We start from the raw sequence: 144179 nt of genomic DNA, 5'->3' as shown, positions 1-144179 counted from the left end.
TTCAACCTTTTGTCGTTTCAGACCTGTATGACTGACTTCTGCGCGACACAAACAAATATGTTGGTAACCGAACAACGGTGGTACTCATTCACTTTTATTGCACAGACAATAAGCCAATGCAAGTCAATGGGTATCGCCGATGGTTGGTTACCAACATTCCTCAAAATATCTCATTTTAGAAAGTCATACAGGTTTAAAATGACAAGAGGGTAAGTCAATTTTCAGTTTTGGGTTTACATACGTATCTTCACATGGGTTGAAGTCGAATGACGTCAAACTACTATTATTCACAAAATTGTACCTGACATCTCAGTTTATTGTTCTTTATTATAAGCTTACTGTTGTGAATCCGGGTATGGAGAGTTTATGAACACTGATGTTTTTACGTACTTGCCCAAAAGCTTGTTGTTTTAACCAGAAAAAGTTAAAATATATAGCTTTCAATAAAACAAATTACTTACCAGTTGGCGGGTAATTTTGTAAGTATTCACAACAGAATGTGAGATGGAAATTAGACGGCAAGAATAATATGACGGTTGTACAGTAAGAGACGAGGATGATTTGCATATCAAATATTTCGTGTAAAACATACAAAGCAAGAAAATGTTATGAAACTTGCTCAAGAAAATGTTTTGAAACTTGTGCTTTATCACAACAGCAAGCAATATTTGTCATAAAATATATGATTTTTTTTATATTTGATTCAAATTTTATTGTTTTTATTTTTAAAAATCTTCAAAAAATTATATTATTCTTACAAAATGTTTTCACCCATCATTGACCAAAGTGTCAAAACGTTAATTTTGGACCCTGCACATACGCATGTCAACCTATTAAATCCAGCTGTTATCATGGTGTAGTTTGTTAAATTCTCTCGAAGGACTGGAGCGCTTTGGCAAGCACACTTGAACCCCGCTTCTTTCTGCCCCAGTGGTCGGATCATGCTGAGCTGAGCTCATTCCTCAGAGCAGTCTTCCAGACACTTCCATCAGACTAGAAACTTGGCAGAGCTTGCACAGATATTTACACACACACACACACATGCTCCACTGCGCTAAAAGTGTTAACGCCTAAAGCAACCTAAGCAGACAGCGAGAAACAATAACACGTGTCACACACGTCACATGTGTTCGGTTATGCAGTTAAAAGCTCTTTAGTCAGTAGTGTAGGTAGCAGTTTTTTTCACATTTGTCACTGTCAATTTTCACAAATCAGTATTTATGTCTTGTTTTCCAGTAAAACTTTGCTTCTTCTGTAGATCATGTTTAAGACGACTTTTTAACTATAACTTGAATGTTGACAAACTAATTTTAATAAGATTAAAAATGAACTGAATTCAGCCTAAAAACATCTTAAAACACATCTTAATATCTTATGTAGCATTTCTGGGTTGGTTTTACAGAATGTTCAGAATTTTGAATACAGGAAAACCAGACCAGATACTGATTTTAAACATTAAAATTGTTTTTGCAGTCCTGACATCCATTTGTACACATCCTTAAAACTGTCTTCCATCTTTCGGCATGATGCAATTTCTTTATTTCTGGTTGATGTGTCTCTGTGTCTTGGTGCATTCTTAATTCTTCCTGACTGCTTCCTCTTTTCTGTGTGAAATCTCTTGACACCTGGCAGAACAGTAGAATGATTTTGTGTTCATTTCCTCTCTCTGTTTCTCTGTGATCTCGCCTGTGGTGTCGCAATTGGTCTGAACTGAATTGATATGACAAGTCGTCAAAACAAGTTCCTGCTCACGGTAACGAATTCGTGGTTTGCCACCCAAGTCAGACGTGTTTTATTGAGCGCCACCTGCCAATCCAGAGAGGACGAGCGGGTGGTCCGAGGTCCAGAGAATCAGAGGTTTAACGTGTGAATAATCCATTTCACATGCCGAGCGTTGTGTCTCAATCATTCCTGATAAACAAAACGATGAGAAGTTCTCCACCTCAGATGTCTGCTGTGTCATTGATATTGTGCTTATCTGGCGTCACGCGGCGTCTCAGCGCTTCGAGACCCCAGTTTGAGGTCCACATTCAAACACCCAGCTGTTTTTCCATATACAACACAAAACGTACAAGACGAAATTGTATTGATATTGTATTCATAGTGGTTTCATTGCTGCTACAGTGGGTATTTGAAAATGGGACCTCATGGGACCCCCGGAGCAGAGACCGCCGAATGCCAAACAGCTCTGTGTGTCAATCAGTCATTTCTCTGACCTCAGAAAATGTTTGATTTCTTTCAGAAAAGAAAAACAATCATGTTGTCCTGCTGTCAAAGCCTGAAACGACTTTTATTTTGTTTTATAGATAAGTACTCTGTGTTGAGGGGGTTAAAGCGGGCGTGGGAGAGAAATGCAAAATGCCATTTTTATCATCTCACACTTCCAGGTATCTGGCTCCTTGGACATAAAAACGAAAAAACGACGTCTATGTGCTGATTGTTTGTTTATTGTCTTTCTCTACTCATTCCCCCACCTCTCTGAATACAATCTCTCTCCCATCCTCTCATTTGCCTGCGCCATCCGTTGTTCGTCCACGCCTTCTCTGTGTGTGCTCACGCATGTGCGCAGACGCAAGCAGATGGACCGTCTGTGAGGCAAGATGAGCCATGTCATGAGCCACAGTCCGATATCATGCTCACGCTAAGGCCTTCCTCCAATCACCTGTCACCTGCATGCTGTGCCACGCCCCTCGACTCCAAGCTGAGGCACACGTTCGCCATTCCGTCGCGAACTGTCTTCTGCCAGCACTGAGCTACATTCTTTCCACACTCTGAAGCCTCGAGCCCACGTAGGTTAAGAAATCACCTATAGCACAGTAAATTTTCAATAGACTCGCCTGCCGTGGGCATGCACGTGCGTTTTAACTGCTGAGAGGGAATCCACAGGAGGACTTCTTTTTGATGTTAATCACAATTATTGTTGTTATGGTATACACTACACAGATTTGACTTATGACAGGTAATAAAAGTAAATTTGCCATATTCACTTTTTAGCAAAAAATATTGCTGCTAGAAGAAGAGGAAGTGCCTAATTTCCCTTACTCGAAGAACATATATTTTCGTATATTAGCTGTTAATATATTAAGAAATACACATTAGAAATACACTACGGGTCAAAGGTTTAGGATCACTTTTTCATTCTTTACTCATATTTTTTTTCCACATTTTAGTACTGTAAACCCATCAAAACCATAGAATAACACTATTGTAACTGTGAGAATTATATTGTGTCTAAAAGCAAGCAAAATAAATGAATTCAATTGAAATAAATCCATTCAAACATACACCTACAGATTAGAAGATTTTTAAGATCATGAGAAATGTTTTTGTCAAGTGATTCTAAATGTTTAACCGGTAGTGTATTTGTAAATATAAATAGAATTGTACATTATTATTACAATTATGTTAATATATTACAATATATTGAATAATGTATAAAAAATGTCACTTCATATATTGAAAATATATCCACTTGGTTCCTACAGTATATATGTAAATGTATTATTTAATATATTGCATTATATTTCCCAGCGTATGTTCTACAACAGTGTTATCTAAAGATTTTGCCCTATTTAGTCGAAAATCCAGTCTGTTAATCTTAAAATATAGTGTAAAAAACAAGCGGCAACCTTGCGATCGCTCTCGTGAAGCCAACACGGAAGTGACTTAAACTGCAATTCATCGACTGGCCGCTAGAGACTGGCTCCAAATGAGAGCAGAATCTCATTGAGCCCCATGTTAAAATGGGAGGAGGGTGATTTTATTTTTTATAACTTACCAGTTTAACTTATATTAAGCCTTAAAATTCTGCAAATTAGGTGCGTGGCCACTTGAGTGACAAGGTTTCAGCAACCAGGTGCCCCAGCTCCAACCACGTCCCGCCTCTTTACCCATTTTCGATTATCCGGGAGTGACAAGCTGCTAAGATGGCGACGGCCGGCTCCGCCCACTTTAAGCTTCAAAGCTCCTTGTCAGAAACCTACGGGTGACGTCACGGACGCTACATCCATGTTTTATACAATCTATGGTAAAAAAAAGACATATTTAAAACTTAAAATAAATATTTGTTCAAATCTTAAATGTTAATCTCAATTTTGCATCAGGAAGTTGTATTCGTTATCAATAAAACAAAGCAACTTTTAAGGTCCCTAGCTAGTAGAAAACACTGCAAAAGTCTTTTCATGTAACAGCCTTCCCACAAATCCCTTTATCCGTCACTCCTATTTCCTTCCTCTATTGCCCTGCTCCAATGTGGTGCTTGAACGGATACCTACAAATACACCCCCAACCCACGCCCCGGTCAGGAGTCCCCTGCCCCTCTTTACTCAGGTCTATATGCTGCCTGATGGTGGTGGCTGGAAACAAGTGCTTTTACGCTGCCCACAAACAAGACGCCCTTTTATTCTGTGAGCTCGCTGCAGGCGCAATATCAGCCCCCACATCACCGTGAGTGTTTTTGAAGCAATCCATAAAATACACCTACCTAGTTAATACCATACTAAATAAAAAACATGCTTCCGTTTGGTTAGTTTTGAGAAGGGGTTACACACGGCTTGAAAGTGGAAAGGTTTTGTAGAATACACACACACCCTGCTGAAATGACCTGCTTATGTTTTTAAAGCTGGTGCTTTAAGCAACAGTGGTCGAACCATGCTGCTTTTACCTCACAAGTTTTGCTGGTAAAAAGCATGGATGCTGGTCTTTTCAGTAGGCTGTGCACATTTGATGTCTTAGATGAGCAATCCATGTGTCTGTGACAGACGGCTTTAATGTGCTGGTGTAAATAAATCCCATAGTGGTCACCATAGTGTATAGGTTTAGTAATAGTTAAGAATGGATGTGTTTTTATTACAGTAGCTCAGTCTGTTTCCTTTTTGTATCTTCTCTCTTCTCTCTCTATATCACGCTTTATTGTACATCCACTAAAACAATCATCTCAACCATCATTCAACCTCTCTATGGTTTCTTTTCCTCGCCAACCGAATCCAAACATTCATGTGCCCACTTCCTGTAAACTCAACGTCCACCCTTTCTCATTTCCTCGTCATCGCTTCACCCCGTTTCCCCTCTTAACCACCTCACGTCGTCACACGGCCATCCCGCTTTACTAACCCATCCTGCTCTTTATCTTCTCTTACGACTGCACACCTCCTTCTCCTCACTTTACACCTCTTTTCTTCTCTGATCCTGTAACAACCTTCGCTCCTCCTCTTCCTCCTTATCTCCCTCCTTATATCCTTCCTCTGGACTTTCCCCTCTTCCCCACTCCACTCCCCTCCCTCCCTCCCTTTGCTCTTTTAGGACGATAAGGAGATCGACCTGGAGCACCTTCATCACCGGGTTAACAGCTTGTGCACGGAGGATGAGAGCCCCCACAAACAGTTCTCCACCTCCTCCATCGACCTGACGCCCCTGGACATGGACTCCCTCCCGGCTGCCCGGCAGGCCTTGGAGCAGATCAGCGACTTCCGCAACACGCACATCACCACCACCACCTTCATCCCTGAGCAGATCCAGACTCTTAGCCGCAGCCTTTCCGCCAAAGCGGCGGCCGGCTTCGCCTTCGGGGCCGTCCAGGACCACCGGACTGGGGGGCACTTCCGACAGCGAGCCCCCAACGGAGGCTTCTTTCGCAGCCCCGTCAAGACAATGTCCAGCATCCCGTATCAGCCCACCCCGGCCCCCAACTTCAGCTACGGCAATGATCCGGACAGGGGCACATCTATATAAACTGCAAGAGTCCTGGGCCAGCGAGATGGAAGCAAACCCACAAAAGAAATATATGTAAATACAAATGTTCATTTTTGGTTGATGTTTTCTCTTGGTTTTGACATTGAAGGTTGCTCATCTCGCCTGAACTCGCCGACTCTGAGGATAGAATAAAGCGATCATTTTTGTCATCGTGGTTGTCGGGAGATGTCCCCTGTGAACAGTTTTTGCCACATTTTGAAGCTCTTTTGTGGGCAGAGCAAAAAAAACAACAACTGTATTAAAAGTTGTAACGTTGGTATGTTTACTGTTTCGTTTTTAACTCTGCCAAGTGTTCCACAGACCCGCAATAACTCGTCAATCGAATCTCGCTTCACGCTCATCTCAGTGCTGGATAATGTTCAATACTCCGTCCATCTGAGCGGCTACCCATGGAGATCAGAACTTCTCGTTTTTTCTGCCGCCTCGCCACTGCAACAGGTCCCACAGCGCGTGACTGTTTCTAAGGGCCTCTCATCCTCTCTGCCATCTGCTTGAAGATGAGATCTGCAGTCTTTAAAGGACACTCTGTGAAAAAGACTCACTGAACTTTAAAAAAAAGTTATTACAAAGGAGGGGGGTAAATCAAATGCTACTAAATGTTTCTTTCCGACTTTAAGTATAACAAATCTTTAATGCGTGGAATGTGTCTAGTCAGAGAGTTTTAACAACAACAAAAAAATGTCTAAAGCTGTCTGTAGTTTTAGTTCTCTCTTTTTTTTATTATTATTATTATTAGTTCTGAAGTTGCTTCGGTGCCGTCATCTTACATTGGTTTACATCATTGAAATCATCAGGAGTTTGTATTCACTGTAGCTGCACTCCAGGACTCAAACATTCTGTAGAAAAGCTTCATTGTATATGCCACCAGCTTGCAACTGTGCATCATAGGTTTTGGAGATCAAAGAACGAGATTGTTTTTAACAGAATTCCTAACACAAGCCTTTGGAGACGAGGCTTTTTTTACTTTTCAAGTGCGAGTCCTCAAGGTAATGACTACGCCGTACGGTGGCCACTTTTGAGGGGTTATTTGACATCACTTTCTATTTAATTTCGGGTGATATTTATCTAACTTTTTTTAAGCGCTAATTGTTCAAACAAGGCCATCCGGGTGTGGTAGGAGTTTTAAAAAATAATGACATTTTGAGGACGAAAAATGAACAAATCGTTTTCACTAACATAAACTGTATTAATATTTACTAATGTTAGTCATTTAGAATGAGCTTTCAGTTTGTTATCCTCTGACTAATTCGCAAATGTTGTGCGTAGAGCGGCAGTGTTTTGATGCAAGCCTTCTAGATGTAATTTTCTTAAGATACAATTACTGAAAGACTATAGGAGCAATTTTTATTTCGTATCGGTTTAAAGATTTTTATTTAGAAATATAAAGAGACATTAAAAATGTATATTTTACATGCAGATAATTTTTGGTTGGATTAAAGAAGATATAGATTATAATATCTGAGCCTGTAGAGCTCGGTTAGCCACTATCACATTACATGACCTTCTCCACGGTCTCTCTGACAGTAAGGCATATTATTTTCACTTCATTGCATTTCGATTTCTGAGTTCATCGAAAAGGAGGCAGGGTTTTTTTCAGTAAAAGAAGCATGCAAAACCTGCCATGCCTGGTAACATTTTTGATTTCAAACATAGAATTGTACAGCATTACTTCATTTTCAACTGAGTATAATGTACAGTATTTAATATAGGCCTATTTTGTTGTATGTGTTGCATATTATTCAAATGGAACAAACTGAGGCCTCTGTTACAAGTGGCAAAGCTTTCTGTGTATAATTTGTCTAATAAACATGTTTTCTACAGTGGTTTTTGTTGTGTTTTCTGTATTAACCGCTGTATTTCTGTAAAAAACCGAATGAATTATTAAATGTTTCAAGATGTCATCTACAGACTGTGTTTATCCTACAATTATGTATATTTAACGTCCGAACTGCTATGTCTTTTCAAACACAAAAGCAGGTTTGAACACAATAAGAGCGGTGGTCAAAGGTTAGTCACTATTGGCTGGCCATTGACTGTGAACCAGAATTCATGCACTGCGGGTCAAAGTGAATGGCACCACAGCATTTCCAGTTATGCTCTAGTGCTTGGAGAATCTGTCAGCCCAAGACGCCACAAGTCTGACCCTGAACATGTGTTCCAAAGGTATTAGGCCAAGTTCTTCCTTGTAAGTTTGTAAAACACTTTGACTACTACATGTATGGCATGATTACACTAGCATTAGGTTGCATCCTACACTTCATACCAAATGGCTTGATTCGTGAGTATAATATTCTTACATTTTTACTGCACGTAATAAAAACATATCAAAGTGGGGTAAGCTATAGTTTAAAAAAGTTAAATATGGCAGAGTGAACTCAATTAAACATTGCATGTTGTAAGAGAACCAAAAGTAAAATGTCTGTTTTTATGTAGATGTAGTAAAATCTTCAAGTTTTAAAATTCCCACTCACTGTAACTGCATTGCTTGTCCACTAGATGTCGCCCTACCGACGTTTTGTTTCTGAGCATTTGGAGGAGACGCAGAGCCCATTGAACACCTGTTCTGCTCTCATGTTTAGGACTTCTGATATCTTGTTTATTTTAGGTTTGTATAATCAAACTACTACAACAGATTAATCACTAGTAGATGCACATTTGCGCATTCCCATGTTTTAACCCAGGGTCCGTTTACGTTTTCTTTTTTTATTTAATTCAGAATTTATTACAAATTATTACATTATGTAACTTGTGGAATGTTACGTTTTTTTGTTATTAAAACAATAAGTTAAGGGATTGGTTTTGATAGTGTATCCCATTTATCTGTAATTTTATTATAATTAGTAGTAGCCTGAAACAACATGTAGGCCTTCATGTTTTAGAAACCCAGTGACTTTTATCAACTTATATCAACGCGATATCTCTGGGTCTCCCAGGAGACAGGAATGAAGAAAGCAGCATGCAGACTTGATCGCGGTGGAAGCCCCCATCTAGACACATTTTGTGCCCTTTTTCCAAAGACTTCTTCAGGCGTGTCGAATGGAACATAGAGTCTCTATTGTCCCTGAGACACTTTAATAATCGACGGCAGCAATCCCAACCTGTTGTTTGCTTTAGGACCTAGTCCAAGACACACAAGCCGCCTGGGTAAGGCTCCAGTTGGGGTGAAGTCAGGCGCCAGTCCGCAAGCCAACTTACTTTATGAATTCATGAATAAATGTAAAAAGATTAATGTGGAGTTTTAATGCCAGAAAACAGGAATTAAGGTCCGGTGCATTATTGTGTTGCTTGCTCCAGCGGCTATCCAGGACCTGTTTGTAGCCTGTTTCACAGATGATACAGAATCTGAGTATAGCCAAATTAAATTCCTACACACCGTCGACGAAAATGACTCCCACTTAAGTATATAAATAGTTTTATATTTATTCATTTCATATTTTGTTAAATATTTAATTTTTTATGTGATTTCTAACTTATTTATTTTTGTTTGTCTGATCAAATTAATTGAATAAAAAAGTCATGAACAATCGTTGTTAATAATAATAATAATAATCTATCGCTGAAAATAATAATATAAAAAACATTTGCTAATATTAATAACAATTATAATAATTATTATTCGTATTAGTATTAACAATTATCATTGCACTTGCTTTTTTCCTAAGCTCGTGACAGTAAAGGACTGTCGCGCCTCGAGATCAAGTTTCTAATCTTTGAGAAGCTCTTTTACTGAAAGGGCGTTCCTTAAATCGGATCAAAAGGTTTTGAACTTGTTCAAAAAGGAAACGAAACTCAATCTGGTATTAACACTCGTTGTTTAAGAATGTGTTTAACTGCGCGCCACAAAAACGAATGATTGCATTTTGCTTTTCTCAAAACTGTTGTAAACTTGAATGTAGCTAATTTTATAAATGTTTCATATAGTAAAACAAGTGCATTATACTTTTAAGATTAATGCATGCGGTAAAAAGTTTTAAAACTAACAAACAATTAGCAATCAATGGTGTGTTTTAATACTCTCTATTCGTATGCATTAACCAATCGAATAAGATGATGCGTGTCTCTTTTATTCAGTATTTGCGCCAATATGAGTGAAGACTATGCTTATGTTAAACATTATGGGCCTAATCCTATTTTTCTATTTGAAACCTAAAGAATAAGATTTTGTAAAAAAAAAAAAATTTTAAATTCCACTACATTAGACGTAACAAACAATTAATTGATCAACCAAATTAAATTGTCGTCAAATAAAGGTTTTCCATAACCTATATTTACCGGTTTCAAGAACCCTTTATATTTTGGCATATACTTTCTAATTTCCTGGACACGGATTCTAGGCACGCCGCATAATTTAAGTTCATCCCTACTAAATTTCTTTGTGCGTCCGGTGGGACGGCCCATTGTGATCATAATTCTCTAGTTAAACAGGTTTGAAGCGCGACATTATCAAACAACAGTTTGGGCATAATAAATAAACTATCGGGTTTACTGCGACTTCTCATTGGTCGCCTACACGCGCCTGCCCCGCGTGCTCTTATTGGTCAAAGCGCCACGCGACCAGCTTGAGAAGGGGGGCTCCCCGGCGCGTGCCGCTTTTAAAACCGACGAGTCGCCCAGAGACATCAGTAAAGAAACCCTCTTCACCACTGCGCGAGAGCAACAGGTGTAAGAAGAGAAATCCTCCACGGCGAATTTCCTTCATATATTCATAGCCACCAACTTTCCTCAACAAATGGATGGAATGAACGTGGACGGCGTAAGCAAGGATAAGAGGGAGGTGAATGAACTCGACGTCCAGCATCCGAGCCTGGGGCGGGGGGAACAGCGCGAGTACCCACCAGCTTTGGCACTCATGGCCAGCAGTGACCCACGCGCCTGGCTGGCTCCCGTGCAGCCTGGCACCTGCGCGGCACACGCCGAATACCTGCTGCACTCGCCCGGCTCGAGCGCGGAAGGCGTGTCCTCGGGCTCGAGCCACAGCTCAAACTTCAGGAAGAGCAGCAAGAGTCCTGTCAAAGTGCGCGAGCTGTGCCGGCTAAAGGGGGCAGTGGGAGCAGACGAGGGCAGACAGCGGGCCCCGTCCAGTAAATCAACCAACGTTGTGCAGAAACAGAGGCGAGTTGCTGCCAATGCTCGGGAGAGGCGAAGGATGCACGGATTGAACCACGCTTTCGACGCGCTGCGCAGTGTCATCCCCGCCTTCGACAATGACAAGAAGCTCTCCAAATATGACACTCTACAGATGGCTCAGATCTACATCAACGCCCTGTCCGACTTGCTTCAGGGCCCCGGTGCTAAAGCTGACCCGCCAAACTGCGAATTGATGTCTGCCAATGTTTTCGAAGAGGACCACTCACCCCGAGGGTCGCCGGACGTCTGTCGGCGAGGCGCGGGTGCAGGTTTCCCCGTTCAGCTGTCGGGTATACCTTATCAGTTTGAGGACGAAGCGTTCGCCTCTTTCATAGATCAGGACATTCAGTCTCCCTCTGGAGCCAGCAAATCCGGTTCGGAAGGCAATAAAGACTCGCCTAGGTCGAACCGAAGCGACGGAGAGTTTTCCCCGCACTCGCACTTCAGTGACTCAGACGAAACGCACTTGGAGTTGCAGAGCGAGGACGAGCTCTCTGAACTGAAACTGCCCAACCACCGCGCTTTTTAGAGACCCTAGCCTACACTCCATCAATCGTGTCAATCGTATATTTTGCCTTTGCCCAATATGTCCATTGTAATGGGTAGCTTTATTCATCCATTTGATTGGTTTCAGAACTTTTGTTTTATGTTGTTGTGTCCGACAACTGTTCGCCAATAGAATTATAATTGCCTTTTCGTGACATTGACCGGACCCCTATGCCATGTGAACTGCCGCGAGCAGCAGTGCCATGGGCTCAAATGTCATGCGTAAAACTGTCTTCCGTGAACTATGTTGACACTGTTTATTCATACGTGATTGTCATGAGCCTATTTCATATAGATACGATTGATGGTTTTGATTTTGAACCCTGATCTTGCAACTTCTAAAGTTTACATGCACTTTATAACGGGCCATAGGCTTGAGAAACAAGAATGGAACAAGAAATGTTGTGTTTATGTAGAAGTAATGCCAATTTGATGATTATATTTAATATAGCCATTAGATTTTGTACATTCGTTTATTTTTAATATTTGTTTCATTGCAAAGACTTTTTTTCATTGTTTTCGGCTTCTGCTAGACTGTAGCTGAAGTAAGCTATTTATTTCCGTTTGCCTTGTCTTATTTTGTGTTAAATTGCAAACGAGCGGTTTTTCTACTCGTATATGATATATGTTTTATTGTAGAAATAAAAATGAAAACTTAACACGAGTTTGCCTGACTTTTTGTGCAGAGGTTATCACATTTATTGAGACCTTGTGGCTGCTTTGACACGTAATTTATCTATATTTTCCATAATTGCATTTTCAACTTCCAATATACTTATTTAACACATTTTATAATACTTCTATTAGTTTAATTATTTAATCAGTTTAATTATTTACAGTAAATTAGGTTACAATCTGAATAAGCAAAGAAATGTGGTAGACGATTATTGTTACGTGAGATCTGTGACATGATCGAAACTTTATTTACAATTTTACTGGATTTCTTCAAAAAAAATCTATAAGATAAAAATGACACTTTTGCATCATTATCCTCATCATCACACACGTACTTTACAAATTGTTTTAATTTAAAGATCATCTGAACAACGTTTTAATAATTGAATAATAATTAATATATTAATAATACAATTATTAATGCCCATTTATTGGCATGTAATTTCTGATTCTAATTTGAAATGGTTTATGACTTAAGGGGGTTTAATAAACGACCAAGTTAGCGTTTTAAAGTGAATAATTAAAGAGCTGAAAAAACATATCCGCTTCAGTTTATTAATTTGTCATTCCGTTTTTTTGGTTTGTTGTTTCTTCTAATTTTACTTTTTTGTGCTGCGTCACAAATCGAATATTAATTTAACTTTTAGGGTAACAGATGTGATGTTAACTTGCGAAGGTAAAATGAAAACGAAAGGTGATCATTTATTAAAGAAATGTTCGTATAAGGTAAAGTTTTCATGCCATGCTGCGTTATTTCCATCCGCTATTTTCCATGCCAACTTGTCAGCTTCTCTACCCTGGAGCCATAACAAACATCATGATATTGATTTTGACTGAATGGGGTGTAATCGTCTTCTGAGTAACATTTTCTTTGTGGCAGAAAGTGTTTACTGTAATTGTTTTAATTGAGGCGCTTTTTAATTTGTACAAAATACTTGGTCGACCCGTGGCAAGGGGTGTTGGGTGTCCTTCTGGAAGCACGCGCTGTCAGCTGGTGAGCGCAGAGAGTGAAATCCCGCAGGACCTGACTTGAGAGACTATACACTCGCGCTGTAAGTCTGCCACGCACACGCTCACGCGCCTGCCAGCACGCACCAACATACTCACGCACACTTACACATATTTAGGTAAAAGAAACCCAATAATCGGCTTTTGTTGTTGTTTCATAAAAATAATAGGCGAAGAAGAACTGTACTCTATCCCAACAAGTCTCAAGTCTCTCAATTAATAGAATAAAACAGGTAGGCTATGTACCAGTCAAGAGTTTATGTCAAGTTAGAAAATTTGGGACACATGCATATTACACATATTTTCTAAAGTTTGAATACAATATTAATATTCCATCATTTTAATGCACCCAAGATAACTTGTCAATGGTTTACAGACATATTTAGACAGGTGAAATTTTCCAAAACTGTTTTTTCGCTGCACCTCACTGAAATTACTCAGGAATTATTAATGAAAGTTCGCTGTGTAGCCTCTGCTTTTTTATGTCTCCACCCCTAGTTTTAACCAATCGTTTGAGCCCTGCATGTATCCGAGATGTCTCTGCCGATTAACATCGAGAATAATAGGCAATATCATGCACACGCTCACTATGCTAAATTATTTACCACCTTATCCATAATACCTTTATCTTCCAGTGAACTGCGTGACCATCTGTGCTGTCCTGTTACATGCGACCATGCGACCCTCAAACGACAACGCGCTCAAGTTTCGCGACCACGCGACTGTAATGGGGAATTCAGGCATCTAACAAACTGTAAATCATGTAAAAAGTTGATCATCTCTGTTTTGTTAGTGCTTTTTATTACATTATTTTTATTCATAAAAGGCTCAACTGCATTTCGCGATTGCATTCCCTTCTTTAGAAAATCCATTATTAGGTTTAGCTATATTTTATTAATATTTTTGCCAAATATAGTTTCCCCTCACTGTGATATTAGTAAATTGACGATTCGGCCTATATCTAAAAGACTGTGATATGATATTTTTCAATCGAATTTATATAGTGACCACATTTAAAATAGTTATTTTTAAATGCAGAAACTGAAAGAAAATAATAGAGAAAAATGATTGACAGAACGATTGTAGTTTTGTCATACATTTTGTTTATTGTTTCTCTTCTAAAATAGCCTAGAAAAGACATCTGTTTTGTTCAAATATTAGAAATTACCACAATGTAACTGTCATGTCATGCGACACACACACCCCCCCCCCCCCGCCTTTATAGAGGGGTCTGAGATCAACCGGTGGCATTAACGGTTTTCGGCCTATTCCTGATAACAGCTGGGAGACTGCATGAGTTGAGGTTACACATCTCATTAAATATTGACGTAGAGCGTTGAGGAAAAACATAAACAAATACCCCCACCCGCTCTTACGCAATGCGCGGGAGCGCACAAACTTAAGAGGCTCGTGCGTGTTGGTGATATCATGTTGCCTTTCAACTTCATTCTGACAGATTTACAGAGGCCATCAGTGTGTTTTAAAACGATTAAGAAGAAACACTTTAGAATCCAACGTACATATGTGTGCAGTATACATGCAAATTTGCACTTTTTTGACCAAAAATGTACAAATAAAAGAAAGCGTCTTACTCTGCTTTTGCACTGTAATGCTTTCAATTATGAAATTATAGTAAAAGCAAAAAATGTATTGTTTCCTTTGCTATTTCAGTTCTTTGACCATTTTTCAAAATGATTGACATCATGTAGAAGCTTTTAGATCAACAAAATCCAGTGCAAGGTGCATGTCACTGCACTAAAGTGTTAAGAACTGAATATAACAATGTAAAACTTTGAGCAGAACACTAGTTATGCTTAGTCGAAAAGTTAGGTCCCTAAACTTCATTGGAGATAAGGAGAGTGGGAGGGCCAAGGAAAGGGCTCGGACTCTCTGGGGACATCAGAACAAAAGCTAAAACTGGGCCGTAGTCTCCATCTGCTTCGAGACTGTAGCAACAAGCATAGAGCAAGATTGAAAAAGAGAGCGAGGGCATGTGGGGGTGAGGTGTATGAAGCGTTCGATAAAGGAAAAAAATATTTCTTTTTTTAAGAAATGTAGAAAACATTTACCATTTTGGTCTAGATGAAATTCATAATGTCTGCTTGTGCAGATAGAGAATACTTCTCCATAATATAATGCCATGATACCTATTATTCATCCAGTCAAAAGGAACATTTGAATGTCAGCTTATGTGAATGCCATAAAATATTAATCAGGTAATGTATTAGAGGCCTTTGTTGACAGATATACATACACCTGTGCATGCAGCACAACTACGCAGTTTGGAAAAAAAACTTTGTGGCATTTTTTGAAACTCTGTTATCTAATCAAGGAAAGAAAATAATAGAAAACGTCACATGAGCCTCTGAATAAGAGGTATGAATAATGCATAGGCTTCCTGTGAACACTAGTCTGCAGTCTCTGACGATGCATATCAATGTAACTCAGATCGTCAGCATTATTCTTGTGAAATCATAGATAATGTTTCCATGAACGATCTAGACTCGCAAAAGACCATTTTTGATTAAATACTTCTGTTAAAATGAAGTTTGGGAACGTGTTTTGAAAGAACATAATGCAACAGATTTAATATGTATTACCCATAAAGTTCAACATAAGCACACAGATAATGACAATGAAGTGATCAAATCTAGCTTTTTTTAAAGAAGAATGTTATTTTGTGCAAATGATCAAGATCATAAGTCATTTGTCAGCGTCCCTGGTTTTCCTCAACTCGTATCTTTCAGCACTTGGTATAAAGAAACTGAAAGAACAGTGGTGAATCGTCACATCTTTGTTCCTCCCGTGGCTGCTCTTTTGTGTCTGCGAAATGTTCAAAGTGAACGTACCTACACCAACATGAGGCTTCTTGAGTAACCGATCCATTCAGAGACGCACAATGCCGAGGCCAATTATATTGCCGTTCAATGGCCTTTGAGCATCGGTTACATTCATTGTGAGGATATGGATGTGTGTGCATATGTAAAGGAAACACCTAAACTGTAGGGGCATTTATTCTTTTTCGTCGACTTCCTCTCGGCTTGAGTTACGGCCAGCGTGCTGCTCCCTTTCCGAAGAGCGAGAGGCTGCGGTCGTGAATGGTAGAGGTCAAAAATTTGGCTCTCGTAGTGCTGGAGGCTCTTTTCGAGTCACACCTCAGAACATGAAGGCGATTCTTTCTTCAAAACGAGAGGTAAATGGTTTGACTTGTATGGATTACAAGTGCAGCCACAGATTGATAGGATTTGTGGTGTAAAGCCGAAGAACCGCCCACCCCCAAACATTCACATCAAGACCCTCAGTGTTTAACTCAGTGGTTTTGTTGCTGGTTCTCTGAACATCTTAAATGGACAGTTCACCCAAAAATGAAAATGATGCCATCATATACTCACCCTCAAAAATTCATTTCTTTTTTCTGATGAACACAGATAGATATTTGGAAAAATGTTAGCAACTGAGATTTCTGGGACATCATCGACTACCATAGTAGGAAACATTCTTGTATCTTTTTTTCTGTTGAACACAAAATAAGATATTTTGAAGAATTTAGGAAAGGAAGCAGTTCTGGGGCACCTTTGACTAGCATTTTAATTTTTTGTCCCAGAAGTCCCAGAAATGTCTGTTGCTAACATTTTTCCAAATATCTTTTTTGTGTTCAGCAGAACAGAGAAATGTACAACAATTTAGGTAATTCGTGACAGAATCTTCATTTTTGCGTGGAGTATCCCTTTAAGACTACAGTATATGACAAAACGAACAACGATAATGTCGCATATGACATGTATGGTGATTTTTGTGCACCGAATGACCAGATGTCTATTATTATCTAAATATAAACCCACTTTATATCTCCTCTAGTGGCCGGTGTTAGTTTCAGTTTCGTATCTTTTATTGTTTCTGGTACACACAGAGCTCCAAATCATAATATCATCATTTAGTGCCTATATAGACTTTTTTCCCTGTTTCACTCACCTGGACCTCTCTCGCCCCTCTCCTCCTTATCGATGCCTTGAACTCATTTAACTCGAGCAGTCTAGGTGTGCGCCGGCTGTCCCACCCACTCACCTGTAAAGGCCACGCATCTATTAAGGGACTCTTGCCCCCATTGTACAGTGGCTGAACAGATAATGTTTCAGCTGTGAGCCATGCTCTAGGGAGGGATACTGTATATTGTCAGGAGTTTTCTTGTGTTTAATTCCATTCTCCTTTCATGGCCGCTGAAAGCCTCCCCTGGTCCAGTTCCCCTGAGACCCTCACTCTCAGGTATCCTGTGGGTGGAGCAGAGGGGAGTGGGGCAAGCAGGGGGAGACAAGGATATCGCTTTCAGCTGTACGCAGAGACAACTGTGCCCCCCCGCCCACCTTTTCTCCCTCCCACTCCCAATTAGGGATACATGTCCGACCCCTTTTTCTTTTTTTCTGCCCATTTCCATTCATCTATTCAGCATTGGGAGAAGAGCCCGTGACAATGGAGAGTTGTGGAAAGCAACTTTGGAAATCGAGCAGCGTCATGCAGCGCAGAGAGAAGTAAAGGAATGGTATGTGATGGAGCTTTGAGGTTTAGTGTAATTTGACTGGAAGGTGGTCCTTGACCAGCATTTTAGACAGATAGAGAGAGAAACAGACAGATAGATGTCGACTGAGTCATGCCTACTGAGTTTACAATCCTTGTGTTAAATGTTTTTTTGTTTTGTGAGGGAAATGAGAAATATGAATCAACACACACAAGGCTAAATGAGGTCACCGTCAAGAGAACATGAACATCTGAACTGAAACTACTGACCTCACTGTATATACGCGTTTCTAATATAGAATATATGTTTCATGTATTCATCAAAAGGCATAAGTACTCTTTCAATGAGAGTGTCAAGCATTTGTGAGCATCCCTGCAATATGAGTCTGAGACATGGAAATGGAGGGGAGGGAGTTGGTGCCTGGAGGGTGTTCTTAGTGTATGTGAGCACTTTCTAAGTAGTGTGTACCCAACACTTACAAAACAATTTCCTTCTCACATTAATAGACTAGGTTCACTCAGGACACAATAGGAGCCGAGTAATTACTTTACCAGCCACCAGGCTTCATAGTAAGTAATACCCCCCACCCCCCAAAACATGACTTGGCAAAATCAGTAAATCTAAGTTTTACTTTTAGCCTATAGGGTAACATATAAAAACATTGCCACATAAATGGCAATGCTGTCCATTTTTGCACGTAATAATAAAGATAGAATCTATTTATATGTCTGTCTGACTGTCTATCTATCTATCTATCTACAGTAACTGTCTGTCTATTGATCTAAATCAACCTATAAGAAAAAAGTAAAATCAGGGACGAAATCTTTATATCTCATGTATTTCTCCTAGACATCAGTGAGATTAAATGGAAGGCAAACAGAAACATTGGCTTAAGTCTCCTTTGTCTCAGATATTTCTTCAGAGAAAAATTGCCATCTCACAAATGTGTCTAAGAGTTTCAGAAGAGATCTCAACAATATCACAAACTGAGCTCCGATTTGCCAAGTCTGCATTCAAAAGTCAATATTATTGAAGATGAACTCAAACATTTCTCATCAACTTCCCAAGTTTTTTTTTACCAATATCTCTATATTAAATTTACACCTTATGTATTTTAACAATTGTCTCATTTGTTTCTGTGTTTATCTCCTGAGCTATGAAAGAGCAAAATCAATCAAATTTTCATCTGGGAATCCATCAATAATATTGTTGTAGATTACATATACAGGTATGTCATACATACAGTATATACTGTATATATTAAACCTTGTGTGGTGTTCATATTTTTGTGCCAGTGTTGGTGGGTCTAGTGGACCCGCTGCAGTTTTGTGTTTTTAATTCAACACAATCAAACACTTTGTTAAAATTAAATTAAAAGATGTTTACTTAATCCCAATTACAAGCAATCTAAACAGCATATTGACATGATTCTGCCTTCCTGTCAGCTTTTCGAGTCCTGCGGCAGGATCATGACAGTCCCACATGTTCTATGTGGAAGCGCATGGGCGGGTTTGCATGCCATGCCCTCTCTGGTCTGGTGTATGTCCCCACCCTCTCGTTACCTCGTTAGTTATCTTGTTATGGTTTAATGCTCCTCACCTGTTCCTTCTTGATTTGATTCCTTATTTAATGCCCTGGTGTTTTCTGTCTTGTGTGGTTCGTTTTACCATGGTTCCTGTTCATGTCTAAAGTGAAAGTGAAAGTGACCTATTAGTCAGATATGGTGACCCATACCCGAAATGTGTCTATGTATCCAGTCGAGTCTAGTCTGATATCCTGTCAAGTGTTTATATCCGAGACTAGTTGATTGTATTCTGGTTTTACCCCCTCGTGGGTTTTGCTTTGTGTGTCTTGTCATTCATATTAAAGTCTTTTTGTTTAACCCTTTACTGTCTGCGCATGGGTTCTATCTACACGTTCCGTGACACATAAGCTAATATTTGCCCTGTACCTTTGTAAGATCACATTTATGAATTGAAGTGCTCCACGGTTTTTTGCGGGAACGGCAGGGGCAGAAACAGAAAACTCACACTTACACACACACACTCTCACACAGAAACATACTAAAAGGAAAAATAAGCCTATGCCAATAAGTTTGAAGTTAAAATTATTAATTGTATCATTTTTCTTTAGATAAAAAATGAAAACGGTGTCGGAGCCAGGTGGTCGAGTGGTTCGTGCTCCGACATGTGGCGCCGGTGCGTCCTGGGCGACCCGAGTTCGAATCCCGGCTCGTGGTCCTTTCCTGACCCTACCCCCTCTCTCTCATCCACTTTGCTTCCTGTCCTCTCTGAAAAGAGTCTCTCTCTGTCAAATAAAGGCAAAAAACGGCAAAAATAAATCTTTAAAAAAATAAAATAAAATGAAAACGGGTCCCACAGACCCAAACACATAAGGGTTAATGCAATATCGCTCAGGTAGGAGTGTGATAGTGCTCTTATATCAGCTCGGCCTGCGGCCTCGTGCCTCTGGCCTAGTCACAGCCGAGGATATAAGAGCACTATCACAAGACTACGAGAGTGATATTGTATTTATACAACAGTTCCACGGCACAAGTTTATAGATATGGATCTGAGCCAATCAGATTCGAGAACCAGAATGAACTGTTGTGTAAATAATTATATAGATACAGATAGATTTTTGCCACCTTATTTGCAATACCATTTAATGTATCAATGCCTTATTATTTCTTTGGTGTATAGACCACTTTAAAAGATGCAAACTGCTCTGGTTATGAAGAACTTCCTGTTAAAGTTTTTTTTAGCACTCACAAATGTTTGAACACAAAGTACAACCAACAGAAAATGTATAACTGATTTTTATAATCCGATATTTATGATTTTTTATAATCAAAATGTTAAAAAAAATGTTTAAGATTTAATTATACATGTAAGATGTTCACAAGACATCAGTGTTTACATCTTGCAAAGTGGTCTTTATCTAAAGGCATCATAATATTGTATTGTTTTTCATAATTCTTTTGATAGATCAAGTTGATGTGACAGTTGGTATAGCATCACGTAGATCTAGAGTTATTTGTGCAGGTTAGCATGGGAAAATCTTTCAGTGTTTCCCACACTTGAGCTCATCTCCCCCTTCTACAGGTTAACTCTCGTTTTCACATCATCAGACTCATTCCACATCCCTTCGCTCTTCTCCCGAGGGGTCCTTTCTCCCTCTGCAGATCAGTGCTGCCTCACTGCACCTGTCAATCAGTCTCTTACATCCCATTCTCTCATTTCCCAACCTCTTTTTTCCTGCATGAGATATGTGACACTCTGAAGATGTTCCTGGGAATGTTCAATTTGTAAACAAATATCTTCATTTTTGATCACTATGCGTTGAATAACAAACGTAAAAAAATATTAATTGCAATTTTACTTTTAACAAGCAGTAAAAAGAAATGGATTTGACGATGTATTAGGAAAACCATGTAACTGCACCTTTTCTCGTCTACATTTTTAATGCATTTAAAGGAGCAATGTGGAGATTTTAGTGGCATCTAGTGGTAAAGGCTCAAGAGTTGATTCGACCCCTCCCTTTCGAAGCACTATGGCAGTTGACACAGAACTAAGATGTTGTCAGGTTTTCGCTTCTTTGCCAAAGGAGATAACGTATTTATGAAACGCTCTGTAGAGCAGTTTGTCTGTTAAGGGCTAGTGTAGAAACAACATGGTGAACTCCATGCAAGGGGACTCAAAACATAACACTTCATCATGTGAGGTCTTTATACACCTCTGAAGACATGTATATTATATTACATTTCTGTCAATACTCATAAATATTACACACAGCAACTTTAAATAAGCTTTACAAGTTATTTTAACTTAAATAATTCACATTTTGGCTATAGTAATAAGTTGCTGTGACATATAAAAATGATTTAAATCATTTGATGAAATCAAAATTGACTCATGTAAAAATATGTCGGCATGTTTAAAAACACATTTAAAATCTAAAAAAGATGGTTTTATTTGAACTTTATCTCAGTAACTGCTTTGTTATCAAACAATTTCACATAAATGAATCACAGGTGTCTGCTTGTATACACCAGCAGCAGTAACTGAGGAACTTTGTCTTTACGTGATGCTGCATCTACACTGTTAAGGATACTAACTGGTCAAGACTAAAAACCACCAAGGAACTACAATCGACTTCATTTCCTGTAGCTTTAAACCACTAAAAGTTATGTACTGTAACTTGGACAATTATAGATGTTCATTACAGAGGTGATGAAGACTGCATCAAAACCTCTTCAAAGCTGTCTTTTCTTCACATGATGTACAGACAATCAGTCTAGCTCACCCCCACCTCCCCCAGTCTACAAGTGTGTACTTTGGGGAAGAGCATGAGATGTGAAGGCTCTGCCCTGCCAGTGAGACAGGGGCGAAAACAAAATGGCAAGGCTAACAAAAGGCCCTGTATCCAGGCCGGGGTGAGCCATTGTCCTACGCAGAGCCTACCGTCGAACGTGAGACGAGTGGGTCCCCCCTCCGCTGCAGGAACCTAATAGGAAATCAAAGTTTTTAAAGAGAATGGGCCGGGCTCAGAGTTACCCTCCCTTGGGTCTTGCTGAAAGAAGAGTGCAGAAAGAGTTCTGGCAGGACCAGGGAAGGTTAATGCAGTGGATAGTCTTTCTGTTTCTTGGTTCTACGACCCACACTAAAGTAACTCTCTCTGTCTGTCTGTCTGTCTATCTGTCTGTGAGTCTGTCTGGAAAGATCTTATTAGAAACCCTCCACTGTCCTGAAAGATTTTGGGCATCTTGAATCAGCAGATCTCTTTTGGATCATCATAGGAAATTTGTGAATGCTGCACACATCAGGGGTCAGAGGTCAAGAAGCAACCTTGATTGTGACACGAGAAACAACAAGCAAGCTAGTCTTTAAATCGGATGAAGGTGTTAAGATGCTCCTCAGATCAGATGGAGGTGTTAAGCGGTGCAGCTGTGTTAAGCCGCCTAAGCTCCTCAGAAGCCCCGGAGGCAGAAACAAGGGAATGAAGATCACCTGGGGGAAGCTTTTCGCTGTGACACAGCCCAGCACAGATCTCTGACCCCCCGGGTCTGTTTCTGGGTTACCCGCCAGAGAACAAGAGCTTTTTGCGGTTCAGATTCTTGGAAGGTGTTGGATGTCTGCAGTGTCACAACTAACAAAACCATTTGAAAACAAAGTGGCTCACTGAATGCGGAGCTGCAACGTGATCCTCGTGCCTTTGTGCCACAGAAGAAAATGTCCCCTCAGAAGCAAGAGGAGACACAGCATTTAATTCCTCTGATTTTCTCCTTTTGAGCGTATTCTTCAAAGGTGAACATGTTAACTATGAAAGAGCCGTGTTACCACTCGGGCAGAGGCAGGCAAACCCCCCTGTTTTTTAAGATATAAAGATGATAGATGGGCTCTGCTGCAGTCTTATGTTACGTCATACAACAGCACATCCTCAAACTAACAAACTAGATAAAACTAAATGTTTTATGTTTGCATATTTTTATTTATGTCGCTTTAAGACATCCCTGCAGAAAAAAATCAATAGAATACCATTATGTACCATTCGTTTTTTCTATTAAAACCATTACAAAATTCCTTTTTTTGTGGTGTGTTTTGTGGATTATTCCAACAGGATTAATTTGCCAGATAACACCCCACCAATAGAATCCATCACATACCAGTAGACAAAATTATAGTTTCTATTAAAACCAATTCAATTCCCATTACAACCATTACATTTTCAGTTGTGTGTTGGGCAGGGCTCTATTGTTTTTTCAGTGGGGATTTATATATATTCTATGCGAACATATAAACACATTAATGCTAACCGTCAATTATATAAATAAAATCAAATATTACCTCTAAAAGTTTAGCTTGAGGGAATTTTTAGTCATAAAAGATTCCTGATTGTGCTGTTGTATCCATCCTTATGGATATTAACTATAAAATAACCTATATATTATAGTTACGTTATAGTATCTGCTAGGCATGTTACGGTATAATTTTTTTATGTCATAATTATTGCTAGGACTTTTATTGCGATATCACAATATTACATTCCATTGATATCAGCATGCTTAAAAAGATACATTCTGCTCATCATATGTTTTGTTTCAACTCTGTAACTAGTGATATAAAGTAAGCTACTGTTATTTCAGAGAAATGTAAACAACTATGCTGATTATGCTAATCTAGAATTATTTACAGTATTTTGAATTGCCCACAGTAACAATATTGTGCAATTTATAATCACGATAAGCAGTGTTATAGAACACAAGTCTAGTAACCATAGTTTTGTTGGTTTTAGATGTAGTAAAGCCATAGTATTTGCAAAATTACAATGGTCTCACCACAAATAACATAGCCATGGTAAACCCATTTGTGGTAAAGCTATGGTAATACAATCTGTCTGCCAATAAACATGGAAGCTATCCTTTTACTATAGTAAAACCATGGTTAACTTTCCTAAGGGCAGACTCATAAAAATTTATAAAATAAAAAGTCAGTTGTTGACAATTGCATTTTAAAATGTCTTAATATTGCTGCATGCCATCAATTTAAACAACTATCCTAACATTAGAGAAAGAGAGATAAACCTGTTCAAATGAGTTTCAATTTCAATCACTCTTGTCAACACAAAATGGTAACACCTTTATGTCAGTCTTTCCAGTTGGGTTTGGGAGTGGTGCCACAGCCCATTCTCCGTTCCCAGTTGTCATCATTCCCCTGTCAATCAGCTAGTTAATTACTGCCTTTACCCACAGTGTGAAAACCTCTGTCAGAACCTCTGACCCTTTGGGTTGCAGCCCCCGTCCCCATCTACAGAGCCATGGACAGAGAGATGCTGCTGTCCCAGAAGATGAACCCACTGATCACCTGACAGGCCACACTGTCCTTCATCTCTAACCAAGCTCTTACGTCCACCTTCATATGAGAATGAGAATATTTTATGCAAGCACAGAGGCATGTCAGCAAGGTCAAGAGATAAATGTATTTGTTCATGTCTGTGTGTGAAAACCCTTTCGGCGTTGACAGTGACGAATGAAGATAAAGAGGAGCAGAACTCCTGGGACTTAAAGCTAATCCAGCATTCTAACAATGGGCTTTCCTGGCGGGAGGTCTTTGACTCGCTGTGACTGAGGCAGGAGGCGGAAAATAACACACTGACATGTTTCATTAAGCTTGTTAATGCCGTCTCTACCCATGTCTCTCCTCCCAGATCCCACAGGCTACACGCCAGACTTTCATGTACCGGAATGTCGCTGAAGGAAGATTTGATCAATCACTGTTTACGTAATATTGAGCCGGTCGGGTGAATGGCATGGGAAAATGATTTTTGAATGAAGGCATGAATCAAAAATGAAAATTCATCATCAATCGTGAGCACAAGAGAGCAAATTTTTTGATGGGAGTGATGATGCTTCTTTAAATCTAAAAGTGAATGGAGACTGAGGCAGTCAGTATTACTAATAAAACTACCAACAAAAAATCATGTATTCATTATTTACATTTTTGTATACTCTCCTGCTTTACTTGCTTTAAATTATGATTATCGTTATAAAGTATATCCCGGTTTCCCGGACAGGAATTTGACTAGTCCTAGACTAAAATAAATGTAAGAGCTGTACAAACTGAAAACAACTTGCACTAAAATACAGCAGTGCCTTTTTGCCATTTTAAAATGCACACAAGTAATGTTTTTTTGTAAAACTACTTAAATTGTCTAATTAAACTAAGGCCTAGTCCTGGTTTAAGATAATCCCTGTCCGGGAAACCGCCCCATGTATATTGTTTTGTTCTTATTGCTGTATTGATCTTAAATTGATTTGGTTATATCATACAATGTATGTTCTTTTTTTTAAAACAGTGGAGGTATATTTACAACAAAAAGCACAGTGATGTGTACCTCCAAGCACTTTTTCTTCCCTCCTGGAAAATACGTTTTATTAAAGAAAAAAACTGGCGAAATGCAGTTTTCACGCTGAAAATATGAGAGACGAATTCTGCTTCTCCTTTTAAAATTATTGTACAACACAACCACTCAAGAAATAACATTTCACACAGTCAATATCACATATTGAAGCTTTTTCACATTCGTAAACAGTTATTACCAGCTTGTCTTTTCTTCGCCACAGCTCAGATTAACCAGAGACGTGTCCACCATAAAAGAATCTAAAAAGAAAACACACTCTGCGCGATTCCTTTGAGAAAAATAATGTAATTTGCAGTGATCAATACCAACCTGTATCTGTGTGGAAGGCGAGAAAAAAACAGCCAGCTAAATAAATAAAGTGTAATACGAGAATGAAAATTAAAATGCCATCGCTCCGTGGCAAGATGAAAGGGAGAGGGTAAAAGAAAGGCTTTGGAAGCAGATTGGGTTAGGTTGCCCGAAATCACATCACTAAAGACTTGCCCTCTCTCCACAAATTCGATTGCGAGCAATAACCGGCGATTAAGAGCACACTCCGTGGGTATAAAGAGAAAATTCAAAAGTCCACTGTGACTATGGGGACTTGGCAGGATTGGATTAAGGGCCAGAGTAGGGAAGTGACCACAGGGGAGGCATACTGATCGGAGAGGAGGTGAGAGAGAGAGAGAGACATAAAGCAACTAAACCTACTGAAGACATTCAGCAAGCTTTATGAAGAACGTTATGAAAAGAAAACATTACGCTTATCACTTGCAATGCATTATGGGTATTTTGTTTTGGGAAAATATGGAGCTATGGCAAAAAAACATTGGCTAGGTAACTTTTTTTGCTTGTTTCTTATCCATCTATGCTATTTTGATGTTCTCTTGACTTTCCTGTTTTTAAATTAGATATGCAAAAATGGTGACAGTAATTTTTAAGTTAAACATATTTTTTATTATTAAGAAGAATGTTAGCAACTGTTTGTTTTCCTAAATTCTTCAAAATATCTTCTTTTGTGTTTAACAAAACAAAAAAAAATACTTTAATTTTACTATGGTAGTCAATGGTGTCCCAGAAATCTCAGTTGCTAACATTTATCCAATATCTTTCTGTGTTCATCAGAACAAAGACATTTATACAGGTTTGGAACAACTTAAGGGTGAGTAAATGATGACAGAATTTCCACTTTTGGGTGTACTGTCCCTTTAAGCATGCACTATTTAGAATTGCTACTGGTATCCGTAATAGTTTTCAATGCAATCTTTAAAATATTTGTTACTTTTTTACAAGGTTGTAATGAATACGTACATTCATATGTTTTAGTACAATTCGCTTTCGCAAAAGTGATGGTTTTATGGGTTTTTGGTTTATGAGTGGGGTTAGGGGAGGGGCTTCAGTATAGCTGTATCTAATAATCGTATATTTTGTACGATTCACATTGTATGACTTTAAAATAATAAAATAGTTAAGAAATCTTGAGATCAAGCTGTTGTTTTGGTTTGTGATCAATTTTAACCCAGTCAAAAAGCGCACATTGTTCAACAATACAATAAAATAAATTAAAACAAACGTCTGCATACTACATCAGATAATGTTAGAAAGTAACATCTAATGAACTTGAACTTTCATGGTCTCTTAGACAAAAAAAAACATATTTAATATCACACACTGAGTTGAAATTATGTTTATAAACAGTTATCATACGTTTAGATAAAATTAAAGTATCAGAAAAATATTTATTAGATCCTTTTCCAATAATTCCCAGATCTCTGGGACAACAAAAACTACACACAATGCCTAAAAAGCCAAAATAACCTATGAACTCCGTGACCCAAAGTAACTACTCAAGATGCAGGAGTGAAAAGCAGACCACGCCACCAAAACGAAGAAAAGATGATACGAGGTGTGATACCTCTCCTGTCCGACGTCTCCTTCATCTCACAGTGAACTTTAATTCACTGAAGCCCCCTTCTCTGATTACTTTCTGACAAATTGTCTTATCAGTCCTGAGGCTGATTGGGCGAATGAAAACATGACCCTGGTCTGAATCTCACCGACATTCACGTAGACATCTCGGGTACAACCGATGGGTGAGATAAGCCGGATCAGTGCAGCCACTGGAGTGGCTAACAAGCGGCCATTAGACTTTCTTTTCATGCGTGCTGCTGGAAGGGGCCAGCAACTGGTGGGGAGGCGGGGGGTGGAGGGCAAAGTAACCTTTTAGATCAGCATCATTGTGCGCTGTTAAGAGGCACAGCCTTTGTGCCTGAGAGGCAGGGGGAGCGGGAGGTGAGGTGGGGGGGCAGGCTGGAGATAAGTGGCTCCTCCTTTCTGATTCACGCTCTGGTACTCCCACAGTAGGCTGATGGGGACACGGGAAGAGAGGCTGCCAGTGACACAGTGGAGGCTTTGTGGGAGCAGCCCAGACAGCCCCCGGTTTAGAAAAGGTGTGTGAGGCAGTGGGAAAGAAAGGTAGAGAAAGACAGGAAGGTATGGCGAGATAGAGAGCCGGGAAAATGAGAGTCACTCGGAAAGGCCAGGAGGAAGATGGAGAGGAAGAGGGAAGGAATGTGAACTACTAGAGGTGGACGTGCTTATGGAGAATGACAAAACACCTTGAGATTGCTCAGATTGACCAGATCACTAACAGAGAGGAAGGTATAGGGGGGTGGGGTTAAGGTTAGGTTACACAAGAGCTTGGCTGTCATGTCCATCAAATTTTTTTTGACTCCGCTTCAGTGAGATAAAAGCAAAGTGGGTCTGGAGTACTTCCTTTCCCAGGTTTGTGGGAAGGACAGAATATCACACCTCAAAACAACAGAGACATCCCAGAGCTATGACACACAGACACTCAGAAGACCATTACAATTTTAGATATGATCTGAACATATTGGGATAATTATTTGAAGTGCCTCTTCGAAGTTATTGAACGTTGAAATTGAACCAGTTTACATTCTTTATGTGCTACTGGTCTTATTGTGAACAGTTCATGTTATGGTGTCAGCTGTTCTGAAGAAAAAGATGATGTATTGTTTTCCTTTAATAAGCTAAAGTAGTATCTTCTTAAAAAAGCAACTGTTATTGTCTGCTGACATCACTTAGGCCATTCAGGCTATTGGAAAATGTTGACCAATGGCCAAACAGCTTTTTTTCTGACCTACGTGTTTTGTTTTGTTTTGTTTTTGAGAAAATTTTGTTTCACTTTTGTCACATTATGTTGGAGACACAAGCTTGCAGGCATCGCTCTGACATATCACGCCAAGAAAACATATTTCCATATATATTAACTAACTTGGTATATATTTGAAAATGTATTTGAAAATATATAGAATTATACATTGTTAATATATTACAATATCTTGAATAATACTTAAGGAATTGGCACTTAATATATTGAAAAATGTAACCACTTTGGTTACAATACATGGAAATGTGTTATTTAATATATTTGCATTATTTTTTCCAGTATATTCCCGTATATTTTTGTTTCGGAAGGGTACAACCTAAACTTAAGATCCTTTCCCTGTTCTGTTTTTCTTTCTCTCATTTACTCTCCCAAAATATAACTTTAAAACCAAACTGTGTCAAATTATGGAAGTAAAATGGGCCATTTTTTTCTAATTTACTAATTGAATGCTTTATTAATATCATAAAAACTATAATAGTGCTCCAGTAGTTAGACTCTAAATGCCCTTTGTGCCTATTAAACTCAAAACCGCTTAGGAATTGTAGTTCAGACTGGTCTGCTTGACTGAAGTCCACTAGCAAAGTGGATGAACAAAGAGACTTAAGCCTAAAGGACCAAGAATCATGGCGACTGGTCCAGAGCCTGAAGATGGTGATGGCCCCCTGAGACCTTGCAGAGGCCACGCTGGGAAGGGTCATGTCAGACATCGACTCCCATGGCGGGGCCCTTCTATCTTACTCCTCCTCCACTGTGACTGTCACCACCTCCCCACTGGGACAGTCCCAGCTCAGACTGACCCCACCAGTCCGAACCAGCGGGGTGTGTTCCCTGCTTCACAGTCCCGGTCGAGCCATCACAAGCCTCTCTAGTGGGAAATAACGAGAGCGATAGGTCTAGTGCTTTCAATGTATTCATTATCTGTCCGAAGGCTTTTGGTGCAGTGGCATTTTTTTATATTTATGGGTAATAACTAAGGTTATTAACATGGCTCTCTGGTGTGCTTGATTCTGATTGGTCAGTCAGGACATTTAGCAGTCAAATTTTTTTTAATATAATGACAGCTATTGTTTTTCACCGTTGTCCCTGGCAACCAATCTCCTACACTGTGTTATACTTTCACGTCTCTTGAATCACACCAACACTTTTTATCTAAGTTTTATCTAAGTCAAATTCATATTTTATTAAGACATAAAAATTATATTTGATATTTTGAATTGACATTTTAGAGGTGTTAGGTAAATCTCATATCATTATTGCAGATCTATATATAGACGGTTTCAGGGACAACAACATGATCAGTTATGTGGGCCAAACTTAACTTCCAGTAGACCTCCACAAAGAATCAATAACTGTTGAGTAGTTTTAATTTAATTTAAAATATACAAAAACATATCAAAACAAATATTAATATGAATAAATTTTAATATAATTAAATCTAAAAGAAATTGGTTATAACCAAACAGCGCTGGGCCAGTGCGTGCGTCCAATGAAACAGTCTATATCAATTTCAAAGTTTTTTTTTTAAATGTAAGCATATTTCTATCTTAATATATACATATCCTCACTGGCTACCACAAATGTGTGCCAACTATTAATAAAGGCTTTGTCTTTGACAAAATGCTCTTTCATTTGTAAGTCACTTTGGATAAAAGTGTCTGCTGATTGAATTAATATATATATTAATATGTAAGTATGCAGATGTACATGACGGATGTCAGCTGGGAATAATTATATCAATCATAATAGCAATCATATAGGCATTAGGATTTTTGATTCAAATCAAGTGTGTCTCTCACCTCTCATTCCTTGGGAATTCCCACAGTATATAAGAAGTGGAGGCACACAAAGACAAGACACAGCAAGGAGGTGCACATTCTCTTCCCACACTGCGTGTACCCTGGAGATGGTCAGATCCCCCTCACTAACCCCACGCCCCCCCCCCCCTCCGTTTCCCTCCACTTCCATCTTCCTCATTGTAGGCTGATTTAATTAAAAATACCCAGCAGCACCACCCTGGACCTCGCCCGCCAGGGTGGGACCTCTAGCTGTGGCGCAGGGAGACGCTGTCATTTACCGCTTGCAGACACACACAAACACACACACACACGTTCACAGCCAAAGTGTTCCCATAGAAGAAAATGAATTCCTGAAAACATGATGAATTGACATGACGTAGACTTTGCCACTTTATCACGATTCACTTTCTACACATGTTGCTGTAATCCAGCATTTGGCAATAAGGGAGACCACAATATGGTAATGGTATAAGCTATTTCAAATCATTATTTGACTTAATAAGTTAAGAAAGCATGTCTTTTGTTAATTATTTGTATTTTGATCTAGAAAAACCGTAACACTTGATTTTTAATTTGCCTACACACTCATGAAACAATATTTCTAATTTGATCAAAGCATTGTAAAGCAGTAATCACCATATTATTTTGTTAAACATTTTCCATTGTGGTGGCCCCATGTGTATTTTATCTTCCCATATTGTGAACTGTATGTAACTCAATGAAATCAATCAATGTAATTCATCAGCATTTTCTGGAACCTCCAGCCTTGTTTGACAGCTCTCAGATAATGTCTAATGAATGTGAAATGAGACAATGGCAATTAATTTTGTGATGATCTTGCCATTTGGAAAGGGTGGGTATTTTGTTTTAGGGGGTGGGAAGGAGCCAAATCGCAGACATGTTGCCACGGTGATAAGGTACTCCCTGCCGCCGTCGGGTCTCGGACAAGCGGGTAGCCATGGCGACGGGACAGTGACAGACAAAGTGACAAGTCCACCAGGATGGTGGGTCAACCTTGAGCTGCAAGCCCACAGGAATGTCGTGCACTTCACGTAAGCCAATGATACAATAGATGAGAAGCATTTACGTATCATATTCATATAACGTATAGTTTCATAGAGCTGTTGAGATCTGCTGGCAGACCTTATTGCCTACATCCATAAGCTGCACTACACACAATATTATCATCCATCATGTTTCATAACAGTTTGATAGTGGAGTGATAAAGAAAAAATACATTTACATCGTTGATCTAGCATATTCAATTTCATATATACGATAAACACAGAGATGGAGTTTATGCCTATAGTGGGACTGCAATAAAACTGGGGTCCATGATTCAGTTCCCTGCTGTTTAGGGTTAGAAGTCTGATCATACTCAATGTCAGTGTGCCCATTGTGTACATGGCACTAGTGTAAGTTATAGGAATCTCCATAGTGACAAGAAGAGAGAGACAGAGTGGCGACATAGAATATACACAATTCACGGCCGCATACTGTGTACATGTACTTTTGACATTGATTCTACAGTAGTATGTGGATGATTGCCAAAATGACTATAATTAGTGCTTAACTCTTCAACAACAACTATTTAACAAGCTAAATAATAATCGTCTCTGTTGGTTTACCGCAAATCCCTTTTAAAAGGCGTCTTGCTAAATGTGCAATGTATGCCACCTATACCTGTTCAGATCACTTCAGCAAACTGAATTCTTGGATGTTTTGCATGTTACTTTAGGAGCACTGTTAACTAAACCTAATACAAAAAATCCAACATATGGAAATGTTTACATAATGATATTTGATCTTGTGATGCTATGTAAAATGATATATGCATTAGTAACATTAGCTACATTAGATTAGAATCATACAGTAATATGTATCATTTTGAGGAGGTAATGAAAATAAGTTAGCCTAATATAAAAATACTTTTCTACTTAAAAAAAAATCATATTTACAGTGGCAAGGAAATGACAGGAGCATGATACGTACAGGCCCGATATGCATAAGCCACACAAAATAAGCTTCACAACAGGCTTTCTGAGTCTGCCAAGGTGTGTTTGGGAAGAGGTGTTGATGGGTCCTATGAGGACCTGTTGCCAGTCACAGAAACTCGGTGTCGCCCCCTTAAGGACAAGCGCAACATGCAACTGCAGCTTTTTTATTAAAGTGTGTCACCTAGTGGATAGATGAAGGAACGTTCATGTAAAATTAATAACATATTTAAGTAGTAAGCAAATGCATTTTCAATGCAAGTTTCGTAATAACATGTTGTTAGCATCCATAAAATCTTGGCTGTTTATGCTAGCAGAAAATAGCGAATTGTAGCATATTGACATTGAATTGAACTTTTATTCTGTAAAATAAAGTTTCTTTACTTTTCGCGACTTTGATACAAATATGCATTTGTATACAAAAACAAATATAATATTTAAAGCCATGACTAGCATAAAACAAAGAAAAGTCACCAGTGTGTTCGACTTCCCGATCGGAGTATGACGTGTTGAAAACGGAAGTGACGTGTGCCAACCGGTGGCGGGAACGTCTCGTTTGCTGCCTGTATTCATTATTTACCCCAATGGCATTGTAAGAGCGATACGAATGTACAGCTTAGATAATATAAATTATAAATAATTGTGTTACCTAAGGAATTTTGTGTTTACGTGTAAGTTTTTAGTCGTTACGCTATGAAGCTGTCTTGAAGCTTTTATTGTCAGACACAAGCAAGTGGGCGAGCATCACCGGCGGATATCAGCCCGCGCGCGACGAGACCGGCTGTGACAGCGTTTCATATTGAAAGATATTAACATGAGCTTATTCAACCTCGAACGGTTCCGTTTCCAACGGGATAAATCGGCTGACAGTGGCAGTAAGTCGTCGGACGGATCCAGCTCAGATAAAGAGAATCACCAGGGTGAGCAAAAAATACCGTTTTACAGGCCGGGGCTTTGTTTAATGTCAAAATAAAGTGAGCTTTCTATTAAGCGCTTTAGTGCATCGTGTGGTAACGTTACAGTTGTTCTAAAATCATAGTAACCACTGATGAACCATTATATTTGTAATAAAACTATGCTAATATGAATAATAGTAAAGCCACCAATAACCTTGTTATTAACGTTACAACGTAACTGTAAAAGCATGGGTAATTTCCTAAGAGTATGCTAGTCGATTTAACGTTATAGGGTGGATAATACATTTTTTTTCTTGTGGTTTGTTTCGAGGCCGACACCACTTCTTACTTTTCTATGCCAACAGTTATTAGTGCAATGTAGAAGAGTTGTGATAATAAAAGGACTATGATGATGTCAGTTTGTTTGAGTTTTCAATTTTCAATGCCCCCAGCCCAGCAAAAGAAGGTAGATGGCCGAAGCGTTACAGTCGAGTTACAGAGACAGGCACTTGAGGATGTTTCTTCTGATGACAAAGTTGTTTGGATGAGCAAGTAAGTGAAATAAAACTGTTATGTAATTCCCTTACATAGCTGCTTGTCCACCACATGGGCTGGGATTTAAAGTTACGTTAACCTCACAGGGATTCTCTATCAAAGGACACGGAAGACAAAGTGTCCAAACTAATGGAGATGTTCCCGCAGAAGAGCAAGAAAGATCTGGTGGAGGTAATCATTTCTGTTTTGGTGTAACAAATGTACTTAATACAACAGGTGAATGTTGTGCATTGTTATAGTCCTCTGTGATTTATTTTGTATGGTGTGTGACAGGTGGTTGAGAGTACCAGCACACTGGAGGGAGCTGTAGCACACTGTTTGTTACTGTATGGTGAAGAAGGTAACGCTGATGTCATTTTTTTTATATTTGTACGAACACATACATATTGGGTCTGCATATGTCAACCTGTCATTTACCTTCATTTTTAGGCTGGTGATTAAAAAAAGCCATTTCATAAATAACGTTATTATGCTTCTCTCTGGAATACTTGATTCTTTCAAGTGCTTCATGTTGAGGACTCTTGAATCTATGTATTCCTTAAATAACAAGTCATGTGTTATATCTAAATGTGTGTGTTTTTTTAATGCAGATTCAGGCAGACAGAAAGGCAAAACAAGGTATAATGAAGATAATGATAACATTCAACCAATGAAGAGGAGAAAAATTGTGGTGAGAAATTGTTTTGTTATTAAAAACAACGTAAATAAGTACTTTTATTTATTAGATGATGTTGTCTCTGATTTAGGGCTCTGATTCTGAGGATGAGGGAGAATATGAGGAAGAGGAGAACCAGGAGCCAAGCAGAGAAAAGCAGGAAGCTCTTCTAAAGAAGCTCAAGAAGAAACTACCTGATTTAGAAAAGGAGGTAAAATAAAGATTTCATCATTGTTGTACTATTTTTATATAGGTGTTTTGAGTTTGATGGACTGGAGCAATTCTTTGTTATTGTCAGGTCTTGAAAGATGTCCTTAGAGATCACGAATGGGACTATGAGAATGCCTTGGGATCATTGCTTATGTTTTCATCAACAGGTAATTGTTAAATGGATGAAGGTCCTCTAGCATTTCAGAGAATGGGAAATTTGGATTTTGAATTGTTTGACTATGTTTGTGCTTTTAATTGCTTGCCTAATGCAGATTCCAGTTCACCAGAGGCCCCGAAAAAACAAAAGCCAGAATCATCTCGCTCCAAGGAACAAAATGGCAAGAGCTCGCAGAGGCCAGACAGCTCATCTAGTCTCGCAAAATGGCTGACAGCGGCACCGTCACCTGTGCGAAACGTCTCCAGCTCATCCACTCCCAAAACACAAAAACCATCCAGCAGCAAGAACACAATTAAGGACACATCTGTAAAACGTAAGAGGAAGGAAGATTTACCTTTAGATAACATCAGTGGATCTGAGGGTGAGGAGGAGGACCTGGATGGCGAGCTTGACAGCATTTCGGATGAGCTGGACTCGGATGATGAGGACACTATCGCTGGTCCTCTCCAAGACCAGATCATTCAATTCCTCCAAGAGGCTTCTCTAGATGAGCTTGCACTTATATCTCGCTGCTCGGTCAAAAAAGCTCAGAAGATCATTTCCCTGAGACCCTTTAACACTTGGAAGGATGTGGTATGTCTGTTTATTGGCACACTTGGTTTTTCTATTGCTTAACTTGGTTTTGATTTAACAGTTACATGTATGTGTTTCCTTCTGTATAGAAAGAGCAGTTCTACAAGGATAATGGTCTATCTATAGAGCTGGTGCATGGCTGTAGGGTGGTGCTGAAGGAGAGGCAGGTGGTCAGAGACCTCATGGGCAGATGTGAGAAGATCGCACAGAAAATGACTAAAGATGTCACCCAGGTCATAGAAGCAGGCTTGGGCTTCATGAAGCAACCCAAAATCCTGAACAGCAAGTGAGCTTATGTTCACAAATGTTACTTAATGTCTTTAAAATTGTTTCCTTCCTAACTTTCATTCCTTCCTTTTTTGGTAGTTTTAAATTGCAGTCGTATCAGCTGATTGGCTTGAAGTGGCTGATTCTGCTCCACCAGCACAAGCTCAGTGGAATCCTAGCAGATGAAATGGTGAGCCACTGTTCATTTGAGCATGAAAATTGGCATGAAATTCATGTAGGCTTCTGTGTAGAGGTCTTCAGGGAGGACACATATGGGTTCGGGTCTATATTTTATATGGTCAGCCGGGTTGGGTCCCAAATGTATTACTTCGGGTCCCAGGTCTGTTTAACATTGTGTGTATTGTGTAATACCCGAGTCGATCGGACAACACCGCCGCGATCAGTGTCAGTCAGCACTGTGCGCGTGTGTTTGGTAACATGCATCTCGTAAAATTAGGATGAGATAAGTGTGAGTGGAAATAAGGGAAAGAACACGAGCATCCTCAGCCAACAGCAGCAAAACTCTGCCGAAGAATTATTGCACGCAGTCTGTGATCATGGATGCCTTCATGAGTGATGGGGAAATGGAAATATGAATGAACCGTCTTGTTATATCTAAAATTTTTTGTCAGACTCTGCTCAGAGAGCACAGAGATGATAGCAAACTGTTGCTAATGTCAGCGGTCATGGATGGCACTAAACGAGCAATCATTATTGTAGTTCAACAGAGCAAACGGCCGAAGTTTTATTTTACTTGACTCGAGAGAGAAAAACAATGCAAACGTGCAAAGTCATTGTCATTCGTCACCGTGACAGCAAGCAGACTTTTGAAGCTGGAATAATGAATGGAATTAAACATGTGCGCTCAATTGGCGAGAGAGGGATAACATGAATGAAACAGAGGATTGCATCACAGTCAGGGAGGCAGAAGGCCACTAAGACAAAAGGTTTTATTTTCGCAACTTGTTTACGGACTGATATTGCTGTGGAATATGTGCCGACTAGGTCGAGTTGGGTCCAGCTGGGTTCGGGTCCAGTTTTCAAATAATATTTGGGTTCGGGTAGTAAATTTATGATTTTTCTCGGTTCTGCACGGGTCTGGGTCCAACTTTAAAATTATTAGACGGGTCCTGGTCGGACCTGTGTAGCACATTCATGGGTCTCTTCGGGTTCGGGTCCACATTTTTGGACCCGTGAAGACCTCTACTTCTGTGTAATAAGTCTTATAATAATCTGTCCGCAGGGGTTGGGTAAGACTATTCAGGCCATCTCTTTCCTGGCTCATCTGTATGAAAAAGGCATCAAAGGGCCTCACCTTATAACCGTGCCCTCATCCACACTGGGTAAAACATGATTTTACTGAATGTGTATCGTGTGAATTCTGCAGCGCTGCTTGAGATGGTAGTTCATTCTCTCTTTGCAGATAACTGGGTTCGTGAATTGGGTAATTGGTGCCCCAGTCTGAAAGTTCTTGTGTACTATGGTGAGTTAAATCAAGATGCTGTGCTATGGCCAGAAGACTTATATAGCTGATGTAAATCTTTCTTGTCACAGATTTCTTTGAATTTAATGTATGCAGTAATTGTACTTAACCATTGTGGAAAGACACGTGCATTTTGCATTTTCCCAACTTATTACAAATATGTAAAATCAATATAACAATTTCAGTTAAAAAGTGGTTAAAGGGGTCATATGGCGGAAGTACGTGTTTTTCTGTGTTTTTGGTGTGTTATAAGTTGCCCATGCATGTATTAGACACGTAAAATTGCACAAATGAAAGTGTGGGAACAAAAGATGCATTCTATCTAAAAGCGAATGCTCAACCAGACTTGCCTGAAACGCCTCGTGTAACCACACCCTGGCGAATCTACATAACTTCGTCACATGATTTGACTAAGACCGCCCAAATCTACACGTAGTTAAGGTGGGCGTAATTGTAACTCTCATTGTATCGTCTGTCAGTACAATTGCTTTGGAACCTGATGTTCCGAATATGATAAGAGGCGTTACATTTCCGTGAAATGCTTGCAGTATTCGACCAATCACTACGCACTGGTTAACTGGCCAATCATAGCACACCTCGCTTTTCAGAGCGATGAGCTTTGTAAAAAATCAGCGCGTTACAGAGAGGCGGGGCAAAGAGGAGATACAAACATGCAGGGTATGTGGAAAATACAACGTTTTTTAAACTTTAAATGGTGTATACACATTGCGTTACATCTAAAACAAACAATAATATTCGTTTTAGCCGTGCAATATGACTCCTTTAAACTTTTCAAAGTTTCTTAATGTTTACTATGTTTGTGCAAAATCTGATAATCCATGTTGTCCCGGTTTATTTGAGTGTTTCTGAAAAGCATTGTTTGCTTCTGTGGATGCAAGGACGTTTTATTTTGAGTTAACATGTTCAATGTCCTTGATCGTTTTTGTTTTGATATTGGTTCTGTATAAAAAAAAATCTTATTTTTTTCACAAATATTTTCTCTCTTTTGCATTATACTTGCAGGGTCAGTTGAAGACCGCAAATATTTGCGTCAAGAAATACTAAGCAACCTGATTGATTTCAACATCATAGTGTCCACGTATGTATACAAATATGCTTCACTGTATTGGGAGGCAGTCCTCACGTTTGTTATTGATAAGTTTAAAAGACAAAGTAAATGAGCCTATAGCAATAACATTTGCTTGTCTTTCTTTTTCATCTCATTTGTATTAGGTACAACATCACAATTGGAAATGATTATGACCGCAGTCTCTTCCGCAAGCTGAAGCTGAAGTATGCTATATTTGATGAGGGCCACATGCTTAAAAATATGAACTCGCTGCGCTACCGCCACCTCATGGCCATCAATGTCAGTACAAACAGTCTGTTGTGTGGTTAAAACAAGACATGCACATTTCAAATGCTCTTTTGAGCTGATGTCAAATTATATCCTAGTTATACATGCTGATTTGTGTCTGCAGGCTGAGCACAGATTATTGTTAACTGGAACACCTTTACAAAACAACCTGCTTGAGCTCATGTCTCTGCTAAACTTCATCATGCCTTCCATGTTCTCCAGCAGCACCTCACAGATCTCCAAGATGTTCTCCACGGTACAGACAGAAACCAACATGCTGTTGCTCGCATGCACATGAATGCATAAATAGGATGATACCTGAAACTGTTGTAATTGTTAAATATCCATAGAGAATGTTCATTTATTGACTTCACTTGGTGGCTTGTTTCAGAGGCCAGCAGAAGAGGAGAGCAGTTTTCATAAGAATAGAATCGCACAAGCTAAACTTATCATGAAGCCATTTATCCTGAGACGAGTCAAGCGTGATGTAACTGCTTCATTTTTCATGTTCATATTTGTTACTTACTTAACCACTGCCACAAGCAAATGTCTCTAAATGTAAAAAAAAGGGTTGCTTTAACCGTTGTCTAAATGTGATTCTAGGTGTTGAAACAGCTTCCACCAAAAGTTGAAAAGATTGAAATGTGTCCCATGAGTGAGGCCCAGAAGAAGCTGTACGACAAGCTTTTTAAAAGGCTCAAAAAGGCTCCAGCTGAAGATAGTATGTGCTGTTCAGCTCCGCTAGCATGCTATCTACACTTTGTAGTTACAAATAATTGTACTGTTTACATTAATGAACCACATACAGTATATACTCTCAAACACAACGTTTTTACGTTACCATGTCTCGCAGCACCTTTCTCACACTTCCTCTTTGTCTGTAGAGCGAGAGCTCTGTAATGTGATGATGCAGCTGAGAAAGATGGCCAATCATCCATTGTTACACCGCCAGTATTACACCAGTGAAAAATTGTCTGCCATGAGCAAGGCCATGCTTAAGGTATGGACTGGGCCAAGATCATGGGTTTTATTGCCAGTAACTGATAAACGGACTAATTAAAAATGTGTATCATTGAGCTGACATTGTTCTGCTTATGTTAGGAACCAACACATTTTGATGCAGACCCTGCGCTGATCCAAGAGGACATGGAAGTCATGTCTGATTTTGAGCTGCATAATTTATGCAAGCAGTACAGCTCCATCAGCAAATTTCAGCTGGACAAAGAGCTCATTTTAGACTCTGGAAAGTTTGCGCTGCTAACCAAGACACTTGCCAAGCTCAAAGAAAAGGTTGGTGTAGATGTGTTTTAATCGTGTCACTTAATTTATAAAGTAAGACCTAATTTTGTGTTTTATGTTTTGTAAAATAACTTTATTTCTCTGTAAGGGTGATAGGGTTGTGCTGTTCAGTCAGTTCACCATGGTGCTGGACATTGTGGAGATCCTGCTGAAACATCTTGACTATGAGTTTGTTCGGTTGGATGGCTCTACTCCCATGGCAGAGAGGTGAGCGTTACTTTCTTGAATATCAATTTTTAACCAGACTGTCTTGGTTAATCAGATTTTGATGACCCAGATCAGTGTGGTTGGGTTTTGATTTCTTGAAACTTTGCTGATCATCCAATGAGATTTGTTGATTAGTCTATGCCAAAAAATCTGTTCAAAACAAATGTAATCCTGGGATTCTAGGATTGGCCTTATCGACAAATACAACACAAACCTGGAGATCTTTGTTTTCCTCCTGTCGACCCGTGCCGGAGGTCAGGGAATCAACCTTGCCTCTGCTAACTCTGTGATACTGCACGACATTGACTGTAATCCGTTCAATGATAAGCAAGCAGAGGACCGCTGTCATCGAATGGGGCAGACCAGGTTCGTGTGAACATAAAACTAAATGGAGATTGCCATGATTGAAAAAGGAACTTTAGGTTCTGACAGTGTTGTTGTGTTGCAGAACGGTGCAGGTGATCAAGCTCATCAGCAAGGACTCGATTGAGGACTGCATGCTCCGTGTGGGACAAGAGAAACTGAAACTGGAGCAGGACATGACCACTGATGGAGGTGAGTGTCAACACTGCCAACAGGTATTTCTGCAGATATTTACATGCTTTTTATCAGCTTCCCTTTTATTGAACTTTTTCCTCTATGTTCAGGTGAGGATGGTGCCATGACTGAACAAATGGCAGAGTTGCTCAAAGTCTCACTGGGCCTCTAACTAACATGGACGTCAGTGGTATTTGTCTGTGCATTACCATTAACTCATCGAGTGGAAACAAAGCAACCAATCGACATGGAAGCTGCTAATGGGGGTTAGATAAGGACTAGCACTTTTCCCAGGAGTGTCCGAATATTTCAGGTCAGTTTTCATCAGGTCATCCTGAAAAACTGTGGTGGCTGTACAAACGAAAAGTGATTGTATTGCTTGTATTGTGTGATTTACCAGGCCAGATTATACACACACGGCTGGTCATTTTCTACTGTATTCACCTTAAACTAAAGACACTGATTTTAGTACATGCTTGTTTCTGTTAAGATGGTTATACTTTTACTGTAATTGTTTATCAATGTGTATGTCTTGTATTATGTTTTTCTAAATAAAGCCAATGTCAATTTAATGAAACAATTTGAAGTTTATTGATTATTTAAAGGTAACAATTGTGACAGACATTTTGATTTCAACAACTTATTCTAACAATGCTCACCAAATAATTTCAAAATTAACTGAATTAAGTCGTGACAGAATTGTAGACATAATTCAACTTGAATTTAAAGAAACAAAACCTTGTAATTAAGCATTTTTGAAAAAAATTCGAAAAGCATAATTATACCCATCACCACAACAAATCACAGTAGGATTTCTTTTAGAGATCATTTGATTACATTACATGCACTAGCATTTGCAAACAAGTTAATTTGCATCCTCTTCTCTTTCTCTTTCAATTTGTCACGCACTATGAAGCACTTTTTACTTTCTTTTCCCCTGAGGTCAGAATATCTCAGAAAAAGCATTTCCTGCCACTACAAATGCAATTAAAGCAATTACACTAACAGCTACACCTGCCTTCTCTCCTCCAGACATCTGAGAAGATCTGTCAAACGTTAATGCCATTTGATGTATTTCACCAGGCTTTGCCAGTCGCCATGTCCTAGTTCCTCCAACTCTCACCCAGGACCGATCGCCTTCTGTCATTACTGCCACAGTGTTTGTTGCAATCGTACTGATCAATGGTGGATTTGTAAAAGGGGGGAGGCGAACAGGTTTTAACTGACCGCTATTGAAAACAGCTGATTGGACGCAATATAATATCTGACAGCCATCACTAACAGCAGCTAAATGTTGACTGAACTGAGGAGGACAGCTAGATTTACCCTCTGCAAGAGGGTTGCTGGACTGACAGCTAAAGAAACCACCGAAAGGAACAGCGAATCGTGTTCCTGTCTCATAATCATTGCTCAGACAAACCATCATGCCATTAGACAAAAATCTCTGGATGAAGAAATTTGCAGGACAGCTTTTAGATTTGGTAAATGGGTTTTGTAAAGATGGTCCATAAAATCCTCCAAAAAGATACCCAGAGTATTTAGGAGTTTTCTGAGTTGTAGAACACCAGTAGGTGTGAATATTTGCACGATGAACATAGTAAGTATCGCCACACATCTGGTCACAACAAGTTGACAGCCATAAGAAACCACATGAATGACATTTCTTGCTGCACTCGTAACGATAGTACCCACTTTCTTGTGTCTCTGAGCGTAATAGGGTGGCGGTGTACACCTGAGGGCATGAAAAATCACCTGTGGCTGGATTCTTCACAGCCTTATCATTACAGATGAGACTTCCATTTACTGTCAAAGGTGTACATGTTTGGTAAACGCCACCAAAGCTAAGGTTAGTGACTGGCCCCTCACAAGATCCATCGTCCACATTTGCCTGGAGGTTGAAATTTTTAGAGTCTGGATTTATACACCCAGGAATTGTATTGACTTCATAGTAACGCTCTGCAGCCTGATACACTAATAAAGCTAGTTTAGTAATTGTTGGCTTTGGAAGTTCTGAAAATGTCATTGGGTTAAGAAAATAGTGCAGGGGCAAACCAGATCGGTCAATAGCCACCAGATTATTTAGCGTGCTCTCCTGCCACTTCTGTAGAGTGATACCATGGTAAAATAAACCCCCTCCATGACTCTGAACTATAGAATATGTGACATTACCCTGATAACCATTGTTTTTAGGGGTGTTCTTAGATTCTTTGTCAAGATCAAAATTTACTTTGGCAAAAAAGCTAAACCCTGCTGATGCAGAGATGGAAGTCATGTCTGACTGACTATTAGAGATAAAAGACTTTTTTAAATAGTCCTCCTGCTCCAAAGTGGCACCGGCATCAACACTTGTGATAACATGAGTACCATAATCAAGAATAAGTCTCTCTGACAGATAAGTTGCTTGACGGGTTTGATTGTTCTCAATAGCGTCTGCGATTTCCTCCGCCTGGTGAACAAAGCGAGAATCCAGAGCGAAATCAGGATACGCCTTTACTGTGTAAAGATGGTTACGCACCTGGAAATGTTAAAGAAAAATACAATAATGTAATTAGCTCATATAATTTTGATTATGTATATATGTCTAGGTCTATTTTGAATAGCATAAATATACAGAAAGTACAGAAAATTAGTTTTACTGCTAAAATGTAATGTTCATTAATAATGAAAAACTATTAAGTACTTATATGTTAATCTTAGCTGCACAGTCATAACAGTAAAAGTAAAAAATTATATATACCAAAGAACGTTAGAATTTTATGTCATAGTAAAAGTATTTTTAAATACTCAGTTGAATCATTGAATGAAATTCTGTATTTCCATTTTAATTTTATTAGAATAATATTTTGACTTACTTGAACCCGAGATGTTACAGAATTCTCTTTCACTTGGTGGGTTTTCATACGTTTGTTTTCTGTTGAGAATTTTCCATTAACCACCGAGAAGAAAGAAACGTCCGCATTTATAGAGCTTGAAGTGGAACTTTTCTGCTCCAGCCACGACATAATCATCTCAGAGTTTGTTTCCACTCCACTTATTTTCTGTGGAATGACAAAGACTTCATCTGGAATGAGATAAACACCATCTTCTGTGGTCTGGCACTGGGAAAAGCTCAGGTTCATCACCCGTCCCATGTCTATGTTGCGTAGGTTATCCCATCCACCACCTGGTAGAACCTCCAGTGCTGGTAAAGCGGAACTTTTGTGGCACTCACGAAGTCCATTACTGGGACGACTGAGTGGATGAGGGTCACAGGCCATGAAAAAACAGCACAGTATCACCACAAAAATTGCTCGCAATTTCATGATTGTCAAGTGTGTTGTCAGGAGAAAAAAACCTTTCTCTTCAAAGTTGCATCTGTTGTTTATTGCAATCCCAGTGTCTGTGGTCTTTATTAAACCAGTTTAGTCAGTTTTGTCCACAAAAACTTACATAACCACAAACATTTCCATTTCCATTTGCATTTATTTAATTATTCAAATCAACCTTGTATTTAACATTTGCATTAAGAGCTAACAATAAACCGTATAAAGCTACATCAACACAGCAAAATAGCCAGTGTTAAAAAGGGTCAAATTAACACTCACGGTGTATATATAATCCACACTCTCAAAGTGTGGATTATATAAACACTGTGAGAGTTAATTTGACCTTTTTTAACACTGGCGATTTTACTGTGAATGTTTTTATGAATGCAAATGTTTGTGCGTTGTTGTAAGGGAATCATCAGGTGTTGCTCACTGATCATAGATAGCCAGAGGGAACATTCACTTGTAAGAGTCAGTTGAGGTAAGCGTTTTGCAGGCTTTCAAGTAGATAAATCATCCATATAGAGATTGAACAAGACTGGGGACAAAATTCCTCCTTGTCTCACACCATTACTAACCCCGAAAGGAGCAGAGATTTTATTGCCCCACTTTACTTGCATTGGGCATACCAATAACTCAAAATTCTCACAATATATTTAGGCACTCCTCTTTGTGTCAACTTTATATAGCTTTTCATGATTTACTCTATCAAAAGCTTTTGATGCAACATTGAAACACAAAAACACTGATGAGTTTTTATCTCTGTACTTATTTACTATTTCTTTAAGAGCGTATATACACAAGTCAGTGCCATGTTTTGCTTTAAACCCAAACTGATTATCTGCCGAGTTAATAAGCACACTAACCCTATCCAACAAAATAATTTCTAAAACTTTAGATAAAATACTGGCTAAGGGCCTGTAATGATCCTACTTTACAAGCTTTATCTTTTATAACTGGCACTAATAAAACAGACAAATCCCTTGCATTGTTCTTCTAAATAAAGACACAACTTCAATTTGCTGAAACAATCTAACATTTATTGATTAATTTTACAGACAAAAAAAGCATTTTATTGATATGTTCATTTAAATCATAACAGAAATGAAGAGATAATTCAACTTGAATCTAAAGAAAACTATACCTATCATCACCAAAAAACAACTTATCAGTTCATTTGATTACATTACATGCATTAGAATTCGCAAACAAATTAATTTGCATCCTCTTCTCTTTCTCTTTCAATTTGTTCCTCATGAAGCACTTTCTTCTTTCCCTGAGGTCAGAAAATCTTGTCACAAAAAAAAGTTCCTCCCACTACAAAAGCAATTAAAGTAATTACACTAACAGCTACACCTGCCTTCTCTCCTCCAGACATCTGAGAAGATCTGTCAAACGTTAATGCCATTTGATTTATTTCACCAGGCTTTGCCTGTCGCCACGTCTTAGTTCCTCCAACTCTCACCCAGGACCGATCGCCTTCTGTCATTACTGCCACAGTGTTTGTTGCAATCATGCTGATCAATGGTGGATTTGTAAATGGTGGGAGGCGAACAGGTTTTAACTCGCCACCAGTGAACACACCTGACTGGACACAGTATAACACCTGACAGCCATCACTAACAGCGGCTAAATGTTGACTGAACTGAGGAGGACAGCGAGATTTACCCTCTGCAAGAGGGTTGCTGGACTGACAGCTAAAGAAACCACCGAAAGGAACAGCGAATCTTGTTCCTGTCTCATAATCATTGCTCAGACAAACCATCATGCCATTAGACAAAAGCTTTTGAGCAAAGAAATTTGCAGGACAGCTTTTAGATTTAGTAAATGGGTTTTGCATAGAAGGTCCGTACAGACCTCCAAAAAGATATCCAGAGTTCTCTTGGGTCTTCTGTGTTGTTGAACACCAGTAGGTGGAAATTAATGCACTGTGAACTTTGTAACTATTAGTACATACTGGGTCACAGCAAGTGAACAGCCAAAACAAACCACATGTATAACATTTTTTGCCGCACTCATAATGATAGTACCCACTTTCTACCGTCTCAGAGCGTAACAGAGTGGCAGTGTACGGTTTAGGGCATGAAAATTCACCCGTTGCTGGATTCTTCTGTGCCTTGCCATCACAAATGATGTTTCCTTCTGATGTCGATGGATTGCATGTTAGGTAAATGCCACCAAAGGTAAGATTGGTGGCTGGTCCCTCACAAGATGCATCATCTACATTTGCCTCAAAGTTAAAATTTTTGGAATCAGGATTTACACACCCGGGAATGGTGTTAACTTCATAGTAACGCTCTGCAGCCTGATACACTAATAAAGCTAGTTTAGTAATTGTTGACTCTGGAAGGTCTGGAAATGTCGTTGGATTGAAAAAATAGTGCAGGGGCAAACCAGAGCGGTCAATAGCCACCAGATTATTTAGCGTGCCCTCCTGCCACTTCTGCAAAGTGATGCCAGGGTAGAATAAAGCCCCTCCATGACTCTGAATTATAGAATATGTGATGTTACCCTCATAACTGTCTTTAGTGTGTGTCTTGTCAGTAAAATCATATTTCACTTTGGCAAAAAAGCTAAACGCAGCTGATGCAGAGACAGAAGACATGCTTGACAGACTATTAGAGATAAAAGACTTTTTTAAATAGTCCTCCTGCTCCAAAGTGGCACCGGCATCAACACTTGTGATGACATGAGTACCATAATCAAGAATAAGTCTCTCTGACAGATAAGTTGCTTGACGGGTTTGATTGTTCTCAATAGCGTCTGCGATTTCCATAGTCTGGTGAACAAAGCGAGAATCCAGAGCGAAATCAGGATACGCCTTTACTGTGTAAAGATGGTTACGCACCTGGAAATGTTAGAAAGAAAAGAGAAAACGAATTTAAACAGGAAAGTTAATTAGGCATTTGCCATTTTTATTAGATTATTTTTCTTAAATATTCAATGATAAAAACTGCCTCCTCAGCCCAATTAGCAATGGTTAACTTACAATGATGATTTATAATGGAATTATAAGAAACGAAATGGAAACAATTTTGCATGTAGTCAGAGATATGACAAAACTTTGAATTGTTTAAAAAAAATTTAATGTTACATTTCATGCAGTTTTAACTTGAATCCTGGACATCTGATATTTAACTAAATGAAAATGTGTTTTAATACATATTATTTGTGTATATAATTTATACAATTTACAGATATATATATATTAAAATACAGGTTTACAACTGTACTTAACTATACTAAAAGCCACATAATATGCAGTTGTGTTCAATGACACGTGTCTATTATTAAAATATACAGAATTTAAATTTACGTGTTTTGTCATATATCTAACTCCATTATTTTGTGAGTAATGTAAGTTTGAGTCCGTTTCACTTTAACTCACATAAAAAGTTGCAATTTTAAACAGAGATGGCTACAGAGACCAAATTAATCATCCATTATTTTTTTGGCTCCGCAATCATAATATTAAGTGAACTGCACTGTTATCTTGACTTACTTCAACCCGAGAGGTTACAGAATTCTCTTTCACTTGTTGGGTTTTCACACGTTGGTTTTCTATGGAGAATTTTCCATTGATCGCAGAAAAAAAGGATGCTTCTGCATTTACAGAGCCTGAAGTATAGCTTGTATGCTCCAGCCATGACATGATCATTTTTGAGTGAGTTCCCACTTTACTCTCTTTCTGTGGAATGACAAAGACTTCATCTGGAATTAGATAAACACCATCTTCTGTTGTCTGGCACTGGGAATAGCTCAGGTTCATCACTCGTCCCATGTCTACGTTGCGCAGGTTGTCCCATCCTCCTCCTGGTAGGACCTGCAGTGCTGGTAAAGATGAGTTTTTGCGACACTCACGAAGTCCATTAATGGGATGGATGTTTGGATAAAGATCACTGACATGGATAAACCAGCTGAACATCAGCAGATAGATTGCTCTCATTTCCATGACTGCTAAGTGTGTTGTTTGAGAATGCCTTTCTCTTTACAATTGTGTGCGTTATTTATTGCAGTTACAGGATGAATGGCTTTATTAAACCAGTTTGTCTAGCCAATTTTGTAAAGAACGTTTTGTATATAAAAGTATTTTTAGAACATAATAACACATTACTTTCAATTTCATTCCACATAAAGACTTTTACATAACGACCACAGACAGCACAAAACGACTGGTTTTCTATTCTTGTGACATTCTATACGTTATTGAAGTAGCACAACTCTGGTCCTGAAGAGCCATGCCCTGTTAAATTACGGTAACGTCTGAACAAGCTGATCAACTTAAAAATCTGTTTCTTTAAAAAGGAATTAAATTGTTGATGTTATCTGTCACATAAATGAAATCTACAATAAATAAAATCCTATATACAAAATAAATGCAAAATCCTACAGTATATGACACGTTTAACATGTGTTAAAATATATTAAAATGTCAGATGTACTTAATAAGAAAAAATAACAACGGCAATCTGATATTGTATTTTACTCTTGACCACTTCAGGGCATCGTGTTGGACCCCTCCTCATCTCAGTTCAGACCGCTGCTATGCCAAAGACATCAGAAGGAAACCTGGATTAAAAACACTATATCTTACCCAGATAAAGGTAAAGGTCTCTCATCCTAGTCGTTTTGGCAATTCAACATCACACAATATTTTCATTTCATAATTATTGTGGCCAGAAGAAATCATAATAACAATATCATTGTGATTTATGGGAATTTTGGGGTGAAAACAATGGTGTCAGTCAAATAAGATGTTTGATGCAAAATGTCAAATGGGTGCTATACTCATTATGTTATGTTATATATGCTATGTTATAAATACTATGTTGTCAGGCAGATAAATGCTCATTAAATGTTGCAGCAAATGTTGTGTTTTTTGGTCTTTTTAGATGAGGGTCTGATCGATCATGCAGTATGAGTGTTCATAAACCAGTTTATCCAGCCAATTTTGTGATAAACCTATATTTGTAGCACAACAGAAAGTCAATTGAACTTTTTCAGTTTTTTAGAAATGATAGGTTTGTTTTGATTCATTTGAGATATGAGCAATAAACCAATCATAAAATTAATATATACAAGAGCTGCAAGCAGCACCACCGGGGCCAAGCCCACACTTTGCCCAGCGTACCCACACTTTAGCCAACGTACCCACCACACCCAGCCCACACTTCCCCCAGCCTACCCACAGCATGCCCACACAGGTCGAGTGACAACAAAGTAAAACCGCAAAGAATGTCATTTTGTACTTACTTTGTTTCTGTTTGTATATATTTACATGGATTATAAACCACTTTAAGTTGCACTACATACATCGCACTTTATTTTATTTTATTTCATTTCATTACTAAAATGACATTACATTTCGTTTGTTTACATACTTGCACTATTTGTGCACATACTTGCAAATTGAAACGTGTAAATGCGCAACACGAGGTACAAACCCACGACCTCTTGTACGCCAGATTTGCAGTTCATCGTGTGTGCCACTCAGTTGACATGCTTGACCCAGCAACCCGAGGAGAGCTTTCAGAGGTTCAAACATTGACATGTGCCAATCCCAAAGGGGTTGAATCAAGAGCGTAGAGCAAAAGTAGATGAAATACAGAATATAGGAGGAACAGATGTCGGAAGTGACAATGAAAGAAAGAATGTCATTTTGTACCTTGTTTCTGTTTGAATATATTTACATGTATTATAAAACACTTTAAGTTGCACTACATACATCGCACTTTATTTGATTTTATTTCATTACTAAAATGACATTATAATGTGTTTGTTTACATACTTGCAAATTGAAATGTGTAAATGCGCAACACGAGGTTCGAACCGGCGACCTCTTGCACCCAAGACTTGCAAATTTATCAGGTGCCACTTATTTGGATTGCTTGACCCAGCAGCGTTCAAGGGTAATAAAAAAATATATAAAAGAGTAATATCTCACGAACGCACGACTCGAGGAATCCGTAGACTCCGAGATCACGATTTTCTGACAAACCTCACTTTAAAGTTCTTCGTACCCTCTGCTTACCCTGAGGCCAGAGGACATTTTCACTAAAAGCACTGTTCCCACTACAACAGCAGCAATCAAAAGCATTACACCAACAGCTACACCTGCATTCTCTCCTCCAGACATCTGAGAAGAACCGTCAAACACTGAAGCCATTTGATTTGAAGACCTATTAAACTTCATGACCATTTGATCTTTCACCGGGCTTCGCCAGTCGCCACATCTTAGTTCCTCCTACTCTCACTATAGGAATGATCAGCTTCTGTCATTACAGCAACAGTGTTTGTTGCAATCATGCTGATCAATGGTGGTCTTGTGAATGGTGGGAGGTGGACAGGCTTTAACTGACCACCAGTGAACACACCTGACTGGACGCAGAACAATACCTGACAGCCATCACTAATGGAAGCGAGGTGTTGACTGAACAGGGGTGGACAGCGAGATTGATACTGTGCAAGAGGGTTGTCAGACTGACAGCTAAAGAAACCACCGAAAGGAACTGAGACAAACTGCTGTATAAACCCACCATAAAAATGATAGACCCTTCATTTCTTTGTAAGCAGGCAAACTTACAAAATCAGCAGGGGATCAAATAATTATTTCCCTCACCGTATGTTATCGGTGGGACATCTTCAAACACACTCTAAGCGGGGACGACAATCACGACAGACCTCGTCAGCTTTACCAATCAGAGCGTTTCTGAAGGAGGGACTTTATATAGACCGGAAGAAATCCAGCCGTTTTGTGAGAAGAGGGACAGCGGTGAACAATAGACTTAAAATATGTGAAATATAAAGCGTTTTTTTTTTCCAAATTAGAAACATCCACTGTTAAACACCCCAAAAACATAATCAAAGCCTCAAAAACAGCAAAAGAATGGCTCCTTTAAAGCCTTTATTCCAATAAATGGTCTCAAAATGTAATTTTAGTGTGGTTCATTTTCCTCCAGCAACACAAACACACATGGCAAATGCTTTTACAAACTCACACACCTGTTTGTGGGTCAATGCGCAAATGTCTTCCTCCATTGTAGCAGGCGACCCACGGATGCCTTCTGGGTCTATGCACATGCCGTCTGGTATATCTTCATCGGGCTCTACCCAGTAAACCCCTCTGCGGTCAGCTTAATTACACACACACACACACATACACATACTGAAAAATAAATAGAGTATGGACATCCAGTCTGGATGTCGTAGTCACGTTGTGCTTGTATGTATCGGATAAGAAAGCAGGGCATCTTGAACTTGACGCTTCACAGCCGACCACCCATCAAACCACCGTGCCCTGACTCGTGCTGAGGTGTTTTATTTATTTCCATGTGTATTTACAATAAACACATCACTGAAGCATGACATGACGCTTATTTGTCTGTTTCTGATCATTTTCCCGCACATTTTATTATAGACATGTGTTTTTTATTTATTTAAACCTCGTAGCAAGTTTAAAGTTAATCCCTAACTGAGAGATAAATCAGAGTTTAAAATAATGGAGCAACAGAATTAAAGTTAATCTAGATCTACTGCAAAATTAAAACCTGAATCAAATGATATCTTAAATATAAACCGGATTATTTTTAAACAAGGTTTACAGTTTGGTGCCACCTAATTATAAAATAAACCTTGATTAATCTAGATTTAAACCTAATCCTTGTTGGTGCAACCCACCCTAAATCAAGAAGACTAACATTTTCAGTTCAAACTAAGCATGGTGTGATCCATGTATGTAATTCATTCAACGATGTGAAAATAATAATAATTAATGATATATATTATTATTATATACAACCGCCTGTCAAGTTCTTAGTATCTCCACACAAGTTTCAAAGCAACAGCAATTTGCACTACATCCCTCAGGATAATATTATTACATGTCATGACTGTGTTGGAAATCACCTACGTTTTTCAAACCCAGGAGATACATTTTTATATATATTCCCACTGGTTTTACTTCTAGATTTACCCCTTAAAGGCCCAGGAAACAATCTCCAATAAAACAAAATTTAAATCAAACACATCCGTTACATTGATGTGCTTTTACGCTTATTTTTTTCTGCCATTGGTTTGATATGTTGACTTCAAACACATATATAAATTGTTTTAGTTTAAAACATTGTGGTGTATTCTATCCTTAAAACGAAAAAATCATGCTTGCTAATTATATTAGGTTCTTCTGAGACATTTTGACCCGATGTCTCAATTACTTCTCATTGGTCTACTTTTTTAACTCGCATTTTTAATTTCTAGTTGTTCTGTATTTAAATGCAAAGAAAGCTACCAAAAACGTATTTAGTGTAACAACTGCACACGTTACCCTGGCCTGAAGCACATGACATTAACCTCACAACCAGAATTTTACAAAATAAAAGTAATTTTTAATGCAAACACAAATGTTCTTTCGCAGTTCGCAATCATGTAACTTAGGCCTATTTTAAGCTCGACAATATGCTAAAATATGTACAACTTTACATCTCTTACAATATGGGACATTTCTAATTTTGGGGAGAAAATACTGTAATATTGGCACAGTTTAGATTAAGTGGTCGAGGCAACCCCATTCTCTTCATCCGTTCGTGTTTTACTGATAGTCAGCCTAACCTGATGACAGTGCGGGTGTGGCGACAGGTTCCACCCACCTGTTGTGCAGCAGTGATGCTGATTCCCCTCCTGGGAGACCGACAGCCTCCTTAACAACAGATTTCGGATGTGTGTAAAACAAATCGTATTCGCTTAAAGTTCCATAAAAAGCAATTCACCAACATTGGACAATGACTGCGAATCATGTACGAAAGCGTCGAAAAGGAGGGTCAGCAGAAAGATAACGGTAAGAAACAAAGCTAGAGAAATCGCAGGCCTAAAGTTACTGTATTCATAATTCGAAAACGATCGTTTTCACCGTGTGCTGTGATTCTTTACTCCAGAAACATTCATCAAAAACAATCGATCCCAAAACGTGGAGGATGCAGCTCCAAACTGGAGTAGTTACAAACTGATTCTTGATCCGATTTTGACCAGTGAAAGTCAAAAACTGTACCGCTATGACGGACAACAATTCAGCGCACCCGTGAGTCAATCTTAATGGATCTCACCTGGTTACATTTGTATGAATGTTATGTTCGTTTAATGACGATCAGTAATGTTTAGATGTTGTGTACACTGTCTGTGTATTCTGCAATGATCAAATGGAGCTAGTTTTGTAAATTATTTTCTAATGGCAGCATCCTGGATGTTTTCCCGTGGATGTTGTACGAGATCCCAGAATTGCTCGTTTTTGGAGGAAATTCAAAGAAGTAGATCTTACAGTTTCGAAATTCAAGGTCGGTAAATTGTTGTAATATTTTGCATTTGTATTACATAAATCATAGTATTAATAAAAACGTTATATTGTCATATTGGGATTTCAGAGACCCAATAGGCCTATCCCTGCTAACAAAAAACAATTTAATCTCTATCGGGTCCTGTTATAAATACTATTATAAAGTATTATGAAACGTTTATCATTAAAAGAATGTCAAATGTGATGTGTTTTTGGCCTTAACCCAGTAAGTTTTAACAGTGAGGTTTCAACCAGTACAACCATTGAATCCATTAGAACTTCTGTGATGGTTTCTGTTTTTATAATTTTTTTCCATATGATGTTTTTGGGGGGATTTGGGATATTATTCGAAATTCTGAAATAAATATTTTATTTCCTTTTCAAATATTTTAATATATTTCTCTGTCCTACTGCTTTATAATCACTATATTAAACATGACATCTTGTAACAGAATTGTCAAAAGGACCACTCAAAGGTCCTAATATATCAGCCCGATGTTGATGTATGTTCTCAGACCTCAAACAAAACTAGATAAGAGGTAATTATGTATGTCTTCTATCTTTTTTTTAGGTTGATGAGTATTATGTTGGCTCGCCAAAGGAGTTGACATTCACAAGGCTCAATGACAACATTAGAGATGGTTTCCTATTCGACATGTGTAAACAATTTGGAGAAGTTCAAGAGTTGAACGTTTTGTACAATCCAAAGAATACAAAGCATTTGGGAATAGCGAAGGTCATTTTTGAATCCGTAAAGGCAGCAAAATACGCTGTGCAAAAGCTTCATAACACTTCTGTGATGGGAAATAACATTCATGTGGAGTTTGACCCCAAAGGTAAATACATTCATTTCCTGCTTCATATTCTTCTTAATAGAGTTTATTAGCAAGAACAGACAATTCAAAATTCATGTTTTTGTTGTGTTAGTTGTGTTTTTTGAGTTATTACTTAATCAAAACAACCCAAACTGCAGATTGATATTACTTGGAATGCACAAAAACATGATTTTTAAAAATATTTAAAAACGCTTTCTGTATTTGCAAATGAACTCTTCAAATATAGTTGTATATAATGTATTTGCATTTATTGCGTATTGTTGGAAATTTTGCATTATTTCACAATATGGTATATCTATAATAATCTTTTATTGGTTGTAGGCATAAAGCGAAAGCGATACTTCCAAATGCTTGTTAGTGGTTTATACACCCCATTTACTCTCCCTGTTGGAGATGAAGGCTGGGGACCCCAGTCACCATCCTCAATCACCGACTGCTTCACTGTAAGTACATCTAGCAAACAATTTGTCTTTGTAATTTGGTTGTTATTAAATGACTTTTTCTGAAATGAAAATAAAACAGCAGTTGGATGGGTCTACATTTTCCGGAAGCTGACTCATAGTTTCAGCTATTTAATTAACATAAATATGCATGTGTACATTCCATATTTACTCTGAGATATGATAATGCCTTTTAAAATAAATGAAATTAAAAGAAATAAACAAGCAATTTGGATTCTCTTTACTAGTAAAACTTTGCTATAATGAGATGTAAATGTATTTCCTTTTTATAACCCTATTTCATATTAAGGTTATAATCTTATACTATGTGTGTTAAAAGGGTTTCAATGCACGACGTGGAGGCCAAGAACCACCCGACGTGAAGCGGAGGTTGTCTCCGCGAAGTGCATTAAAAATCCTTTAACGCACGACTAGCTGTGGATTATCTCGTTTATACCATGGTCATTTGCCAAGTTAAAGCTGCTATTGATGTTTACAGTGTAATTTTATATCAATTGTAAAAAGCACTATAGAAATACATTTAACTTGACTTGAGATGTAAAATGAGATGCGCATAATAAAAATACATTCACACAGAGCATTTTTAATTCTTAAGTGTCGTTTTTAATATTTGGCTGCATTAAAAATGCATGGTTTATTTTTTTATTCCAATTGTAGACTTTATTCTCTATCAATCTTTCAGGAGTGTGAACCACTAAAGAAGCTGTCTTATGCCTTCTCGTCATCATCGTCCTCAATATTTAATGGTTCTCCCTCACTGGATTGTTCTACTCCTTTATCCATGGACACCGCCTACTCCAGTATGCATCAGGACACACCCAGTAGCTTCTGGCAGACCCCTCAATACCAAGAGACTCCTTGCACCCCTTCTCTGACCAACAGCAGGCCAGGCACTCCATCCCAGTGTGAGAGAACCCAAAATGAGGCTTTACGGACAACCCCCAATGCCTCGTCTAGTCAACAGTCCATCTCAAACATCTCACAGCTTCAGTCTGCCCAACTTCAGGCCGTCTCAGAGAAACCTAGCATTATACAAGGTGCTGTGCAAAACCTTTGGATCCAAAGTGGTCTTAAAAATGAATGCTTCCCGAATACACAAAGAACTCCAGGAAACAATTCTCACTTTCGTAGAGGACACCGGGGCAGACCACTTGGGAGCAAATACCAAAATGCATACAATCGTAGGCCAGAGCATCACTATATACATAGACCTGTATATAGGGGATTTCATAATTGCTCTGGATCTTCATCCAGTCATGTGCCTTCCAGTAAATTTCAGGAACATCCAAAGTCAGATAAGCTCAAATCCATCACCCAGTATACATATGATAAAAACAAACCTGATGTCTGTTTAAGCCAAAACTTCACTAGGTCGGTCAAGAACCGTAGTGTTAATCACAAATCTGTTTTTGAAGATACTGTTTTAGAAACACTGCCTCAAAACACCATTGGAGTAGACGTTCATCACTTTCGTCCAGATATGCAGAATAATGCAGAAAATAATTTAAGTGAAATTCCTTCCCAAGTACCTTGTAAGACAACCCAAGAGGTGGACCACAATCGTGGCAAAAACGATTTACAGCAAGATCAGTTTTCTCGCTCATATACCCACGAAAAGTGCCTCTCATCTGAAACCACACAGGATAAATCAGACCCCACTCGTCCTGAGTCTCCCTCTCCAGCCGCTAAGCCCAACAGCCTTGACTCTCGGATCCAAATGCTTCTTAGTGCTGGAAGTCCAGTTCTGCCCATCCTTAGCCAAGAGTGTTCAGACTCAGAAACTACCACTGAAGACCACGACATAGACTCTGTCTTTCAACCACAGCTCTCTTCGAAAGCCCCCAGCTCCTCAAATCCTGAGCCGGATGAAGTCTTAAACTGTGACCAGAATAATACAGTTAATGTTGGCTCCCATTCAAGAGACTGTTTTCCTGAATCTGGCATTGAAGACGTGAGTCCTACTCCACTTCTTAACCTGGCAGACGAGGAACATGAACATCAGTCAGCGCAGAGGTCCTCCAGCATCACTGTAAGTCCAGATGGCATCTACTTATAAAAGACTACAAGTTGATGATAGCCAGTGATAGCGACATGTAAACAGTCACTTTTGCAGCTTGAGTTGTTAAATGCAGACGAACACGTCATTTATTTAGATAGTTAATTTGGAAATACATACAGTATGAGTAAATGTGACAAGATCGCTGAGTTTTTTTTACCTGAAGGGAGGGGTTCAAGCAGACCAATCACGGCGCTTGCGGTCCGTGTCGCATTGACACTTTTGGAGAGGTGCGCTTCAGGCACGGCATAGGGTATGCGGCTCTGCGTAGGCTACGGTCCGACGCAGAAGTATAAATCAGCCTTTAGCAACAGCCTGCTAGAACGGTTCTGATGGACAACTGTAAAAGCGATTTTCTCAATATTTAGATTTTTGCACCCTCCGATTCCAGATTTTCAAATAGTTGTATCTTGGCCAAATATCGTCATATCCTAATAAACCATACATCAATTGAAAACTTATTTATTCAGCTGTATGATGATGATACGTCTCATCTTCAGAAAATTAACCCTTATGGTCCAGGGTCGCATATTAACTTTTTAAGGTTGACGATGCATAATTACGTATAGATACACAATGACTTAAACTGAAAGTGCTGACATTATAATCACATACAGAATTACAATAAAGCAGAATGTAAGGAGCTGGAAGCGTCAGTCACCATTCACTTTTCATGGTATCATTTTCCATACAATGAAAATGAATGGTGACTGTGTCTGTCAGTCTCTGACATTCTGCTCTTTTTGTTCCCCAGAAGACAATAAGTCATACAGTTTTGGAACAGCATAAGATTGAAGAAATATCAATATTAAGATTTTTTTAAATTTCTGGGTGCGATATCTCTTTAAGAATGTCATGAAATAAGAATATTGCTCTATAACCATGAAAACAATACCTTCTCACCTCCAGTATTCACATAAATATGGATGTCATTCCTAGGTCAACCTCACCTCAAATGAAGATGACAATACTTCAGATGAACCGTCTACTATACCAGTGATCTGTAGCAACAGAAGCTATGTGTCTTCAATTTCTTCTCAGATAGCCCCACCTCAAATGCTTATACCACCACCTACTCACTTTCCCTCCCTTTCTTCTAACATACCCTCAAATCTGCCACTTCCTCCTCCAGTGTCTCTACTGATACCTGCATATCCTCCACCAAAAGTCAAGCAAGTTTGTAGGCCACCAAACTGGAAGAGTCCAATGGCTCTTCCCATCCCTACTAGAATAACACAAGGGCAAGCATCATTTTCTCCCGCCTTCCCCCCTCCACCCTTTAATTTCATAACTCATTGCCCACCTTACCCTTCACCTAGATGTTCATCTACCATGTTGAGGTACAGACCACCTTGGCCCCCGCACCCCATGCCCAGATTCAATCCCTCCGTGCCCCCACCAGGTTATATGCCTTTGAAAGAATCTCTCAGTAAGACTACAGTAGATGGAGTTCTGGCTGTCGTCGCTTCAGAGCTGCAGGCTATTGTAAAGAAAGACATACATCGCAGGATGATTGAGATTGTGGCCTTTAAAGCATTTGATCGGTGGTGGGATGACAAAGAACAGGCAGCAAAGGTGGGATTTATTTTTCTTTTGGTGTGTTACAAAATTGAGAGATCACTCCGAATTTTTAATAATTTACTATTTATAGGTACACGATTAAGTAAAATTAGCATTTTTGTTGCATTCTGTAAACTAGTAACAACATTGTTCCCAAATTCCATATGGAAACATTTTTTTATTTGCATATGCATTGCATACACTTGAAATGGTACAAAATGGTCAAATAACAAAAATGATGCAATGTTTTCTTGAATACTCCAAAAAACAAGTTCATATTCATGGTTAAACAACACAAGCCTAATGTTTTTACATACCTGATACATGTATCAGTTTAAAACTGAATATGATAAAATAAGCCATTTCCCCCCCACAACTTTCATGTGTCTTGTCATGCTGTCAGTCTTTCACGTTGCTGTTGGATGACTTTGTCACTCCTGAAGTTTGATTGTGTTGAAATTCAACAGACACAGACTGGAATGGCCGAAATGCTGTTGGACAAAAGGAGTAGTCTATGAGTAGTAGCTGTATGGATGGTTGGAAAATAAACCGCACATGTGTCCTATGGTATAACCTAGTAAAAAAACTAACAATGAAGATAAATCTCTGTTTTGCTATTTTATATTATACAAATTTTAATAATAATATAAAACCATAGGACACATGGTACAGGTTATCTGTCAACTACCCGTATACGTATACAGCCGCGGAAAAAAATAAGAAACCATTCCAAATTTTCATTTAATTAGCATTTCTAGATGTATTGTGGTCATTCCAGTCCATTGTCTGTTGAATTTCAACAAAATTAGACCTCAGGAGTGACATCCAACAGCAATTTGAAAGACTGACAGCATGACCAGACACATGAAACTGTGATAAAATCGAGGTTATCACATAATTTTTTAAACTTTCCCTAAATACAAGTAAATATGAACTTGTTTTCTTTGCAGTATTTGGGGTCTGAAAAAATACAGAGCATATTTTCTGTTATTTTGACCTGTTTCTCCAGTTCTTTTATTTGACATTTGGGAGAAATATTGTTGGTAGGTCATGGAATGAAACAAAAATTATAATTTTACCTAAATGCATACCTATAAAGAGTAAATTCATAATTAAAGTAAATTCAAAACTTTTATCCGCGACTGTATGAATAATAGGGTACGTTTCATATGAAGATTAATTAAAGATTGCTGCTGTGTTGTTGTGTTTCTCCAGGTATCTGCCCCATCTGTTACTGTTAAAATTGGAGGAAATAAAGACAACAAACCTAAAGGGATAGAGAAGTGCTTGAAAATGGGGACTTCAGGGTGTGAAGGCACTGTACTGAGCACAGGAAAAATATTAAGCTGGCACGGTGCCATTAAACTACCTTCTTTTAAGGTACAAGCATTACAATAACTCATCACATTGGCTCTGTATTTAAAGGGAGAGTTCATCAAAAAATGAGCAATGTTTTATCATTCAACCTTTATGTTGTTGTAATATTTTCAGCTATTACAATGTTCAGACCAGAAATTGTTATGATTTTGATTTGTCTTTGTTTTTATTTAAAGAGGAAGAATCAAATGGCTCAGGACTCCAGTGAGGTCAAAAGGATCTGTCCTTTACCAAGTCCTGACCATTCTGATGAAGGTCAGTTTGGCTGATTCATTTTTTAATGTGGTAAAAACTCCAATTGTTTAGACGCTTATTGTATTATTTAAATGACCCTTTAAGGTGTGCTGTTTTCTTACTTATGAAGTTTCTAAATATATTTGCATTAGTTTGAATTCGATCTGGCAAATTGGATCAATGTGGTCAATGTTTCTTTCTTAAAGGACCAGAGCAAAAAACAGCCATTGTGAATGATGGAGAAGACAAGGGCAGTGAAGATGCCCTGGTGAAACGCAGACATTGCAGACCACTGGAGTTAGATAGTGATGAGGAAGAAAATGAAGAGAATTCTCAGAAGGTGGAAGACCCAAAATCTGAGGATGTTCAGATGTCTGGTCAGGTATGTTTGACCTGCTAGAAAGAAATCCAAATGTTATGGACCTCTTAAAGGGATAGTTCACCCTAAAATGAAAATTCTGTCATCATTTACTCACCCTCAAGTTGTTTCAAACCTGTATACATTTCTTTGAACTTTTAAACACAAAGAAAGATATTTTGAAGAATGTTAGCAATTTTCAGTTCTGGGACATCATCCACTACCATAGTAGAAAAAAATATATAGTGTATTTTTTGTTCTGTTGAACACAAAATGAGATATTTTGAAGAATTTAGGAAAACAAACAGTTCTGGGGCACTTTTGACTACCATTTAATTTTTTCTACTATAGTAGTCAATGATGTTCCAGAACTGAAAATTGCTAACATTCTTCCAAATATCTTTCTCTGTTCATGAGAACAAAGTAGTTTATACAAGTATGAAATTACATGAGGGTGAGTAAATAATGACATAATTTTCATTTTTTGGTGAACTAACCCTTTTTTTAAACACTGAGCTGATCTTGAGCCGCAGGTGTGATGGTTTTACGTTTCATTGCTCCAGGAGAGGAAAGCTGATGAATTAAATGAAGATAAGGAGGTTGAAACTATCAGGGAAGATGAAGATTACTCAGATACAGGTTTGTTATGATTATGCATTGTTTCATTTTAATTTCATTAAAGTTCCTATGTAGATTCCATTTCCACAATCATTATGTTCATTTTTATTCTTCAGATGTTGTCAGCAACACAAGTTTAGGCTCCCCTGCATCTCAAAGCCAAGGTTACAACTCCTTCGTCTCTCCCAGGACTGTCTCTGACTCTCCCACTGTTAACGGCTCCTCAGAATCCTCTAGATCTTTCTCTGACTCCTCAGATGACAGAAGTGAAGACTTCTCAGACTCTCTATCTTCTGAGGAGGAAGATCAGCTGGATGGTGAAAGTTCTTCACCCGAAAGTCAAGTTAACCACAGAAGTATGGCAGAAGTGATATGGATATCATCAGATGAGGATGATAATGACAACAGGGAGATGATGGACACTCCGGTTTACTCGTCTTTCACGCACTGGGAGGAAGATCTCGACCCCCCTGTGACTCCATCTGCTCCATTTTCTGTTGAAAGTGATGTGGACCACACATGGCTGGGTAAGTTCATTTACTTCTCCACACTCTTAAAGCGAAATCTTCGCAGCCATGTCATAGAAGAACCTTTGGTTTGGGAAATCTTTGGTTTCCCAAAGAATCATTGAGTCACAGGTTCTTAAAAACAACATGTGTATTTCTTAACATTTTATAGTCTAAAAAAATATTTTAGACATAAAAAGACTATAAAAACAGCTCTCCACTTTGTGAAACAGGTAATGGTTCTTCATGAAACCTTACAGACTAAACCAAAAATCGTTCTCCCAACATGATTTATTTGTATTTATCCACTAGGGGTCACTGTATTGACAAAACATATTAGTCTTTTTATTTGATCTAGTCTTTGAACTGAACATTACTTACAATAATGTTTTTTTTCCGTAAGTAATCTGCACTTACTGTGAATTTACATGAAACAGTTTACACAAAAAAAATTAAGTACATTTTAAAACTGAAATCAGTGAAATGAGTGAGTTAAAAAAATAAATACATCTGAGTAACTTTCTATTAGAATTCACCCAAATATTAAGTGTATATTAAAAATATAATGTGTTAATTAAATACTTATTTTTTAATTAAATAAACTTAAATAATATATGTACATTTTAGAGAAATTAACTTGGATTTTTAATCAATTTATTTAGTATGTATGTCCCACTGAAAAAATCTGTTAAATGATTTTAATTAAGTTAATATATTTTATTTAAGTTATTATTAAGTTAAGTTAATAAGTTAATACTATTAAGTTAATATTATGATTTTATTAAGCTAATATAACTTTATTTTTATGATATTTACTAAGCCACATTGATTATTTTTTTGAGTGTTTTTTACTGCATTTCCCACAGTATGCTGATTTTAAAAGAAAATTATTCTAAATTGCTTTTAATTCTGTCATAATTTAGTCACCTTCGAGTTGTTCCAAATCTGTATAAATTTCTTTGTTCTGATGAACACAGAGAAAGATATTTGGAAGAATGCTTATAACTGGGACCCCATTGTCTACCATAGTCGGAAACATTACTTTTTTATATTTTATATAATTTTTATACTAATTTTTTATAATTTTTTTGGTTCTGTTGAACACAGAAGATATTTTGAAGAATGTTGGACAGCAAACAGTTCTGGGGCACTTTTGACTACCATTGTAATTTTCCTACTATGGTAGTCAATGGGGTCCAATAACTGTTTGGTTACAAATATCTTTCTCTGTGTTCAACCAAACAAATAAATGTATATATGTTTGGAACAACTAGAAAGTGAGTAATTCATGAGAGAATTTTCATTTTTGGGTGAACTATCCCTTTAAGTACATCATAACAAGAATTCATATAGTTTTCTCTCAAGTATGTAAGCTGTGTCAGAGTGATATGAAGCAATGTTCAAATCTTTAGTTTACAATCAAATTATAAATTGTTGTTCTGATCTTTTAGATTTAGATTCAAGAATAGCAGAAGATCCAGAGGAGGAACTGAGTGTTAGAGTTTACATGCAAGGTCTAAAGCTGCCTGAGCCTCTCCGATACACATTACAGGACCCAGTAAAACACTATTTAACAAAGAGATATAAACTACCTGATCCGGTGATATTCTTCTCAGATCACGAGCCTGAGCTGCTGAGTCCACCGTCTCCTTCATACACAGAGTTATCAGGTAAAATTGTCAAGTTTTTTTTTTTTTTAAAGGATTGATGTGGCAGTACTGTGCACGGCAACCCATGAATCGCATTAGTTAAGTGGTTTATATTAGTTTTTTTTGTTTTTAATATATTACTTTAGTTTTAAGTATATATACTGTACATATTTTATTGTTGTAGTTAGTCATTTAGATCTATAAAAACATTTTTTGTTGAAAGTCTTATCTTCAAAATGCTTTTAGATGATTTGGATACCCCAAATTCTACAGATTCCGAGGACCAAGGAGTTATTACAGAAACAGCTGAGAATTCTCTGAATCTCAGACCCATCACGCCCACCGGCTCTTTGTCCGACAGCGACCTCGAAATGGATCTGGGATGTAGACTTTCACCTCCTGCTGTTGAGGTGGTGGAGCTTCCACACACACCCGGCGGATGTCTGGAGAATGACGAGCTGGAAGACCATGTTCTACCTCCAGGTCCACCTACACCTCTACCTCCTCCTCCTTCTCCAACAGGCACCCAGGAACTACCATGCTCACCCTTGTATGATTGTCCCCCTCTCGCGTTATCATATCCCGTGTATGAGGAAAGACCAAAAACCCCTGGCAGGATGAATGGTCCTGCCCATATCTATGACTCGGAGGGGATGACGTCTTCTGGATTAAGAATCGGTAACCCGTTGTGTTTCCCTAACACATCTCCATGTGCTGATAGTGGGATCCCCAGGACACCAGGGAGAGATATGTCTCTGTCCCCACCTGTCGTAAACCAAAGGGACCTGTGGGCCGATCGGCACCCACCCAGCCAAGAACTTGTCCATATGTGGGCTGGTGGACGCCGTCCTCGCACACCAGATCATCAGAATGCTAATCTCGATATAGATGGTCATTCCAATCATCAAGTATCGGCCACGTTGGACGCAACACGCTTGAAAAGACGCCGAGAGCGGATTAAAATGAAGAGAAGAAAGATTGAAATGCAACAGATTAAACAATTTAGAACTGCAAATGAGCGTTCGTTGTTACATGTGGAAGATGTATCGACAAAATCATCTTCGAATCAAATTTTAAGGCCTTCCAATCACATATGCGATGCACCTCGGAGACTAGATGACAGTCCTAACCAGAGGGTGTTAGAGAAACCAAGACCTCAAGAGTCATCCTACCCATGGAGAACGTGGAGAGAATCGAGGCCGCATATCTCCATGTTCTCTCCACGCTCAAAGAGAAGAGAGAAATTGCTCATCCATGCTGTCTGGACTAAAGGCGTGAATGAGGAGGAAATAGCACATCTGAAGGCCACCTATGAGAAGCTTCTGCTGCAGAATAATGATCGTGATTGGCTTCGCAAGACACGTTGGAATCCACATCCTCATATCCTTTAATAAATCCGATTTAAAGGGATCGTTCACCCAAAAATTGTAATTCTGTCATGAATTGCTCGCCCTCTAGATGTTCCAGATCTGTATTACAATTCTTTGTTCAGTTGAACACATAGAAAGATATTTGGAAGAATGTTAGCAACTGACAATTCTGAGGCACCATTGACTACCATAATAGTTCAACACAACAGAAGATATTTTGAGGAATTTAGGAAAGCAAACAGTTCTGGGGCACTTGACTACCATTGTCATTTTTCCTAATATAGTCAGAACTGCCAGTTGCTAACTTTCCTCCAGATATCTTTCTTTGTGTTTTCAGCCTGTGAGATGTATCTACAATCTTATTAATGTTGTTGAGTTTATCGATCCTTGACTTTGGTTCACCAACCAGCATTCCCGACGACATGGCAAGACGATGGCTGGACGGGGTCCGGAATCACATGACAGGTTGTGCACGCAGCGAGGGTTACTACTACATCAGCAAAAGGGAAAAACTGCGATATATCAGTGATGCACACTCTTCTTCAGAGGAGTTTACTGGAGACGCTCAGGTGAGAGGGTTCAAAGTAATCTTAAACTGACTGTTTCTTTATTTGTGTTTAAAGGAACAGTGCACCCCAAAATGAAAATTCTGTCATCATTTACTCACCCTCAGGTTGTTTCAAACTTGTATACATTTCTTTGTTCTGCTAAACACAAAGGAAGATATTTGGAAGAATGTCAGTAACAGCAAATCTCATCCCCCATTGACTCCCATATTATTTATTTTCTCTACCATGGCAGTAAATAGGGGATCAGATCTGTTTGGTTACTAACATTCTTCCAAATATCTTCCTTTGTGTTTAGCAGAATAAAGAAATGTATACAGGTTTGGAACAACCTGAGGGTGAGTAAATGATGACAGTTTTCATTTTTGGCTGAACTATCCCTTTAATGTGTGTTTTAGATGTTGACAGGAAAAGATAGCATCAGTTTTCGTCATGTTTCATATTATTCTAAATGTGATTTTAGAACTTAAAATAAATAAATGAGGCAAACATTTCGCCTCGTCTGATGGTGTACACAGACTCCAGTCATATTAATATTAAACCAGTAGGTGTCAGTATTAAGTCAAGTTTCTTTGTTTACAAAGACAAATATGAGTCAGGAAACATACAAATTATTTAAAAGTCATTTGATGTGCTTATATGTGCAGGGAAAGAGCGCACCTGCACAGATTCCACCTTCTTCCAGATCAGGCTCAGAACTTAGGGCAGAACAACGCCGGCTGTTGTCCTCCTTCAGCTGCGATAGTGACCTTCTTAAGTTCAACCAACTCAAGGTGAGGCAACCTTGCCAAAAACAGGATAGCCCAGAATGAGAAGTACAAATAAAACAGTTTTTTTTTTAAATATTTACTCACCCTCATGTTGTTCGAAACGCCCGTGTTGTTTTTTCATGGAGCACAAAGCAAAATTATTTTCAACTTTACAGTTCCGAAGGAAGAAGCTACGTTTCGGTAAGAGTCGTATCCATGACTGGGGGTTGTTCGCAGAGGAACCGATAGCCGCAGATGAAATGATAATTGAATATGTGGGCCAAAGTATTCGACAGGTAAGATACTCACAGACCATTAAGTACTCTAAAATTTGAGACACAAAAGAAATGACTTTTTGTATATGATAGTAGTCAAAACGTTTGGCAAAAACACATTCAGTGCTATATGTACTTGTTTGCGGTGACACACAAAATGATATCTTTAGACTTAACAAATAAGGATGAACATAAACGAACTTTGTTATTATATCCAGTGGTCGAATTGTATAAAAAATTCAATGGGGGTGGGGTGGTCAAATATTTGATTATTTAGAGATATCTAAATAATATAAAATGATATTTAAAATGTATATTATAATAATTATAAATGGGATGGTAAAGGGGGGATGGTGGTTTTACAGAGGGAATGCTTTTTGTCAGGTTTTTTAAGAAGGGGGGTGCCATCCCCTCGCATCCCCCTTCAAATCGAGCCCTGATTATAATCCTTCCTTTAGGTAATAGCAGACATGCGTGAAGGTCGCTATGAAAAAGAGGGAATTGGAAGCAGCTATCTGTTCCGGGTCGACCAGGACGCGATCATTGATGCAACCAAGTGCGGTAACCTGGCACGGTTCATCAATCACAGTTGCAATGTATGTTTTCATTTTTCAACCAGAAAATGTTTATCTTTATAATTCTCAATATAAAAAGACAAATACTCACAAAATATCAAATACAGTTTGAATAGGCTACAGCGTGTAAGTCTGCCAAATTCATAAATGTAAATTAATGTCATTTATTTGCTCTTTTAACATTCTGTGCTTACTGGTTATTTTTTCCCATTTTATAGCCAAACTGCTATGCAAAGGTCATCACAGTAGAAGCTCAAAAGAAGATTGTCATTTATTCCCGACAACCTATTGGTGTGAATGAAGAAATCACTTACGATTACAAATTTCCTATTGAAGATGAGAAGATCCCTTGCCTCTGTGGTGCAGAGAACTGCAGAGGGACACTCAACTAAAAATGGACTCATCTCACAGACTTAAGGTATTAGCAGTAAACAAGATTCATAGTTAAAATAAACAGACTCTTATATTTTATGCACAAACCCCTCTTCAGTATGTTAGGATTTATTAACATTAACACACCCATGTCATCCCCAGTTTTATATGTAGATTTGGCAACATTATGTTTCAAGCAGGCTTTTCAGGGCATTTTGATGAGTTTCTGGTTAAACTTATTCATCATGCGTATTGTTTGAAAGATTAAATCAAAATGAACCATGGTTTTATTATAGTAAACATGGAAACCATAGTTGTTGTTGGATTGGTTACCATTTGTGTTACCAAAGTTTAACTACAAATTACATGCTGAAACTGGCTACTTGTAGTGAGACTGTGGGAAATATATGATTACTATGGTTTTACTACAAATCTACCAAGATTATTGTAGGAAAAACATGGTTAAATTCGAAATTGTAGTTAAATATGTTTTTATGAGTTTTATTGTGAATTATAAATAAAAAAATCTATATTTTTTCAATAAACTGTTATTTTCTGTCTACTCAGAAAATGCAAAGAACGTCTTTTATTACTACTGTATGTTTTAATTGCTTGTATATATTTAGAAAGGACATTATAGGAAAAAGGATATTTTAACAAAATATTACTTTATTGTCACTACTTTTAGCAAACAAATGCAATGGGGAAAAGGCTTGGAGAATGCGGGCATCGATCCCGCTACCTCTCGCATGCTAAGCGAGCGCTCTACCATCTGAGCTAATTCCCCACTGTAGGGCATGGGTGCAACATACCAAGTTAAATCTGGCACATACTTAAAGGGATATTTACTTAAAGGGTACAACTCACCTTTGAGTTGTTCCAAATCTGTATAAATTGTTTTGTTCTAATGAACACAGAGAAAGATATTTGGAAGAATGCTTATAACCAAACAGATCTTGCCCCCCATTGACTCCCATAGTAAGAAAAATTACACTATTTTTTTTTGTTCTGTTGAACACAAAAGAAGACATTTTGAAGAATGTAGGACGGCAAACAGTTCTGGGGCACTTTTGTATTTGTATTATACCATTGTATTTTTTCCTACTATGGTAGTCAATGGGGGGCAAAATCTGTCCGGTTATAAGCATTCTTCCAAATATCTTTCACTGTGTTCATCAGAACAAAGACATTTATACAGATTTGGAACAACTCCGGTGAGTAAATTATGACAGTATTTTAATTTTTGGATGAAGGATCCCTTTAACAGCCTCACTGTAATTTCTTATAAAAAATCTACCACTGCTTTAATGTAAACGGAAACAATTACATAACGATTACAAAAGGAAAAACACCTTACGTACTTATCTTATGCCAAGTTTAAAAATGCCACCCTGAAAAACTTAAAAGTATGTTACAATGACGGGGTTTCATTTAAACGATAAGCTAAAAGCAGACATTTGTCACATTATAACTGTTTATTTGTACTGGTTACAATTTATGGCACATTGCTTCTTATACAAACGGCTTTTGGAGTTTGAAAGCCATTGAAAATAAGTAACATTGTACATTTTTTATCCTTACATGCCCTTATGAAAATTAACCTTGATAGCACACATAGGCCTACGTCTGGGGGACGTCTATTTGATGTCTGCATTTACATCTGCAAGACATGTGCCTATTTTTTTTTTAAGTTAGCTCGTCTGCAATACATCTCTGAGACGTCGACTGTCAGATGTCAGAAAGACATTTAATAAGATGTCTGAAAGACGTTTATGAAATTGGGTTGTGTGTAAGACTTTCTTTTCTAAGCCGTTTATCAGATATTTTTACACAGCCAATGTTTTCCAGATCTCCCGATCTTTAGCAGACATCTTATAGACGAACCTGTGCTATGGGACTACAAATCATGTTTGTTTTTTGTTTTAACTCTAGTAAAACGATGGTTAATTTTCGAAAGACATGTTTAACACATATTTTTCCTGTTCAAAGTGTAAAGTAAGGGAAAGCATTTTAGAGTTTTTCTGATGTGCCATTAGCAGTGAGGATGGTGAGATTTCCTCTGGCATTCTGGTCAGCTTCAATTGCCTCAAAAAGAGATTTGAAATTTCCAGCACCAAACCCCTGAAACAGAGGAATGTTATTCAACATTAGAACCCTTACTCAGTTTTCTTTAAAAAGGTATTCAATTAATTAAAATGTAATGTAATTTAACACGATATTATGTAAAATGTAAAAATGACAAGTCTGTGAATCTTAGTGATAAAAACGTAGGTCTGTGCAGCTTTTGAAATATTACTGCAATCTTACTTGATGGTTGTGTCTCTGGATGACCTCTAGAAACACAGTGGGTCTGTCCTGTACTGGTTTGGTGAAGATCTGGAGCAGGTAGCCATTGTCATCATAATCCACCAAGATTTTAAGTTCCTATATGAATGTATGACAAATGAGAAACAAATACATCTTCGTTGAACTCTCTGAACTCTGCATCGTTCCACCTTCTAGGAACTTTATTAAAATTAAAATATTGGCTTACCTCCAGTATGCTTATATCTTCTGCAATTTTGACCTTGGAGTGCTTTAGCTCCTTTTTGAGCTGCTGGTAGTAAGTGTCAGGAACAGACATAAACTCCATTCCACGTTCCTTTAGGTTGCGAATCTGAATAGAAACATATCCTTGTCAACCATTTACTATAAAATGAAAACCCATTGCTCATCCACATTTAGTCTCAGTTCACTCACTGCTGAAATGATGTCAGAGGTGTTCATGGCGATGTGTTGAACCCCTGCGCCACCATAGTACTCCACATATTCCTAAAAAGAGATTGATAAGAAAAGACCGATGAAGAGATGCATACAATTTTTTTATATTAGTATGTGTCGTGTGAAAATAATGCATGCCTGTATCTGAGACTTGCGCTTTCCCGTGGCCGGTTCATTGATTGGCATCTTAACAGTCTCTTCATAGTTGGCCACCACTATAGAGCGCAGTGCACTGTATTCAGTCTGTAACTGCTTGTCATCCACAGACCAGAATCTATGGAACAGCAGGTTCCTCTGATACCTTCATGTAAACACAAACATCAAAGAAAAACGTGATCCTCATGTGAAAATATGGTCAAAAATCCAGCATCAAGTTATCATCTGTACAATAAGTATTTTCTTCCATACTGTAAGAAAACTATAGAGCTTTGGAAAGGGTTTATATTGATTAAATTAAGAGTTAAATTATGACAAAATTAGATTTTCAAAATTAGACAATTTTCATTCATCAATTCACAGTCTGTCAGAAGAGCTGAGCGAGACCACGAGACACGCCTTCTACCCTGTTTAAAATCAAGGGGTCCACCTCTTGCCACTCCCCTTTCCTCCCTCTTTACCTCCATGCTGTGTAACTGTCTCCAGATGGTGTCTTGGACCCTTTCTGAAGTAATTTCGCTGAGTCATAACTACTAAACATTTTTTTACATAGTATTTAACCACGACCAGTGATTAAAATACAACCACCTTTTTTTCGTTTCCCCACTATCTCTGTTCTACCATCACCATAGAAACACATCCGTGGGGAGTGTCTCCTGATGTATTCTGACTGGATAGGGATAGGGAGTTTACCCCCAAAGGCTTACATTGTTCTAATGTTGTACCTCTCTTGACTGCTCTGCACGTTTCAGAACTATCAACCCTGGCACAGAGGGCTTTAAAGGGATAGTTCACCCAAAAATAAAAATCACATCATTATTTATTCATCCTCATGTCATTCAAAACCTGAATATGTGGTACACAAAAGAAGATTTATATTCTAAAAAAAAATGTCCCAGTGATTGTGTCTATACAATGGAAGCCAATGGGCACCAATGTTGTTTGGTTACCAACATTCTTCAAAATGTCTTGTTTTGTGTTCTGCAGAAAAAAAGAAAGTCACACAGGTTTGAAATTTCATTCATAGCTTTCGACGTGGGTTTTCGTGGTTTTACGATGGTTATGCTTTTACCATTCCACTATTGGCACCATCTCATTGTCTGGCTGGTTTCCAACCACATGATCAATGAAGTCAAGTTTGCCGCTTGGCCTACAAAGAAACAATCACATTAAGAGACATCAAAAGCATATTGACACATCTCTTTAAAAGAAGCAAGTATTTATTATACAACTATTGGACGCTTACAGTTTCACCAGGAAGGGGTCACAGAACAGAGGTGGGTGGAATCCAGGCAGGAAGAGTCCATTATACTCTGCCCTCTCGACAAAAGTGTGAGTGGTATCCCCATACTAAAAAAGGTAGAAAGAATAAAACAAAGAATTAATGCAACGTATTTACTTAAAATAATGCTTTATTGTAAAAACGGTATTGTATTAAACATACTGTCTGCAACACTGCCAGTTTCACTCTGCCAAACTTATCCTCCACAACATGGGGCTTCTTAATAATAATGGCACCCCGCTCTATCGCTTTCTGTGGCAAATAAACATGCAAAAGTAAAAATTACGTTAAAAATCTCGTATAAAGAAGATATTAAACAAGTGAGAAAACCATCATTCACCTCCACCAGGTAGTCACAGTTCTCTACAGTGAAAGCTACATCTTTAACACCATCTCCATGCTTCACCAGGTGCTCGCCCATCTCTGTCCATTAAAAAATTAAGAATATGCAAAAAAAGAATGTTGGTTTAAAGGTCATCAAATACCAAACTATTACAATAGTATATATTTTTCTACTTATTGGTGTACCTTTATTGCCAGGATTTAAGGCAGATGTGAAGACATAAATAATCTGTGAAAAAAGGAAAAAATGTAATCATGCAATAATTTGTATAAAATGTAAAGACACTTTATTAAAGAGTGGTGAATGATGGCAAAATGAGACTCTCACCTTCCCCTGTTTCACCACGTGAGACACAACGTCACGGCTGCCTGTCTCCAGCCCACAATACGCCACGGGTTCAAAACCCAGTTTATTACAGTAATACGATGCTGCCTGCGATACGTCACAACATAAAAAATTAAATAATAAATACGTTAAAATGAATTTAATTTCAATGTAAATCAACGAATAATAAGAAATTAAACTAGAGATGACGTTCGGTCTTTAACTTATAGAGCGTGAGAATGGCGCCATCTACTGGGATGCTGTGAGAATTGCTCCAAAAAGTCTCAATATGGATTAAATTAGTGTGCGGGAGGATGGTGGTCTGCATGTTTTATTGCTCCCACCCCTTAAAAGAGCCAATAGCATCTCCCTATAGGTCACCTCCTCTTAGCTTAACTCACAAGCGAAATAATTCTACAAAAGTATGTCTTTTCAAAAATACCTGCTTGGCATTTCCAACCCAGAAAGTGATGTGGTCAAAGCAAACAAATCTGCCCTCCTCATGCTGTAGACATAAAAAACAACGATGGCACTTGCAGCGATAAAAGTTATGCACTTAGGCCTACTTGTAAGTCTCCTAACTGATCAGTCTTAAATATAACGTGCTGATGGCATTAAATATGAGTGCATTTGGAAAAAAAAGTGAAAAAGTAACTTCGAATAATAATAATGCCCCATACCTTTTCACCTTTGTCAGTGTAGGTTGTCTGGAGATAAACAATTGACAGTCGGTTTGCAAATAAAAGACATTTAAATCCACCATGTGCTCGAGACTAAATAATTAGGCTATATAAAACATTTTCTTTGTTTAAATTATTTATTTAATTAAATAGAATACACAAAAAATGCAAATGGACCAAATAATAATATAATTATGGGTCTTTTAAAAGGTTTCACCTTAAAAGTAAACACAGGAATTAAAAATAAATAAGAAAATATTTCGTAAAGTGTAAATATTTCCCCCCTCTAGATTATTGTCTTAAAATGCAAATGTCTTACCATCTTATTTTCTTGGGACAGTCGCAAACAAGGAGATGAGGTGAGTGCAGATGGTCCAGATGTGAATTTGTAGCGGTATGTAGGAGTCTCCGCCCACCGGTTCTCAGAAAGGAGGAAAGCAACACTATGATGCTCTTAATATGTCTTATAACTGTGTGTTAGGCCTACATATTATAACTCGTTTAATATGTAAATAAATGGCACTTTTTGCTTTTATGATAAAAACGGTCTACTTGTCGATTAGCCTACTCCTTCAGCCTCAGTCTGTTTTTCCATCCGCTGTTTTGGATCCTTGCCGGTTTTGAGAGTATATGCTTTCTTGACTGAGTTTTGCTGTTTGTCTAAATGGTAAAGAGGAGGCATACATTTCCTTCAATCCTATTGGTCAGCTGGTTGCGCCTACATTTTTCAGTGTGACTATGCAAAATTTAACGAGCTTTTTTATTTTTTTTGTCAAAATGTCAATCAAACTTGTTTTTGTTATTTTATTTTTTTCGTTAGATTCCCCTTTAGAATCCAGCTTTAGACCGTCATAGAACATTAGGGAATGTTTAACATAGTTCATGCACCTTTAGGTTAAACACAAAATTATTTATGGTTATTCATTAATTTCATCAAAATTTCACTTTTTCATCTTCAGTAGAAAACAAGAAATGAACATTTAATACAAAAATTACAGTGTCTGACCACTAATATTTAAACTTCATCCCATCACATGCATGCAAGTAAAAATGCAACATCATGGTTATACACCGCATGCCTTTTACAACTATTTTGATAGTTTGCTAAATGATTTTAACCCTCTGGTGACTTTCTTAATGTTGTTGACTGACACTGAAAACAATGTTAACACTGGTGTGATGTAATGTCTTCAAATTAATTTTAATTCATTCATTCAGCATTCATTTCAAGAATTTTAAAGAATAGTTTTTAAAGCATGAATTTTTTCATCATTTACTCACCCCCATGTCACCATCTGCTGAATGCGAAAGAAGATATTCTGAGAAATATTTCATACAATATAAGTCAATGAAGGTCACCAACATTCTTCAGAATATCTTGTTTTCTGTTGGAATGACATGAGTTTTTTGTTCAGAAAACCTTATTTATAAGACATGAAAGCTGATAACAGAATCGTAAACCCCGCTTGTACTGTACTGAGAATCAGTAGGAGTATTGTAATTGTTGCAAGTGTAGTGTAAAACTCTAATGTACATGTTCTCAGAAATCCAAACCTTTTGAGAGCAAGCTATGCAGCTTGTTTAGGCTGGTTGTACCTGAAATTTAAATGAGCGTTTGTGTGCGTTTAGGGGGAAAGGTGTTTATGCACATGTGGTATATTTCTCAAGAGAACAATGAGTCTAAGTCAGACATTGATTGGCCAGTTACACCTCGAGGGAAAAACCAACACTGTTAGTGTCACTTAGCGGCACATGATCTTCAACATTTGACATCATAATAAAACAAGAATGAGGAGTGAAGACAAGTAAAGAAAAGATAATACAGCCATGAACGAGTCGATGGAGAACCCAGCCATTCTTCAGAAGTGGTTGCTGAAGAGGAAGAGCAGAGAGGAGCGAGAGAGGGAAGAAATACCTTCGCATGATGAAAATGGTTGTTCCACCGTTCCACCACAGGATGAAGCAGAGGAGGACAAAGAATCAAAACAGGTTGACGAAGTTAATGTTGCAGTTAAAGAAGAGCAGGCGAGAATCCAGTCAATCTTTTCTTTGGTGAGAAGTCAGATCAGGACGCAAGCCGGTCTGGAGTGTCAACGTATGGGTATACTGGATGTTATAAACCAAGTCAAGGAACTGGAAAGCAGAAAGCGAGAGCAGGGCGAACCTGCGCCCACTGTTAAGATCACCCCATCTGAGGAGGAGACACTGAACCAGGGTAGTCAAAGAGAAACGGCTGAAGAGAAAATATCTGAGATGCAGAACGATACAAACGGGACCGGACAGGATGAATGTGTAGCCTTGTTCAAGGAGGTGCTGTCGAGCTTGGAGTCATTAAAGAAGGATTTGAAAGAAGACCTGGCTCAGCTTCGCCGTGAAACACAGAGCTATATGGAGAGAGAGCTCTGCGGCCTAGAGACCCGCCTAACAAACTTACTGAGAACGCAAACTCCCTCTGCACTTCCCATGGAGACCAAGAAACACAGAGCTCCCAGCATGCCTCCTTTGGGAGCATCTAGGAGACGAATGCTCAACCGCACATTGACCACTATCACTCCTAAAACATGCCCACCTCTGTCCTTGGGGCCTCGCTCCAATTCAGAGCCACTGGGAGTGTCTGGTGCTGAGACTGGCACCGGTGCTCAGAGGCAGAGGAGAGGTGAGATGCTAAATCAGCCTCTAGGGCCCCTGCCTCCCGCTCGGCCTCCAGCACAGACAAACAAGAAGACTTGCAGGACTTACGTTGGTAAGCAGATGTGCTAGTCAGGTTTAAAATGTTAAAGATTTGTATACTGAATATGAAGTGAGTATAATAATATCTATAATGTCAATGTCACTCAAGGAGCAGTTATTTTTTTCTGTGTTGTTTTCTTTGTACATTTTATGAAAATGATGAATTATTCTGTGAATGTGTTTAAGACAATCAAAGAAGACTCTATTAGACTTGTGCAAGGGTATTAGACTAATCCAATAATCCAAAAATATTTTCAGTTTAAGACTTCCTTAAACTTCTTTAACTGTACTGCAGTATACCTTGAATTGTTTTAAATTATTATAATGTAAGTTAACTTTATCTATACAAATTTAGTTATTATGTTGATGTCTACATACTGCAGACATGTCATATAGTTTTGCAACATTATTGTACAACAAAATCTGAGCTTTATTTTGTGGAAGAATATTAAAAACCTGAGCTGCAACATTCTAAAAGAGTACAGTACAAACTGTCCAGGACACGCAGTTTGTTCATTTCTTTGGTTTCTACGTATCTTTACCCTAACTAATATGTCAAAAAAAATCTCAAATTCAAATATATAATGGAAAAATAAGTTGTGGTCAGGATCCGTGAAAGAAAACCCTTTCTGTAGATGGGAGTCATCAATTTTATACCTGACTTACGCTTTAATGGAAAAACTTAATGATTCAGTTTGTGATTATGGATTATTTACTGATTATTGTAAATACTACATAATTCAGTTTATTTACTAGGACACAAGCATTTCTGAAATGTGATTCGTAAAACTATTATTTACACTAAATTGCATTAGTGTCTCAAATATATAATTCTATAAAAAAGTAATTTCATATACATACTGATTTTATCATTTGCTTTGTGCATGTTATTATTGACCTAGACATTCTGTAGACCTGATATTAAAAATTATGCATGTACATGATATGTATAAATAATAAACAAATGAGTCTTACAATTGCATTTATTTGTGTTGTCTGTGTGGCTCAACGGCTTTCTTTTTCGGTGTTGTTTTTAAAAATAATTAAAAGAGACATTACATTTTAGACATATGCATATTACTGTAACCTTTTTGTAATAATATTACAACGATATGTACTCCTAGTGAAAATCATTATCTGTGAGTTGTTCGCAGCATAGTTTTTGCAGCGACACCTGCCGGTTAAAACAATTTGATGTTCTTCACTCATGAACAATAACATTCATCTCTAGTAAACTTAAACTCATACTTCCGATCAAGTATATTATTATTTGCTATATTCGTTTGAAATAAACAACGATTTAATGTGTAAATAAAACACAAACAAATAAAAACTACCATAAAAAGACCTTCAAAAAGTTCCATCAGCTGCATGTCTGCGCAAGTATGAATTGCGCATGCGCAGGACGCGCGTCCCCGTTTGATGACAGTGGTGCGCTCTGACTGTTGCTAAAGGGAGGAGAAAATCTCACGACGGAGGGTTTTTATCTCTTTCATTCCCAGCTAGGACCTTTGGCGGACTAAAACGAGACATAGACTGACAAATCGACCCGCACCTTTTCGACTGAATTTAATAGTCCACACCCCAGCCGTCAGAGTAGTCGGTAAGTGTGTTTCTTTCGCGATGGTTAATGTGACACTTTAGCGAATGGAGTGCTAACTGGCTCGCTGGCCTGCTTGTCTCGTGCATGTTGTCAGCTTTTGTTTTTATCCCCGTTTGCTGCTGAACGGTACACTTACAGACGTAAATCAGTCTCTTGGTACATTGATATCTGACTGCAGAGTACGAAACGCTAACGTTACTTAGCGATGTATTAAATTTAATCTCAAAGTAATAAATGTTAGGTGTTGCTCCTGAAAGATATTCCGCTTTCTGGCGACCCGACACTTGGAGCTTTTGTTGTGCTCATGCACTTCTCATTTTAACTACGGTGTTTTATTTAGTGATTTAACTCTTAAGGGGGTTGCTTCGTTTCATTTTTATTGCATAATGCACTTTTTGTCTGATCGAGTAACTGTTAGTCCGCAAACACCCATGGTTTGCAATTGATTTGCAGCCGTGTTCGTTTGTGCTGTCCCTCGTATTTTCAGGTCTCACTCTTTTGCTTTGTGTACACTATCTTTACATAAACGCATTTTGTCGTCAAACATCATTTATCATAGTGATCGAAATGTGATATGTCATGGAGAGGATACTGTGAAAGATGGCTAATAGTGTTACTGCACATCTCTAAATTCACACGGTTACATGCTGGTCACTTATTTCCAGACATTGTGATTTTGTTGGTAATAAGTGACCTAAATAGACCCTAAAAGTATAAGCAATGCAAGTGAATTCATAAAGCACATTTCATGCACAAGAAATAAAAAATGCTTCCAGTTTGCATACCATTATAAACCATCAGCTGTTTACCATTAAACCATTACAAAAATTGCATTTTATGAAAGTTCACCTAAAAATAAAATCTTGTCATCATTTATTCATTTATTCTTGTCATTCAAAAAATCTGTTTGATTTTCTTCTGTGAAGCACAAGAGAAGATATTTTGAGAAATGTTTGTGGTTTTGTGTCCATACAATGAAAGTCAATGGGGGTCAGTGTTGTTTGGTTACCAACATTCTTCAAAATATCTTCTTTTGTCTTCTGCGGAAGAAAGAAAGGTTTAAAATTACATGATGGTGGTGGGATATAAGAATGATATAAGAATTTTCAACTTTGGGTGAACTATCCCTTTAAATGCCAAATAAAGTCCAAATTCAAGAGCGAATACAACTAAATAGTCAGTATTTCTGACAGCCATCATTTTTGTGTTTTTGGTTATGGGTTGGTGGTCTGTGTGGGTATGGCTTCTGTATTTCGGTCATCTAAGAAATGGAATACTGCTATCTAGACATGCTCTCTTACTTAAACGTGCTGTCTTTGAAAAGCCAGTCTTGTAGTTGCCAAATCTTCGAGCGCCCTGTTTTCTAATCACTCAGCTGTGTGTGGCTGGCACAGGACTGACGTTTTTCCCATCTAGTTCATCTCTCAACTGTTCGAGCTGGCCCATACAGCTTTACGCTCTCCTCCGTGCATGCCAAGACTTTGACATTAGGTCAACTGTGGTCTTTGAGTAGCAGTTGGTGTTTTCTGATTAGCTTCAATTTGATGCAGTAACTAACAGTGGTCCTCATAGACCTACTTTCACTCTACATTACAGCGAAAGTTGAATAAGGAAGTTTCACAATGCCAATTTACTCCTACTGCCAAACGTACTGTTTTTGTTGGAGTGCTGTACTGACACACCATTTTTGCTCTAATGGACAGTGTTACATTTTTAACGGTGTGGTAGAGAACGCGTGACACAGATTTCGGTGTTGTCAAGCAGGATGTGTTTCCAGCAGGGTCAGGAGTTAGGAAGTGTGAAGCTCCAGATATGAGAGAGCGAGTACACACATACCAGTGTCAGAGGGGCACTCGGTGTATTTTCCTGGCACCTTGCTGATGGCATTTAGCTAAATATGAACTGTATGATTCATACAATTCAGTAGTAGTGTAATGAGTTCAATGTTATAATGACTAATTAGGGATTAAGAAAATCAATTGTTGGTCATTGTTTTTATTTTATGGATGATAACTAATAAGTGGCAAATAGCCTAATTCCAACATTTAGTCAGTTATATTTCTGCTGTGCACCCTTAGGCCACATCTTTTTTTTCCTTTTCATGGCGTCGTCTCAAGAAATATCTGCGTACTGCACACAAATCCGACTCAAAACGATGTAGTATACGCGCCAAATCAGTATATAGCACTGAAATTCTGCCACAGAGATACACTAAAAATGGAGAAGAAGATTTGGAGCATGCGCATAAACTTTGTGTGCTGGGTTGATGACATCATCATTTTAGAAAATATACGGATAGGCTGTTCACACGGCCACGCAAGGGTGGCTTTTCAGATTTATCCACTCTGGGAACCGGTTTCAAAAAATAGCGGTTTCAGGCTCCCAAAACGCCGGATCCGTGTGGACGAAACGCTTATACGATACAAAATGTTTACGTATACAGCTAAACACGTCTCCGTGTGGATGGCCACTTAAAGGGATGATACAATACCTTTACATTAATGCTAAAATATTGTAAGTATTGGCAAATAAAAGATATGGTTGGTAAGCTGTTGCAATTGAAGCATCTTTTTGTTGCTCATTTGAAAGACATAAATTGGATCTTGTTTTTGCATTCTGCAGATAAAATTATAATTAAATAAATAAATGTATATAGTGGATATATTAGAACCAACCCGTGAACTATAGTTTTGAGAACAGAGGAAGGCTGCTTAGTTTTTTGGTTGGTCTTCTCTGTGCCAGAGCACTTTTTCAAAACGGTCAACAACTTCTCAATCCACAGCTTGAGAAAGCCGGATGACAGTTTCTGGGAACAGTTTGGAATTGTAATTCACAAGAGACTGAGCTATTCTGCATATTTTATCTGTCAGATAAAACCAATTCCAGTTGTTTTTTTTTGATTGGCCACTTGGTGTCTGGCAGTTGTGCTATTTTTGACTCAGTGCTTCGGCATCTAGAGGCAGATGGTTTTATGTAATGTTCCCTCCTTAAAGTTTCAATCTGTAACTTTTGGCTTTGTGTACAGATCTTTCCTCTCTATCTCTAACAGTACGTTTACACGATGAAAAAAGGAAAAGTTGTTCTTTGCGTTTTTGAAAAGTTTCACGTACACACGATCTGCATTTACATGGATCTGGGAAAACTAGTAAAAACACTATATTATGCATGCCAGGCCAGTGGATTGCGCTGTTGCGCTATAAAGAAACCCTATGTGCCATACGCATACCCTTTTTTAATCTAAAAGCACTTTTAATACAATTTGTCGGCGTGTATGCGCGTTTATAGTTTGTGTATATAAATAAATACTATTTGTACTACCACCGATTATTTATATACTTTCTCAGTAACTTATTTTTGTTTTTGTTCATTTTTAACAAAAAAAGTTACAGATTGCACCTTCAGATTTTCCTTCTCTTTTGACATCTACAGGTGATGTTGACATAATGGTGATGCATGTGCTTGTCAAGTGCATGCAGTTGTCATTTTATCTGATGTCAGATTTGCTTGCTGCATAATTTCTTTAAACCACAGATAATGTTTTGCATTGTCTGAAGAGAAAGCAGGTCATATCCTGGGTTGGAAACATTTCCGTGCAGCGCTCCCACCGCCTCCTCTTCAGTGCTTGGTTATGGGATTTTCAGTGGTCACCTAGATACCATCAGAAGCAGAAGAGCGCGGATGTGAGCATACTGAAAGAGCTTTCAGTAAGAGCTCAGCTGACCAAGAACATCTCTTTAGTTGCATCTTTAAATTCCATTTGTAATATGGTGCTGCAAATGGGAATGTGGGTTTGGTTCCTGGAAACCGAGAAAATGTTACCTCATTGGCTCTTTGACTGTAATTGCCAGGAAATAGAAACTCAGCTTCTCTTGCTTGGTCGCTATATCCGCAATGCTGTAACCTGTTTTTTTTTAATGCATCATGAAGATGAAGTCCATTGTAGATTTGTAACCACATTTACTGCTGAATGAAGCCAGCGGGAAGTTTCTTTTTTTTGGGCTGCCTAATTTTGTTATTAGTCTGAGAATTGTTTCCTGCACAGCTCTTAACTACCATTCTTTAAGGGCACCGAGAGCTTTGGCCTAACCAGACACAATGAGGAAGAAGAATTGAAAAAGGGATCCTTGTTAAGGCACCTACCTAACCTGAAAGAGACGGGGGCTCACGCTGAACGCTTCCGGCTGCCTGTTTTAAACTGAGTAGCCGGAAGAGCTTTGGTTCTTGCCAGCCATGATCTGCAATTTTGCAGTGTTTTTATTAAAAAATATTTTTCTTAATGGCAAAACAACAATTATTTAGCTATTCTCATGTGTGCTATCAATCATATCAGGTTACAGTTTCATTTCTAAGTTAAACACAAAAACTTTTAAAGACCCATTGTGATTTTGTTCCTTATTTTTAAACAAATTAAATTATGATGGGAAACATTTAAGGTGAAAGCTAATACTCACGCAACATTATTGCTGTATAATTTATGAAGGAGTTAACAGTTCTTAAAAACATTAAAGGGGAGGTCTGATGGAATTTCACTTATTTAAAATTAGTTGGTGAACTGTATAGATGTTTGAGCATAAATAACATCTGCCAAGTCCCAGCGCTCAAAGTTCACAGAAAAGAAAGATACAATACAATAAATGGCTTGTTGGGACTACAACAAACTTTTTCTTGGGTTAATGAAATCATGAATCCCAAAATTTACATTGACCCTGCCCCCTGGAACATGGTTAGGGTCATGTGGGCGGGACATCTGAACACACACTTGAAGCGGTAGACCAATCACAAAAGACTGGCTCAGCTTGACCAATCGGAGCGTTTTGGATTGGGACTTCATAGAACCAGGAACTTAACACCCTGTTTTTTGAGATGACGGTGCAAAACACAGGTGAAATTTGTAATATATAAAGCATTTTTTGAATATCAAAACATGAACACCTATTGTTTAGCACATCATAAACATAATAATACATTTAGGCAAAAATGGACCCCTTTAAACAAACTACCTTGCTATCATCACTTTCACTGTACTTTACTAAAATACAGGTACAACAAATAATACAAGGTTTTAGTACTTGTACTCTAAAAAGTTATTATGTGTGTACCTTATACCTCTGCTGTAAATGTTTGAACATGCATATTGATACAAGACATTTTGTTCTGTGGGAATGTTTACTGTAAGAATACTCGAGACTAGGGGTGTGCCATATCATACCGTCCACGATAACACCGGTATACATTTTTACAAGATAAAAAAAGTGTCATATCGCAAATCTCGCGATATCAATTATATAGCGACGTGATGACGTAAGACGCATTTACATTCCCTAGAGCGCACAACAACACCTGTCTGAGAGGAACAGCAGCATCATGTAAGCCTCCGAGGACGATTTAGTGCCTACAAAGGAGCTACTTCAGTAGTATGGAAGTGGTTTGGTTACAAGAGGACAGACCTCCAACAAAGCACAATATTTTGCAAAATATACAAGAAAATTGTTACCGCTAACAGTTTAGGATGTGCGGCCCAGAAGTAAACAGATGACTCGACCGAGCATCGCTGGAGCACTTGCTAGTGCACCTCATATGACAGGAAGATTCATTGTTGAACAGTGGATGGAAATTACTGACTGTGTCACTAGGTATGTCTCAGCGGATCACAAAGATCGGGGGCCGATCAAGGTGTCAAGTGAAGCTCTGTTATTCTGACTCCTCATGAGGACAAACTCCTTTCCAGCTGCAAAAGAAGCATTTAAACTATACTTAATTGATAAAGAAGGCCATTTTAATGTTTAATCTAATCCTGCTATTTAATTTAGTTGAAAAGATGAATTCTGTCATTGTTTGTGACAATATGTTAGGCTATTATTTATAGAATGCTGAACTGTTAAATAGTAATATTTTAATAACCTTAATAAACCTGGAGCGTGCACCTAGCACTTGGAAAATACAAGTATCGGATCGGGACTCAGATTGGCAGATACTCAAAATAAAATGACTCGAATCGGATCGGGGGCACAAAAAGTGTGATCGGGACATCCCTAGTCACTACTTTGCACTATAATGCTGCTGCTGCCACCTTATGATAAAAGGATGGAAAATGGCATTTATTTTGTTTGCACTAATAAATACTGCTGCCTGCCAGCTGCAATCACCAATACAACATTGTTCCATATTTTTTTCTATATCGTCATAAATATCATTACCGCAAATATTCTTGAAATATCTCATGAACACAACTCTTTCTCTCTGTTCCTTCTCTCAGTTGCGTCTTCTCTACCTGCTCAGATTCTGTCAGATCTAATCCAAACACAGCTACTCAGCACAGAGGAAGTGAAAAAGGGACCTTCACGTTGTTCCCAGTGCTTTTAGAAAGCGTGCCTTTCTCTCGCTGTTGCTAAAAACAGCATCGGCTGCAGTCCAGAGGATGAAAAAGAGAAAGTAAATAGATGTCTCGGTTTTAGTTGCTTGTTGTCACTGACGTTGATAGTCAGTGTATTGCAGAGTACTGTCATGTTGCTTACCATCAAAAAACCATCTGCAGTTCCTGAGATGATGTTCTTGGTCTCAAAACCCCCCCCAAAACGGCTGCATAATAATCTGCACAGCTAGGACTGTGTGCTGTACTTGAGCAAGATCTTTCTTTTTAGATATTAGTAGGCAGTTTGTGTGGCTGGGTGGGAGATATTGCTAAAATGTGGAATTTAACAGAAGGTCTCTTTATCACCAGTGGTCACAGTGCCACTAGATTTTATATTGTCATCAAATGTTGAAATACTGAAAGTGTTTATATTGTAGATGATCAAGAGCTGAATTCTACTGTTTCTAGAAAATTGTTTATTTAAAATCTCCGCTTCAGAAATTTGAATTTAGGTTTTTTTTGTCCAAGATGCCCCTCTCACTTCTCAGTAGTAGACATTTATCATGGTAGGAGAAATGGTATGGGATGTTTGTCCTCCTGCCTTTGTACTAGGTACATGGGACTGAATAACTGATATCCAGACCCAGTACTTCTGCAAATGTTTTGCGTAATTTGAGATTCTTTCAGGTAGGCATGAAAAAACTCAACTGATTTATTACAGAGTTGAATTATTCCAGAATTGCTTTAATATTGGTTTATAAATTTCTTCTTCTGTTCTGTTGAACACAAAAGAAGATATTTTGAAGAATGTAAAGGAAACCGTTATTTCAGGCACCTTTCACATTGTAATTTTTCCTTCTATGGTAGTCAATGGTGGCCAAGAAGTGTTTGGTTGCAAGCATTCTTCCAAATATCTTTCTCTGTGTTCATCAGAACAAAGAAATTTATACAGGAAGTATAACTTATTTGGAGCAACTCGAGGTTGAGTAAATGAAGACTTTTGGTGTTATGTAGTTTCAAGTTGGCCTAATTGTTTTGGAAGCTTATTTAAAGCTTGCTTAGTCAAGTCTGTGACCTAGCACTAACCCTGGCTTTACTATTTAAAGTTTTTGACGCATTTGATTGCTAGAAATAGCAAGTTCATGAGTTCAGTTGCCAGGGAAGAACAAACTGATAAAATTGACTTTGAATATCATGTTGTATACTGTAAGTGTCTCTGCCAAATGCTTTTTATGTTAACCTAAGCCACAAAGTTGTTCTTCAGACCTTAAACTTCTCTGAATAAACTAAAAAACGTAGGTGAAGAAATACATTTTTCATCTGCCCGGAGGCTGAATCTTCACATGCCACTGCATTCAACCGTGAATTACACAGCGAACGCAGTGATATTCTTTATTTGGCAGCAAGACAAGAGGTTGAGCTGAATCAGAAGTAAGCGGTAAAGTCACCTCAGATCTACCCATCTTCTGTTGTGTTGGTGGGCCGGTGTGCGGATGCTCGGAGGCCCAGGCTCGATCGAGTGCATCTCTGGCCTGCTCTGCATCCCACATTCTCCTCTGTTTTCCTCTTTGACCATGCTCACAAAGACCTCTTTGTGCCCAAGGGATGGTCCAAGAAATGATAGGAATTTTTAGCATGTTTTCTGGTTTGAACGTTTATTGGAGTTTGTGTGCGAGTGGATGTTTTTTGTTGGTCTACATCTTTCCCAAGATGCAATTTGCATATCCTTTCTGCCCATTCATGACACAGAAAGTGTCTCACGGGTCACAGTAGTCCAGGCTTTGCAACGTTATGGCTTCTTCTAAGAAATGCCTCAGTGGTTTTCTTTCCATACAGTGGAACATACATTGGGGAACAATGTTGTTTGGTTAACAACGTTCTTCAAAATATTGTGTTTTGCAGAAGAAAGAAAGTCATACAGGTTTGGAATGACATGAGGGTAAGAATAGTCATTTTTGGTTGAACTAACCATGAACTAGATTTTTGGGTGAACTTAATTTATGAATTTATCGAAAATATCTGATTTATGATTGGATATGGTTAATTCACTTATGCCAACATTTATAATGCACATGTTAAAAGGATGTCTCCTATAGTTCTTTTGTGTCAAATCTGTTTAGAAAATGGGAGAGTGGTGATGATAGAATTGTCTTTTTTGGTTGAAGATTGCAATAAAGGTCCAGTGTATGAAATGTATTAAATTTCAACCAACTACTACCAGCTACTTTAGAAACAACATGGCGAATTCCATGTATGGGGACCTGTGGTGTATGTAGATAGAAATAGGTCATTCTAAGGTAATAAAAACATAACGCTTCATTATGTAAGGTCTTTATACACCTCTGAAGACATAGTTATGTATATTATATTGCATTTCTGTCAATAAATCCTCCTAAAAATTACACACAGCACAATTAACAGGAGCGTCCATTGCATGTGTTGAGTTGTTACACAACTCTCTTAAATTCTTGATTCTGATTGGTCAGTCACTGTGTTTGTTGCTTTTTGCCATTTCTTGGTTTATTGTATGATGACTAGTTGACTGTAATTGATCCATACCTCGTGTGTTGTTCAGTCTGTATTTCAGTAACATCAGCATAAAGAGTTTAATTCGAACTAGACCCTCAAATACTTTGTCCGCCAAGAGTAAATGTTCTCTTTTCTTGTATTTCTTGGTGTTAAAGCCTATAGTATAATCCTTCATAACTCTGATCAGCCTTTGTGCACAATTCTCACAAGATTTTTGCACATTTTTGCACATTTTTTGCGTGCCATCCCAGTTACACACAAAACCAATAAGCAGAAATGACGCATGTCATGCCTCAGTTCTGTTGCTCGGCAGTTTCACGGGATTAAAAGAAACGCGTCACAGCAGTTGAGTACAGGCTAGTTCGCTTTGCTTTGTGCTGACTCTGGTACAGAAAGGTGAAGTAATTAAAAGAAGTTTTGGTTCAGCATGCCCTTTGGACCATATCAAATTCATGCAATTTTCCAATGCTGTATGTTTGCGTTTATGGGCTCATAAGTTCCATGTAAGAATATTGCTCTATTTTTCACCCCCTCAGAGGAAATAGAGTGCTCTTCCTGTTTAGACATGATTACGTGTCTTACACAGTAGGATCTGCGCTGTTCAACCAATCGGTTAAACTTAGAAAAATAAAAAGAATTGCTCTGATGTGGCCATTAATGGTAAGCCTTTAACAGAACACAGCATATTTAATTTGTCACAAATGAAACAAGCCTAGAAGTACAGATGACACATTTAGCTCCTTTCGACAAATTTCTAGTGAACAAAAGAAATTCCATAGCATGTGGGTTGCAAAAATCAGACATGATCCAGCATAGTTTAGTAGTTATTTAGGATTGTCGGTTTACTAAAATCATATTTTTTTCTGATCAACACCAGCACTGATTTCCTCTTAATACAGAAGGCTGCCATCATTTCAGCTCCATAGTCCGTCCATTCATCGTATTGATTTAGCATTATAATCATATTCAGCTGTCAGAAAACTGTTGTATTACAGTTTTAAGTGATTAAACTGTTTTAATCACTTTCCTTGTTTGCCATCTGTCCCCAGCACTGTGGCTCAGCTGAACGATGGTGAAGCCAGACATTCACACTCTGGCCCACCACCTAAAGCAGGAGCGGCTGTATGTGGCATCTGAGAAGCAGCTCATCCAGAGACTTAACAATGAGGTCCTGAAGACAGCGGAGAAGCTCTACCGGGCGGCCTGGATCGCCAAACAGCAGAGAATCAACCTCGACCGCCTTATTCTCACCAGGTGATTATCTTATCATGCTTGGTGTTTCATGAATCAGCACATTACCTGATGTCCAACTGAACCAGAGGCAACACAGTAAGATTATCTGAAAGAGCCAGATGATTCCTAATAGAAACGTAAATTCATGTTAGCTGGCAGATAGAACAGCACAGCCTACATTTGAATTCTCGAAATGTCTCTTTCTCTCACCCCAGTGCTGATGCGTCCCCAGCTGAATGCTGCCAGCATGCCAAGTTTCTGGAGGACACACAGTTTGTGGATGGTTATAAGACGCTGGGCTTTCAGGAGAGCATCTACGGTGAGTTCCTGGGCCGGCTGAGGGAGAACCCGCGGCTGGTGGCATCATGTTTGGTAGCAGGAGAGAGACTGAACCATGAGCACACTCAGGGAGTCATACACACAGTCTTCACCTCACTCTACGGCAACTGTATCATGCAAGAAGATGAAAGCTACCTGTTGCAGGTAAATTAAAATAAACAACATATAGTCCTAAAAATCGAACTTTTATCTGCTCTTTGTAACTCGTGCCATCCTGCTTCACTCAGGTGCTTCGCTATCTTGTGGAATTCGAGTTAAAGGAGAGCGACAACCCCCGTCGCCTGTTGCGACGAGGGACGTGCGCCTTCAGCATCCTCTTCAAGCTCTTCTCCGAGGGTTTGTATTCGGCCAAGCTCTTCCTCACCGCCACCCTCCACGAACCCATAATGCAGCTGCTGGTGGAGGACGAGGACCATCTGGAGACAGATCCGGCTAAACTGATAGAGCGCTTCACTCCGGCACAGCAGGAGCGGCTGTTTGGAGAGAAGGGCACGGACGAGTATCGTAGGAAGGTCCAGGCGGCGGTGGAGGAAAACGAGGCAAAGCTGGTGAAGCTGGTCAACTCCTTCATCGGGTACCTGAAGCAGAACACCTACTGCTTCCCGCAGAGCCTGCGCTGGATCGTTTCTCAGATGTTTAAGACGCTGGCGCGGGTGGAGAGGTTAGACGTCGGGGAGGTGAGGACGATGTGCACCGACTTGCTGCTCACTTGTTTCATCTGCCCAGCCGTCGTCAACCCTGAGCAGTATGGCATCATATCCGACGCACCAATCAATGAGGTGGCACGATTCAACCTCATGCAGGTAGAGGATGGTGGTTACATTATTGTATTTCAGTGTACTACAAGTCAACTATATTGGGTTCTTGGTTTGCTGTATTAGTTTGACAGTGTTTGGAATTTGTTTCAGCATTTTTTTTTTTCTGTTGTGCAATTATGATTTAACCATCTGTAAAATACAGTATGATTTTTTTTATCAGTTCTCAGGAATGATAAATTAGTAAGAGTTATAATCACTTGCTTTTTAGTGAGTCAGATGTTATACCAGTAACCACTCTGAATGAATCACAATTCAGTGATTGATTTGTTAGAATGAATCAGAACGATAACTGTGGTGCTTGTGAATCATTTTGACAGATTCTGTAAAGGAATCGACTAATAAGATTAATTTGTTTACGGACCACAATGATCACTTTTTTGTTTGTTCTTTTGTATGGCCAGTGAAAACAATGGCATAGAAAGATATTTCTTTGTTTTGTGTGTGTGTTTTTTAACTCAAACATCGTAATTTAGACTCATGAGGATATGATGGATTTTTATAGAAGAATATGTTTGAGTTGTAAAATAAAATGTGATCTGATGTTTTAGGTTGGGCAGTTGTTGCAGCAGTTAGCCATGTCTGATGCAGACGATGGAGATCCTCGACGTAAAAGCAGTTTAGCAAAGTTTGATAAGGTAAGCTATAACATAGTTTCACATTGTGAAACTTTATTCTCATATTTAGACATGTATTAAAGGGATAGTTAGCAGAAAAAGGAAAATTATGTCATTAATTACAACCGCAAGACCTTCGTTTATCTTCGGAACACAAATTAAGATATTTTTGATGAAGTCCAAGAGCTTTCTGAACTACCACTTTTAAGGTGCAGAAAGGGAGTAAAGACATTGTTAAAATCCGTGTGTCAGTCTTTAAAGGGAAATTTAAAGGGACAGTTCACCCCCCAAAAATAATTTGTTCATCATTCACTCACCCTTGAGTTGTTCCAAATCTGTATAAATGTCTTTGTTCTGATGAACACAGAAAGATATTTTGACGAATGCTTGTAACCAAACAGTTCTTGGCCACCATTGACTACCATAGTAGGAAAACTGACAATTGTAGTCAAAAGTGTCTCAGAACGGTTTGCTTTCCTACATTCTTCAAAATATCTTATCTTGTGTTCATGAGAACAAAGAAATTTATAGCACAGTTAATATCCTGCATACTGCAGAAAGAGTATTAGGGTATACTGTGTACATTGCTGTGTTAAATGGTTCATTAAAACATTTTCAGCTCTATTTTTTTTCTGCTGATTTGCTTTCGTATCTTTTCAGACATGCGTTTCTGCTTTTCTGGATGTCGTGATTGGTGGACGAGCTGTCGAGACTCCTCCCATGTCCTCGATGAATTTATTGGAGGGCTTGACACGTACTGTGGTTTACTTGACACATAATCAGCTTTTGGCATTGGTATGTATTGAAGAATACGTGTGGAAGAAAGTAAACTTCCGTTGTTACATTACATTATTGAAAGTATAATGGACCTGTTTCTTGGATATTGATAAAGTCACACCTCTGAAATACTGGTCTAGCAACGGTATTGCTGACTATACAAGAACTCTGTATAGCTTTTTCAGGTTAAAACACTGTATTTTCCCAGAACAAATGCTACAATGTTAGAGTAATGCCTGAACATTATACGCACCTTCACTAATGTCAAAATTAATGCAGTCTGTGTGATCGACCCCCAAGGCAGATTGACAAGGTCATTGCAAAATAAATTGGATATGATCTCTAGGCTTGTGTTCACATATATGAAAAAACAATATATTGACTTCTAAAGCCACTTTTGGTGATATCTCTATAATGCATGATCGTGTTCATTTGATAAATGAGATGTAATTGTATGACAGCTTCAGTCAAAACTTCCTTAAAGTGATAGTTCACCCAAAAATGAAAATTCTGTCATCTTTTACTCACTCTCGTTTCATTTCAAACCTGTATGACTTTCTTTCTTTTGCAGAACACAAAAGAAGATATTTTGAAGAATTGGTAACCGAACAGCACTGGACTCCATTCACTTTGTGTATGGACACAAAACCAATGCAAGTGAATGGGTGCCAGTTAACAACTTTCCTCAAAATATCTTCTTTTGTGTTCTGCGGAAGGAAGAAAGTCAAACAGGTTTGAAATGACATGAGGGTGAGTAAATGATGACAGAATTTTCACTTTCGGGTGAACTATCACAGAAAGGGCAGTTGTGGCCTAATGGTTAGAGAGTCGGACTCATGACCAGAAGGTTGCCGGTTCGATTCCCAGGGCCGGCGGGTAACAACTGAGGTGCCCTTGAGCAAGGCACCTTACCCCTACTTGCTCCCTGGGCGCTGTAGTGATAGCTGCCCACTTCTCCGGGGGTACGTGTGTTCACTACTCTCTGGATGGGTTAAATGCAGAGGTCACATTTCGTTGCCTTGTACTTGTACATGTGCAATGACAATAAATTGAATCTAAATCTTGAGTAAAGCAGACTTGTCCAAACCCATCCAACCAATACACCATTAACAGTCATACCACATACCTTTCCAGTCATAATCCTTTAACTCTTCCCACCCAATGCTGCCAAGAATCCTCTACTTCCCTGCCTGCGTGTGTTTTCTTCCCAGCATGTGAAGCAACGTGTTCATCATCCCACTGTCATTTAAAGAGCCAATTAACCCGGCTCCTATGTTGTTATTGCATTAGACTCACTGTATGAAATGCACTAATGATGATAGCTGAATAATGAGACCCACCTGCTTTAATTATCTGCACCGATAAAGAATGACTTCAGAAATTATCCGAAGATATAAAGAAAGCTCAATGAACATCTTAACCAAACCTTTTTTTATCAAAAATAGCAAACTTTATGATAGCAGGGTTGTATTGAAGAGACACCATAGATGTTGCTCACATCTACCATGTATCATTTCTGTGTTCAGGTGGACTTTGTGCGTGCGGTCACTGCAGGAGATCAGCTCAGAGAGGAGGATCATCTGGCTCTGGAAACCCTGGTAGCTAACGTACCTCAGTCCCGCACGATAAAGAGCAACAGCCTGGAGCTCACGCCATCGAACACACCCCAGCTCTCCCCCGCAACCACACCCGCCAACAAAAAGAACAGGCTTCCCATTGGTAATTCTTCTACACTTACTTACATGTTCATAGGTGAAGCTTATGTGACTAACCCCCTGTAATTACACCTGAGACATGGTCTTAATATAATTAAATTTCCTTAACCACAAGGAACCAGGGCACAGTCTTTAAAAGAAAAAATGGGGGATGTAAACCACCGAATAGACCACGTAGAACGTATTGCTAAAATTATTTTTTGCAATACAACACCTGTTTTGTAACTTTCACCGATGCGGACAACTGTCAATGGTCTTCTTTTAAAGGTCCAGTGTATGACATTTAGCGACATCTAGTGGTGAGGTTGTGAATTGCAACCAACGGCTCAATCCACCCCTCCCCCTCCCTTTCGAAGCACTACGGAGGCTGACACAGAACTAAGATGTCGTCACGTTTTTGCTTCTTTGCGGGAGGAGATAACGTATTTACGAAATGCGCTCTGTAGAGCAGTTTGTCCGTTTATGGCTACTGTAGAAACAACATGGCGAATTCCATGTAAGGGGACCCGTGGTGTATGTAGATAGAAATAGCTCATTCTAAGGTAATAAAAAATAAAACGCTTCATTATGTAAGGTCTTTATACACCTCTGAAGACATGGTTATGTATATTATATTGCATTTCTGTAAATAGATCTTCAAAAAAACTACAAACTGGACCTTTGATTGTTAACTGTTTGTTCCACATTAATTTACTGATCATTGACGTACTCTGTTTCATGTATCCACCAACTCTCTGATTTCCCCTCTGTCTTTTCCACCCTTTTCTCTTGCCTTGCTGCCAATGATCATCAGGACAACAGCTGGCTGCCATAACGTGTTGGGAGCCCTCAGCTACGGGCCTGTCTGCTCATATACCTTTAGTAACCCCGTTTGGTGGGTAGCCCTGTCGCCCTGCCATGGGTCATGTGATCAGATACCCCCGCCCCTCTACGACCTCTCCTCGCTTTATGCTTTGCCAATCATCGCTGTATCACGTTTTGCTGCTTGCTGTAACACATCCGTATTACGTGCACATGTGCCTCTAGTGATATTGTTGTAGTTGCAAGAAAGTTCATGGGTGTCATAAATGTTGTAATATGCATCTGCATACTTTACAAGATTTCATTTTTGTTTGTCATACCAGTATTACCTGGTATGTATGATGAATATTAAAGGGACAGTTAACACACAAAACAATTCTGTTATCATTTACTCACCCTTGACTTGTTCCAAATCTGTATACATTTCTTTGTTTGGTTGAACACAGAGACAGATATTTGGAAGAATGCTTGTAACCACACAGTTATTGGCCACGATTGACTCCCATAGTAGGAAAAATTACAATGACAGTCAAAAGGGTCCCAGAACTGTTTGCTTTCCCACATTCTTCAAAATATCTTCTTTTGTGTTCAACAGAACAAATACATGTATAAAGCAATTTTTCCTACTATGGCAGTCAATGGGGTCCAAGAACAGTTTGGTTACAAACATTCTTCCAAATATCTTTCTCTGTGTTCATCAGAACAAGAAATTTATACAGATTTGGAACAACTTGTTGACAGAAATAATGACAGAATTTTCATTTTTGGACAAACTATTCCTTTAACATCAAAAAGTGTAAACTGGGTGTTTATGGTGACTGCACTGAATGAGCATACATTTGTGGCTGATGTATCACATTTGTTTTGCTGTCATCATTTGTAAATACTTTTATCATCAAAATTAAAATGTCAAAAAAGTAGAAACAGCATGTTTGTCTTTCATCTTTAAGTTTGTTTTGAGAGTTTTTGAAAGTAGATCTGCATCATACATTTCTCACGCAGGCCTTATCATCCTTATATTTTAGGCTTTTGCACTCCGGCGCACAACTAGCTAACACAGCCTGTTAGCAGCCTATCTTTGGCTCTAACTCTAACATTTTGTCTCCGCTTGCTCTCTTTTTCACCCAACAGGCTCTCGCAGCCGAAGTCGATCCAACATGGCCCAGGAGGGCGAGACTGAGGCCAGCTCCCAAGAGTCTCTGCAGGAGGTCACGCCTGAGGAAGTGCTAGTCATCTCACTTGGGACCTCCCCGCAGACCATCCCCGGGATGATGTCAGAGAACGAGGTGAGGAGGTGTAGCCAATATATCACACTCTGTACCAATGCAGTCATTTTATTGTAAGCAATGATCATGGCAATTAAAAGAATAGATACAATGGAAATGTGTCAATATTACTTTGTCTGTAGGTTTTGACTCTGCATCTTGGAGACGGCGGTCAAGGAGATGCCCCGGTTGATGACACCAAACTGCATGGGAAACCTGACAAAACCCTACGCTTCTCACTCTGCAGTGACAACCTGGAGGGCATTTCTGAAGGTGTGCTTTTACAAAGCGACCAGCAGATGGCTCTCTTGTTCATTAATAATTTGATGTCCCTCTGTCTCTCGAGTTTCTTCTTGGTGTACATCATCTGAGACCTGAAATCAAAACCATGAACACTAAGAGTAAAATATTTTTTGCTGTAGCCTAGTAGGTAAAGACTTGTTCTGGTATTGGAAAGGTTGCAAATCCTTCAAGGGGCAATAAACAAATCTCTACTACACCCTTGTTTAAGTTTGCTTATAATAATAAATTAGTCAATATGAAAAATTAATATTGTTGTCTATCTGCAGGGCCATCTAACCGCTCCAATTCAGTTTCGTCGTTGGACCTGGAGGTAGAGTCTGTGTCTGAAGGAGGACCAGGGCCATCTGGCAGTAACGGTGCAGAGGCCTTACAGCTATTAGAACATGAACAGGGTAAATATGTGTTTTACATGAGTCAAAACTGCAGCAACAAATCAAGCTGAGTTTCAAAATAGTGGAGCGTTGAATGCTCTCTTATAATACTCTGGTTTGTGCTTTATGTAGCTACCACTCAGGACAATTTGGACGATAAACTGAGAAAGTTTGAGATTCGAGACATGATGGGCCTGACGGATGACCGGGACATTTCAGAGACTGTCAGTGAGACCTGGAGCACTGACGTGCTGGGTAGCGACTTTGACCCTAACATTGATGAGGACCGATTGCAGGAGATAGCAGGTGAGACGTAGTGAATTCCTACTGGATTTCAATCATGGGCTGAAGTCTCGAGGAAATACACTTCACAGTGTGCTTTATGACCAGCACACAAGTGTTGACCACAATTGTGACCCTGGATGACAAAACCAGTCTTAAGTAGCATGGGAACATTTTTAGTAAAAGACAAAAATACATTGTGTGGGTCAAAATTATCGATTTTTCTTTTATGCCAAAAACCATTAGGATATTAAGTAAAGATCATGTTCCATGAAGATATTTTGTAAATTTCCTACCTTAAATATATAAAAACTTTATTTTTGTGAGTGGATGGTCTGCCACAGTGCCCTGATTAACAACTTCAAAGGCAATTTTCTCAATATTTTGATTTTTTTGCGCTCTCAGATTCCAGAGTTTTAAACGGTTGTATCTCAGCCAGATAATGTCCTATTCTAACAACTCATATATCTATAGAAAGTTTATTTATTCAGCTTTCAGATTGTGTAAAAATCTCAATTTCAAAAAAAATTGACCCATAAGACTGGTTTTGTTGTCCAGGGTCACAATTAGTGTTGTTGTTTACGGCTATCTTTTTACAGTTTCGAACATTTCAAAAGTAAAATTGAATTTGCAATCCTAACATTTTGTGTTAGATGTAAGTGTTGAATGCATTTTACCGATAGATAAGGTTCAGTTTGTGTACTGCCAGTAAACTCATTACTGCCACCTTGTGGTTAAAGGAAATGTTCACCTCAAATTTGTGTTATTTTTTTACTCACCCACATGACGTTCCACATGTTTTAAGAACTCCCGGCGTCTTCGGAACACAAATAAAGATATTTTAGGTGACATCCGACAGATTTCCAGGCCTCCTCATAGACATCATGGTTATAGTTGTTGTCAAGGCCCAGAAAAGTACTAAAGGCATTGTTAAATTGGTCCATCCGCTCACAGTGGCTCAATTGAATTTTTTTTAAGCGACGACGATACTTTGTGCGAAAAACAAACCAAAATAATGACTTTAATCAATATGTTAATCAATGACTGTCTTGTCAGTCTATGATGCGCGTTCACGAGAGCACTTCGACGCATGCGCATTCGGTTTGAGAATATATCGATTAAATTTGTTATTTTGGTTTGTTTTTCGCACATAAAGTATTATTTCAATTTTGATTTTGAACTTTCCTTTAACTAAAAAGTTGCACTTGTCATTCCAGGACCTCTGGAAAGATGCACCCTGTCTATAGTACCATCTTAATATATTTATATGCTTTGTGACGCTTGCATTGCAGAGCCATTAAAATAACCACTATTGATGTAAAATATACTTTTGAATTTGAATGTTACCTAATACATTTAAAGTAGGGCTGTCAAACGATTAATCGCGTTCAGAATAAAAGTTTGTGTTTACATAATATATGTCTATGTACTGTGCATATTTATCTTGTATTTATAAACACAAAAACATACACATACATGTGTATATATAATTAGGAAATATTTAGATGTATTTTTTATTTATTTTTACCAATAATTGAAATTATATCTAAATGTTTATTCATTTGTATATTTTTCTTAAATATATGCATGCATATGTATGTGTTTATAAATACAAAATGAATATGCACAGTCATATAATGTAAACACAAACTTTTAGTCTGGATGTGAATAATCGTGATTAATCGTTTGACAGCCCTGATTTAAAGTGAATGTTATGTACAGAACTTTAGCTTCTTGACTGACCCCTCGTTCACATTACAAGCGACTTTGTCACTGCAAGTCGCCAGGGGTTTGTAGTAAGGTCGCTAGTGGGCGTTCCCTCTACTGGTGACGCTCACTGCATGAGCTGAGAGGAGAAGAATCACGTTAGCTGCCATCTTCTCTCCTATTGGCTGTCGCTCCCAAAAGTTGCTTCTCATTTGCATAAAGTTAAACATTTCCCAGCTTTTTCGCGTCGCTAGACACGCCCCATCCGGTCGCCAACTGTTTCTACTGCTCGTGTCACCGGAAGTCGCCAGCTTTCCATTTAAATGTATGGGATCATGTCGCTTTGTCGCTTGTTACGTGAACGGGGCATTATGCTTTGATTCAGTTAACTGAATATTGGGTTTTTAATTATGCATATCGCTCCTGTCCTTCTGAAACCTCTTATCTCCATATTTTGTAATTGTTTTTTTGTTGTTGCCATAAATCATTATTATTAGTCACCAATTATGTTTTTCCACTTGGTTTTGCAAATATCAATAATTAAAAATATCAAATAATGCGTTGTCAGTGAATTTGCGAATTCAGCGAATTCGGACATCCAAGGTTTCGGAAGGACTACGCTGAAATTTTTTAAAAATTAAATGAATAAAGCAGTAAATGGTGTATCTTCTGCAGAACCCCCTCTATTGAAGACCCCTGGGTATATAAATTAAGATGACAGTATATTTGTGCTCCTATATAGTGCAGTCTTGCAAATGTCACAATAGACCTTTCTGCCATGTTTTCTTGACGGTTTTGGAAGACATTAGATGGTTTTGAAACGAAAATAATATTATCGCAATTTATCATTCGAGACAAATTGTCCATGTATATAATTCTAGAAGGTCATGTGTTTCTTACACCCTCCAGTGTCTGTTAAATGAATTTGTCCCCATTTAATTCCCTCCACCCTGGGTCAGTCTATATCGACTCAAATTCTGTATGTGAAGCTTTATATAGAGCTGTACTTCAACAACCTCAGACGGCTTCTCTCTCCAGTCCATCACATGCCATTTCTCTCTCATTCGTCTTTTACTCTCCTTCTCACCTCCCCACCATCTTTTCGCTCTCTTCCCTCGTCTTCCACGTCCTCTCTCTGTTTCTCGCTCTCCCTCCGTCTCTCTGACATTCACACAGTCCCAGCAGTCTTATTGACCTTGGTTCCTTCTCATTTGCATCCTCCATTTTTCATTCCTCGGAATATGGCGTTGGGGGACTTTTCCATCATTAAGTGAATTTACAGCGATTTCCTTATGTGTTTTCTCCGAGGGATCGGGTTATGAGATACACATTAAATATCCATTAATACCTCATTATCCCACTGATAAGATTACCATGATAATGAGGCAGAAATTCTAATTGTTTCACTACTGCGGGTGCCACTCATTTAATCATGCACCTGAAAGACGGGCGGCCCAGAGCCCCTGCCTCACTCACTGTAAACAGGGCCAGCGGGGGAAAGCTCTCCTGCAAGCCCACCAAACCTGCCCTTGCGCACGTACGTAGGTAGACGTGACCCGCCGAGAGGTTCCGCCGGCGTCATAGGGAGCGCTCATGATCTCCGCTTCCGCCCGGCCATCAAACGCCCCCACGCACGTGCAAACACCCCCCCGCTGGTCTAGCTGTCGTCTCACCCCCGCCCCTTTCCGCTCTCCGTCTCCATTCTTCTGGCTTGTTAGGCGGCAGCTCCTGTTGGGAGTGTTTGGGAGAGAGGAGGCGCTGTGTGGGACGCCGGTTGAGAGAATAATGAGGTTATGAGTGATGCTCAGCTCAATCCGCACCTCAATGTCGCAACCCCGATGATACAGTATATAGCGCGTCCGTGATTGGGAGGAGGGGGCTGCGGTTAACCTTTTGCCATTCCTGTTGCAATCCGCCTACCTGCTGCTTTAGATCAGATGGCCCCCTCACACCCATGTGTTTTCACGTGTGCGCTCTCCACAGGGGCCGCGGCGGAGCACGCGTTGGGAAGCATGCTTTGCTTGCCGGTTCTGCTAGACCCGTACGGTTCCACCATCTCGGAAACCACGAGCGAGGCTTGGAGTGTGGAGGTCCTGCCAAGTGACTCTGGTAAGAAGCTGTGCAAAAATGTTAATGTTTCATACAGAATAAAGACTTTCTAATGTGTTTCCATGTGCACCCAAAAATGAAAATTGTTATCGTTTACTCGCTCTCAAGTTGTTCCAAACCTGTATAAATTTATTTGTTCTGTTGAACACAAAAGAAAAGGGAATGAACTTTTGTAAGAAAAGACCTTATACTCTTGTCCTATACATCTTGTTCCTCAACAACGGACCCCAAAAATTTAGAACATTTAAGCCAAATTTAAAAACATTTTACTGCATTAGATAACAAACATAAACCTAAACCGGTTCTAAAATTATTTTTATCTTGTTCATTTTTTATGATTAACTAAAGGGTATTTTTATTTGTGCATGTGAGTTTAGGTCTCAAGTTCAATTCACATTTAAATCAATAAAATAAAATCAAAATAATAAATAAAATAAATAAATTATAATATAATATAATGCCACTTGTTTGGATATGCAGTATTGTTTTCTAATTGTGTAATTAATACATTTGTTATATTTGATCTTTAAACTGACTGTATTTGAAGATTTTTGCAATAACATATTTATTGTGGATTGAAAATATTATTAATCAAATGGCAGCTGAGTTGTTTAGATGAAATAATAACAACTAACACAGCTCACTAACACAATAAAACACAATAAAAAACATGATTTTTGAATTTGTTTTTAAATGGAGTGATCCGTTTTTGCAAATAAACTCTTAAGTTATTCACGCAATATTTTATTACTTCACACCTAAAAATACCAAAAGTTGGCTTTGATTTTTGACGTGGCCTTTCTCAGTCAATATTAAATATATCAAGATTACATTTTCACAGTATGTGTACATTATGTAGAACGATTTAATGTAGAAGTCATTTTACGAAAGCTTTAGCTGGGTTTTCACAGACAGGGTTATGTATATTATGTATACATGTGTATGTATAGGTACATTCCACTGTATGTAAATGTGTAACGTTTGGTCATTTCAGTAAACGCTCGAATCTAAATTGATGTGGAGAATTTGCCGACAGATAAGACATAGAAGTATCATGGAAATGTGGTCTGTGTGTGGTCGTATCTGCCTGCCTCTTTTCTAGAATAGAAGAATGAGTGATTTGTTTTTTGCATTGCTGGGCTTTGTTTCACTTCTAGGCAGCAGAAAGTAGACTCAGAAGACCAATTCAGACCTGCATTATTACAAACGAGCACATAAATGAGTCTTCCGTAGAGATGCAATGGGTGTCTTTGTGTGTGTGTGTGAGGATGCGTCACTACAGTTAATGGATCTGTGTTGCAGAAGCTGCAGATCTGAAGCAGGAGGAGCGCCTGCAGGAGTTGGAGAGCTGCTCGGGTGTTGGGAGCACTTCAGACGACACCGAGGTCAGAGAGGTCAGCTCCCGACCCAGTACCCCGGGGCTCAGTGTGGTTTCAGGTACACACTCGCACGTGTACACACACACACACACACACACTTTTTTTGGCCATTTGGTCAGTACAGAGTCAAATAATGCAAATGACACAAGCTGGATTCAAACCCAAATGAGCGCCATGGTTGTGTTTTTTTGTCACTTTTGAGTAACTGATCGAACCAAACAAGAACTTGCGGCGACCAACAATACAAAAGTTTGAACATTCCAGTCACACCTCAGACTTAAGTGTTGTTCTCTGCCTCGCTGAGTTCTTTATTCGGTGACTCTTCTGCCCTGACACGGTGATGAAGACGAATAGCCAGGTAACACAAACGGCAAACTCCCGACCGACTCCTCGTGGGGAGTTTTCCCCGTGGACTTCGACAGATGGATTGTCTTTCTTTTCCTCCTTCGTTCATTCCCGCCGTTTTCATCTCTCGTTCACCTACTCTGACCTCCCTAGAGGATTCCTCCGCCCTCTCCAAGCACTCGAGGGAGCGTCGGCGTGGTTTCCCCCCTTCCACGAGGGGCTTGAAATGAGATGGGCCGTTCAACATGGCCGCCACTCCATCACAACAACCTTACAGACTCTTGCATATACCTTAACGTTTCTGTAGATGTAAAAGATATATGCACGGTCAAATCCCAAGTTATGCGAAAAGTAGACCGAGGCTTGTTTTGCAAAGACAGCAGAACAAAGTTTGGGTTCGTAATTTGTTCTTTTGTATCTGGAGTAGTATTTCATGATAACGTTTCTAGAGTTTCTCTCTAAAGGTAATACGTTTTCCTCTTTGATTTATAGTTGGAGGTTTTGCTGATGTGTTGCATGTTGCTTCTGCAGGCATCAGTGCCACGTCGGAGGACATTCCCAATAAGATTGAAGATCTGCGCTCGGAGTGCAGCTCAGACTTTGGAGGCAAAGATTCCGTGACCAGTCCAGATGGAGAAGACTCTGCTCACGGTACAATATTCTCACTCGCATTTGAGCGACTGATGGTGCACGTTCACGCTGTTCCGTGTACATTATGCTTAAATCTGCAATTTGTAACTTTTGTTTTTATTTTGCCATCTCTATTAGAAACCTAAAATTGCAGGTTACTTTACGTACTCATCTTTATGCATGGTGAGGTCAAATGACATCAAACTGAGTTTTAAAGTCCCAGTGAAATTAAAAATTACAATTCCTATTTTTTTAAGAAATATTGCAGCGTTTATTGTAAATAGCTTATCAGTGTGGGTCATTGTCTTTTTAAAATTCATGTGCCCTCATAATATTCAGTTAAAATCTGAAAATGCACTTGCGCCCTCTAGTGGCAAACCACGCACACAATTTTCTTATTCAAATTCCATTTCACTCGCAAATGCTTCAAAATACGGAAGTAACAAATATCGCAACTTCCAGTTCACGGGGACATTAATGCGAAATCATACCTGACAGCTCAATGGATTCTAAATTGGAAATGGTTATTTTTTATATATAAAAATAATAAAAAAATAATCACGATTATTTTGGCCAATATTGAGATCCCGATTATTTAACATGATTACTCACTAAGTTTTAAAACAACATAGAAAAATAAAAAAACTTGGCTTTTAAACTGTGAATTCAACTGAAAAATAAATTGTAAAGAAATAGCACAGCTGTACAACTGTAAATGAAGGGGGTGCGCTGTGGATTTATACCACAAGAAAAGAGATGATCCTTGCAAAATGGAATGCGGCACAATAATCGTTTTACGTCGATTATTTTGTTTTTGTAATTGTTGAAGGCCAAAATTGACGATTACAATTATTTTCGATTAATTGCACAGCCCTATTCTGTAGTATGAGACTAACATCTCTGTTCTTCTACTTTCACCTCTCCAGGAGCTCACAGTCTGTCCTGCGCAGCCTCTCAAGCAGATTCACTGCTGGCTATGTTTGATCCCCTCTCCTCTGGAGAAGGTAATGACACTTCCCAGCATGCATTGCGGTGGGATGCAGTACTTACACATGTAGGAGCAAGAAAGGAGTACTATTAATGTGCCTAATGACCAGAGCACACAGAACAGTGTATGTGTTGAGAAATAAAGCCAAATGTCTTTTTATTGTCATTTGGTCTCTTTATAGTCCAATTACTAGCAAAAAATATAAAAATTTGTGTTTAAAGGGACAATTTCGCTATGTCCGTCCAAGCTTGCATATTTTCTATGGGATGCCTATGGAGTTGCTTAAATGTATTCGAAAGCCATTGTGCAAGTGTGGGAATGTGTGTGTGTGGGGCAAGGTGAGGGGATGACAGGTTGCTAGACCTCACCGCAGGCGTTTTGGCTCTGTGGCCTGTCCCCACTGAGCCGGTGGCACGGGGCTGGCATTGGAAGGCGCTCGGCAGAGATGCTGTACCCTTGGAACAGGTGGCCTACTTTCACCTGAGGTCTGTCTCACTCTGACAGCTATCTCAAGCTCTCTCTCTCTCCCACACACACACGCCCGCTGGCTTTGCCTGTGTGCGTAGAATTTAAGTTTTTATGAATGCCGATTGAACAAGCCATGTCATGACCCTAGCGTTTAGGTTTTTTTTGCCAAAACCGGAGGTTATGGTGTGAAAAAAATCAAAAACGTTTTCAGCATTCAAAGGTGCATTTATCAACACTGTGTCTTAAAAGCACAAAGGCTAAATTTTGGTCACGTGTCTTTACAGGGTCTTCCACTGGCACCATTGTACGGCCCAAGGTACACTATGCCCGCCCCCCGCACCCTCCCCCGGACCCGCCCATTCCAGAGGCCAGCGTCACCGGCAACCAGGAGCCCCGTCCGCCTCTTTTTGCCCCCCATCTGGCGCAGGGTGATCTGGAGCACCCCAAGCAGAGGCACTCGTACCCCGAACGGCTGGTGAGGAGCCGCAGCACTGATGTGGTGTCCGCTGGCCGCAGACCCAACAGCGACCCCGGACTGAACCGCAGGACCATGATGGAGGAAAAAGAGCCGGCTGGGGCGTTCTCCACAGGGCCCACTTCTTCTCCGAGCAAAGATTCTCTTAAAGGAGAGGTGAGCAGGGCATTTCAGTGATTGTAACTGGTTGCACAAAATTCTGTCATCATTTATTCTCCCTCATGTTATTCAAAACCTGTATATGACTCTTTCTTCTGTGGAACACAAAAGAAGATATTTTAAGAAATGTCTCGGTGGTTTTGTGACCATATAATGGACGTCAATGGGGGGCAATGTTGTTTGGTTACCAACATTTTTTTAAATATCTTCTTTTGTGTTCTGCAGAAGAAATAAAGTCATACAGGTGTGGAAAGAATTGAGGGTGAATAAATTATTAAAGATTTCTCATTTTTGAGTGAACTATCCCTTAATATACTCATCAGTTTAGCTTTTGTTACCTGTGTATTGCAGAACAGTCATCTTTTTGAACTCATGACATTAGTCAAGCAAATATTTTCTGACTGTTATATTGTTCGTTTCCGTGTGCTTGACTGTTTATTTGTGTTCAGCCGGAGGACAGGAAGGACAGTGATGATGAGAAGTCTGACAGGAACAGACCCTGGTGGAAGAAACGCTTCGTTCCTGCAATTCCTAAAGGTGAGAAGCACATCTCTCACAGACTTATCTGGCGTACACGCTTTCATCCAGTGGAACTTTTAAGTCATGGCTAGTCAGAAACATGACGTCTAACCAAATGGTGAAACACTAAAGCTTAAATGTAAAAAACGTCAGTTAAAGGAGTAGTTCACCTTCAAAATGAAAATTCTGTCATTTACTTACCCTCTTGTCATTTCAAACCTGTATGACTTCCTTTCCTCTGCAGAACACAAAAGAAGATATTTTGAAAAATGTTGGTTACAGAACAGCACTGGCCCACATTCACTTCTATTGTAACCAATGCATGTGACTGGGGGGCTGTTAACAACATTCCTCAAAATATCTTCTTTTGTGTTCTGCGGAAGAAAGAAAGTCATACAGGTCTGAAATGACAAGAGGTTGAGTAAATGATGACAGAATTTTCATTTTGAAGGTGAACTACTCTTTTAAGTAACATTTCGGCAGAATATCACAACGTACAGTAAAAAGATGACTGTTTTTAGAAACAAGGCAGAAGAACAGTTAGACTAAAATTAAAAATATGATATGATCTTGTTTTAATATCAGCATAAAAGGGATAGTTCATCCAAAAATGAAAATTCTTTGATTCACTTTCATGTCATTTCAAACCTGTATGACTTTCATTCTTCTTCAGAAAACAAAAGAAGATATTTTAAAGAATGTTGTTGACCGAACAATTTGGGACTGTAATGACTTGTATGAACACAGAACTACTGAGACATTTCTCAAAATACACAGGTTTTGAATAAATGTTGACTGAATTTTTATAACTATCCCTTAATATCAGCATAAATATCAGCGATAATACATTTTATATTGTATCTCCAAAATTGGGTTGCTGTTATTATTGTAATCTCTTGTAAAAAAGCAAAACAACTGTAGGTGATGTGGTCATGTAAAGTCAATACTAATTGTTGCATTACTAATTACAGAAGTGGCTCAGTCTTTGTGATAATATAATACATACCGTAGTTAAGAAGTAGCGGTTATCATGGCTTGGGCAAAAAGGTTGTGTTTGTAAAGCCCAACCGTGTTTGTTGCTGTCTGTGTTCCTCACACAGTGCTCTATTGGACAGCAGAGGGTGAACTTCCAGGTAACCCACTCTTCAAACTCTCTCCCACTCTGCACTAGCAGCCCGAGTACGTGTTGGGTCCCTTAGACTCCTCCTCGCCCCATTTTGTGACGACTAGAGCCGTGACATACCGCAGTCGAACTTCATTTCCTCATTCATGCAGCCATTTTGATTCCAAAGTTTATCTTTGCAGTGGTTGATCCGTATAAAAGTAAAAGTTTGGTGGGATATGCACTTTAGAGAATAGTTTATCCTAAAAATGGAAATTCTGTCATATAATCATCCTCCTGTTGTTTTAAACCTGTTTGAAGTTTTCACTTTCTTGGAAAAGGATGTACGGGTTGTTTTTGATGCAATTACAATTATTAACTTTTCTGACAGACATGGATTATTTTTTTTAAGTAAAACAGGTTTGCGAGAACATTTAGATGACTATATGAAGGCAGAATTTTCATTTTAGGCTATTTTTTGAAAAGATGCATATTTCGATATTACTGTATAAAAGAGTCATCTGTGTATTCGTACATGCAGCATAAATTCACACAAACAAATCTGCTCATACACATTTTGAAACACAGATCTGTGTGCTTGCCCCATAGTAGTGACATGTTCCCTGTCATAGTACCCCATTACTGAACATTTAGCAGCAGTTTATGACTGCATATAAATAAAGCAAAAACATCCACAGCATGTTGGTCCATTCGACACAGTGGACATTAATGGGCTGGAGGAGGTGTGATGTTTTGTGCTTTGGGTTCTCCTAGAAATGTAACTGCAGCGACTTGAATGTTTGTGAGTTTAAACGGCTTGTGTTGTGTTCCACAGTGCCAATCAGCGGACTCCGAAAGCGGGACAAGCCGGAAAAGGATGAACAAGGAGCAGAGAGGGTCCCACAAGGTCCTTAATCTCTTTTATTTCGATTTTTTGCCCATGTACACATTCAACCACATGGCAAGCATCACAATGTAGATGTCGTATGTTGACTGCATGTGTTTGTGCACATCTGTTTGTATACACGCATCAGTATTATCAGATGAGCCCTCGATGCTCAGGCAGAGCTCCAAGACCCAGTCAGCAGAGGCGATAATGGACAAGTACATCAAGTACATGGAGAAACGGCCCACCCACAGTGATGGAGCTGTTGCAGGACCTTATGGTGGACAAGGTTTGCCATATAATAATAGCACATGCTCTTATCTTTCTTAAAGCAATTTCGCACTTGTAGATCTAAAATGTTAAACAACGGTTTGCTGTGTTTTTACAGAGTCGTCTAGAGAGGGAGACAGCGAACATGACTCGCCAAAAGACGAAGCTCTGCAGAACATCTCCGCAGATGATCTACCAGACTCTGCCAGTCAGACGGCGCCACCTCAAGATAAGACGTTCTCATTCAGGTCTCTTGACATTTTACATGACTTTTTACTCTCTGTTTTTTGATAAACATTTTCATATGAATATCTGTAGAGCCAAAACCATATAGGCAATTCCATGCAAATGTCAACCTTACAGGGACAGTTCACCCATCATCATTTAGTCACCCTCAATTATTCCAAACCTGTATAAATTTATTGGTTCTGATGAACACAAAGGAATATATTTGTAAGAATGTCAGTGACCAAACAGATCTCATTCCCTATTTACTGCCATAGTAGGGAAAATAAATACTGGCAGTCAATGGGGGATGAGATCTGTTTGGTTAATGACATTCTTCCAAATGTCTTCCTTTGTATTCAGCAGAACACAGAACTGTATACAGATTTGGAATAACCGAGGGTGATTAAATGATGACAGAATTTTTTTTTGGGGGTGAAATATCTGTTTAAGATAAAAAAAGGTTTTAGCAAAGGTTTTTACCATACTGATAGGTCAGATGTTAATATTTGGTAGTTTAAATACCCATCTGTAGTCTCTTTTAAAGTTTTTAATGTAATATTTTGTGGTGTTAAATAGGAATGGGCGATATTATATCATTTGCGATATACCGTTAGAAATTCTCCCCAAGATAGGAATTAGTCTTACCGCGATATAAACGATAAATCCTAGTTGATGACGTATTTCTTTGTGAGACCCATTCACAGCTCATATGCGGAGCGAAAACGGGCATAGCGGAGGGCGGACGTGAAGCTGAGAAAGAGTTTGCGCTAAAAGACGAGCTCTTACTCTCGTGAAGGATGGCACTGTAGGTGCATCCGAGTTAATGTTTAACTTTCGTCCCTTTCGTTTTATGTAATTAATTTAAGTATTTGTTGATAGTCAACAACATTTAGGTTGGTTAAAAATCTTTATTTAAACATTCGTTAGATGTTATGTGCGCGTGCGTATTGCACAAATTGTTTAATATGATTTCTTGCCTGTTATATACAGGATGCATGAACGGAGCGTCCCGTGCGCAGCTCGCACTCACATGAGCTTTCATAGCGACACAGCGCACACCGCACTGCTGCCTGTTTACATCCAGTACAAATGCGAGTTTGTATTACGTTATTTTAAATACGTTTATGAGAGTATGGCAGCGTAGATTATTTAATTAGATTTCTTTTATCTGCATTTTTCTGTTCTCTTTCTGTACCTCGAGTCATGGACAGATACAGTATATGTTTCTGTGAGAAGAGAAGGCGACCGTTTCCACCCAACAATAGGCTATATACAGTCTCGGTATGACATGATGTGTATATTGAGTTTTAGTTCATTTAATTCTGTCTTTCCTACAACCTTTTGAATTCGAACGTCACTATTATATTTTATATTTACAAAAATACTGTAGGTATATTTTAGGAGCCTGTTTGATTTGGGGTACGTTTTACTTTTTGATTAATGTTTGTGTTTCTGAGGCTCTAGACTACATGCAGCTACTATCACTTGTAGCAAAAAACAGCAGTGGATGGTGTTATAGTTATATCGTCATTTGTATCGTTATCGCAACAAATACCAGAAAATATTGTGATAGAGTTTTAGGGCCATATCGCCCATCCCTAGTGTTAAAGCATAGTTTTCCATTGTCAGGGAAATTAATCGTCACATCCATAACAGAATTGTCACATCCATGACGGTCCATATTTCTCATGAATAGCCACATGAAAATGAAAATAAAACATTTATTTTATGTTCTATGAAGAGCCATCTCTTCTTCATTTGTTGGCTATTATTGCTTCTGGTTTGCACATTTGAATTCACAGAAATCCTGCAAAGACTGTGTCTCGAAACCGTGCATCCTTTTTTGTCACATCCATAACACATTCATTTTTCTCTCTTTTAAAATCGAAAACTTGTGTTTAGACTGATATTTTTCTGATGTTTGGACTATCATCAAGGGTTTATTAAAATGTAAACAAATTATTCAATATAATATGTTCTCCGAGAGTTTGTATTTCAAGTTTTGACTAAAAATGTCACATCCATAACGCTGGGATTGCACATAATAGAGAAAAATCTCCATCGTGGTACTTAACCCGCTGTATCTTTCATCTCCCCAGTGATATTAAGAAGAAGCTCCGGATGGCCCTGTGCTCAGCAGATTCGGTTGTATTTCCTATCATTCCCCATGCGACAACGCGCAACGGCCTCCCGGACCACACAGATCCTGAAGGTCCTTTCACTTCCCTGATATTTTATAAATGATTATTATTTAAAGAGCTTTTGAACGAAAATGATACTTCAGTCCTAATGTATCCTTAACATTTTAAAGAAACTCGGTTAGAGGTAGGTTTTTGTAGCTCTGTTCACAAGGGATAAAAGCAGCAGTTATGCAGGTTCCGAGGTTCCAAACCCAGCGCATTAATGTCTGGCCCCTGTCTCCTTTCCCTCCTCAGACAACGAGATCGTGTGCTTTCTGAAGGTGCAGCTGGCGGAGGCCATTAACCTGCAGGATAAGAACCAGATGGCTCAGATCCAGGAGACTACGCGCTGCGTCAGCCACCTCGACCCCCGCACCTGCAGAAAACTGCTCACTGCCATGGCAGAGGACTACAGGTACATTACTCTCTCTCGCTAACTCTTTCGGTCTCATTGTCTTTCTCCTGTACTCTCTCCTCTCACACACATCCATGAATCACTTTTTAATAAAAGCTAGTGCCGACATATTTTTGGGCATGACTCGCATAATGAGAGTTCGATGGGTTTGTGCGGCAGGAAGCGGGCCCCGTACATCGCCTATCTGACACGGTGCCGACAGGGACTGCAGACGTCTCAGGCTCATCTGGAGAGGCTCCTGCAGAGGGTACTGAGAGATAAAGAAGTGGCCAACCGTTACTTCACCACCGTCTGCGTCCGACTGCTGCTGGAACACATGGAGTCCAAGATGCTCGACTTCATCAAAGGTCTCTGCCTGCCGTATGGATGTCTGTTGTTCGTATTGTTCCACCTGTAAGGTTGCGCTAATGCTAGACTTTGCTTCAGAATTGACCCCCGTTTTTCACTTTAAAACTTAGTTATTCAAATCTGTGGAAATGTACAGTTCTGTACACACAAATTAAATAAAAATAGCATTGAGCTCACACATTGAATATTTATAAACAGGCACTTTTATTTTCAGTGGGAAATGGTTATTTTTGGGTCTAGTTTTGTGTTGATCGCTTTGAAAGATCTAGCGTGTAACTTTGCAGTGAAAGATATTTGTCTCATCTGAGACCGAATCTGTTTCTGCAGCGTTTCAGGGCTGTACAGCTGCTGACGATAAGACTGCATCGGTGGAGGATTTCCTGCGGTACCTGTACGGAGCCATGGCCCACGATGCCATCTGGCAGTACGCCAGCGAAGAGCAGCTCCAGGACGCCCAGATGGCCATCGAACGCAGCGTCATGAACCGCATCTTCAAACTGGCTTTCTCCCCCAATCAGGACGGCGACATACTGCGAGACGAGTGAGGAACCTCAGAAATCCGTCTCCATTTTTTTATTCTTACATTGTGTTCTAAGCAGGCTTTATTGCATTCTGCATCAAGCAAGCATTGGTCTAAAATTCCAATTAATATTGCAATCTGATTTGTGATTTGTCTTCCTTCTTGGGACACAGCGTTAGCCTTCTTAAATATCTTGTGTTAACACAACGTCTTTTCTTTTCAAGGCTTTTTCACGAGCACATTCAACGTCTGTCTAAAGTGGTGACAGCCAATCACAAGGCCCTGCAGATCCCAGAGGTCACTATTTCCATTTCATATACAATACAAATATTTTTTAAGATATATGACGTTACTGCGCATGTGCGCCTTTGTGGCCCAAACTTAACTTCCGGTACACATCTGCAAAAAGTCCCTGTAGATTATTTCTGAAAACAAGCAAAAGAAATAACAAGCAAATTAGATTAGCTTGCATGTTAAAATTGTGTCTAGTCAGTATTATTTTGGGTTACCAGTACTAGCGTTACTTGGCTAAACTTAAATGCGACAAAGTTACACGACCCATTCAACAAATTGTAGTAAATAAAATAGTCATATAAAAAATATTCATATAAGCCAGACCGATCTTTTTAAGTTAACTTCAGGCCTGGGCGTGCGTCTGATGAAACCACCTATATGTCTAATCTATTTTATATATATATATATATATATATTTAATTTTATTTGTTATCTATTTGTTTACATATCCTGTGTGTGTATGTGCAGGTTTATCTAAAGGAAGCACCGTGGCCCTCAGCGCAGGCAGAGATCAGGACCATCAATGCTTACAAGACCCCGCGAGATAAAGTGCAGTGTATCCTGCGCATGTGCTCCACCATTATGAACCTGCTCAGTCTGGCCAATGAGGACGCTGTACCTGGAGCCGATGACTTCGTCCCTGTGCTCGTCTTTGTGCTAATTAAAGTGAGTACAGAGACACAATCACTTACAGTGCTAATTGCCTGTAGTGCATTCTGTAGCGTGTTGATTATTGCTGATAGCATGAAGCCCCAAAAGCATGTCCTCTAAATCATGAAATACTTACAATACTCTTCGGTTTATTATAAAGGTATCTCTTTAGAAGTCGTTCATTATAGTGTAATTTCAGCATGCTTTTAACCAATTATAATAATCTCAATTACAGTTTAACATCAACACATAATGGCTTTATTAAACCGCTTTCAAGCTGTAATGAAAAACTGCTCATCCATACAAATAGAATCGTTATAGAGCAGCCTTCATTCTTTAAAAGATGCTGAACAATCTCTGCTTTCTGGACTCAGCTGAAGTTTGAAAACCCACAGCACATAGTCACGTGTTTAGAATTACACATACAGCTCCTGAAAAAATTGTTTATTATGTTTAAAAAATTAAATTACTATTAATTTATATGAATATTTTATTGTATATTAATTGAATTAAATTAAAACTACTCAACAGTTATTGATTCTTTGCGGAGGTCTACCGGAAGTTAAGTTTAGGCCAAGTAGCATTTGTTTATGTTTTTGCTACTGAAATCGCCTATATTGTTATTTGGAAAAAACACGAAGGTAAAGAGTTTTTTTATTTTACACGTTCTTAAAACTTAAAACGTTCTTTAAAATCTTTTTTATTTTTTTAACCGGTTTGTCCTGTTTTTATTTGATTTATAATATTATTTGATTTGTTATTAATAAATGCTAAAACAAAAAAAAACTTTTATTTGTAATTTGGTAGAAATATTGTTAGTAGTTCACCGAATTAAACAAAAATTATCAAATTACCTAAACACATACTTATAAATAGTTTTCTGTTTGCTTAGACTTGCTTTGTTTTTTTTTTACCTTTTTTGTTCTTCATACCTGTTTGTGTTATCTCGCGTGCGTACGTGCACGCCCACGCCAGATTTTTCCGCCCCCTAAACGCACTCGAATGTGTAAGCACGCACGGCGCGGGTGGTCAGGTGTTATCTGGTACGTTAATCCACCCCCTCCCCCCCTCTCTCCCCGCAGGCGAACCCACCCTGCCTTCTGTCCACCATTCAGTACATCAATAATTTCTACGCCAGCAGGCTGAGCGGGGAGGAGTGCTATTGGTGGATGCAGTTCACTGCCGCCGTGGAATTCATTAAAACCATCGACGATCGCAAGTGAAGCAGAACAAGCCACCTGTATGGGCAGACTGTAGGAAAGAGAAAGAGGACGCCCACTCCTACCCTTCAAGACCACACAGTGAGGCATCGCCTCAGTCTGTATAGCTGTACATAGAAACAGAAACATTTAAAGTTGAAGAACGATCAAACGTTAGATGTGATCATGCCAGGTTTTTTTCTGTGGTGGGGGTATTTAACAAATGAAAAAAAAAACTTAATGAAAATGGCTGGTCTACTGATTTTGTCAATAACCCACATCTCTTTTTCTGTGTAGTACTGGGGAGGTGCTGGGGCATAGAATACAATTTTATATAAAGATTTAGTGAATAACTAGCTCTGTTATGAGATACCTATGAAATGATAAAGGGACCAGGAACTACCTGCAATGATAACGTATGTGTCGGGACGCTCCAGAGGCGAATCCTTGATTTTTGCCTCCTCGTGCAATCGTAGCCCATTGAAAGCTAACCATCAGAGTCACGTCAATGAACGCATCACCATACGTAGATTCAGCCAGTGTATGTTACAGTTTATCAAACCAATCACTCCATTGTTTTAACAGGGCAGCTTGTTCTATGAATGTAAACAGGTGTTGTCATTGTTGTACATTCATTCTTTACTACGTCTCCCAGAAAATTTGGAAATTAAGGGCCCACATATTTATATAAAATAAAATGTATTTATTACTTTACTCCTGTATTTAATGTTTCGTTTTTATATGTGCTGACTTGATGTCGGGCAGATGGCAGTTCACCGCACACAGTTTGGGATGTTCGAGTAATGCATTTAAAACTCACAGCGTTGTTACAACAGGGTGTCCTCACAGTGCTAGATGCGATTCGCTGTTGTAAATGAGTGCCTTGCAGATGTTTGCATTATAACGCTGGTTCTTTAAGTGGATTTTCTGCCCCATATTGAAATTCCTATGTCTTCAGATGGAGAAGTTCAGCCCATCAGAGTTGACAAACTAGGTGAAAAGCGAGTATGTTATTCATAACGTGGACATTTGTGGATGTGGATTGACTCCGCTTATGTTGACTACTTGCTTTTACAGTGTGCTGCTATTCATTTATATGGTGGATGGGATTATGACAATTGATACGAAACTTATTGTACAGAATGTGTGATGTCATCAGCTTTCTAGTATTCATATTTCATTCAGTTCTCTAGTGATCTTTATTAAACTGTTGCTTGTGTTACTTCCATGTTTTCACTTTATTAACACGTATCCCAAGTACAGAATACTACTTAGGAAGGTCTTGTCTTGAATAATAATACTTCCATATCCGCAGGAGTGCCTGTCATTAATGGAATATTTAAACACTGCGGTTTAAATATACACTCATTTTTAGTGGACTTGATCAATTGATGCATTTGTTTGTTTGTGATGTGACATTTAACGTGTTAAAGGTTCCCTCGTGTCATAATGCCTGTTAGATCCATCTCATGTTTACGTCTTTCCTACGATCATTATCATTTGCAATCTATTGCATTAGACTTTATAGCCGCAGTGCATACATTAACCAGGAATATAAAATGTTTATGTGTTTTATTGTTCTGGATACAACTTCTCACCAACTTTTGCACATGAACAGAACTGAGGCAAAAGAACAGTACTCCTAAGATTGTGATGCTGTCACGTTTTCCTCCTTCAAATATGCCTTTTAATTAATAATCGCTGGTGTGTTCTTAAAAGAAAACTGAAGATCTGAATGGTCCTGAAATAGCCGATACACTTAGAACAATTAGCTCTACCTCCTGCTAGTACAAAAAGGGGATGAATAAAATATAGCTTTGCCGTTCTTTTCATCTAGCTTTTGTAGCCATTAGAGCTCTGTACATGTTTTATTTTGGTCCATCTGATTTGAATGGTGCATGAACTCAATATGCTGATCGCCAGTTGCTAATGCAATGTGAAATCTCTGCTCTCGCACGAACCGTAACCGAGCACCAGCTGCAAGCCTCTTCGTGTAGTCACAGTACATAGAACAACATTTATATTATATGTAAATGTTGGAACTGGGTGTTACATTTTTTACTTATTTTATAATGTGACATAACATTTTTCACCCTTTTGTAACATGGGTCGTATTGATTTCTTACTGTCACACGTGGTTCAGACTGGAAATGTTTTCCAACATGATTCTGGTGCTGTATTTGATTGCGATGGTTGGATGTTGCAGCAATGTTGCATTTAGTTGCATCTGCATCTAAAGTTTATTTGCCAAAGGATTCAAAGACTATATATTCAAATCCTCATGACATATTTTAGTTTCTCTGTGTTTAAAGTCTTAACAACAGTATGCACCTTGGTTCATGTAACCTGTGGCAAACATTTTGAAGATGACTACCTTGATGGCTTCTATTGTATTTTTCAAGTGAAGGGTGGTTGTTGTTTTTGAATACAGTGTTATGCATTTTAACTGGAAGAAATAAAAGGTGGCAGCAATCTGAAAATATTACACCCACAAGGCTAATAACATCATCTTCAAGGTTTTGAATAAGGAAGTTTTAATTGAACGCATGACACACTTTAGCACTACCATTGAGTTGAATTTTCTGGTTTGCATAATTTAGAGTAAGTGAATTATGAAAATGTACCCACCAATGAATTATATAACTGGTGTAAACAGGGTTTTGGGGCAACTGAAGTTTTAGAGACCCGGACTGAACTGGTTTAATAAGCAGCACAGTTTTCTTGACTTAGAGTGTTTTTAAGAGCTTTATAATCCCTACTGTACCATGTTGGTCCTGGTTTGAAAGAGCATGCTAATCAAACTGAATTATGGGAAATCATTTACATTCATAAGCTTACTCAAACTTCTGGTGGTAAACTATTCTGTGTTGATTTAATATAAACCTGTACATAATTCTTAAAAAATATATTAAAAGAGACTTTTTGCTGTGTGAAATGTCTGTTTTTAAGCCAAGTAGATATGTTTGCTTTCTATAACATTCTAATGCACGTCCGAGTCGAGGTGCAATTTTGCTTGGTTTTTGTTTTCTCTCGTTGTAATTTTGTTAGCCTACACAACACCTCTCATTGCAAAGGCAAGGTCAGACTCCGCATTGACGTTCTGCGCAAATCAATGACCACGAACAAAACTTTCCATTTAGCAACTAATAAAATGTTCAATTGACAAGGAACCAACTCTTTTTAAAATATATACAGATTCCTTTACATTCTGATGTCTGATATCACCTGAACATTGAATGCAAGGCTCAGTTGTTCAAGTAGGAATAAACAGGGACCACCACAAATAGCGAAGCCCCCACACTCGGCACACATTTAATTACCACTGACAACTGTATAGCAGATTTGTAATAGGAGATTTTCTCAGTGTAATAGACTCTCTCTCTCTCTCTCTCTCTCTCTCTCTCTCTCTCTCTCTCTCTCTCTCTTCTCTCATCTCTCATCCTTCTCTCTCTCTCTCTCTCTCTCTCTCTCTCTCTCTCTCTCTCTCTCTCTCTCTCTCTCTCTCTCTCTCACCACTTGAGCGCTCTAATTGTAATCTTTCCATCAGAGCAAAGGAACAGTGGGGTGCCATTGCTTCACTTGATGATATCTCTGATTGTTCATTTAAATTCAAATTCGGCCAGAAAAAGGATAATTAGTTGTATTAATAACCCAAAATGACTCGCTTGGTTGGGAGATGAAATGGCTTTTGTTTAGGTGAGATCGGGTGGATATTGGCGGCCTGCTGTGCGAGATGGAGGCCTTATTGGTCAAACAGCTAGTGATATGAATAAACTTTGATTACACAACACGGGATCGTCTTTTAAAGGCGTTTGTCAGTGCCTGTTGCCGTGTTGTCGCCGTTTATCTGTTTGTAAACAAAGGTTCTTGGTGGTTTGGTGATTTGATTTGGGAATGGGCTTTTGTCTGATGCAACTGTGTTACATATTGATGTCAGATTGTTGCATGATCTAAACAGCCTGAGGGCCAAGCCCAGATGGCACTGAAATCACAGATCATCAGTCCGGCGAGGTTCTTGCACGACTACACACACGCGCACACTCTGTGTTTGTGCTTAAATAAAACCAAAACAAATGTAAAATAAAATAAAAACGTGTTTATTTACGTGAAATTTGATTTGCATGCAGCCAAAGAAGTTGAATAAAGTGTGGGTCAAACACGTTAACTTGCTTTTATACATAAAATGTGAAATATAAATGATTTAATGTATATTTTGTAATACTCCGTGTCATAAACATCTTGAGGGCATGTGTTTGCTAATGCAAAATTAACACGAGCTTTATTTTTATTTAGCTCTATTTTCTGGCAGCCTAATACCACACAGGGTATACTATGTTAACACCTCTACGATATTGTCAAAATATTAAAATGTTCTTGAAGACACAATTGCCATCGGGAATCGACAGTCCATGTCAATAAATGTCTTTGCAATGGCAATGGTTGAGTGAGTGTCATGCGCCCAGTGACCCTTAGATGGCAGCCGCGCCATTCGCCACCAGTATCGTCTCATCTCGCTGAAACAAAGAACACATGCGGTTACTGTAGCAGAGACAGACGCACCATTTTGTGAAATCTTCCTTTTAAAAACATCCTTTGACACAGACAATAATATTGATTGAAAATCAAATAAAACATCTCAAAGTATTGATGTAGAAATTCACATAAATACGAACGAATACGTTTGCATAGCCTAATGTATATTATTGTAAGAGTAGAAATAATAAGAGGCTAACAATGCATTCTAATGAATAAAAAAATAATAAATACATTATAAGCATGTATGCAATATATTAAATACCTTTAATTTATTTCACAGTTTGGGACATTTCTAGTTGTTAACACTCAACTTTTGTTTTATTTTAAATTTCATTAAATTATTCATTTAATCCAAGGCAATATCATCATAGTGTGTTATATAAAATGTGGAAAGTTACAAATCTAGTGTATTTGTATTTTTAAGAAATACAGGCCTACTGTATCTATCCTCCTGCTACATAGAATTGAATAAAGAAGATTAAAAATACTGCTTCTCAAATATGTTTAACAAACAAAGTGATACTTTAATTCTGAAAAACCTCCATGTTGAACTAATATTGACAAGTCTCTTTCTTAGATATTGTTGTATCCAACTTTGGGAAATTAGTTTCCATCTGTGTTTCTTTACCATATCCAACTGTACGTTTAAAAGCACCATGAACCAATATCCAAAATCAATAACCCACTTTATGGCAACCCCACGTACTCATAATCTCTCCCTTTTATGATTCAGTCAATCAAATTACAAAACACACCTCTGCTGACACCACTCGGGCATTTATAGTTCGTCTGAAATGTGCTCACAGGTGCCACGTGCAATCGTGTAATGAAAAAAGTCCCTGACGCCCTGCTGGTTTTAGGGGCTTATTGAGATGTGTGTCCCTTGCTTTCTTTCCAATAACTGCGCTTGCATATATATTTTGTTGCGTCTGTCCACACATAATAAAAGTTCGAACGCAACTGCGGTGTTACAGAAGCGTTAGATGATGAAAAAACGACACACCTACACACGAGAACAAACAAAACAAGGCAGCAGCACGTCAATTAAATTAAAGGTCGAAGCTAAATGAACAAAACGTCAAACGCACATATTAAAGCTAAATGAAATAGCCCGGAGGAGTTTGCGAGACGTGCAGATTACAGCTCGGGAGGATCCACAAAGACGTAAATAATGAAACCTGCAGACGCTGTGATCCCAGTGTGGACACGGGAGACGTTCGGCCTCCTAAGCGAATAAGGGATATTCGCTTTCAAACGTGTTCTTCATCTTAAAACAAGCAAGCATTGAACTGACTGCCCTAATTGTGTTATTAGACAGCATGACAAAACGCACCGGAACTGTACGTTGAATTAATAAGCCGAGGTTGTGTTCAGTTTATGTAGCTTTCTGCATTAGATATATCATATATTATGGCTTATAGAAGATTAATAACAGCCCTCTCATAATATATTATGAACTGTGTTCTTTTACGTCCTGTATGTAGTCATTGTGAATTGTTTGCACTCATTGTAGAAAGTGATGTATATTTAGAATCCAATTAAAATGTAGGATGTGTAATTTTATGTTTTTTATGTTTATGATTGGATCATAAAAAGTGTGTTGCATACCAAAATGAATCGCGCCTAAGAAAATACTATCAGGTTTGGGTTAACATCCAATGACTCGTGAGGCCTATGTGATGTCAACAAAAAAGTTGTTCAGAGCAGTTTTTGATTAGTAACAAAGAAAAATATCTCTACAATAATGTACAGAGACATTAAGTAAGTTAATAGGCTCGATTCTGATTTTATGCTTAATAACGCTCCTCCATTGATATATTTTTATCTCCGACGTCCTCTCTGAAGTCCGCCACCACGATCAATCAGACATGCATCATCTGTAGCCAATTGCTCCCTCCGAGTAAGAGCGATCTGGCCTAAGTATCTATGCTTGACGCCTGCTTTGCTGATTTCTGTCAGCGTCAATATGAGAAATGAGCTCTGCGCTGTGCCACTGACGTGCCTGAGGAAACTCAATTGACAGGGGCACAGTTTTCATCAGCAAACCGGTATCCGATAGGGGCCCCATCGCATCTTATATGCTAACGTGACTGGTCTCAGTCATGCCGCATTGTTCCTCAAGCAACAGGTGACAAGTTACAAGCAAATGTGGTTGTCGTCACAGTGGCCCTCCTTTGAGGACCCGACCCGGGGCAGGGTGTCTGGCGACGTGCCCGATGGAGAAGTGAGCTGTCTGGGCAGAGGATGTCAAATCACGTGTTCATTGGAAAGAGTTTAATCTATGTTTGATGGGAGAAAACATCTTGTCATGGCCAAAGAGATCTGATCTCAGAGTAGCCGATGGGATGATGTGCTTGTAATTCTGCATAGACTTTCAGAGCACAGAAAGCAGGTTTTTTCATTGCTCTGGCAGTTTGTGTAGTATTATAAAACCATAAATGTTAAATTAACACTTAGAAAATGTAGTTCAGTATTAAAAAACCTAATGGAATAATTCATCTTATCTCATAGCAGTGTTTATTATTAGTGGTTTAGCATATTTAGCTTCTTTTGCCTGCCTAAACATTTTTCCCCCACTTTATCTCTTGCTCTAAGGTTGTGTGTGTGTGTGTGTGCGTGCGTGCGCATATGTGCGTAACACACAGATTTGCCATTGCAACAATTCGATTTGAGTCCTGAATGTGCCACAGTTCAGTCTGCTCCTGTTTTAAAGACCTCAAGGGATTGGATTGGGGTTTGAGAACATGTCGGTTACAGGTGCAAAAAAATGTATATTTCAGGTTTTACACAAGTAAACAAGACTGATCTGATTGATTTGTGTACCGGTAGTTGTGTAAAAAGGTACATTTTTTAAATTATCTATAACAAGGGGACAAGAGCTTTTGGGTAAACTCAGTTTTAGGCAGAAACTTTTCATCTTCACGATGCCATAGAAGAACCTTTTTTGTCTCAATGGTTCCATAAAGAACCTTAACATCCAAAGAACATGTCTGTTTCACAAAAGTTTCGTTCTGGCAAGAAAAATGGTTCTTCAAATTATAACAAGCTAAGAAAGAGATGCTTCTTTGAATAATCTTTGAATGGTTCTTTGTGGATGCAAAAATGGTTCTTCCATGGCATCGCTAGTGGACACTGCAAAAAAAAGTAATTTTATGGAATTTAACTGTTTTGGTTTACAAAATATTCTTTGAATGTAGTTTAAAAAAAATTACAGGAAAAAAAAACTTCTGACTCCTCATCTGACACAATATTAATTTTTTACAGTATTTTTTTTCAGTGTAATGTGAACCCTACAAAACAAAGTAGCTACGTTTGTGTTATTAAGATTGTTATTTATGTAACCAGCGAGATGAACGACCGGTAATTACATGTAAGACAGCATGATAGACCGCTGCTATTCTGAAACTTAGTTTGAATAACACGCTGCAACTTATGTGTGTCATCAAATCCTGCCAGGTGAGAGTTCCCGCTCTCCATTTCTCCTTTTTTAGATGCCCTAGTTCTTTTTCCACCCTCCATCTCTCTCTTCTTCTCCCCTGGTTGCCTGGAGTATGCCCTGCAGGTATTTAACACAGCCCTGACTTTTCTGCTGCGCAGTGCTGTTTTACAGGGCACAGGCATTAAACAGGGCCGGTCCTGGCTTCCCTGCCCTGCTTGTCAACCCAGCAGGCTAACAAAGGTGAATTTGCTCGGTATTAAAGAGACTCTTGTAGAAAAGCAACGGTTTGATAGCACTGCTGCTTGGTCCAGTGTCCTGCTGACCACTAATGCCCCAGCACTTCGTCTTATGGGCAGGACTGCGATGCTTTCTCACTAAACACAACAGTTCTGCATAATGTAGTCTCATGTAAGACCATTAACTACACCGTGTAACACATTTTTCTAGTTCTTCTTGCACAATTCTGTGGTGTTAATTATTGTGGTAATATAATATGTATTTGCATGTAGCATCAATGTTTTAGTGTATATTTAGCTCAAGTAAATTTTGAGCTTATATCATGAATTACGATATATCGGTATATTGCAAATAAACAAAAACTGTACAAATTTTCACATTAAAAAAAAAAATTCAATTGTCACTGTCAGAAAATTCTAGAAATTTCTGTATCACAGGGAAGGTGGGATGAAGCAATGATGGGTGTCTACATCTGGAACTTGGTTCGTGAGGACAGTATTAGTCATAAAAAACAAAAATGATCAAATGTACACTTCTGAAGTTTTGGACGACTCATTTTTAGTAACTGTTATGTTATGAGCTTAGTGTTATGCTATTTCTGCGTACGAGTAATACTACTGAAATGTATAAATGTGTGAAAATATTTTTTGTTTTTTGTCAGTACCATTGATGGGGAAAAATTATATAAAATCAATGTGATTTTCGTATTCAGCACATTAAAATTCACAAAAAAAACAGTAAAAATTAAAGCAAAACACAACTTTTCAAATAATTAAGAATCAATTAATGCTATTAATGGAAAAGGTTTGGTATATGCCCACTTTCTGTAAACAAGAATAATTTTAACAAAGTTTGACTGACCCGTAAAGCGACATATCACTGCTTTTAAGGGTTGAGTTTGTCTAAAATAGATGATACAGCAATAGTTGGCTGTAAAAAATAATATTAGTGCTGTCAATTGATTAAAAAAGACATTTTTCTGTCATTTTCTGTAGTCAGTGAATGCGTGTCATGAAGCTGAGACTTGCGATATAACTTCAGGACCACATGCAGTAGTTTGTAGTGTTTTTGTTTTCATGATACAGGTGCAGTGATGGACACTTCATTCACGAGCGTCCATGCACATAAACACAGTTAAGCGTATTGCAGATTGCATGTCATTTCGGGAGACGCGGCACTAAGATTAATACACTATGCTTGTCAACCTGTTTAGTAGGGAGGCCATTTAAATCGAATATTGTCGTGGATATAGAAAAATACCATTCCACAGAAGCCCAATGAGGTAATTCGATTAGGCTTCTAAAATGGGAAATCTAACATGAACTAGCTCACAACTCATACAAATCTGATTTAAAAAGACATTAATAGAGAGGCCTAATGGGAAAAATGCCAATTAAGCATTGATTGCCTCCAAATGAATGTGCTCGGCATTACAGGAAAGATGTGTATGAATGCGTGTGGGTGTGCGTGGCGGTTCCCAAAGCAACAGACAGTGTCTGACCTCGGCCCGGTGACACAACCTCTCTCTCTCGCCTGACCACTCTGTCACACAGCTATGGCTGCTCACCCACGGAGGGGACGACAACACTATATATTAATTGAGGGATTTCAGAAATAATAATAATAACAATAAAAATACCTCTACACCATACAGTATCTCTCACTCTAGCCAGCCCCCTGCTGTCAGACTACATTAAGGGGTGCCTGCAGAGAGAGAGAGAGAGAGCGAGAGAAAGACTAGACACCATCCCATCTCTTCTGAAAGCAGCCACAATTTGCTTCCATTGTAACAAGGTGCAGCCTAAACTGATAAATTGCAGATTAAATGACGGCCACACTTCACTTGCTTTCCCCATCTCACACACACACGCAATGCCCTCCTTAATTTCAGACCTTTCTGCTATTCGCTGCCTTCTTGGCTTGTCAATTCCGCCTAATAGCGAGAGGCACTACAACACCAGGCCCTGACAGACTCAGATCAAGAATGATGAACATCTCTTAGCAGTCTCTTCAGTCCTGACTTGAGAGGAATCCTGAAACGGATCCTCAAGCAGAAATTCAGCCGTGCTCATACAGGGCCACGTCGACATGGTCACACAAATGGGTTTGTTGATGCACTGAAACAAATGGGTTTAATTTACTTGAAAGCTGCGAAATGTGCAGATTCAGTGATTTGATGCCAAATCAGCCATTTTGAAGTTGAAATACTGGAAGCTGCCCCTTGATATCTGGTTCTGTATACTCCATATGAGAAAAAACAATGTGTGAACAATTTTGAGGATTAGTTAGAAGGAACAATAACCTCCATAATGGTTGCTTTAAATGAAACACCATAACTTAACCCCAAACAGGTAACACTACAGAAGTGTCAACGCAGCTTTAACCTGTGAACGAAATTGTTTCTATAACCTCTTTGATTAAAAACAACAACTTTTTACTGCCCCCATATGTCGCCCGGGCATACGTAATTAAATATTCAGACCCGACGGCCACTCCCCCCCCCCCATACACTGTAAAAATTGATTTGTTGTTTCCACTTAAAAAATGAAGTTACCCAGCTGCCTTAAAATCTTGCGTTAATTCAACATAAAAATATTAGTTATTGCATGAATTTGATGCAAAATTGGTATTTACAGTATTACCTCAAAATTTTTACAGTGCAACAACATGATTCTAAATGACTTTAAAACATTGAAACAGGTTCTGACACAAAAACCTTCAAAGCCTCACTCCCAACACTGCATTCCTTCATTTTCCTTGAATGGTACCTGAACTAATGAAGGAAAGACGCAATATCCGCAAGTCTGTCCTGACCCCCGCCCCCGTGAAGAAAAACACGAAACGGGGTCATTAAAAACCAAAACAGTGAGTAGATGCTTGTCTTCGGCGGGTAGATTTGTATTGTATATTCTAATTTTACTGCCTAAATTAGAGAAATAAGCATTCCCATGTAAATTTATTCATGGTGAAGGAGCGGGAGTCTAAGGGGGTGCGCTAAGATCTGCCAGATAATGCATAATTTCAGAGCCGAGGCCCTCATTTCTGCATCAAGCCCCTGCCGTAGCGCCTGGTCATTAAATGCTAAAATAATGGCAACCTCGCAGCTTCCTCAGCCTAATTGCCTCCTTCTCCAGCGCTGCATTCTCAAGACAATAATGATGTAGTGTGCCTGTACCACCAGCCTTTCTATTAATAAGATTGTATTTCTAAGTGTGCCGGATGACGCCGACGTCTTTGGAGTTTAGTGCTGTACGAACAAGAAGCGACTGGCTCTTTCTCTATGTATTCATGTTTACTGTGAGACGCTGTGCAGGCATCTGTGCCGCATGTCTTTATACAGTGTACTGTATGTAATGCCGTGTCGCTGTTAATCTCAATGTGGGGGAAAATCAAAGAAGAAAAATCTCATTAATAACATGTTATGTCTGCTTTTCTGCACTGGTTGGCTTGTGGTGGGGAGGTAATGCGTGAGGCAATTTAATGAAATTCACCCCCCGCGCACACTTTTTTAATTGGTGGGGTTTAAGGAGGCAGACGTGTGTGTTTCAAACCGAGATCAATACGTTAGAGTTATTTTCGTGGATGAGGAGTTTTGCTTTCTTTGGATTGAGATCCGAGAGTGCATGGCCATAATGAAGTCTCTCTCTCTCTCTCTCTCTCTCTCTCTCTCTCTCTCTCTTTATTCTGATCGTACTTTTTTCCAAATCTACAAAGCATCTTCTAGGACGAAGTCTCAAATTGCTCTCTACTTAATCTCATTGTTGTCTATGAGAAATAATTGAGACAAAATAATTCCGTTGATTTTTCCTTGTCTGTCTTGTCTGGGTGACTGTCATTTTAGTTGATTGTTGCTCACTAAAAGATTGGAACTGAAGTTGCACATCAAGGTCAGAGCCCGGCTTGTGTTTTTTATCGTGTGCACAAGTGTGTATAAACGTACGCCCCGTGTTGCTTTTGATGGCCGTAATGGTTCACGAGTTAACACTCAAAGCTCTTTTCCTCACGTTGGGACTCAGAGGAGTCTTTCCACAGGGCACTTAAAGCGTTATCTGGCCGTTGAGGGAAACCTCAAGTGGTTTTGACGGCATTGACTACCTTAAGCACCCTCTCAGCGCGCGCTCTCTCTGAAACATTTAGCCTCTGCTCATCTACTCACATCCTTAAAAGCTGAAATTAATGACAGGAGCTCAGCCGCTCATTTATAATTGCTTCATTATACAGTCGTGTTCTCCTGACAATAATGGTGTTTGTGGTGTATTTCTAATTATGTGGCATTTTTTGCGCTTGTTATCAAGGACTTCAGGTTTCCTCTAATTGCACGGAAAATAATGACTGGCCCTGCCTTAGACTCGAAGCGTCTCTCTTGGATTGCTGCACAAACGGTCTCTTCATGTAGCCATTAATGTGTAAATCAAAAATGAAATCCGTCTGGCCTCCGCTGTCCTCTTTTGGCCTTTGAGTTCGTGATTGCGAACATTTAGAAAGATTTTGAGGTGGTTTACAGCAGGGGATGTTTTTCTTTTTAAATCTCATAAAGTGTGCTTGTTTTTCTTAAATATTCCCTTGTCGCTCATTGTATTGTGAAATTTTTACACATTTCAAATGAAAGCTGCGATCGTAACTTTGGCCATCTTGTCAACTCTGTTTGAAATATCAAATTTTTGGTTGGTTATTGTACTTGTGGGTTTATGTTTATGTGGGTTGAAGTCATAGGATGTCAAACTGACATTTCCCACAAAATTATACCTGACAGCTCAACATACAATGTAAAAAATGTAATTTTAAGGAATTGTATTGCTTTATTTGACAGAATTTTTGCATATTTTTGAAATGCGGTAAAAATGCGAAATTACAGAAATAGACCGTAAATTTACCAATTGGGTGTAAAATAACATGAAAAACATAATTTTACTTTACAAAAATGTTATTTTACCTTTTTACCGTCACACCAGCTGCCAGAATATTACCTTTTTTATGAGTATTTGAAATCGTTGCCATTGCGAATCATGGTTAAGGTTAAAGAGATTTATCAATTAACATTGATCTTTTAGTGTCTTTAAATAATTTTTCGATGTTTTTGGGGGCTTTTTAATAACCGACTTTATTTTTATCTTTAACCAAAAAAATGACATACTCTTTGCAATGAACTCAGTTTGCATGAATTATTTGACTTTTTCCCAGCTACCACAGCATTGCATAAGCGCACGCTCTGAGGTAAGTGAGACATGCCACACTTGACTGAAATCACAACTTAATTCTTTAAACTCGCTGCACTTCAGCGCGAATATGGCTCGACACAGCGGGGCGAGAAGATTTGGAAATAAATGAAAACAAACAAACACAAAAATATCATAATTATATCCAATAAGGCCCCCGAGGAGATAATCTCGCCACCTGACGTGTACGAGAGATGACATTTGATGATGCATCCCGCTTAATAATCTGCTGCGGCGATGATGATAGCATCGCCAATAAAGTCTTCCTTAGATAGAAGCTTAATTCAACCACAGGAGATTAAAAACCTGCGCTTAACGCCCACTGCGCTCAGCTGTTCCTTCTCTCCGCGTTACACGGACGGATATAGATAATGCCATTATTATAATTAAAGTGTGTCATGAGCTGAACAAATCTTGCTGTTCGGAATGGTGCGTAATGGTGACCACCACTGATGCTTCCATTTGAGAAAGAAATCCACATTAGTCTCAAACAAATAATAAAACACCAGGAGCGTTAAAGTCAGTTCTGTTCTTCTGCCTAAAGGAAGACGGAAAAAAGTCTTTAACGCTTTTCCTCTCTCTCTCTCTCGCTCTCTCTTCCTCTCTTCCTTTTTTTTGGATTCTGCTGTTACAGCATGTACCTCCACCACAGTTGGAGCCCTCAGAGGTGGACTTAATTAGTTGCTAAGAGAAAGCCGGCTCCACTAGTTCTGTACGGATCCAAGTTCTACTGTGAACTTTGCTAATTATCAGGTAGTCTGTAATTTTCCTCTCTCCCATGTGGCCCCTGACAAAGAGCTGCTAGAATAAAGGGAACAATTAGATGACAATGATGCATGGATGTTGAGAGGGGGGTGAAAAGAGAATGGATATATTTCATTTTCCCAGTCTGAATATGCTTGGCTGCCCGGCGAGCGTTCATTGTTTTAAAGTCATGATGGGCATGAATGAGATCCAGAGACATTGCGATACAGCACATTTTTCGAAGTAAATGCATATCTGGTGCCAGGACGGCTCATTGTGCCAATGATGTGATGAAGCAGGATCTTCATATTTAGAAACTACACCTGTCTTAGTAAGTGGCGGATGATAATCATTTCATTTTTTAAAACCAAGTAAGCCACTGACCTTGAAATGCAAAATGAAAATGGTGTCATATGCTGTGGTGCGGTTCTGTTAATTTCCATTCCACCATTTGTTATGGTGTCCATATAATAGCCTACCATTGCCAAGATTATGGGTTTGAGGGAGCACATAAAAAAAATAGTTGCACTGGATGTTGCTTTAGATAAAAGTATAAAAGCAAATCCATAAATGTTCATTTTTGTGATCTATTATGGAAGAAATGTGACTTGAGTTAAGATTTGGTTTCTGGCATTTGTCACCATTAAGAACATTTATGAGGACACTGCCAACTGCATTAACCCATTAATATATTCAAATGCCATGAATGCCAGGATAAGATTTCTCTTCTGTGTTTTAAATAGGCACCCGGTGTCATATCATGCCAGTTTGGTAATAGTCTTTGCTTCTTGAGTGGCCTTTAAAGTTCATTGTGTCAACATCACCAGCCATTTGAGAGTCTTTAGCATTATCATGGAAAAATGATGTGATCGTTAAATACCCAAGGGCATCTTGATAATGATAGTGAAACCCAAGATAACACAAAGGGCGGGAGGAAATCTACTAAATTGAGGCACATTTCATATGTTTTACTATTAAATTAATATAAATTTCATAGATTGTTAAATTGTTGATCATTGATCTTATGTCAAGACTTCTGAGGTGGGAAAAGTTAAAAACTAACAATTCAGGTGTATTCAGGTTAATTTAAAGGTCCAGTGTTTGAAATTTAGCGGCCTCTAGTGGTGAGGTTGTGAATTGCAACCAACGGCTTACTCCCCCACCCTTTCAAAGCATTACGGTGGCTGACACAGAACTAAGACGTTGTCACATTTTCGTTTCTTTGCCGAAGGAGATAATGTATTTCCAAAATGTGCTCTGTAGAGCAGTTTGTCCGTTTAGGGCTACTGTAGAAACAACATGGTGAATTCCATGCAAGGGGACCCGCAGTGTATGTAGATAGAAATAGCTTATCTAATGTAATAAAAACATAACGCTTCATTATGTAAGGTCTTTATACACCTCTGAAGACATATTTATGTATATTATATTGCATTTCTCTCAACACATCCCCCCAAAAATTACACACTGAACCTTTAAGGTAAAATATTGTAGTTTGGGCAAAAAGTGATGTCCAACTTTGGACACTTGACATCATGGTTGTTTATTCTAATATTTTATTTAAGATTCATTTGTAAATATGTTGCATTGGTGTGTTTGGAGCGAATACTGTACAAAAATACCACCCAGACATCACTTTTGACCACTTCTTTATCTCACACGTATTATTCTCATTGATAACAAGTCTTCAATGCTTGTGAAAAAGTGTGTCATTTCATGTCATTCCAGCGAAGTTCTTGCTCATTCTAAAGTCCACTAAAAACCAGCGGAGTTGAGTTCTCATTAAACATTCATTACCCCACACTACTAACGGCCCTGAAGTTGGCTGCGTTTTCATATGCGACAATCTCTATCTCCCTCAGTCCACCCCCTCGTACCACGTCCGCCCGGTCGGTGTGGAGTCTCCGTGTCAGTGATACCAGAGGGAAAAAACTTTTAACATGCACGCCAGAGAGCTCGCAGAACAGAATCCACTCCTAGCACACTGGCTTTAATTGTCCCTCAGAGACCGGTGGAATTGGAAACTAAGTGGAAAAGCAGTCTAACTCTCCCATCCTTCTGTCTCTCTTTCTTCTCACCATCTCTCAGGGGTCGTGGTGCTCGAGATGGAGAAAGGAGGGGCAGTTTGTTTTGGGGCCTTCGATGTGGCTGTCTTTATATTGTTGCTGGAGTCCGGCGTTTTCCTGTTCTCTCTCTCTCTCTCTTTCTCTCGCTCGCTCGCTCTCAGCTCCACACTGTTGGGCTTTATTAACCCTCCTAAGCATGGGGGACCTAAGGGAGGTCAGACATTGGTCGTTAAAAATCTATTGTGACTCGTCGGGAAAATGAATAAATGAGCACATTATTTCCCCCCTTCGTGTTCCGCGCTGTTTGTCTAATCAAGTGCGAGCGGCGGGCGAAGTCAAGCGGGGCTGACGCGCACATTTTATTTAAGTTTTTTGGTCTGTCAGAGGAGCTTAGAGGTGTAATGAAGAAAGGAGCGGTGATTTGAAATATAATCCCATTACCCTGATGAAATTACAAAGACGGTGAGAGTTCACAAATCACCCGCCGTGTTTTCTATCAGCAGTGATGCCCCTGTTGAGGTGGTGGCACCCAATGGAAGCCGGAACAACCAATGAGAAGTGACAGCACTGTAACAGCCCTGAGACCGCAAAGCAGGGGAAGAAAGCGGGCGGCTGGATCCCTTTGCATCTCGTGCTGCTGCTGCTGTGTTTCTCTTGTGGCAGAGGAAGTTTATTGATAGTTTCAAGTGTAAAATGGTTTTAAGATTCATGCATATTAAGATTAAAGTGTGATGCAATGTACAGTCAATGAAATTGAAGTTGGGCACACTGGGACGTTATGCCACCATATTTGAGGACAGTGGTGGTCCTCCAATAACTTGGTGTCCAAAATGTTTTAATCATGTAAATGATTAAGTGAAATAGTTTTGGTTTGACGTGCGAAGAGATGTGTGTTTAAATCCTGATTTATTTTTTCACGTAAATCAAGAATACCTGAATATAAACTTGACAGTTATCCGCATGCATTCACATTGTGTTCACACAGGTTTGGAGTGGCATGATGACATAACCTTCATAATATTTGATGAATAATCGAACGATCTGCGGATGTTGTGACTTAATTGGTCTAACCAAATGAAGACATGTATATGTGTGATTTCTGCCAAAGCATTTACAGGCACTTTTTAACTAAACAAAAGCATGCACATCAACTTAAAATGGGTGCTCGGCCAAAAACTAAATACATAAATACAGCATAAATACATTAAGTCAGCCCAGAGCCCAGCAAGGCTCAAAAGTATAAAAGATTCAAACAGTGGACTTTCACATGTAGCGTGTGACGTTTCGAGCATGCAGGCTCTTCATCAGACGATAAAAACACGAGGCAAAGATCACATAACATCAAAGATCATAAAACCAAGAAAACAAAAACAGAAAATAATCTAAATCAATTTCAAACACATCCAATCACATTTTCTATAAAGAAAAAATAAACAAGAAGGGAAAAATTTTATCAGTTATTATAGTTTTATTTAGTTTTATTAATATTTCAAATGATGTCTTATTTTTAATCATTTTTAATTTTTGTTAGTTTTAGCAATTTTTGTATGTGCTGTTGTCATTTTATAATTTATTTGTTTATTTTTTATATTGCTATATACGATTAATACATTTTTATTTGAGTTTTTAATCATTATTTTAGTGCTTTAAACTTATTTCATTTTTTTTTGAGGCAACACTTCAGTTTTTCTGTTAGTTAAGTTTATCAATCATTTTTAGGTCAATATTTTAATTGATTTCAATGTACAGAAACATTTTTTCATTTTAGTAAATTAAAATAGCCTTCAATTAAATCATACTAAACTCAAAATATACAATTCAATAAAAATGTATAATGATACGCAGGGATCATGGGTTAAACCCCCCCAAAAAGTTCAAAGAAATGTGTCAACATTTTTAATCGAAAAGGTTTCAAATGTAAATTATTAATATCGTCTCCATGACTTGGACATTTAACTCAATACAATCTACTGTAGTGTAGTATGTGATACATTTGTACCATATTTGTACTTTTTTCTAAATTTGTACTAAAAATCTCATATAGACCCCACCGGCATCAGTTTAAATGGACATGATGCATTTGAGGCAGCGATTTGTATAGCGACTCTATGATTAATACAACCTCTAGAGAGCAAAGTTTACATACAGAGTAAACACACTATACGAAAATAAAAGATATATCAAAAGCCTTGAGCGTGTTAGCGAGACATTTGTGTGGTAATAGAAAGATTACGTGCGTCCTCTCTCTCAGATACTTGCTGTGTAATCTCCCAGTTCAATCTGAGGCAATCCCAGCAAAGTGGCTATTGTGTTATTTGTGAGTGTGGAATCCATATACTCTCTTTGATTTTTCTACTTGATAAGACCGAAACGGGCTGCTCATTCCTCGGGGAATGAAATACAGTTGCATTGTGTGGGGTGGGGTAAATATTTCCCTTCAAAGTGCCTCTGTCGGTTCTCTCTGTAAAATCCCGCTTTAATTGGTTGCTTCACGTGCCCTTTAGGAGAACATTACAGAGGGCTAATAATGCTAAAATCTACATCTGCCTATAAAATGCTACCCATTTTTAACACTAATGAAGTCAATAGTGGCTTGCTGGGTGTGAACCAGTGAGTGTGCACATGAAATGTGGATTAGGCTTGGGTGCAGCGGCGTGGCACGCTGAGGATTGCCCTTTCTCAGAATAGAGTCGTACGGAGGTTATTTGTGTCTAATTGGTGTGGTGGAATGATAATGACTTGACTGAAATGCCCTTTCAAGCATTGCAAGATCGCATGTAGCTTCCCCGTTGCCACGGCGTGGCTTGACTTATTGACCACACGGACGCTTTTCAAGACTATAATGTGCGCTTCTTCAATAATTGCATTATGTATTGCAACTGTCTCCAATTAGGCCAAACTACATACTGATGAATACAGAATTTCAGAGTTTGGACGTAATGCAACTAGTTTGACCGACTAACAGAAAGGTTTTAATGAGAGTGTCATGCCGCTTAATATTTCTACATTCGGATACACACTGGAACCAAGATTTCATCTTATTGGCTTGTTACTATCCATGTTTAACATTTGTATCCCAAACGGGCTCGATCCGTTACTCTCATCGCCCGGATCTGCTCATCTATTCCGTGCACACGCGACAGCTCGTCATGAGCATGGGAGCAGATTGTACAGGAAAAATACTTTGCTTTCCCCTCTGCCCAGTGGAAAACAGCACTGTCATGTGCCCGTCCACGCTCAACTCCACGCTCAGCTTGCTCGCCCGCCTTTATTCAAAGTGACAGTAGCAGGGCTTGGGACCCTCTCCTCTGGCACCGGGGCTCCAGGCCTGCCCATGCATCACCGCCGCAGCACATTTATTCTAATAAAGCGCCGCTTTACCGTGCTAGAGTCCCGCGCGGGGGGTGGGGTTGAGGAGCAGGGGTACTAGACGAGCGGTATAAATACACACTTTAATGAAGGGAGGACACGGGCGCAGGTGGCACGGCTGGGCAGGTGGCACCTCACGCCCTCGGGCTCCTGGGCGACACCGCTGTTGCGGCGTGCCCCGCTCTGGGGGGTTGAAGTGGTGAAGATTGCATTTTAATTACCAAGCACTTCTTCTACGTCCTTTACAGGGGTCACAGGCTGAGTGTGGTTTTTGGAGTTGAGTATAGGAGATGCAGTGAAGGTAAAGTTTGTGAATGAACGTATAGATGCACGAACAATGTGTTGTAGACTATATTTCATGAGTTTGCGTGTTCTTGTTATCTTAGCGCATAAACAGTTCTGAGTTGCAGTCTGCTGTAGAGGGGCTTGGGGAGGATACTGTACTTGAGTACCAATTTTTCCTATCTTATTATTATAAGATCGTATAAACATATATGAGGAAAAGGCGAAGAGGAAAGATGTCCACAAAACTGACTTCAGACTGCTTTTATAACATACACTCTCTGAAAAACTGGACGAAAAATGTACTGGGGCAGTACTCTTTCAAAAAGCACGCCTTTGCACTCAAAGAGTGCATGTTAGTAGTTATGAGGTAAATACTGGTACCAAATGTATACATATCTGTACATAAATGGTACATAAAGGACATTTTTAAAGTGACAGCTTGGGTACATTTTTTGGTACAGTTTCTGACAGTGTATACATGGTAATAATGAGATGATTAGAACTTACATATAATCATTATATGTGGTGTAAATAGGGATCTAAAAATAAAAGAAATGTATATTGATAAACCAGACTTCAACATGGACTTTTTAAACATCTTTGATGGGTTATTATAATTGTGAGTGCACCACAATATTTAGCGATGAATGTGTTCATCAGGATTTGATTGATTCATAGCTGGAGGTGGAGCATCGTAGGCTATAATGATATTATCGGTCAATATTTGACCCTATCTGTGAAATTCAAGCTAAAGTCTCAAAATCTAATTATGATTAGGAGCATCAAGTAGTCATAGTCATGGCCATAAAATGACAAAATTAGCTGTAGATGATAGATAAGGTGAATTTGAAATACAGTATTCAAAATGTAATTTATAATAATGAAATTAATTATTATATTGAGATTACGTTTTCACAACCAAAAATACTGAAAGTTGGCATCCTAAACATTCAGTCAACATTAAAGAAATGCAAAAACAGGATACTTTGTTTAAATATTTTTCAAAAATCATATTGTTATTGTGTTATCATGTTTTTATTGGTTTTATTGTGTTAGTTAGCTGTATTTTTTGGAGTTATGATTACTTAATCAAAACAACCCAACTGGAGTTTGATTGATATTACTTGAAATCAGAGTTATCAGAAGTTATTTTTGCAGAATGTGAAACAGAATATGTGGTTTTACGTAGAAAACAGCATATCACAAAAAATGACTTTAGTTGGGTTTTCACAGACATGGTCACATATTACTTTCCCCACCTTGGCATTTTTGATTACATCAGCAGAAAAGTAAAAGCAAAAAAGGAACATTAGTGGTGATGAAAGATGAAAAACAAACAGAGCATCACTAAAATAGGACAAATTTATTAAGAAAGTAGTATGTTGTCTATTGAACTATTGTCAGTTGTAAAGTTGTTCGCCATTTACTGTGTCATTCAGAAATGCATACTAAAACGATATGAGCAAAATCATTTCAGTGAGTAATTGTCTCCGGACTGTGGCTATATCAAGTTTTAAAAACAGCTGTATTGTTTCAGCGGAGCTAGGTGTATCTATGTTTCTATTTTTTTGTCCAATGAGGTTCAAAAGTTGCTTTGGATTGTGATGAGCAGCAGTCTGACTTCGACTCCTGAGTTATCCTCCGATTGCGAAGGATGTTGACACATTTACAACCTGCACTCCTCAGTCCCTGAATCATGTGTATGTCCAGTGTATTTCCACAGGGAAAAGGTGGAAATGTACAGCTTCACTCGTGTATTAAACCACCCCGGAGGCCCATTCATTAAACATCACTTAAAGCCGGAGAGAGGTCCACACCTGGTTTTCTTCTCTCATTTCTTCACACATTCTCTCTCTCCTCTTTCTCTCTCTCGGGGTGAGCCATCCTTCTCTCCATGCTGTGCTAACTCAAAACTCCTGACGTTTTAAATGTTTCTTTTCTGGGATTCGGGTTTCGGCGACCTTGGTAGGAGATGCTTTATGGATTTGACCTGGGAGTCCCCTCGACAAGCTTGGCTCCTGGTTTAGCGAGGTGATGGAGGGAAAGAGTGAAGAAAAGGGAAACATGAGGGTTTGGGGGAGGGTGCATGTGTGGGGGGTGTCTGGAAGCACGGGACAGGTGAGGCCGCATCCCCCCTTTTTCGGTCCCGTTGGGGAGGAGAGACTTCGGCACGCCAGCACAGATGTTGTTGCATTGTCTGGCGCTCCGGCCCAACGGGGAGCAAGCTCTCATTAGCTATTGTCTTCCACTCACCGTGGATTCCTGTGATAAATGCAGCAGTCGCCGGTACCTCAGTTGCGAGAGGCGCTCGTGTTACTTTCCCTGGTCAGAAAGGAACGTACCTCGACAAGTCGGCGTCAACGTTTCTCTTCCCTCTCTGGCTGAGTACATATTTTATCATGTTAACGTGTCTACGGGTTAGTAGTCGACGACGTTCAAACTCACTCCTGTCTGTCAACGCGCTATGTATGAGCTCCCATCAACCGCACTGTATTTGTCATAAAAGCGTACCTTAATGGTGAAATCATTGGCGTGTGTGGAATAAAGGAAGTCATCGATGTTTTATGAAGATTAACCATCATCTGGAGCAGAAAGCGTGCTGTCAGCCAGGGCCACGGTTTAGGAATTCACCCAACGTATAATGTACCATGAAACAATCCCATGATTCCCCAGGCCCCGTACCTGAAATCGACATCATTTGGAAGGACGCAGCTCCCACATCTCTCCGCAAGGAATACGGCGGGCGACTTTGTTACATTTTCCACTTTAATTTACTCACTCGGAAAGACATGAAGACCCCAGCATTGTTCCTATAATCCTTTTTTCTAGCTTTTCCTTCCCAGCCGGGGCTGTGAACACATTGCAGTGCCCGAGGGCAGTAGCATGGACAACCTGTGCTCTCCGCACATGAGTGAGCGGAGAGCGGTCCAGGGATCCGAGCTGGCACGCTCAGCCAAACAGGTGTATGATGGGAAGACGCGGGCTGTGAAGGGTGAATTTTCTTATGTGGAGGTAATGTTGCTTTTGGAGCCGGTCTTGGTGTTTTGGGCCTGACTCAAGAAGTGTTTACATGCGTTGCAAACTGTTTTGAATAAAGCTGCTTTACGAGGGTGAATGGCGTGACATCTTTAGAATTTATTTGACAATAAATACCTTGATTTTGTTCTAACGTAGTTGTGGTCTCTGGTCACTCATGATAATGTTTGCGTTCATTTAAAGTTAAATTACAGGTTTTACAGTTTTACACTCTAAAAAATGCAGGGTTGTTTTAACCCATTTGTGGGTCAAATATAAACATTTACAGGGTTAATATAACCCAACCTTCCCTTTTTGGCCCAATGCTTAGAGTCTTTAACCTGTCAATGTCTGTATAGAAGTAGTTTTTCTATATAAAAAAATAAACAACTAAACATTTCTTTGTTTTTTCCCACGATATATCCAACAAATAGTTTTGGCAATGCATATTCTGTTTAACTACAAAAAGGTCAATCTTCAACACGTTTGTTCTAATAGCTTAAAGACCACTTGGGAACACGTAAACATTGGTCTAGGAACTTTTCAGTTTAACTTCGCAAATGTTTAACATTTCACAAATGTTTCACAAACACTTCACAAATGTTTAAAACATAATAAAACCAACAGAACATTTATAACAAAAACAAAATGTTAAATTAATATATCATCACTGTCCTTCCAAAACCTTGGATGTCCAAATTCAGTGTTTCAAGAAATGAAAAAAAAACCTTTTTAAATAAAATTTGACAAGCACTTTTGAATACTTTTTATTGGTTAGATATTTGCAAAACCCAGTAACAAACACAAAGGGTGACTAATACAAATTATTTATGGCAACCCTCCCCCCAAAATCACAAAATATGGAGAAAGACAGCAGCGATATTTAAAGCGGCAATATCTCAGACAGTTTCTGCATATCTCATGTTAATCTTGAGTACTTACAGAATAGTATCGCACCCTTCAAATATCTGTAGAGTCTTTAATTTGATCACATTTATAAAAGACATACAGCTGTACGATTATTTCCGAAAACATACGACGCGCGTGGGAGGGACATCGGTTTCACTTACCGCATGCGGTTCATGTCCGGCATCTTTTATCGCTGGGACTGCCGTTCCATCTATCAGATTCAAACGATCTCCAAATCCAGCGTTATATCCACCGTTTATATAATATTCATCACCCAAATGCAGTGAACAAACAAATACAGCTGAACTTCGCGAACGTATGCTCTCTCTCTCTCCTGCACGCAAGTGAAAGTGACTTGTGCGCATGCTCCTTCTCCCGCTGTCCTTGGTTAAAGCATGCCGCGTGCTTTTCCGGGAGAATTGTCCAATATGGAGTTTAAATGGACCCAAAACTCACGCGCATGGAATCCGCGAATGATAACCACGCGCGGAAAGCTGCTCCGCGAGGGCGCATTTAAACTCCGCGAGCAAGCAGAACAGTATCCGCAAGCGGAAAAGAATCCTCGCGCCGGCGCATTTCTGCTCCGCGAGCAAAAACTCAGTCCGCGAGCAGAGGATTTGACGAGCGTGCGCGCGATTCTCTATGCTCTCGCAATATGGCGTTGCACTTGCTCGCTCGTTGAGTTGACTTCTGAGACTTTGGAGGCGGGACAATGGCAGACTTCTCCGATCCTTTGATTGGTCACTTTTAACATGCACTCACCTACAGTCTCCGACATGTATCTTACCCGTTGTACAGACGTCTTAATTTGGCATAACACGATACTTTTTTCAGTTTTTAAACTTGGGTTACAGTGTTATGTATGCCCTTGGCTTTGGATTTACATATTTGGCATCTTGACAGGAAGTTAGAAATAAATAGTTTGGTAGTGTATTCATAATTGCTTTTGTATTGTTAATAATTTTCATGAAATTGTTATAAAATGAGAATTAATAAATGGCTACAACAGTATAACTCAAAGCACAAGTTATTCTAAATTACAATATTATGTACTCTCTAAAATTTAATTTAAATAATTTATTTGTTTTGCTTTATTTGTTTTGAAAATATTAAAACGGGCTATGCCAGTAAACAGATATTAGATAACTCAAATTTAATGACTACAGGAGACATTTATTATTATAGTATGTTTTAATTAGGTCACACATGACATGTAAGTTTAACTGCTATATTATATAGCATAATTTTTGTTGACAGATGTAAGAAATCAAAATGTCACTTGTTAAAACACTAACACATAGCTAAGGCAAGGTAATACACTAATCATTCGGTACTCAGACATGTAATCTGTAGGTGACTGCATGTAGGTGAGTGCATGTTAAAAGTTACTAATCAAATGAGCGGAGACCGCTCATTTGATTGGTAACTTTTAACATGCATTGTCCCGCCTCCAAAGTCTCAGAAGTCAACTCAACGAGCGAGCAAGTGTTGAGCAGTTGCGAGAGCATCGCGCGCGTGCTCGTCAAAGCCTCTGCTTGCGGACTGAGTTTTTGCTCGCGGAACAGAAATGCGCCCGCGCGAGGATTCTTTTCCGCTTGCGGATACTGTTCTGCTCGCTCGCGGAGTTTAAATGTGCCCACGCGTGGTTATCATTATGCGCGCTTGCGCGCACGGATTCCATGCGCGTGAGTTTTGGGTCCATTTAAACTCCATAAATAAGGGACTAAGAAAAGTTGTTACGAAACGGATTTTCATGTTCGAAAAAAACTTTACGAAACCTGTACGAACGCTGAGGGAGTGTATCGAGCACAGAAATACTATGCCATACGTCCAACTCATTTTTTGACAAGTTGACCATGTCAAGCATGAGATGACAACGCGTTTAACATCGTAAATAACTCAGAATGCATGAAACACCGTTGCACGGCCGCTTTAAGATTCAACTGTATATGTAAAATTTTAAATTAAAAAATGAAACTGTAAGTGCATCTGGACCAGTGTTTACATCTTGCGAAGTGGTTTCTAAAAAGATCTTAAAGATACAGTAATCTATTCATTTCTTTCTGAAGTACACAATCATACCTTTAGACTAAAGGGTTCATAAAGTGCAAGCATTTCTCTGTTTTGTGTTTACAAGAAGAGTGCGGGTTACCAGGTTAAGCTAACGTTGTGAAACTATAAATATTTCCTGATGAAGCCCCGGGTGTATGTCAACAGATATTACCCTATACCTTAATAACGCAGGCCCGCACCCCCAACTCAAAGAAAACAAATGGCTGTACTCTGCATTAAGCAGAAACAATGTCCTGCTGTCCACAGACGTCTGACTCTTAATAATGGAGTGTAAAAAGCTGAGTTAGTTTCACTCCACACATTGGAATAAAGAAATGACACATACTCCCTTAGGAGTCACTAAGCCATTGGACATAAATCTCAAACAGTCTTGCTCTTGAAGGCTGGACCTTGGGTTACCATAAGAGAGCATGCTAGTGGTTATTAAGTGAAAGTTTCCAATCGATAGCCAGAGAGGTGTAATCAGGGTGGGTTTAATTGCACTGGGAGACAACATTTATTCACGTTATTGCCTCGGCTGTCCAGAGAGGGTTCATTTCCGCCCGGCGCCTATTTCTCTCCTGCTCATGAACCCGTTGGATTAGAGCGGAGAAATGGATAAGAATGACCCTAACCTTTGACCCCCTCACCTTTTTAGTGTGAGGTCACTCCAGCGAAATAGATTTTTAACTCGATGCATTAAAAATACAGCTATGGCAGACTGACTGCATGCACAATAAAGAAAGGGCACAAAACGACCGTTTTATGAGGCTTGTCTATGGAAGTAAAATAGAGACAAATGTGTGTGAAGCAAAAAGACGTGCTGAATAGCACTAACTGAAAAAAAAGCATTGTATTAGCAGTGCTTGCATTTTAAGGTTCTGCAATTTAACGTGGTTGCATATTTAAGCTGTGATTTTTTCAAATCACAAATTTTTCAAATTCACCTTTTAAATTTCGTTAAAAAAATTCAACTTGTTTTAAAATACAACCTTATAGTTCTAGTTCAAGTTTGCACCGATCAATCTTGAGGCCAGGAAGTGGAAATCGAACTATTTTACTTTATAGACAGGGGCAGGTTAAAAATGTCGGGTCAGTGCATTTGGACCAACGTAAGAAGGTTTAAAATTTTAAGTGAACACAAAACATACAATATATTAACTTCTACGCCACTTTTTATAATGTCTCTTTAAATGTTAGTTCACCCAAAATTGAAAAATTTGTTTATCCTTTATTCACCCTTCTTTCATCCCAAACCTGTATGCCGTTCATTTTTTGTCGAATGCAAAAGAAGATATTTTGATTAATGTTGGTAAACAAACAACACTGGACCCCATTGACTTCCATTGTATGGCGCCAAAACCACAGAGACATTTCTCAAAATCTCTTCTTTTGAACAACGTGAATAAATTATTTTTATTTTAACTTTTGTCTGTTACAATAATGTCACACCTCTGAATTATTTTCATTTTGGGCTTTTCTCAGCGAATATTGCTATATGCGAGAGATTTGATTCATTATTCAACATATGTAATTAATTTATTCACAATATTAAATCATTTGACAGCCCTAAAAACAACATTCTCACAAGATACAAAACATTTTCGCTTTCATCCATTAACTGTAAGAGAAAGCTTGCCACAAGGAAACTGTGCACCATACGGGACAGTCAGTGAAACCGGGAGCAGTTTTTTGGAGAGGAGTTGACTTGGCCCCGTCTCCCCTGTAAAGGCTGCGGGCTATTAATTTCTAGCTCCATGTGCTGCCTGATCACCCAAAAATTCCACGGGGCGACTTATTGCGGGGCAATTTAGTGCCACCAAATGACGCTGATGTGAATGGATGGCTGGTGTCGCGTCAAATCTGCTAGATGTCAGTAAATTGGAACATATGTTGCTTAAACTATAACATCAGGATAATTCTCCCTTTTAAGACGGCTCATAAAATGGCAATTTACGAGCTCGAATTTGAGGTGATGATAACATAGATAATTTTTAATGGAAGGTTAATGTGGGAATCAAAAGATAAAATTCAAAGCCTTTGGCCTTCTGCAGGAGAGCTGTCTACTGTATGGCCGCAAGAAGAAAAAAAAACATGTCGAAAGATTTTATGCACCGTGGGGTGTTCCCCTTTCATTACATTTTATAGCTTAAGGCATAAAAATATACTGAATATTTTCATGGATAATAAAATGTTCCAAGCATGACAGAGAGAGAGAGAGAGAGAGAGAGAGAGAGAGAAAGAAAGAGAGCCAGTAATCCAGACAAACGGATGCATATGAAGAACTTGTGCTCATACGATTCCCCATCATCCGAGATTTAAGATCCCTCTGGAGTCCCGGAATTGTGCTGAGGCTCTCGGTTGCCTCTCTTCCTCTTCTGTTCTCTCTCAGGGCCCGGGCCTGAACAGTTGGCAATTGGCGGGCCACGTTATTCCCAACGCTGCTCGTTCCTAAATAGGCCACATCAGAGAAAACATGACTTTTCACTATTTTAATAAATGGAGCCCTGTCATCTTCATTATTAATAGCATCCCAGCGTACTTTTCACATTCGGTTTGTGCAAACCTACATGAGTAATTTATATTCACGTGCGAGACTCCGGCCTCCAGTGTGCGTATGCCTACTGTCTTCTCTACTGTCAGATATGTGTAGGCAGATAAAATTTTAATGTTTACCAGGGCATTCCTGACCTTTCTAATCCACCTGGTTATTCGTAAAATCAACCTTGCGGCGAGAGGCGATTAATCAATGCACGGCGAGCTATCCTATTCAAACACACAGTACCACAATCTGCATTGAGAAATAATCCTGTGCCCGAACTTCAAATGAATGATCATGTAGACTCTCTCATGCACTAATAAATAAAAACAAGGCGCTTTCAATGAACGGTACAAAATTGGTCCCGTAGTTCTTTATCAAATGAAAAATGTTGCCTGTCAGACCTCATGAGGTCAGAATAAGTATTATATGTGCTGTTGCATTTTGCACTTATTTTCTATGACCAAAGATTGGTCTAAATACAATTCAAGCAATAAACTTCAAAATTTAAGAAATGTCTATCAAAACCTGCTCAAAACATGAGATTTGTGCTCTTAATGCTTGTGGGATTCATATAGTCGTAAGTAACAGGCTGTACAGTAAAACACATCACTGATTTGACCTCACCCGCTCATACACAGGTGTGGTGGTGTTATGTTCTCTGGCCTACTTTTCCAACCATTCCTCCCCAGACCCCCAAGCAGAGAGCCTGACTCTGATGGGGGCACACATACAGAACAATGATGGTCTCTCCATCTCTAAATAAGTGATGGAGGCAAACCTCTACAACCACAATGTCGGCGTTAGTATCTGCGAACGCAACGCTGAGTTGAGTACAGATCTTATATACTCCAAGTGTTGGATGATGATTGGGTAGATCTAGAAGTAATGAGTGACCTAGCTTCAGAGTCTTCCTGGCAGAACTTACGCTAAAGCTTTCATTTCTGCAAACACAAAAGAAGATATTCTGAATAATGCTGGTCATCAACACTGGGCCCCATTGACTTCTTTTGTATGAACACAAAACTACTGAAACATTTCTCAAAATATCTTTTTTTTGTTTTCAGAAGGAGTCTTGGGTTCATTTGCGGTCGTCCACATATACAGTATATAGATATATGTATATGTGGGAACACTTTGCAATAAGGTTGTATTTGACAACTATTTACATACCCTGTATAACATGGACTAACAATGAACACTACAACTTTACGTAATCTTCAAGTTAGTTTCAGCACTTTCTAATACATTTTTAAAATCAAAAGTTGTATCTGTAGCATTAACTGATGCACAATGAACTAACACGAAGAACTGTACTGATAAACTAACATGATCAAGATTCAAAAAAGATGATCAAGCTGAAAAACGATCATTGTTAGTTCATGTCAGCTAATGCATTAACTAATGTTAACAAATACAACCTCACTGTAAGGTATTACCCTATACATAAAGTATGTATCCTTGTCTATATTGTAATTTGTTTTGGTTTATGGATGCAAGATTTACATTCTTTGTACACAGTTAAAGTGAATTGAAAAAAATTAACAATGAAACTGCATGAACATTTGAATGAAAAGAATTAAAAAAATTATAAATATGCATTTAGGCATATACTCATATTTGGCTTGTAGGCTTATATTTGACATATATAGTGTGCACAAAACCAAACCAAAACTCTGGTTGCTAATATTACAGCAGACAGCTTCAACTGGCTTCCATGATTTGTACTTGTACTCATAGAAGCAAACTGTTGCTATGGTTATCACTGTGTCAATCATTGTAATGTCTATTTCTGTATTCTGTACACATGTGGCTTGTTAATTAAGAAGATTCGCTTCTCCATCTAAACGTCACTCTCAAAACTTCATAGTGTGTGACCAGTGTGTGTGTAGGGCACTGCCTCATTTCAGGTGGAAGTACCTTTTATCATTTAAACTGTGACAAGTTATGGTACTGATGGTACTGTCTCTATTGCTTTGGAAGTATAGAATGTCTTCAGAAGTATAGAATTCAGCACAGAAGCCTTGTTCAGTGTGATACAATTTGTTCTGGTGGGCAGCAGCGGAGACCCTCGGTCATATTCAGCTTCATCTCCCAGACACTGGACGGCAAGGAAAGAGGCATTTAGTCAACGATGGCTGAGATATGAAGCCTTGAATATTGCATGACCTACAACGAGAAGGCAAAGACAATGTGAACAAGAGAAAAGAGGGGTGGATGGATGGAGAGGAGCTTGGGTGTGGGGGCTGAGGAGAAAGAAAAAGAGGAGGAGGAAGATTGGGAACAGATGGTCGTGGCCCCCGCCTCTTCGGCACGACAGACGGGGGCCGCAAGATGGCGAGAGCACTCACAAGAGTCAGCTGCGATCTGGGGGAATATGCGACGTCTAGCAGGCAGCTTCAATTTTAATAACCGAATAAAAAAGGGTAGAGTTAATCAGAGTGAGAAACATAAAGATCAATCCTCAGGATAGTTTCTGAATGTGTGTGTGTGTATAAGCAACATACATGTACATGTTCTTACTCACAGTTGCAAAGTGACATCTTCACTACTGTGAAACTAAAGACTAAAGTTTTCTCTGAAAGTCAAACAGCAGAGGCTGTGCTCTGTAAGGGACCTCTCACCAATTGATGTGTGTCACACAAGCAAATAAACATAGTTGGTTGATGTTTCAAAGGTTAATCTATATAGACGGTTTCATTAGCAACAACATAAACAAACGTTATGTGGCCCAAAGTTAACTTCCAATAGACCTCCACAAAGAATCCGTAACTGTTGATATAAATTGTTATATTACCTTAAGCAAGACCGATAACCAAACACAGACCGGAAATTAAATTCAGGCCAGGCGTGTGCGTCCGATGAAATTGTATATAGATGGTTACATCTTAACAACATAAACAAACGTTTCTGTGCATGCGCACTTTTGTGACCCCAATTTAACATCCGGTACACATTCACAAACAATAGAGTGCCTGTAGATTATTTCTGATAACAATCAAAAGAAACCGTTACTTAGCTGAACTTGTCTCTCCAATATTTAGAATTTAGACTCCGATACCAAGCTCAACCACTAGATGTCAATGTACTATACGGTTTGTTTAAATGCGACCATATACCCATTCAACAAATCGTTTATTTAATACAATATTATACAGTAAAATAATAATTCAAATTAATATTAACATAAGTTAAAAAAATATAGATTAGTTATAGTTATATTATTAGACACTAGCCAAACACAAACCGGAAGTTAACTGAGGGTCAGGCACGCGCGCGTCCGATGAAACGGTCTAGTATATCATGTCAAATGTTTGTCTTCAATTAACGGTAAGATTTGCATTGAGTTTGCATGTTTGTAAGATGTCTTTGATAGAATCCACAAAATCCAGTTTAGGATAAAAGGGGTGCCACAATATTCCCATACGATAACTTCATATTAAAAACAATGGTTATCGATATTGTTTATACTACACATATGATAATATTGTAAATAATTCAGCATCCATTAAAATTTTTAACTTAAGTGCCACAATGGTTACAAATGGTTACGTTCCAATAAATATCGCAATACTAACCTTATCGCTAATTATTTTGGCCATGATAGCCGTGTAGTGTAAGTCTAATATCGTGACAGCCTTATTCTAAACCAGCCTTGTCATTGAAGTTTGTAACTTTTTTACAAGGTTGCTAATGTGTATACATTTTTACGATGTGAATTATACAAAAAAAGTATGATTGTTAGAAAGAAAAAAACAATGAAGCCCCATCCCAACTCCTCCCCTTCCTAAAATATTAAACAGATGAATGAAGCTGTAAATTCATAAAATTTAACCGCCTGACATTGTATTGTCTGAATTTCTGACATCTGTCTTGGTTTCAGAAGCTGAAGAAACAGGAATATTGCAAAACATTTGTTAATTTGAGACCCAGAAATTCTCAACATGTAACTTTATAAGCACACCAAGGTTGTACATTCACAGTAAAATCGCCAGTGTTAAAAAAGGTCAAATTAACACTCACGGTGTACAGTATATATAATCCACACTCTCAAAGTGTGGATTATATAAACACAGTGAGAGTTAAATTGACCCTTTTTAACACTGGCGATTTTGCTGTGTTGGCGATATCACTGTAAAAACAACAATGAAAAAAATATAATTAATATTATATAATTAATATTAATAATAACAAAAAATCCATAAAAAACTAAAATAACATTATTTGTCACATAAAATTACATGTTTTTCGTGGTATTTTACACATTAACACTTGTAAATTTTCTGTCTATTACTGTAATTTGACATTTGTACCGCATTTCAAAAAACATGAATGTTTTTTACAGTGATGAGTACAAACATAGCAACCAACTTGGAACACATCCGAAACGTAACTAAAAAAATCTGACTGGTTAACATGAATGTTGTTTCAGACCCAAGTGTGTTTATATAGGCTATTTATGTGCTTGCATGTGATTCACCTTCAAACTGTCGTTGAGTTTCAGCACTTTAAAAATGTCAGGCCAAAAGAACCAAAACCTTTCCATTGAATCATCATATTTTAATTAAACATCATTATGATACAAGAATCGCTAACATAAATTGCCTGTACAGAAACTGTTGAATATAAAAAAGCCATTTGAGAAATTAGCCTCTGGTGTTGCTAACATCCAATCCATATTTTACATCTCACCGATAAAAAAAGAACAGTCAGTG

The 144179-nt window shown here is 38.7% G+C and overlaps 8 protein-coding genes and 1 non-coding gene across 16 annotated transcripts in view; 5 read left to right on the top strand and 4 right to left on the bottom strand.

The window, feature by feature from the left end:
- The window catches only part of grid2 (glutamate receptor, ionotropic, delta 2), a 357135-nt gene extending 349527 nt beyond the window's left edge, over window positions 1–7608 (top strand). For 2 of the 5 annotated variants that reach the window (XM_057357001.1, XM_057357003.1), the window contains one exon: window positions 5302–7608. In XM_057357001.1, the coding sequence (XP_057212984.1) occupies window positions 5302–5730 (429 nt within the window). In that variant the 3' untranslated portion in view covers window positions 5731–7608. Of the gene's footprint in view, window positions 1–2306; window positions 2388–2569; window positions 2790–5301 lie in introns of those variants that run through there. The other 3 variants (XR_008964686.1, XR_008964685.1, XM_057357002.1) reach the window with 3 other exon arrangements.
- Window positions 7609–10377: 2769 nt separating this feature from the next.
- atoh1a (atonal bHLH transcription factor 1a) lies at window positions 10378–11969 on the top strand. The gene has a single exon (XM_057357297.1). The coding sequence runs from the start codon at window positions 10481–10483 to the stop codon at window positions 11405–11407; it is 927 nt and encodes a 308-aa protein (XP_057213280.1). The 5' UTR covers window positions 10378–10480; the 3' UTR covers window positions 11408–11969.
- Window positions 11970–33013: 21044 nt separating this feature from the next.
- smarcad1a (SWI/SNF-related, matrix-associated actin-dependent regulator of chromatin, subfamily a, containing DEAD/H box 1 a) lies at window positions 33014–41290 on the top strand. The gene is made up of 23 exons (XM_057357429.1): window positions 33014–33419; window positions 33848–33947; window positions 34037–34121; window positions 34224–34290; window positions 34541–34620; window positions 34697–34816; window positions 34904–34982; window positions 35088–35566; window positions 35656–35852; window positions 35933–36023; window positions 37077–37176; window positions 37257–37316; window positions 38340–38415; window positions 38550–38685; window positions 38798–38929; window positions 39065–39160; window positions 39277–39394; window positions 39558–39673; window positions 39775–39963; window positions 40061–40179; window positions 40363–40545; window positions 40628–40734; window positions 40827–41290. The coding sequence occupies exons 1-23, from the start codon at window positions 33314–33316 to the stop codon at window positions 40886–40888; spliced, it is 2898 nt and encodes a 965-aa protein (XP_057213412.1). The 5' UTR covers window positions 33014–33313; the 3' UTR covers window positions 40889–41290.
- A 7-nt stretch (window positions 41291–41297) lies between these two features.
- LOC130568516 (macrophage-expressed gene 1 protein-like) lies at window positions 41298–44078 on the bottom strand. The gene is made up of 2 exons (XM_057357430.1): window positions 43569–44078; window positions 41298–43231 (listed from the first exon to the last, which is right to left on the bottom strand). Exons 1-2 carry the CDS (start codon window positions 44016–44018, stop codon window positions 41660–41662), a joined length of 2022 nt encoding a protein of 673 aa, XP_057213413.1. The 5' UTR covers window positions 44019–44078; the 3' UTR covers window positions 41298–41659.
- A 1009-nt stretch (window positions 44079–45087) lies between these two features.
- LOC130568431 (macrophage-expressed gene 1 protein-like) lies at window positions 45088–48120 on the bottom strand. Its single transcript, XM_057357280.1, has 2 exons — window positions 47524–48120; window positions 45088–46869 (listed from the first exon to the last, which is right to left on the bottom strand). The coding sequence occupies exons 1-2, from the start codon at window positions 47971–47973 to the stop codon at window positions 45304–45306; spliced, it is 2016 nt and encodes a 671-aa protein (XP_057213263.1). The 5' UTR covers window positions 47974–48120; the 3' UTR covers window positions 45088–45303.
- Window positions 48121–52744: 4624 nt separating this feature from the next.
- setd1bb (SET domain containing 1B, histone lysine methyltransferase b) lies at window positions 52745–67262 on the top strand. Its single transcript, XM_057357112.1, has 20 exons — window positions 52745–52854; window positions 52952–53094; window positions 53249–53347; window positions 53918–54182; window positions 54504–54625; window positions 55326–55960; window positions 56000–56672; window positions 57639–58274; window positions 59475–59639; window positions 59813–59900; window positions 60083–60252; window positions 60792–60867; window positions 60963–61373; window positions 62804–63022; window positions 63248–64381; window positions 64774–64940; window positions 65585–65710; window positions 65863–65982; window positions 66420–66557; window positions 66755–67262. The coding sequence occupies exons 1-20, from the start codon at window positions 52812–52814 to the stop codon at window positions 66926–66928; spliced, it is 5604 nt and encodes a 1867-aa protein (XP_057213095.1). The 5' UTR covers window positions 52745–52811; the 3' UTR covers window positions 66929–67262.
- A 360-nt stretch (window positions 67263–67622) lies between these two features.
- trnaa-agc (transfer RNA alanine (anticodon AGC)) lies at window positions 67623–67695 on the bottom strand. The gene has a single exon. It is a non-coding gene; the product is annotated as a tRNA-Ala (tRNA).
- A 474-nt stretch (window positions 67696–68169) lies between these two features.
- On the bottom strand, window positions 68170–74384 carry hpdb (4-hydroxyphenylpyruvate dioxygenase b). Its single transcript, XM_057357133.1, has 16 exons — window positions 74369–74384; window positions 73735–73751; window positions 72773–72874; window positions 72454–72480; window positions 72216–72278; window positions 71777–71881; window positions 71635–71677; window positions 71447–71529; window positions 71269–71358; window positions 71071–71174; window positions 70897–70974; window positions 69807–69969; window positions 69648–69719; window positions 69442–69564; window positions 69216–69332; window positions 68170–69029 (listed from the first exon to the last, which is right to left on the bottom strand). Exons 2-16 carry the CDS (start codon window positions 73738–73740, stop codon window positions 68919–68921), a joined length of 1287 nt encoding a protein of 428 aa, XP_057213116.1. The 5' UTR covers window positions 73741–73751; window positions 74369–74384; the 3' UTR covers window positions 68170–68918.
- Window positions 74385–76617: 2233 nt separating this feature from the next.
- gapvd1 (GTPase activating protein and VPS9 domains 1) lies at window positions 76618–112279 on the top strand. Of its 4 annotated transcripts, XM_057356625.1 has the most exons (29): window positions 76618–76786; window positions 86717–86921; window positions 87116–87383; window positions 87467–88042; window positions 88606–88692; window positions 89332–89466; window positions 90975–91167; window positions 91957–92037; window positions 93096–93250; window positions 93373–93502; window positions 93799–93924; window positions 94036–94209; window positions 97876–98001; window positions 99304–99438; window positions 100257–100376; window positions 101282–101359; window positions 102096–102442; window positions 102895–102982; window positions 104065–104097; window positions 104902–104973; window positions 105101–105241; window positions 105341–105470; window positions 107550–107662; window positions 107886–108045; window positions 108205–108392; window positions 108721–108934; window positions 109138–109210; window positions 109676–109873; window positions 110941–112279. In XM_057356625.1, exons 2-29 carry the CDS (start codon window positions 86737–86739, stop codon window positions 111079–111081), a joined length of 4467 nt encoding a protein of 1488 aa, XP_057212608.1. In that variant the 5' UTR covers window positions 76618–76786; window positions 86717–86736; the 3' UTR covers window positions 111082–112279. The 4 variants fall into 4 exon arrangements, with proteins under 4 accessions (XP_057212608.1, XP_057212611.1, XP_057212610.1 ...); XM_057356628.1 differs by lacking the exon at window positions 91957–92037; XM_057356627.1 differs by lacking the exon at window positions 104065–104097.
- Window positions 112280–144179: the final 31900 nt, after the last annotated feature.

The sequence above is a fragment of the Triplophysa rosa genome, linkage group LG17 (genome assembly GCF_024868665.1).
Source record: "Triplophysa rosa linkage group LG17, Trosa_1v2, whole genome shotgun sequence".
In the NCBI taxonomy this organism is placed as follows: Eukaryota; Metazoa; Chordata; class Actinopteri; order Cypriniformes; family Nemacheilidae; genus Triplophysa; species Triplophysa rosa.
Note: the sequence above shows the minus strand (reverse complement) of the source record. Positions and strands in the feature narration are given on the sequence as shown.

What these genes read in the sequence shown, in the direction of transcription:
- atoh1a (XM_057357297.1), top strand. Translation starts at nt 10,481, where the DNA reads ATGGATGGAATGAACGTGGACGGCGTAAGCAAGGATAAGAGGGAGGTG.
- smarcad1a (XM_057357429.1), top strand. Translation starts at nt 33,314, where the DNA reads ATGAGCTTATTCAACCTCGAACGGTTCCGTTTCCAACGGGATAAATCG. An exon ending in AAAGTTGTTTGGATGAGCAA is followed by an intron (nt 33,948 to 34,036) that starts GTAAGTGAAATA and finishes TTAACCTCACAG; the next exon opens with GGATTCTCTATCAAAGGACA. An exon ending in GAAAGTTCTTGTGTACTATG is followed by an intron (nt 37,317 to 38,339) that starts GTGAGTTAAATC and finishes TTATACTTGCAG; the next exon opens with GGTCAGTTGAAGACCGCAAA.
- LOC130568516 (XM_057357430.1), bottom strand. Translation starts at nt 44,018, where the DNA reads ATGAAATTGCGAGCAATTTTTGTGGTGATACTGTGCTGTTTTTTCATG. An exon ending in CTGTAACATCTCGGGTTCAA is followed by an intron (nt 43,232 to 43,568) that starts GTAAGTCAAAAT and finishes TAACATTTCCAG; the next exon opens with GTGCGTAACCATCTTTACAC.
- LOC130568431 (XM_057357280.1), bottom strand. Translation starts at nt 47,973, where the DNA reads ATGGAAATGAGAGCAATCTATCTGCTGATGTTCAGCTGGTTTATCCAT. An exon ending in CTGTAACCTCTCGGGTTGAA is followed by an intron (nt 46,870 to 47,523) that starts GTAAGTCAAGAT and finishes TAACATTTCCAG; the next exon opens with GTGCGTAACCATCTTTACAC.
- setd1bb (XM_057357112.1), top strand. Translation starts at nt 52,812, where the DNA reads ATGTACGAAAGCGTCGAAAAGGAGGGTCAGCAGAAAGATAACG. An exon ending in TTACAGTTTCGAAATTCAAG is followed by an intron (nt 53,348 to 53,917) that starts GTCGGTAAATTG and finishes TCTTTTTTTTAG; the next exon opens with GTTGATGAGTATTATGTTGG. An exon ending in AGAGGTCCTCCAGCATCACT is followed by an intron (nt 56,673 to 57,638) that starts GTAAGTCCAGAT and finishes TGTCATTCCTAG; the next exon opens with GTCAACCTCACCTCAAATGA.
- hpdb (XM_057357133.1), bottom strand. An exon ending in ACACTGACAAAGGTGAAAAG is followed by an intron (nt 72,279 to 72,453) that starts GTATGGGGCATT and finishes TTATGTCTACAG; the next exon opens with CATGAGGAGGGCAGATTTGT. An exon ending in TCCAGAGACACAACCATCAA is followed by an intron (nt 69,030 to 69,215) that starts GTAAGATTGCAG and finishes CCTCTGTTTCAG; the next exon opens with GGGTTTGGTGCTGGAAATTT.
- gapvd1 (XM_057356625.1), top strand. Translation starts at nt 86,737, where the DNA reads ATGGTGAAGCCAGACATTCACACTCTGGCCCACCACCTAAAGCAGGAG. An exon ending in GTTTAGCAAAGTTTGATAAG is followed by an intron (nt 88,693 to 89,331) that starts GTAAGCTATAAC and finishes GTATCTTTTCAG; the next exon opens with ACATGCGTTTCTGCTTTTCT. An exon ending in GCTATTAGAACATGAACAGG is followed by an intron (nt 93,925 to 94,035) that starts GTAAATATGTGT and finishes TGCTTTATGTAG; the next exon opens with CTACCACTCAGGACAATTTG.